The sequence below is a fragment of the Phoenix dactylifera genome, unplaced genomic scaffold (assembly GCF_009389715.1).
Source record: "Phoenix dactylifera cultivar Barhee BC4 unplaced genomic scaffold, palm_55x_up_171113_PBpolish2nd_filt_p 000644F, whole genome shotgun sequence".
NCBI lineage: Eukaryota > Viridiplantae > Streptophyta > Magnoliopsida > Arecales > Arecaceae > Phoenix > Phoenix dactylifera.
This window is the reverse complement of record NW_024068035.1, coordinates 45,602-189,780: the sequence shown is the minus strand read 5'-3', so window position 1 is coordinate 189,780 and position 144,179 is coordinate 45,602. Positions and strand designations below refer to the sequence as shown.

At 42.6% G+C, this 144,179-nt stretch overlaps 2 protein-coding genes across 2 annotated transcripts; one reads left to right on the top strand and one right to left on the bottom strand.

Annotated features, from left to right (window-relative positions):
* Positions 1-4,008: 4,008 nt before the first annotated feature.
* Positions 4,009-5,620, bottom strand: LOC120106808 (IRK-interacting protein-like). Its single transcript, XM_039119861.1, has 2 exons — positions 5,552-5,620; positions 4,009-5,448 (listed from the first exon to the last, which is right to left on the bottom strand). The coding sequence occupies exons 1-2, from the start codon at positions 5,612-5,614 to the stop codon at positions 4,072-4,074; spliced, it is 1,440 nt and encodes a 479-aa protein (XP_038975789.1). The 5' UTR covers positions 5,615-5,620; the 3' UTR covers positions 4,009-4,071.
* Positions 5,621-60,240: 54,620 nt separating this feature from the next.
* On the top strand, positions 60,241-115,961 carry LOC120103991 (protein CTR9 homolog). Its single transcript, XM_039119862.1, has 24 exons — positions 60,241-60,618; positions 63,471-63,537; positions 64,030-64,224; positions 68,326-68,426; positions 70,517-70,603; positions 70,696-70,812; positions 70,907-70,970; positions 71,096-71,310; positions 71,477-71,561; positions 84,960-85,060; positions 85,169-85,261; positions 88,690-88,758; positions 95,421-95,513; positions 95,718-95,984; positions 98,685-98,765; positions 98,843-99,001; positions 99,237-99,332; positions 101,128-101,229; positions 101,309-101,416; positions 101,494-101,718; positions 103,133-103,399; positions 103,500-103,571; positions 111,478-111,771; positions 115,190-115,961. Exons 1-24 carry the CDS (start codon positions 60,475-60,477, stop codon positions 115,379-115,381), a joined length of 3,294 nt encoding a protein of 1,097 aa, XP_038975790.1. The 5' UTR covers positions 60,241-60,474; the 3' UTR covers positions 115,382-115,961.
* The last annotated feature ends 28,218 nt before the right edge of the window (positions 115,962-144,179 follow it).

Here is a 144,179-nt window from a genome sequence, read left to right as displayed (position 1 = left end):
TGGTGGCAATAATTCCAGTTCTCAAAACATTTCTCATGTGTGCTTCCAAGTAATCCTGCAGGAATATAATATCATGTTGTCAAATATTTTCATTTTGTTTCTACATAATTGAAATAGCAAGTGCGTGTGGTCTTGCTATTTACTCGTAGGTCTCTGAATTGCCTGCCTAATCTCAAATATTCCAACCTCCATCAGTCTTCTTTCTCTTGCTGAGCATTGGTTTTTTCAGTGATTCTACATTGAGGCATGCATCAAGTGATTTCAAAAGGATGGGCCAGCGTATTTTTATCTTCATCATTGGTGGAATGACTCGATCTGAGGTACATGCTTTGAACTTTCATTATTGAATTGTATTTAGATTCATCCTTGAATGCCTATATCAGCTACGTGTGGTTCACAAGCTTACATCAAAGCTGAAGAGAGAAGTCATCCTCAGCTCATCTAGTCCTGATGATCCTCCCCAGTTCATTACGGTGAGTCAATGAAATTGACATGATAAATTACCCATGCAAGTTTCATTTCTCTTCCCTAGATATTTCCTATTTCAGATGTAGGTTTGTTGTGGAATTCCTTGATATGATCTGGAAACAACTTCACTGATCCATGTTGAATTGCATGTGTCAAAACGTAACCACCCGATCTACTTCAAACTGCTATGTGGCATAGGCTTCACAAATGCCTTACAAAATGATTGTTTTAGGCATGCCCTAGTATAGATTTAACTTGTACTCCATTATCGCGGATAAAAGTTACATGCTGATTCTATGATTGAAGTGATTGCATTTATTTTTCAAGACAAGCAGTCTCTATGTCAAAAAGCTTATAAGTCAAACTAAAGAGCCTGCCTGTTGATTTCTAACTGCAGAAGCTGAAGATGATGTCAGCTCAAGAACTTTCACTGGATGACCTTCAGATTTAGTCTATGTTTCACAGTTGATGTTCTAAGGCTTGTATGCACTCGCTGCAGGTTGGACCCCTCATTGTAATCATAGTCCGTCTCATGTTCTTTTTCTTTATATCAGTTTCTTATCATAATTCTTTTCATCAAACCACTCCAAACTACACGATGGATGCCTTGAGCTGATTTAGGCTTCCAGCAGCAATTGTACCCTGTTGGCCTTTTCCTGTGCGAAGATGCAGCTAGTCGTTTCAGAATTCAGTCTTAGATTGTATAAAGGATTCATTGCATTCACTCGACCATGCAAATGTGTGAAATATAAGCATCTATTTTTTAGATTAAAGATATATTACCACTTTACATTTAGTGAACAACAATTTTTTTCTAGTGTCATACATTTAAGGCCCTTTTTATGCTTTCTGATGTTTTAATTGTGCACATTCAAGGTAATTTCTGTTGTATATTGAACTGTTAAGAACAATTACTATGCCCATGCATCATGGATGTAAACAATGAATGCTTCATTATAGATATGATTTAGTTAAAATGTGTGGTGCTGCTTGATCAGATTGGTGGTTATCGGTACTGTTGTCAACAGAGCTGAGCTTAGCTCATGCTCGCCTGGAAATAAATTCAAATAAACTTGATTTGGATAAAACTGAAGCAAGCTTGAACCTGGTTAATAGGATTGCTATTGACCTGGTTAATAGGATTGCTATTGATTTCAAGTTCACGCCAAGCCTAAAAGCAACCTGGCTTGATAAAGTTCGAAATTGTGAAATTGTATATGCTAGCATATAAGCAATCATTGAATCTAATCCAACAGAATGACCTTTGGTTCAATTAGCATATATATAATCGACCATTTGATCAAGCTTGAACCAAGCTCAATTCTAGCTTCATTCAAGCTTGATACAATCTTGAAAATTGCAACTTGGTCAATGTTGCTCAGCTGCTCGAAGTAGACGAGCTGAGTTTGGTTTGAAATTTGGCACAACCAAGTAGCAAAACATACCAAGTTTGATATCAACTTTCAAGGTCGAATTTAGTCTCGAGCCAAGCTTGACCGGCATCACACCCAAGCTTGATCGAGCTTTTCCTAATATCAGATTATATTCTCAAAATGGATTAACAGGGGCTTTTATTTAGGCTCAATATATGTAAACTGAAATGATGATAAATAGTTCTGGTGGCTGATTAGTATGGGAAAAAACAGCTGAGCAAATATTGGTGACAAAATTCCCCTCTTTGGCATCTGTTCCATTAGCTTTTGGTTCAGACCTGGAATATAAAACAATCTTGGAACAACACTAATGCCATGCAGTGCTTGGCATATTATTCTTCCAATGAGGCCAGAATTTAGCACTAACGATGGCAGCTTCTTGATGTATTTGGCTTCCGGATGCATGAACTATGCTCCCTTTCCGGAGTTGTTTATTGTTGTGTTTTCTAAGAGGTTCACAGGCTGTTGATTGTTTGTTAATGCCAAATGACTCCACGCCTAACTTTTAGCCCACCATTGATGGCAGACTGGACCTTGCATCCAAACAACACATCAATTAATCCTGGATGACCAACATAGTAATCAAAATTAAACATAAAATGGCCCTCGCCTACGGTAGCCAAAGGGCTGTACAATTTCTAGGCATTATGATGAATCTGAAAAGTTTCACAAGCTCCTGCACCATGTCCACCATATGGTGAGTACTACTTTGCAGTGCTTAACAAGAATAATGCCTAGAATTCCAGTTTACCAAAACAAAATAATGTAGAGTTCCTAAATTGTTTCGCAACCTCTATTGCCATTACCATTAGATAGAGTATAGTACTGCAATGCTTCATAATAACAACATGGAAACCTTGAATTGCTTTGATAAGATCTAACATCATGGTGAATGTTTTAAGACTCAAGCAGGTTAACAGGTCAACCTGCTTGACCTGCCACTTGAGATCAATTAGGGTTGATTGAATAAAAATTTGTTTCATACAAGAAATCATTCAACTCTCTCATCTAAGCGATTCAAGTATTTAAGCGGCATGGTTCAAATCGGTCAAGCCATCCAGATCATCTCTATGATAGGTCAAAATTGGTCGGAAAGCAAATGTTAACAACAACTACAACAATACAAAGAGTAAAAAAGAGAAGACATCTTGGTAAATCTCTTTGCTGCTGGAAAGTTATCTTCCATTATCTCTTATCCACCACCACAAACGAAGAAGCTCCCAAACCTTAAGGCATCCTACTCTTTTAGCTTAGTGCCCCCTCTATTCTATCATCATCATAAAATAAACTTCAAATCAAGATTCACCATTTCCGTACCAGAACCCATACTAATACTATCATATTACTATATCTGTATGCTCGATACGGGAGCTATTTTCGCGTACCTATACTTGATACACTTCCCATAGATATTTGATATTAATATGGTACATTACAAGCAGTATATATCGGTACCAATTAGCATCCACTTCCCTTCCATTCACTCTTCTCGGAACTCCTCTATCATTGCAGCCCATCAGGAATGGCCATCACAAAAAAGTGCTAACTCCAATTGTCATAGTTGATAAGTTAGCATCTGCTTTGCTTTGCTTTTCCTTTTTCAGCCAAGGCTCTAAATCCCCTTCTACAACTGACACAGTTGACTAACAATCAAACAGCAATGACCCATGGCCTGGCCACAAAGAGGTCCAGCCTGGTTCAGCAAGTTACATTGTCATGACATGTTGAAACAAATTAATTCATAAATTCACAAGAATTATTTTGAAACAATACGGACATATACTTCCTCCATCCATAAAAAGATATCACTCTATATATTTTCAAAAATAGAAATATTGCTCGTATTAGGACGATAAGAACAAAATGATACCAATGAAAATTGAAGTTCATTATTTCTGGTTTTTCATGTCAAGCTAGGTCCTTATACTTTGTCTTAGGTTTTAGTATGGAGGTAGGTGAGATAGATCAGTCCACCTCATGAAACTGTTTCACCTCAGATTTGGAACCTTATAAGTAAATATTCTGTTTATGGGATACTTTTTTGTGCCAACCTAACATGTCGCATGGATATGTGAAGATATGCACACATCGAAAAATCCAAAAGAGATTAACATAAATACAAACTTTATTTTATTTCCCTTCACATCTAAAAACCTTAGAAGCAAAATAATCAAACCTTCCCATACTTCACCTCTTGGTTATGCTGTAGAAAACTGTTATTACAAGCGCTCTTACTGCCATTATTGCTGTAGCTATTACAACTGTTACTGTACACACACAGCACCTTACACTTGACCAGCCCGCAGCAGCTGGTGTACACGTGGAACCCGGGGGCCACCATCATCTTCACGCTCACCGGTTCGAGCCGGGTGACCCGGTCGGCCGCGATGTCCTCCATGAACCGTGGGTCGAACCGGACCCCCCGGTCCACCCTGAGTACGGGCACCGCCGGGTGCACGGACCGCGCCAGGAGCCGCACAACCCACGTCCCCTTGGCCGCCCCGAAGAACGCCTCGAGCAGAGCCTCCGGCCACGCCCGGGCCCACCCGAGCAACCCCACCACCTCGCTCATCTTCCGGTCACAAAAACGGCTCAAGCCTTCGCTATAGAACCGGGTTCCTTTGCTCAGAACCTCGCCCCAACCGATCCTCCGGACCGCCTCGTAGGCGGCCTGGTTCGCCTCGCACCGGGCCGCGGGGTCGACAGCCTCGTCCGGCTCGCCCTCGCCGAACCCCGCGTAGAAAATCCGGTTCAGCAGGGCCTCCATGTAGAAGAGCAGGCCGCCCGGCTTCCGCCGCCACTGGCCGGTGGAGTGGGGATGTAGCAGGACGGCGACCTGGTCCGGCCGGAGCTGGGCGGTGAGGGAGCGGCTCAGGTGGCGGACCGCGGCGCGTGCGTCGGAGACGGCCCGGATGAAGGGCTCGACCGGGAAAGCGGACCCGGTCGGGGATGGAACCGGGTTGGGGGAGGAGCAGCGGTCGAGGGCGGCCTGGAGGTCGTGGCAGTAGGACTCTAGCCGGCCAAGCTTGCGCTCCAGCTCGGAGAGGGAGTACTTAATTCGGGAGGACTCGAGGAGAGCCTCGTCGCGCTTCCAGGTGGCGTGGACGAGCTTCCGGGAGAGCTCCTCCGCGGTGAGGCGCCACTCGTCGGCGGAGGAGGCGGCGGAGGAGACGGCGGAGGAGGAGGAGGGGGCGGCCGCGGAGGAGGGGGAGCGGGGGCTGCGGCGGGTGATGGAGAGGAAGAGGGAGCGGAGGAGCCCGGCGGGGGAGGGACTGAGGGAGGAGGGATGCTTGAGGCGGTTGGTGTCGAGGGGGACGACGGAGATTTTCTCCCGGGCGGAGGGCCGGCAGTTGGTGCAGGAAACCGAGGGGTCGTCGCCGTCGCCTTCAGCCGCGCCGTTGAATGTGGAGGACAGCTTCTTGGAAGCCGTCGATTTGGAGGACGGGAGAGGTGTAGGTTGGTTCTTGTAGGGCCTGGAAGCTGTCGTCTCTTCTTCATCTTTTATCGCCAGCTCCCCGTCTCCTCGCCCTTTCTCGTTTTCCAAAATCTATGAACAGTTTGAAGAAAGGCATAAAACTTAAGGGGAAAAAAAAACTTTAGGAAGTTAAGAGAATTAATCCGTGGGGATTAGAGAAAAGAAGAATACTTACAGGGGTGAAGAGGGGAGTTCGAGGAGGAGGAGAAGGGCGAGCAGGGGAAGAGGGAGAAGCCATGGGGGAGGTGCAGGCCTTCCCTTGCTTCTGTCTTTTGAGTTCCCTAATTTTGAGTGCAGTATGGAATTAAATGCTGATGGACGGCGCTGGAGTCACAATAACGAGGGGTGGGACCCGGACTCGCTCACGTATTAATGGCAAGGAACTCATTTTGTTTTAGAGCCGTGTTTGCCCTTTTTTTGTGTTTTCTTGATAATTAGGAGTGTTTGTTTTGATAATGCGACGATTGGCAGGGCCGAGCTCGTCGCTGGTGGAGCGGGTTAAGACCTTTGTTTCACAGGATGTAGATTTTGGGGGTAGAGAACACTAGAACAGAGGAGGGGGTTCCATGAGGGTGGTAGTTGGGTTGGGTGGGATTTAATAAATACACCAGCTTAAGGTTCAGCCATGCATAGGTTTGATGGAAGTGGATATTTGCCGGGTCACTCCGTAATAAGTGTTCAGAGTTGTATCTTTTCACCTCCACCCTTGGATCGAATCTTGCAGAGAACTCCACACCTTCGTTCAATGATCCGCACAGATCTTTAAGCTACTATTGTGTTTGGGTTGTATCTTTGGCGTGAAACAATGATTCACTTCATGACATCAACTATTGGATTGCATATACCCTAAAAAATCATTAGAAGGTGCAATGACTGCTCCAAGACCAACAATGAAAGAAAAAAATTGAAGTGTTTTGAAATTTGTGCAAAATACGATTTGATGGTTGATGTTGCGAAGGTAACTCACTTTTTTTTTGTGCAAAAAAAACAATCTAAGCCTGCATAATTTGATGGTAGATTCATGCAAGGGAGATGAATCCTCCCCTTGTGCAAAAGATACACCCCAACCCCTATAATAAATGCAGATGTGTAGATATTGGAACCTTCCAAAATGAGGTGTCCATGAGGTCCAACAGTATGAAGTGCATCTTTGGACCATACAACAGCACTACCATAGTACCATGGTAATATGTCACTAAATCCATCAATTGCACCCACAACCAATCTAGATAGTTTGGTTTTATCCCAAATCGCAGATGGATTGATATCTTTTAGTTTGTTTACTAAATGAGCCAGGTTTATATTTAGAATCCTAATATGTCTGACCTGCTTTAACTTGTTGAATAATTAGATCAGGTCATTTAAAGTGTCTAACTCAATCAATATGTTTATTAGGTTACACAAGCCAATCATATTACATGTTTGATAAACAAATTAGGTTCAATTTTGGATTTCTGATCCAATTAATAAACATGTCAAATTTGAGTTGGCAAGATGTTTGTGCTATTGATATTTTAGCCCTAATCCAACCCAAACCTAACTTATTACCATCCGGATACAATATTGGCATAACAACATTGTCTAAGGAACAAGTCCAAGGAGAGCGTAAGCACATCTTGTCCGTATCCACTAGGAAACCTTCCAGTACCTAAGCCAAACACAACTCTCAAAGAATAAAAAAAAATATGAGAGGGGCAAAGAGACAGTGTAAGAGAGTTGAAAGAGAATTTACCTTGAGAGTTTTCGGAAATACAATATATAGACAAGGGCTGGAGCCCGTCACTGAGTAGTTTAGGGCTATGTGCTATTTAATAAGGCAACAAACTGTGTATCTTGCCTGTAAATTTTGTCCGCACTTCTCGGTTGAGAGATTTGCTTGAGCATTGTGTTTGTTAGAAAACAGTTAGCGATTATAGCCGAGTTGATATTAGCCATGAGCAGAGTTTGAAATATAGAGAACTCTCAGCATACATTTGGATTAACCATATGACAAGCTTTAAATGGTTAGCCGACGGCTAGGTGATGAGCTTTCATTGGCCAGCTCGCCGTATTAGTAGAGGTCGATTCCAAGATATATAAGAGAGAATATTTTTATGGCGTTCTTGTTGATAACAAATGTCCTTGTAAAATATGATTATGATATAAATTTAGAAAATCTTGTAAAGGTACATTACAAATCATGAGAAATCTCTAATTGGGGTGTTAATGGGCTAGGTCATGCCTAGGTCTAAAGCAAAAGAATGTTTAAACCTTAGGCTCGAGTCCAATCTAGCCCAAATTTGGCCCGGCAGTATCAAGCCTGAGTCTGACCCGACCTTGTTTATACTTTCAAGCTTGTTGCCCAATAGATACAGCCCAAGAGGGGGAGTGAATTGGATCTTTTAAAACTTTTCAACTGCTTCTAAACTTTTCAATTAATTAAGCTAAGTTGTATGGATGCATAGTGGAATTTAAAATTAGCAACAGTTTGATTCTAATATGATCAAGATTAAAACTATTATGCAGCGGATTTAATAAATAATTAGTCTAAGTTTTCCCAAGCATGCATTTCAATACAATGAATCATAATGCAGTTTTATTAAATAAAACTTAATTAAACAATTTGAATATACTTGCAACTAAAGGATGCGTGCATAAGAGTTAAGCAAGCAATTCAATTAGACATTTATCTAAGTTAGTGAGGAAATTAAACAATAAAGAAGCATCACCAAATACAACAAGAGTATAGTGGTTCGGTGCCAACTGCACCTACATCCACTTTTCAAGCTTTCTTGAAAATTTCACTATAATCCTAAGACTACAGTCTGGTTGTTTTACAATCTCACAACCTAACTTATTATTTTTTCGGGATCACAACGAACCCAAGTTGGTTTTTTCAGGCTCACCAATCCAAAATCTATCCCGATTGTTTTTCGGGTTCACAATCAACCCAGTTGGTTTTTCCAAAGTGTTGCCCAGATAGACAACCCAAGAGGGGAGGGGTGAATTGGGTTTTAAATTAATTTGGATAATTAAAACGTTATGGATGATTAATTAAAAACTATTGCAAGTTATTTAATTAATGCTAAGTGCTGTGAGTGATGTGAGAGGAAGAAGAGAAGAGACAATCCAATGCAAACACAGAGTTTTATAGTGGTTCGGAGCTACCCCTTGCTCCTACGTCCACTCCCCAAGTCTCTCTTGGGAATTCACTATAACCCCCTTGGATTACAGCCGGTTGTTTTGCAAGCTCACAACCAAACTTGTTGTTTTACGAGCTCACAACGAACTCGGTCGGTTTTCCAGGCTCACCGACTAGAACCAACCCCGATTGTTTTTCCGGGCTCACAATCAAACCCTTACACACGTTGGTTTTAACTTGGCTCACCAACCAACCTTAATCCCCTTGATTCAATCCCCCGATTGAACCAAGTAAATACAGTGGGTAAAAGAAAACAGAAAACAGCTTCTCAAAAAGCAGATAAAAACAATATGAACAATAAATGAAGTTAAGAAGCCTCAAACGCTTTTAGATCGGAGATGAGGAATGGCTTCTTGAACTTCTGGTCTCCTCTTGAAAGAGTGGTCGACTTGAATGCAGGAGGAGGAAGCTTTTAATGTTGAGAAGATGTAGTTGGATGCAGTTATTGCAGATCTTCCCTCTTTTTCGTTGAAGAACAAGTTGCAGAGTTGAAAGCTTGAATGCTTGGAGTGGAATGGTTGTTCTCTCCCTTGCTACAGTCTTCTGTGGCTATTTAAGCCAACCCCCACGGAAACTAGCCGTTACACTGCTTTTTCTGTCCGTTCTGCACACTCTGCGCAGCCTGACAATATGACCGTTGGTGGGTTGGAGTCGACTCGCGCGATCAGGAGTCGACTCGGCTGTAGCGGGAGTCGACTCAAGCTTTTCCGGAGTCGACTCGGCAACTGTTCCAAATTTGAATTAAAGTTGCCGTCACGACTGGGAGTCGACTCGTCTTGACCCGGAGTCGACTCGCCAACTTCTGGAGCTGACCTGGCAATTTTGGAGTCGGCTCATCCACAGAAGTCCGTGGATCCAATTTTGAATTTTGTCCACTCGAGTCGACTCGACTGTCCTTGGAGTCGACTCGAATCTCAGAGCCCGAACTCCCGATTCTCTGTCTTTTGGCTCATCCAGTCTTGGAGTCGACTCGAACTTCCTTGGAGTCGACTCGGCTCTCAGTTTCCGAAAGTTGGTCTTCTGCCTTTTGACGTGAAGCTTGTCTTGGAGTCGACTCGAATCTCAGAGGCAGTAACATGGTTTTCTGTCTGTCGATGGTCGCACAGTCTCAGAGTCGACTCGCGTATTGCGGGAGTCGACTCGAATCTCAGAGTCCATAAAATGCTCTCTGACCTTTTCTTTGTGTACCTCTTGGAGTCGACTCTTACTACCCTGGAGTCGACTCGTTGAACATTGGAGTCGACTCGCGCACTTCAGGAGTCGACTCGTTGACAGGTTCTGAGATGAGGCTTTCTGTTCTTCTTTCTGTTCTCAGTCGGAGTCGACTCGTACTAGTCTGGAGTCGACTCGAGCTCGTGCCAGTGAACTTGATACGCTTGGAGTCGACTCGTGATACTCGGGAGTCGACTCGAGTCTCAGACTTTGGTTCAGCAGACTTCTTAACTTATCCAAAATACTATGAACCAAATCTAGAGACACTTGGACAGGATTTTCACTGAAACACTCAATTGAATTCATTAGTAATCACAAGATATACTCAAATGCTTTGAGCTCATCAAAATCAAATGGGGTTTTAATCAATCACTCCACAATCTCCCCCTTTTTGATGATGACAAAACTTTGAGTATATGTAAAATGACTTGCTCAATAAATAATGAAATAAAATCCATAAATGAATTCAAATGTCTGATAATTTAATTTATCCAAGTTTGAAAGGAGTGAAACAACAAATTTCGGAGTTAAAACTCCCCCTTTCATTTGGAATTATATAAGCCTTCATATTATGCAATCAATTGTTTGGCTTATATGTCATTAATGATTTAGCTTGATTAAAATTCAGATTCTCTCCCTCAACATATGCATTCAACTATGTTTTGATTCTCTGAATTTCCTTTTAATGCTTTGAAATTTTTGAACTGAATTTTTTGTTTTTAGAGGGAAAATCTGTCAATTTGTTCTTGAGTAGGATTCAGCTAATCTCCGAATATCCCTTGAATAGATTCTGGAGATTACTCCATTAGGAGCCCCAAAAGAGAGATAATGAGCCTCGAGGTACCGAATCCACTTAGAACAAATTTGTGTGTGTTTTTAAGAGTTTATCTTTTTATTTATTTCCATTGATTTCTTTTACATATTTTTTCATATTTCTCCCCTTTTACACATTTTATACATATTTCTCCCCCTTTTTGTCATCATACCAAAAAGGAGGAAATCAACCACAATCAATGGCACAACCAATCATCAAATGGCACATAATTGAAGATAAGATGTCTACTCATTGTATTGATATGAATTGAAGTAGATTTGAGCATACAATAAGTAAAGTAAAACAATACAAAACAGAACTCAAACACATCTATGTCCTCCTCGAGGATGAAGCTCCCCCTCTCGAGGATGCATCTCCTCCTCTGGAGGATGTGGCTCCTCCTCTCGAGGATGTGGCTCCTCCTCTCGAGGATGGTGCTCCTCCTCTCAATCGGCTCTGCTCCATGAGGAGGGTGACTGCATCTGTGACATGGCCAAGCTGTGTGATGATAGACGTGGTGGCTCTGCTATGTGTAGTGGAGAGCTCTGTCACCGACGCCTGAAGCCCAGTCACCGATGTCTGAAGTGCGTCCAGCTTGTCGATGAGTACATTCGACAAGCGCTCGGCCCCCTCGGTGGTGGTGTGCATGTCACGACCTATCTCCTCTCGCATCTGTCGAGTGGAGCTCGTGACCTCACTCATGCGGTGGAACTGGGCCTGGACCAAACTCCGGACATTGTAGATCTCTTTCCGTACATGAGCCGTCATGTCAGTCACGGCTGTCAAGGAAGGGACCAACTGAGAAGATACGGGTGCAGGAGTGGGAGCAGGCACCGCACCTCGGAGCTCCCGAAGCAGCTCATCCCTCACCTCTCTGACTATCTCCTGTCGCAGCTCCCGGAGCTGCTCAGGATCAATCCGGACCGCCATAGAGGGTGGTGCCGAGGAGGAAGGTCCGGCGGAGGTGGTAGGAGCAGGAGGAGTGGATGGAAGGTCTGGATGGTCTGGAAGGTCTGGGTAGTCTGAATCGGGCTCAGGACTGGGTGAAGGTCTGGTGGTCTGAGCGGTGAGGGTAGACTTCCTAACCCATACCCCCTCTCTCTTCCGAAACCCCATCCTGTGCATGGTCCCCGTACACAAGCGATCTGTCCATCGCAATGCACGAGAGGGTTCCCTCTCAGGAATGGAAATCTCGTACTCCCTAAAGAGAAGAGTAAAAATCATGCCGTATGGGAGGGTGAGCCTAGGTCTATCTAGGGGCTCACACATATACCTATAGATGAGTTTGGAAAAGTTGACCGGGGTGTCCTGAAGAATGTAAGACATAATAGCTAGGTCCCTCTCATTTACAAAATCAAATCTTCCTGTCTTAGGGAAGATGGACCTGGACAGAATACTCAAAAGGATTCTCACTTCAATAGGAAGTGAGCTAGCAGATACCTCGTCTAGGGGGGACTGAGGTGGATGCCCTAAGACGACCGTAAGGGCCTCAACTCTATCCTCAGGGTGTGCGGGAGCCACCCCTACTAATGGAAGGTGGAGGATGTGGGCAATGAGATCCTCCGTGACACGCACAGGGACACCTACTACTGTGCCCTCGATACCTCCATCTCCCCGATGGACGGTACTATAAAACTCTTGAACAAGGCCAGGGTAAGTGGGAAGGTCCAAAGTGAGGAAGTACTCTAGGCCCTGGGCTCTAAGCCTATCACCTATGGTGAACCCTTTCCGGGAGAGATAGTCAAAGTCGACATACCTCCCGGTGGTGACGGCCTTCCCGGCCAACGACCTTGCGGGAACCGCCCTAGGCGGGGAACGAGCCGGAGGTGGTTCCCTCGCGGGATCGTGCTGCGCCTTGGAGCGCCGCTCGGGACCGGCCTCGGGACGGGACCTCTTCCTAACCACGGTCTTACGAGGCATCTTGACCTAAACGGGAAGAAACACCTAAAGGACGGAGAAAGGTCGACGGAGGAGACTCGGGATGGACAGGAGACGACCTAGGAACGGACGAAAACCCTAAGAACCGGTGAAAAATCGACCGAACAGAGGTTGGAGACGATCGGGGACGACCTAGGAGTCGGCTCTAGGGCTTTTTGAACAGTGGCGGCTTGAAAGAAAAGTGTTTGCGAAACGACAAACCTAGGGTTAAAAAGTCGGATCCCGACTGCGAGTCGACTCCCCTGAGTCGCGAGTCGACTCGACCTCGAGTTGACTCCAGAATATGCGCGAGTCGACTCTCCTTATGCGCCTGTAGACTTCGAGTCGACTCCCGACAATGTGCGAGTCGACTCCCCCTCAGCTGCCATCTTTGCGAGTCGACTCCCGCAAATGCGCGAGTCGACTCCCCCTTAGGAGCCGGCTCTGAAACTTACTCGAGTCGTCTCTAACTTTGGCACGCACCTAAAACTCATGCTATAATCGTGCCAAATGAGGGAAAATCACCTAATTATGATCTGATTTGATGATCATTGAAAAGAAACTCTATTTTAACCACATTGTAATCATCAAAATCAATTATTCTAGTGAAAACCACCACTAGGATGGATCAATCACTCCTAATCCCCTCCTAAGCACACTAAACCTCTCTTCACTTAGGGGTTTTGTAAAAATATCTGCTAATTGATTATCAGTACAAACAAATTGGAGTGTCACATCACCATTCAATACATGATCTCTTATGAAGTGATGTCTTATCTCAATGTGTTTAGTTCTTGAATGTTGAATTGGATTTTTAGTTAGATTTATGGCACTTGTATTATCACAATTAATGGGAATTTTATCTTGTTTAATGCCATAATCTTCTAATTGTTGTTTAATCCACAAGATTTGAGCACAACAACTCCCGGCTGCCACATATTCAGCTTCAGCAGTGGATAATACAACCGAGTTTTGTTTCTTGCTAAACCATGAGATAAGGTTTTCTCCTAGAAATTGACAAGACCCGCTGGTACTTTTTCTATCAAGCTTACATCCAGCGAAGTCTGAATCTGTGTATTCTATTAAGTTTAGGCTAGATTCTTTAGAGTACCATAGCCCTATGTTCTTAGTTCCTATTAAGTATTTAAAAATTCTCTTAACTGCAGCTAGGTGTGATTCTTTAGGATTAGCCTGATATCTAGCACACATGCACACACTAAACATAATATCAGGTCTACTTGCAGTAAGATACAGTAAAGATCCTATCATACCTCTATAAAGTTTTTGATCTACAGATTTACCTGATTCATCTTGATCTAATTTGCATGATGAGCTCATGGGGGTGCTGATTGACTTGTTTCCCTCCATATCAAACTTCTTGAGCATCTCCTTGATATATTTTGCTTGATTGATGAAGATTCCTCCTTCAGATTGTTTGATTTGAAGCCCTAGGAAGTAGTTCAGCTCTCCCATCATGCTCATCTCAAACTCACTCTGCATCAAATCAGCAAACTCTTCGCAGAGGCGATTGTTAGTAGCACCGAAAATGATATCATCAACATAAATCTGTACTAATAACATATCTTTGTTTTGCTTTTTCAGAAATAATGTTGTGTCTACATTTCCCCTAGAGAATTCATGTTCTAATAGGAATTTACTAAGTCTCTCATACCATGCTCTAGGTGCTTGTTTTAATCCATAAAGTGCTTTGTTCAGTTTATACACATGATTAGGGTATTGATGATTTTCAAAACCAGGAGGTTGTTCTACATACACTTCCTCATTAATATACCTGTTGCTGGTGGTCCAAACCGAGAACGATTGGCACAGCGGTGTGAACGGGGTTCCGTTTGAGTTGCCTTGGTTGGTGTTGATTGCGCTCCACCTTCCACTGGGAAACCTGCAAGCAAGCCTCGCACCACCACTGGGGTAGTGGGGGCCCTCCGACGATCAAGTCAGAGGAGATTGGAGGAGAGGGAGAGATAATAGTAGCAAGTAAGAGAATGCTCTGGAAGTTCTTGCTTACCCTCCCCCTTCTCCCCCCAGCCGCATATATACCAGGCTGGGGGGCCCTTTTGGGGGGTTGGTCATCGTGTAGCACGATGGAGCTGCCACTGACATGGCCGTTACAGGGCGTCGTGGGGCAGCGCTGGGTACGGCCATGACAGGGCGTAGTGGAGCTCCGCTTTGTACGGCTGTTACAGGGGATCGTGGAGCAGCGCCGGATACGACCGTTGCAGGGAGTAGTGGAGCAGAGGGCCGCGGTGTGCCTCTGGGGAATAGCCTGTCGTTGTCGAGAGATGTCCGACTCGGGGTCGGGCTGCGGAGACGAAGATGTCCGACTCGGGGTCGGATTGCTGGATCAAGGGGCAGCCGACTCGGGGTCGGGCTGCGGAGCCGAAGATGTCCGACTCGGGGTCGGATTGCTGGATCAAGGGGCAGCCAACTCGGGGTCGGGCTGCGGAGCCGAAGATGTCCGACTCGGGGTCGGATTGCTGGATCAAGGGGCAGCCGACTCGGGGTCGGGCTGCGGAGCTGAAGATGTCCGACTCGGGGTCGGATTGCTGGATCAAGGGGCTGCCGTAGTCTCCCTGGGCGCGCGTGCCGGTCACGTGGGGCATGGTGGCTAAGTTCCCCCGTAACAGTAGCCCCCCACTTCCGAGCCTGAAACCAGAAGGGGAACGGGTGAAGGGAGTGATGCTTCGAGATTGCCGCCATCCCTCGGAGAGGCGCGCGCGCTTCGAGCTCCCCGCCTTCTTTATGGCGTACGGCGGTTGTTGCTGACCTGGCAGTCTGAGGATTTCGGCGGACATCCCTCCTTAATGGCGTCGATTCGCCTTTGGGGCGCGAGCGACCCTTCGGCAGCCAGGCGTCCTCTGGCGTCACCGAGGCGTCACCCACCTTTCCGCCTATTTAACCGGGGGCCCTCCTCCGTCCGCCTTTCTCTTTACAGACATCTTCGAGTTTCTCCTTTGCGCTGCCGCCATTGCCGTCGGACTGTTCGCTTGCTCCTCCTTTGACGCTCTCGGAGCCGTTCTTCCTTTTCTTCCGGTGAGTTGCCCCATTCTTCAATTTAAGGCTCTCCATACTTTCTCCTTTTGTATTAGAGTACTCCAGTCGTTCCGGTCCTTTCCCCCTTCTTGACCCCGTCCTGACCGTAGATTCACTGGCCATTAGGGATGGGCGAAGTGAGAGCAGACCGCATTAAGACGGAGCTGGTCGCTGAAGACCTAGATAGGTTCGTGGCTCGATACCACCTTTCCGAGGCCTGCAATGTTACGCTCCCGGGGCCTGAGGAGAGGATGTCCCATCCTCCTCCAGGGAAGGTCGCCATCAATGAGGGCATTCTTCAGGCTGGGTTTCGCTTTCCCCCCTCGGACTTAGTTGTGCAGGTGCTTCGGGGTTTAAGAGTGGCGCCGACGCAACTGGTGCCGAACTCATGGCGCGCCCTGACTGCCTTCCAGGTTCTCTGCCGCATGCACGAGGTTCCCGCCACCTTGAATGTCTTTTGGGAATGCTACGGCCTGAGCGGCCACCCCCAGGACAAAGGGTGGTGGTGCTTTGCGGCGCGGCGAGGGTGCGGCCTCGTCAAGGAGGCTCCTTCCTCCATTCACGGCTGGAAGGAGCGTTTCTTTTTCATTGACGTAGATCCCTCTTGGGGAATCAGGGCAACCTGGGAGACGCCGATGAAGTCCCCGATTGGCCTATCGAGGTTGTCGAGGGAGGAATCCGATGGCGTCGCCGTCTTGAAGGGGTTGGTTGCCGAGGGCCGGCTCCCCTCGGTGGCTTGCCTTATTTCTGAGGATACCTTGGTGAACGTTGGTCTGAGCTCGGTCCCCACTGACCGTGAGCCCGCCACCATTTCTTTTTTAGCTCTTTTCTCCTCTTTCGTCTCGTTCTTTCCTTCAGTTTCTCAACCTCCGACCACCTCATCCTTTTTGCAGAGATCGACGACGTCATGCGGTCGAACAAGGCAACGGCTGTTGGTAGGACGTCCCTACTGGAAGCAGTCCGGAGGAAGAAACGAGCTCCTCCGAGCGGGGCCCCACCGGCGAAGAAGTCCCGCCGGCAGGCGACTCCGATGCCGACAGACGGGTCCGGACCCACCGATCAGGGGGACGCCGCGGGCGCGGACCGGGAGTTGACGCTGTATCAGCCCTTCGATGCCGAGACTACCGTTTCTCCGGAGGCATCACCCGGGCGCGGCCGAGATGGACGGATCGGACGTGATCGGTCCCCAGCCCAGCCTTTGACTCGGTCGGCTCCGGATGATACGAGGAGGGACGCGCCGAGGCCCCGGCCGAGCGGGACCCTGTCAATTCCAGGGGCGGTCCCCGCCCCGAGCATGGTCAGCATGACTCTTCCCCAAGCGATGGGTAAGGGTAAGGCTGCGGAACCACCGTCCGACTCCGGGGAGAAGTCGGGGTCGGCCTTCACTTTCGCCGGCGCCCGAAGCCTCATCGAGACGGTACTGCTGGAGAAGGACCGCAGGCAGGTCCGGGAGATGAGGGTCCCTGACGTTGGGGCTGCCAGCTGCGTCTGTCTCATGTCGGTGAGTGTTCTTTTGGTCGCTTTCATCATTTATAGGCTCTGTTGATCCCCGCCTGACGCCCTCGTTTTTCCTATCTCTTAGCTCGCCCAGTACATGATCCGCCTGGAGGAGTGCTACGAGGAACAGGCGAGGCTTCTGGCGAGGGCCGAGAGCCAACTGAAGGCAGTAGAGGAGGGAGGTCAGGCTGCGGCGGGGAGGACGACCAAGGACCTCGAGATGAGGCTCCAGGTGGCCGAAGAGCGAGCACTCGGCTTCGTCACCCTCGAGAAGCAACTGTTGGAGGCTCAGGAGCAACTCAAGGTTGCCTCGGGTCTCGAGGGCGAGATCAAGAAGGCGGAGGAGCGGGCCGAGAAGCAGTCCCGGAAGGCTGCCGACTACCGGGAGAGGTGGGAGAAGGCCCAGCGGTCAGCCGACAACGCCCGCAAACGAACCCGGTCTCTTGAAGCTAAGCTGGGCGAATTGGAGTCGGCCTTGGAGAAGTCCCGCGCGAGCGACCAGGAGCTTCAGTCGCGCCTGGAGGAGGCTGAGGCTGCTCGCATTGCTGCCGAGGCGAAGCATAAGGAGGCTCAGGCTGCTCTGCTGAGGATCTCCTCCGAGGCGGACGACCGGATTGTGGCGAAGGTCTTGGAGGCGAAGGCTCAGATTATGGAGCGGGCAGAGGCGGCGCTGGCCGAGAAGAGTGCGGAGATCGGGCGTCAGGCGGTACAGGCTTATCGTCAGTCCGCCGAGTTCACCCGTGATATGTCGGAGGCGGTACAGGCCTATCGTCAGTCTGACGAGTTCGTCCGCGACATGTCGGACGCGGGGTCCGACTCCTTTGTCTTAGGCTTCGAGGAAGGCCTGGCAAGGGTGTCGGCTAAGTACCCCGAAATTGACCTGAGTGGGATCTCCCTTCTCGACTCCCCTCCGGCGCCATTGCCTGCTGCTTCTCCAACCGTCTCCCTACCCCCTGCGGACGTGGCCGGCGTTCCCGACCCGGGGGTTCCTCCAAGCTGACCTTCTGTATTTTCGTTCTTTTCTTTGTGTGTTGGCGTTTTGCCAAGTTGTATGGGTCTCGGCCCTGAAACAATGAAAGTTAATGCAAATAGAGTTTCTTCATTTCACTTTCGTCCTTCTTCTTTTTAACTCTTGGTAGCGTCTCGCTGACTCCCGACTCTTGAAATTCTTCTCAGGAACTTCCGCTCGTTGGTCGGACAAGGCTGGCGCAAGCCGAGGCGACCGGTCGGGGCTTCAGGCTAGTCTGCTCCCGGGACGATCATCGGGTTAGCCTGGCATCCGAGGGCCGTGCCTCGGGAGATTCCGCTCGTTGGTCGGCCAAGGCTGGCGCAAGCCGAGGCGACCGGTCGGGGCTTCAGGCTAGTCTGCTCCCGGGATGACCATCGGGTTAGCCTGGCATCCGAGGGCCGAGCCTCGGGAAATTCCGCTCGTTGGTCGGCCAAGGCTGGCGCAAGCCGAGGCGACCGGTCGGGGCTTCAGGCTAGTCTGCTCCCGGGACGATCATCGGGTTAGCCTGGCATCCGAGGGCCGTGCCTCGGGAGATTCCGCTCGTTGGTCGGCCAAGGCTGGCGCAAGCCGAGGCGACCGGTCGGGGCTTCAGGCTAGTCTGCTCCCGGGATGACCATCGGGTTAGCCTGGCATCCGAGGGCCGAGCCTCGGGAAATTCCGCTCGTTGGTCGGCCAAGGCTGGCGCAAGCCGAGGCGACCGGTCGGGGCTTCAGGCTAGTCTGCTCCCGGGATGACCATCGGGTTAGCCTGGCATCCGAGGGCCGAGCCTCGGGAAATTCCGCTCGTTGGTCGGCCAAGGCTGGCGCAAGCCGAGGCGACCGGTCGGGGCTTCAGGCTAGTCTGCTCCCGGGATGATCATCGGGTTAGCCTAGCATCCGAGGGCCGAGCCTCGGGAAATTCCGCTCGTTGGTCGGCCAAGGCTGGCGCAAGCCGAGGCGACCGGTCGGGGCTTCAGGCTAGTCTGCTCCCGGGATGATCATCGGGTTAGCCTGGCATCCGAGGGCCGAGCCTCGGGAAATTCCGCTCGTTGGTCGGCCAAGGCTGGCGCAAGCCGAGGCGACCGGTCGGGGCTTCAGGCTAGTCTGCTCCCGGGATGATCATCGGGTTAGCCTGGCATCCGAGGGCCGAGCCTCGGGAAATTCCGCTCGTTGGTCGGCCAAGGCTGGCGCAAGCCGAGGCGACCGGTCGGGGCTTCAGGCTAGTCTGCTCCCGGGATGATCATCGGGTTAGCCTGGCATCCGAGGGCCGAGCCTCGGGAAATTCCGTTCGCTGGTCGTGCGCCTGGCGCTTGCCGCCCGACGGAATTTCTCCGTGGCCAGCTGCGATCGTGTTTCTCCTCCTCTCCAAGCGTCGCCTGGGGAACACCAGATGAGCATTAAATGCTAATTGAGGGGTTACCTGGGAAATCGGATCGCCAGTTGCTGCTTGCGAGGAGTGTCAGTTAAGCGGCCGCGATACGCGCGTTCTTCGAGGCGGATGCGGCCTGGGCGCGAGCGGAGATATGTGGACCTAGGGGTACAGGCCACCCGGAGTGTCCTGCACAAAGAATGCGATTAAGGAGAATAACGCTTAGGAAATCGCGGGAAGATACGCCTCGAGAGCCGGATCGGCTCCGGATTCAATGCGCCCGCATTTATTGGAGCCACCCGCAGCGGAACGACCGGGGGGCCGCAGTTTGGCTATAAATATAGGTGCAGGTGCGATGGAGCCTGCCAAGCCGGAGCTGTTCAGGTTGCCATGGATCGTGGGACTCCTCTCCGGCGCATGGTTGAGAGACCCCTATCGAAGGAACGGGAGGCGCGCCCTTCGCGACTTCCGCCAACTAGCCGTTTCATCTGGGATCAACAAGGAGGTTCTCCCCGGCGGAACTCCGCTCTAGGCGTTTCATCCGGGATCACGTCTCCCCTCCTTGAAGTTCGGCCTCCCGATTGAGCTCCGCACCAGGTGCTTGATCCGGGACCGCGCCTCCATATGCTCTTCTCCCTTGTATTCCTTCTCTCCCCTAACACTGGGGAGGACCGGAATATCCCTTGGAGGTGGCGTTCCCCTGGAGGCAGCGGGAGCTTCGTCTGCGGCGGCTCCTCGTCTTTTTCGTGAGGCGTGGATGGCGCCTCTGGGTAGGAGCAGTGTGGACTTCTCCTTCGTCCAGTTCTTCTTCATCCGCGCCGGCTCTTCGTCTTCTTCGTGAGACGCCGATGGCGCCTCCGGTTGGAAGCACCCACTTCCGGCGGGATCGCAGCCGCTTCGGATGGAGGTTTCGGGATCTCAGATCTTCAGCTCCTCGGAGTCTCCACCTCTTATTTACTTTCTTTACACCCTAATTCCCCTCTGGGAATTTCTTGTAATCACACGAGCACGCCATTGTAACCAGAAATTATTGAAATGAAAAGTGTTATACATTTTCGAACTGTCTTTCTGGCATTGTCGTTCTACTGGTAATACATCCGCAGGTTAGCGGAATTCCAGCTCCTTGGAATTTCTCGACCATCTAGGGCCTCCAACTGGTAGGAGCCAGGTCGGTTTACCCAGCGAACCCTATACGGGCCTTCCCAATTTGGCGCTAGCTTCCCACCTTCCGCAGGTTGAGATGCTTTAGCTCGCCTTAGCACCAGATCTCCGATTCTGAAAAGCTTCGGTCGGACCTTGGAGTTGTAATATCGGGCTACCCTCCGCTGATACATCGCCATCCGAACCTGCGCCATTTCCCTCGCTTCTTCCAAGAGATCCAGGTTCCCTCGGAGTTGCTCCGAATTGGCCTCGGGTCGGTGCGCGGCCACCCGAAGTGAGGGGAGTCCGAGCTCCACGGGGACAACGGCTTCCGTGCCATAGGTTAGGCTGAAAGGCGTCTCCCCGGTAGGGGTCCGATGCGTGGTCCGATACGCCCAAAGGACATTCTCGAGTTCTTCGACCCAAGCTTGCCCCGTCCGACCGATTCGCACTTTGATTCCTTGGAGGATTGTCCGATTTGTGACCTCGGCCTCGCCGTTGGTTTGGGGATGCGACACAGATGTGAACCGATGCTCGATCCCGAACTCCTCGCAGAAGTCACGGAAATGCTTGTTGTCGAACTGTCGGCCATTATCCGAGATGAGGACCCGAGGTACCCCAAATCGGACAATGATGTTCTTCTTCACGAACTTCCGGACTTGCGCCTCCGTGATAGTGGCCAGCGGCTCTGCCTCCACCCACTTGGTGAAGTAGTCGATTGCAACAATCAAAAATTTCCGCTGAGCTGAAGCGACGGGGAATGGTCCGAGGATATCCATTCCCCACTGGGCGAAGGGCCAGGGCGCAGTGATCGGTGCCAAGGGGACAGAAGGGACTCTCTGGACGTTGGCGTGGCGCTGGCAGGCGTCGCATTTCCGTACATGATCCTTTGAGTCCTCCAACAAGGTAGGCCAATAATAGCCTTGCCTCATGATCTTGTGCGCCAAGGACCTAGCCCCCAAGTGTGATCCGCAAACGCCTTCGTGGACTTCGCCGAGGACGTAGGCCGCTTCCGAGGGGCGGAGGCACTTTAAGAGGGGGGCGGTGAACGAGGTCCGATACAGCCTCCCTTCATAGAGTACGTAGTGGGCGGACTTCATAACAAGTCGCCGAGCTTGATCTTCGTCTTCAGGGAGGATCCCTTCGGCGAGGTAGGCGACAAGCGGGTCCATCCAAGACGGCTCCGGACCAATCGCCATCACCGCTCCAGCCTCGCCGATGCTCGGGGTATCCAGGGTCTCCAGGTAGATCGCCCTCGACAAGTTGTGCGCGTCTGCGCTCACTAAGCGGGACAACCTGTCGGCCCTGGCATTTTCACTCCTTGGGACCTGCTGGATGTCGATACTGCCGAGGTCGGGAATGAGTGCTTGCACCTTCCGGACGTAATTCTGCATGGTCGGGTTCCGGGCCTCGAACTCCCCACGGACCTGCCCGACCACCAGCTGGGAGTCGGTGAAGACCTTCAGGCGCCGGATGCCGAGCTCCTTGGTGAGTTTGAGTCCCGTGACTAGGGCCTCGTACTCCGCCTCGTTGTTGGTCACTGAAAATTCGAACCTCAAGGCATACTCGGCTATCACTCCATCTGGACTGGTAAGGACCAGCCCGGCCCCTCCACCTTCGGGGTTCGACGACCCATCGATGTGAAGCGTCCAAATCGGGAGGTCGAGGCTGGGTGTTTCCGGCGACCTAGGTTCCGCCTCCTGCACCGTGCACTCAGCGAGGAAATCCGCGAGCGCCTGGGCCTTGATGGCAGGTCGGGGCTGGTAGCGGATGTCGAACTCACCAAGTTCTATTGCCCACTTCACCAGCCATCCCGCATTCTCTGGATTGCTGAGGATCTGCCGCAGCGGTTGATCGGTCAAGAGGGTGACAGAATGGGCCTGGAAATAGGGGCGAAGCCTCCTGGTCGCGGTCAGCAGCGCGAAGGCGATCTTTTCAGCCTTCGTATACCGCGTCTCGGCATCCCGTGGGACCCGGCTGATGTAGTACACAGGCTTCTGGAGCTTTGCCTCTTTCCGAACCAGTACCGCACTGACTGCAGTTGGGGAGACCGCCAGATAGAGGTAGAGCATCTCCCCTTCTTGCGGCTTGGACAGCAGGGGAGGAGACGCCAAGTATTCCTTGAGCTGGTCGAATGCTGCTTGACATTCGGCCGTCCAGCGGAAGTCTTTCGGGCGTTTCAACACCTTGAAGAAAGGTTGGCAGCGTTCGGCCGATTTTGCCACAAATCGTCCGAGCGCGGCGACCCTCCCAGCGAGCTCCTGAACCTCCTTCACTTTGGTCGGAGGGGACATATCTTGGATGGCCTTGATTTTGTCCGGGTTGGCTTCGATCCCCCGCTGGTTGACAATGAAACCGAGGAACCTCCCGGCCGAAGCGCCAAAGGCGCACTTCGCTGGGTTCAACTTCATGTGAAACTTCTGCAAGGTGGCGAAAGTCTCCTCCAGATCCGCGATGTGCTGGTCTGCATGGCGGCTCTTCACCAGCATATCGTCCACGTACACCTCCATGTTCCGGCCGATTTGCTCTTTGAAGATTTTGTTAACGAGGCGCTGGTAAGTGGCGCCAGCATTCTTCAGACCGAAGGGCATTACCTTGTAACAGTACAGCCCCCGATCTGTTATAAAGGCAGTTTTCTCCTCGTCCTGTGGAGCCATCATTATCTGGTTGTAGCCGGAGAAGGCGTCCATGAAAGACAGCAGCTGATATCCGGAAGTCGCGTCGACCAGTTGGTCTATCCGCGGAAGCGGAAAGCTATCCTTGGGGCATGCCTTGTTCAGGTCGGTGTAGTCGACGCACATCCTCCACTTTCCGCTCGCCTTCCGGACAAGTACGACATTTGCCAGCCATTCGGGGTAGCTGACCTCCTTTATGAATCCTACCTCCAAGAGTTTGTCTACCTCCTGGTCGACCACTCGGATCCGATCCGGGGCACAGTGTCTCTTCTTCTGTTTTACCGGTCGGTGGGTCGGGTCGACGTTGAGGGCGTGAGAAATGACCTCCGGGTCGATCCCAGGTACATCAGCCGCCGACCAGGCAAACACATCGACATTGGCTCGGAGGAATTCCACCAACCGGGCCCGAGCTCCCAGGTCGAGATTGGCGCCGACCCGGATCGTCCTGTCCGGGCGACCTTCCTCGAGGGGAACTTCGATCACACCCTCGGCCGGCTCCCCGTGCCGCAAGGCCACCTCGTCTCTGGCGTCGAGGGACTCGACGCTTAAGGCTTCTACGGGCTTCTTCCCTTTGAGAGTTGCTAGGAACATTGCCTTGCGGTCGGTTGGTCACCTCGGACCTCTCCAATCCCGGCCGCCGTGGGGAACCGCATGAGCAAGTGGTACGTAGAGACCACCGCGCGAAGGGCGTTCAGTCCGGGTCGTCCGAGGATAGCGTTGTAGGCCGAGGGAACACGGACGACCAAGAACCCGAGCCGCACCGTGGCTTCTGCGGGTGCAACGCCCGCAGTCACAGGCAGCTCAACGACACCTTCGGCCGAGATAGCGTCACCAGTGAATCCTATGAGGGGGGTGGATGTTTTGTGCAACAATTGTCTGGACAAGCTCATCTTTTGGAAGGCCTCGTAAAACAAAATATCAGCTGAGCTTCCACTATCCACAAGAACACGCCTTACATCATAGTTTGCCATAGTGAGGGAGATCACCATGGCGTCATCGTGGGGGGTCTGAACCCCCTTTACATCTTCATCACAAAAAGTGATTACATTACCGACTCTCTGCCTCTTTGCGACGGCTGCCCCTGACGCTTCAGTCGAGCCCCCTGCGTTCCTCTCGGGCCGGGGGCAGCCCCCAGTGATAGTGTGGATCACGCCCGCGACGGGTCGATTCTGCTCCCGAGGCTCCTGAGGGGCCGGATCGGCCGGACGCGGGTCTGCGGGGGGACGTCGGTCGTTCACATATCGACCGAGACGCCCTCGGCGGATGAGAGCCTCGATCTCGTCCCGAAGCTGGAAGCAGTCTTCGGTGTCGTGGCCGTGGTCCCGGTGGTACTCACAGTACGCCCGAGAGGACCTCCTCCCAGGAATCTTCTTCATCTGTCTCGGGACCGGGAGGTCCTCCCGCCCCTTGATTTCCATGAGGATCTGGGCCCGGGGAGTCAGGAGAGGAGTGTACCGGTTGAAACGTCGGGGCGGAGAACGAGGGCGTAGGGCGCCGTGGTTCCTCGCCGGCGACAGGCTCCTGCGCCGACGTTGAGGTGTCGGGCTCCTCCTCTGGCGTGCCTCTTTTCGCCTTTTCTTCCCGAGCTTTGGAGGGATCTCGGCGGCCTCCTTGCTCCGGTGGGCGGCCGCCTCCTCGGCGTCCGCATACTGGTTCGCCCGGGACAACAGCTCCGGGAAGCTCCGCGGCAGGCGTTTGTCCAGGGAGAAGGTGAGTCTGCCCTTTCGGAAGCCACGCTTCAGGGCTGAAAGAGCCACTTCCTGGCTCAGGTTCCGGACTTCCAGCGTAGCCTTGTTGAAGCGGGTAAGATAATCCCGCAAGCTTTCTCCCTCGTTTTGCCGGACATCAAAGAGGGAGTCGGAGACCAGTCGCCGCCGGCTACTGACGGCGAAATGGGTGATGAAGAGGCGAGTAAACTGGTCGAAGGACTGGATTGAGTTAGCCTCCAAGCCGGCGAACCACGCCCTTGCCGGGCCACGGAGGGTCGCCGGGAAGGCCTTGCAGAGGAGAGGATCTGATGCTCCGTGGAGGAGCATAAGGGTCCTGAAACTCTCGACGTGATCCCGCGGGTCCGCCGCCCCGTCATAGGGCTCGATCGCCGGCATTTTAAACCCCGGCGGATTCGGGGTCCGCAGGATCCTCGAGGCAAGCGCCGGCTGGGAGGAGATCTCCAAGTCGGCGAAGGAATCTTTGGAGTGGCCCTTCAGGACCTGGATTGTCGGTGGAGATCGTCCACCCGCCGGTCCAGGGAGCGCGACCGGTGGGTGGGAGACAAGGAGCACCGAGAGGGGGACCGACTGGAGCGCGGGTCCCTTGAGGACTGGGGGGTCTGGGAACGCGCCCGGGCCCGCCTCTCGTACCCCGCGCAGCTCCGATGGGAAGGTCCCGGCAGAATGGACCGTGCTCGAGAATCTTCCTCGCGCCGGTGCTCCTCCCCATGGGAGAGGAAGGAGCGCGGGTTGAGGAGGACAGGTGAGCGCTCAGGGAGCGGCGGCTCCTGGGCCCGCTGCGGCGCCCGAGACATCACACCCTGCAGGTTCTGCACTGCCTCCGCGAGGGTGCGAACCTGCTGGGCTAACTGGTCGAACTGAGCGGCTTCGACCATCTGAATGGGGGGTGGAACGGTGGAGTGTTGCTGAGAATGTGTTGGAGACGCAGCGGCCTCCCGGCCGGAGGTGCGAGAGGCCCCGCGACCGGAGGCATTGGAAGCTCCACGACCACCTCGCCGTGCCATTACGATCGCTCTGAGATTCGGGCCCTTCCTCTAGCGCCAACTGTTGCTGGTGGTCCAAACCGAGAACGATTGGCACAGCGGTGTGAACGGGGTTCCGTTTGAGTTGCCTTGGTTGGTGTTGATTGCGCTCCACCTTCCACTGGGAAACCTGCAAGCAAGCCTCGCACCACCACTGGGGTAGTGGGGGCCCTCCGACGATCAAGTCAGAGGAGATTGGAGGAGAGGGAGAGATAATAGTAGCAAGTAAGAGAATGCTCTGGAAGTTCTTGCTTACCCTCCCCCTTCTCCCCCCAGCCGCATATATACCAGGCTGGGGGGGCCTTTTGGGGGGTTGGTCATTGTGTAGCACGATGGAGCTGCCACTGACATGGCCGTTACAGGGCGTCGTGGGGCAGCGCTGGGTACGGCCATGACAGGGCGTAGTGGAGCTCCGCTTTGTACGGCTGTTACAGGGGATCGTGGAGCAGCGCCGGATACGACCGTTGCAGGGAGTAGTGGAGCAGAGGGCCGCGGCGTGCCTCTGGGGAATAGCCTGTCGTTGTCGAGAGATGTCCGACTCGGGGTCGGGCTGCGGAGACGAAGATGTCCGACTCGGGGTCGGATTGCTGGATCAAGGGGCAGCCGACTCGGGGTCGGGCTGCGGAGCCGAAGATGTCCGACTCGGGGTCGGATTGCTGGATCAAGGGGCAGCCGACTCGGGGTCGGGCTGCGGAGCCGAAGATGTCCGACTCGGGGTCGGATTGCTGGATCAAGGGGCAGCCGACTCGGGGTCGGGCTGCGGAGCTGAAGATGTCCGACTCGGGGTCGGATTGCTGGATCAAGGGGCTGTCGTAGTCTCCCTGGGCGCGCGTGCCGGTCACGTGGGGCATGGTGGCTAAGTTCCCCCGTAACAATACCCATTTAAAAATGCACTTTTTACATCCATTTGAAATAGTTTGAAATCCTTAGAGCATGCATATGTTAATAATAGTCTAATAGCCTCAAGTCTAGCTACGGAAGCAAAGGTTTCATCAAAATCTATGCCTTCTTCTTGATTATAACCCTTTGCCACTAGTCTAGCCTTATTCCTTATAACAATTCCATTTTCATCTAGCTTATTTTTATATATCCATTTTGTACCTATAATTGGATATTCAGAAGGCCTCTCTACTAGATCCCACACTTTGTTTCTAGTAAATTGGTTTAGTTCTTCTTGCATTGCATTTATCCAATTTACATCATTTTCGGCTTCTTCTATATGTTTGGGCTCAAAGTGTGAAACAAAAGCTAGATGGTTATTCAAATTTCTAAGTGAAGCTCTAGTCCTAACCGGTTGAGATGGATCATCTAGAATGAGTTCCTTAGGATGCCCGTGAGCATACCTCCAAGCTTTTGTTAGCCCATGATCCACAATAGGCTCTTGGCTTGATGATGCTTCTTCAATCAATTTTTGATTATCATCTTGTAATCCCATCTCATCTATCTTTTCTTCAAGTATTTCAACATCATCATCAAAATTAACCTTCTTACTAGATGAGATGTCACTAGAGTCATCAAAAACAACATGTATAGATTCTTCTATAACTAGGGTTCTTTTATTAAAGACTCTATAGGCTTTACTAGTTGTAGAATAACCTAAGAATATTCCTTCATCAGATTTAGGATCAAATTTTCCTAGATTATCTTTCCCATTATTATGTACAAAACACCTACATCCAAAGGCATGAAAGTAATTAACTATTGGTTTTCTGTTTTTCCAAAGTTCATAAGGTGTTTTCTTTATAATGGGTCTTAATAAAACTCTATTTAATATGTGACAAGAGGTATTAATGGCTTCTCCCCAAAAGTACTTAGGGAGGTTACTTTCACATAACATAGTCCTAGCCATTTCCTCTAGTGTTCTATTCTTCCTTTCCATAACTCCATTTTGTTGTGGTGTCCTAGGTGCAGAAAAATTATGGATTATCCCCTTTTTACTACAAAATTCGTCAAATAATTGATTTTCGAATTCGGTACCATGGTCACTTCTAATGGCTATGACTGAAGACTCTCTAGCATTTGTTACTTCCTTATGGAACTTCTTAAACATAGAAAATGCTTGATCCTTATGCGCTAGAAACATGACCCATGTGTACCTAGAGTAATCATCTACTATAACTAGACCATATTTATTTCCACCTAGGCTTGTTGTTCTAGTTGGACCAAATAGGTCCATGTGTAGTAATTCTAGAGGCCTAGAAGTAGAGACACATTTTATGGATTTAAAAGAGTTCCTAGATTGTTTGCCAAATAGACATGCTTCACATATTTTGTTCTTTTCAAATTTTAATTTTGGCAAACCTATCACGGAGTCTCTTTTAACTAGTTTAGTTATTGTGTCCATGCTTGCATGACCTAACTTACGGTGCCATAACCAACTAGCATCATTATCTTTAGTTTCATTTACAACTAGACATTGGTTATGTTTTGCAAGATCTTCTAGGTCTACAACATATACATTTCCACGTCTAATTCCTTTAAAAACTAAACTATTATCATTAGGATTTGTTATAATGCATAGTGATGGTTTAAACATAACATCATATCCTTTATCACATAATTGACTAATGCTTAACAAGTTATGCTTAAGACCATCAACATATCTAACATTATCTATAAAAGTAGAAGGGGTGATTTGAATTTTACCAATACCAATGATGTGACCTTGGTTGTTGTCTCCAAACGTCACAGCACCTCCCTTCTTAGCTTCAAGGGTGAAAAATTGATCTTTATCACCCGTCATGTGCCTTGAGCAGCCACTATCCAAATACCAGCAGTTTTTGTTGACTTTGGCTGCAAGACACTCCTACACAAGCAAATCATGTCATCTTAGGTACCCAAGTTTTCTTGGGTCCTTCATGGTTAGTCAAGTTGGTTCCTTTTGGAACCCATACCTTTTTAATTTTTCTTTTAGTTTTACTTTTCCTAAAATTACACACATTTGCTTTATGACCTACTGTACCACAACAAAAGCAAGTTATTTTCTTAATTTTAGTTTCCCCAGCTTTAACAAAGAAGTTACTGAGAAGTTTTTGTTTATTTCTTGGTTTATATCCTAAACCCGCTTTATTAAATACGGCTCGTTGATTATTAAGTATCATATTTAACTTTTCAAAACTATACGTAAACCTTTCAACTAAAGGTTTGTATTTTCCAAGTTCTTTAGTTAATGTTTGATTTTCTGCTTTTAAATCATTTAGTTCTTTTGTGAGATCCTTGTTTAAGATTTGTTTATGTTTTTTAAGTTCTGAAAGTTCCTTAGTTAGTTTTTCATTATCTTTCGTTAAGTTGTTAGTCTTCTTAATTAAGAGTTGGTTGCTTGTCTTAAGTTCTAGATTTTCTTTGGTAAGATTATCTTTATCCTTAATTAATGAATCATGCTTATGAATGTAAGTTTGGTTAGTTACTTTTAGTTCTCTGTTTTTAACATTTATATTCTTATATTCAATCATTAATTCATTAAACGCATCATAAAGTTCATCAAATGTAAAATCAAAATGCGTATCGGAAGTTACCTCGTTTTCGTTGGCCATGAAGCAGAAATTGGCCTTCTCTTCTTATTCTTCATCCGATGATGAAGATGATGCGTCGGAGTCCGATAGGATGGTGACAAGGGCTTTCTTCTTCTTCTTGTACTTGCTGCCCTTCTTTAGTAAGGGACACTCAGCTCTGATGTGTCCCGGCTTTTTGCACTCATAGCACCCAATCCCCTCATTTTCTCTTTCCTTACCTTTGTCCTTGCGGTAGGAATTTGAGGGGCCTCTCCTTTGATGATAGGACTTCTTGTGGTTGATGAATTTCTTGAACTTGCGCACAAGAAGTGCCTCACCACCATCTTCCTCATCTTCTTCTTCTTCACTACTGCTACTGCAAGATAAGTCTTTGTTAGATGAAGTAGATTTTAAAGCTATTACCTTTTTCTTATGGGAGGACTCTTCCTCGTTGTGTTGTTTCATAGTGAGCTCGTGCGTCATAAGGGATCCAAGAAGCTCCTCAAGTGGTAGCTTGTTCAAGTCCTTGGCTTCTTGGATTGCCGTCACTTTAGCTTCCCACGACCTTGGTAGACACCGAAGAATTTTCCTGACAAGCTCACTGTTAGTATAGTTCTTGCCAAGGCTTTTTAGGCCATTGACAATATCAGTAAACCTAGTGAATATGCATGTGATTGTTTCATTTGAATCCATTTTAAATAGTTCATATTTATGAACCAAGATGTTTATTTTGGATTCCTTGACTTGATTCGTGCCCTCATGGGTCACTTCAAGTCTGTCCCAAATTTCTTTTGCAGAATTACAAGTTGAAACCCTATTGAATTCATTACGGTCTAAGGCACAATAAAACACATTCATAGCTTTAGAGTTTAATTGTGCCTTCCTCATGTCATGTTCATTCCAATCCTTTTCTAATTTGGGTACCTTAACACCCTCTACATATGTGGATGGGATGTATGGGCCATTCACTACAATGGTCCACATCTCATAGTCTTGGGCTTGGATGAATATTCTCATCCTAGCCTTCCAGTATGAGTAGTCGGATCCATTGAAGAAAGGGGGTCTTTGGGTGGACTGACCCTCAATGTGAGAAGATCCAAATGGGGTTGTCATTTTGATCTTTTAACTCTTGAGTGGAAGAGTTTTTGGCTCTGATACCACTTGTTGCCCAGATAGACAACCCAAGAGGGGGGGGTGAATTGGGTTTTAAATTAATTTGGATAATTAAAACGTTATGGATGATTAATTAAAAACTATTGCAAGTTATTTAATTAATGCTAAGTGCTGTGAGTGATGTGAGAGGAAGAAGAGAAGAGACAATCCAATGCAAACACAGAGTTTTATAGTGGTTCGGAGCTACCCCTTGCTCCTACGTCCACTCCCCAAGTCTCTCTTGGGAATTCACTATAACCCCCTTGGATTACAGCCGGTTGTTTTGCAAGCTCACAACCAAACTTGTTGTTTTACGAGCTCACAACGAACTCGGTCGGTTTTTCAGGCTCACCGACTAGAACCAACCCCGATTGTTTTTCCGGGCTCACAATTAAACCCTTACACACGTTGGTTTTAACTTGGCTCACCAACCAACCTTAATCCCCTTGATTCAATCCCCCGATTGAACCAAGTAAATACAGTGTGTAAAAGAAAACAGAAAACAGCTTCTCAAAAAGCAGATAAAAACAATATGAACAATAAATGAAGTTAAGAAGCCTCAAACGCTTTTAGATCGGAGATGAGGAATGGCTTCTTGAACTTCTGGTCTCCTCTTGAAAGAGTGGTCGACTTGAATGCAGGAGGAGGAAGCTTTTAATGTTGAGAAGATGTAGTTGGATGCAGTTATTGCAGATCTTCCCTCTTTTTCATTGAAGAACAAGTTGCAGAGTTGAAAGCTTGAATGCTTGGAGTGGAATGGTTGTTCTCTCCCTTGCTACAGTCTTCTGTGGCTATTTAAGCCAACCCCCACGGAAACTAGCCGTTACACTGCTTTTTCTGTCCGTTCTGCACACTCTGCGCAGCCTGACAATATGACCGTTGGTGGGTTGGAGTCGACTCGCGCGATCAGGAGTCGACTCGGCTGTAGCGGGAGTCGACTCAAGCTTTTCCGGAGTCGACTCGGCAACTGTTCCAAATTTGAATTAAAGTTGCCGTCACGACTGGGAGTCGACTCGTCTTGACCCGGAGTCGACTCGCCAACTTCTGGAGCTGACCTGGCAATTTTGGAGTCGGCTCATCCACAGAAGTCCGTGGATCCAATTTTGAATTTTGTCCACTCGAGTCGACTCGACTGTCCTTGGAGTCGACTCGAATCTCAGAGCCCGAACTCCCGATTCTCTGTCTTTTGGCTCATCCAGTCTTGGAGTCGACTCGAACTTCCTTGGAGTCGACTCGGCTCTCAGTTTCCGAAAGTTGGTCTTCTGCCTTTTGACGTGAAGCTTGTCTTGGAGTCGACTCGAGCTGTCTGGGAGTCGACTCGAATCTCAGAGGCAGTAACATGGTTTTCTGTCTGTCGATGGTCGCACAGTCTCGGAGTCGACTCGCGTATTGCGGGAGTCGACTCGAATCTCAGAGTCCATAAAATGCTCTCTGACCTTTTCTTTGTGTACCTCTTGGAGTCGACTCCTACTACCCTGGAGTCGACTCGTTGAACATTGGAGTCGACTCGCGCACTTCAGGAGTCGACTCGTTGACAGGTTCTGAGATGAGGCTTTCTGTTCTTCTTTCTGTTCTCAGTCGGAGTCGACTCGTACTAGTCTGGAGTCGACTTGAGCTCGTGCCAGTGAACTTGATACGCTTGGAGTCGACTCGTGATACTCGGGAGTCGACTCGAGTCTCAGACTTTGGTTCAGCAGACTTCTTAACTTATCCAAAATACTATGAACCAAATCTAGAGACACTTGGACAGGATTTTCACTGAAACACTCAATTGAATTCATTAGTAATCACAAGATATACTCAAATGCTTTGAGCTCATCAAAATCAAATGGGGTTTTAATCAATCACTCCACACAAAGGTTCACTAACCAAAACCTTTACAATGTTTGTTTTCTGAACTCACAAACAACTCAGTTGGTTTTTCCAAAGGCTCACCAACCAAAACCTTTTCATTTATTTTTCGGGCTCACAAACAACCCAGTTGGTTTTCCCAAAGGCTCACCAACCAAAACCTTTCCGTTTATTTTCCGGACTCACAAACAATCCGGTTGGTTTTTCTTAAAGCACACCAACCAAAACCTTTCCCTTATTAAACTCTCCTAATTCAGTAACTTCCAATTTAGGTTTGGAACAACCTTTACAAGTGCAAGAATTGAAAAAATTAAAGCACACTAGAGTTGTGCTCAAGATATAAAACACAAGAGAAAGAAAAGAGCAAAACTCGGATTGGTGTGGTGGTTGATCTTTGAAGTTCTTCACCAATTGATTGAGGTTTAGGATGTGATCTTGAGGCTTTTGGTGAATGCTCTGATTGATCCTAACTTGAATAGCTCTTCTCTTGCTCAAATGTTTGGCCCTTTTTGTAGATTTGGCATTATGCTCTCTCTTTTGGAGTTCTTGAAAAAAATTAATCTTGTGGAGCTCTTCCTCACTTTATTTTGTAGTGTTTCCATGAATTTATAGCCTTAAGAATATGTGGAAAGCTTCTCCTAGCTGTTAGAGATGAAATAGAACTGTTAGAGATGAAAAGCTAGCCGTTGGAGTCGTGAAAAACTAGCTGTTATGCCTCCCAGCGTGCTCGAGTCGACTCGCGCAGACCTTGAGTCGACTCGGTTGAAGCAGGAGTCAGTTCGTGAATAGAAGTCGACTCGGCACTGTAGCTGGAGTCGACTCGACATTGTAGCTGGAATCGACTCGGCACTGTAGCGTTGAAAACTACTTTTTGTCCTGACTGAGAGTGAGTCGGCTCGGCACTGTAGCTGGAGTCGGCTCGAGCACTGTAGCGCTGTACCATGTCACTCCAAAGTTTCAGAGTCGACTTTAAACTTTCAGGAGTCGACTCAAGAACTATTTTTTAAAAATTTTCTTTACAATTCTCCCTCTAACTTGAATTCTTTATACTTGAAACTTGGGCCAATGAAGCGTGGCTTTCTTCCAACTTTTCTGAGAACTTTTGAGGACTTATTGCATTCTTCCAACTTGCTATATTCTTTGCAAAACAAATTATTTTTGCAACACAACCCTTAGTAATTATACTTCAAAGTTTTGTGATCATCAAAATCAATCTTTGGGTCAACAAAGCTGTGTTAGGTTTAGAACTAGGATCTATTCATTTTTCACTAAATTTCAACTCATGTGTAGCTTGAAAATTAACTGGGCCTCAATTGCCAAATCTGACCTCAGCCCTCGGCCATGATCCAATTTAGACTAGATCAGATTTGAGTGGAGATTCAAAAAAATCAAATTTAAGTATAGCAAGTCCGATCTAGGCTGGATTGGATGTGAATGAAGATCCACTGCAGCGTAGTTATATAAAGGCTAAATTTTTTGTAGGCCCAAACCTAGTTGTAAAAAGATTATAGAAATCTATCTGTTGGGGGAATATGGTTTTTCCCCAGCAATATAGTAACCCCGCCTCTAGAAGGCCGCATAGCTGCCGACCTTGGACGACCGAGGTCGGCGCCCGACCTCGGAACATCCGACCTCGAAACCTCCGACCTGGAGAATTTCCGACCTCGGAGGTCTGTCCTTGTCGACCACCTACCACGGCCGTACCCTTCCGAGGTCTGGCCGAGGGCCATATCCTGCCACTGCTCCAGCATTTATTACGCATGATCTCTGCAAACCCTCGGTTCACTCAACAATTAAGGCGAATCTCCGGCCTACTCAACAATTAATGCGAATCTCCGGCTTACTCAACAATTAATGCGCACCTCCGGCTTACTTAACAATTAATGCGCATGGCTCCTATTATCTACGGATCCTCAGCTCTCCACGGCAAATCAGCTCAGCAGAGTCCTGTCAGCTGTGATAAGTCTCTGACCCCGGCCTCACCTCCGACATCAATGCAATGATTCACCCGATCGCGTGCCGACTCGGGTCGTACGACGGCCTCACCTCCGACATCAATGCAATGATTCACCCGATCGTGTGCCAGTCCAAGCAACATGCCGAGCCATACGACGGTCTCGCTCAATCACATCACAGGTAAACCGACCCTCCTATAAAAGGGAACCCTTGCTTCTCAAAGGGGGGTTGGACACAGAAAACTCTAAAGATACTGCTCTCCTTTCTCCTTTAAACACAGTTTGCCCCCTCTGACTTAAGCATCGGAGGGCCGGCACCGGAAAACCCGGACACCGGCTTTTCTGCAGGCACCCCGACGGAGGACGCCGCCCGCCGACGGACCGCCACTCTCCTGTGTCCACCGACCGCTCCCCCTCCTCAACCGACGACCGCCTCCGGGTCCAATTTCCAGCAACAGTTGGCGCTAGAGGAAGGGACCGAGTCGCGATCATGAAGTTGAGAAGTAAGGGAGCCTCCAACATCTCCCGGCATCCCCCACAGAGTCCTGGACACTCCGTCCAGAATTCGCCTACTCCGGCTGACCCGGTTCCTCAGGTTCAGCTGGAGCAATTCAATGCCCTAGTGCAGCAAGTCCAGGCCCTGGCCGCTGCCGTTCAAAGCCTGCGACGCGAGGAGGTCTTACCAACGCTCCCCCCGCAGGCCTAGATCTTGCCGGAGTTTCCTCCCAACGGCCCGATTCTCCAGGGCCAGAATCTTCATGGCTCCTCCAGGGCCAACAACGAAGGGCGGGCCTCCCCCCAGAGAGTGCTGCCGGGGAAGGTCTCAACAGAAGACCCCAGCCCTCTGAAGTCGAATCAGCCCCAGACCACCATGAGCCGGAGCAAACTACGGTGACGATTCCTCGGGTTGGGGAGCTCGACAGGAAAGTCGAGCACTTGGAGCGCCAAATCGAAGCGCTCCACAGCAAGAAGGCAAGACAAGAGGGGGATTTTGAATTTACCACCAAGTCCCCCTTCTCCAGCCAGATCGAGGATGAGCCCGGTCTCCGTGAGGTTCAAGATGCCTCAAGTGGAGCCCTACAGTGGAGTCACCGACCCCCTCGACCACTTAGAGAGCTACCGAGCTCTCATGGCCCTACAAGGATCCTCGGAGGCCGTACTTTGTAAGGCCTTCCCGGCGACTCTTCGAGGGACAGCTCGGCTTTGGTTTTCTGGGCTAAAGCCGAACACGGTATCTTCCTTCGAGCAACTCGGCAGGCAGTTTGCTACCAATTTTGCTGCCAGCCGACGCCAACGGCGGACGTCAGACTCCCTTCTGGATATCAAGCAGAAGGAGGGGGAATCCCTCAAGGAGTATCTAGACCGCTTTACCGCCGCCACGTGGGAAGTCCGCGAGCTGGACCAGTCAATAGCCATGTCGGCTCTAAAGACTGGGGCCCGCTCTTATCGATTCCTCTTCTCCATCGAGAAGAGCTTTTCGACCGACTTCACCGAGATGCTGGCCCGAGCTCGGAAGTATGCTAAGGCCGAGGAGGCTATCGCCTCCAGGCGGGGTGCGATTGAACCTGCTTCAAGAAAGCAGAAGAAACGCCGCGAGGAGCGCGGCCGCCAAAGAAGCCGATCCCCCCGCCGAGAGAAGAACCTCCCCCGACTGAGAAGCCCGCCTCGACAGTGGGGACAACCTCAACGGAGGACCCCGCCTCAACCAAGGTCCCCACCGCGGCCTTGGACATACCCGGGGAGGTACGAGAATTACACCCCTGTCAATGCTCCCCGGGCCGAAATTCTGATGGAAATCGAAGGTCGGGACTTCTTCCGACCTCCGCCTCCTATACGGAATATAGGAGTCCTCCGCAATCCCAGGAAGTACTGCCGCTTCCACCGAGACCGCGGGCACGACACGGAGGATTGCTTTCAGCTCCGGAACAAGATAGAGGCGCTTATTCGCCGCGGAGTGCTCAATCGGTTCATAAGGAACCGACGTGAGGAAAGGAGGCCAGCGGAAAACGCCACACCGTCCGAAAATCCGGATGACAACAGGCCTATCGTCGGCACCATCAATGTAATCGGAGGAGCCTCGGCAGGAGGATCAGCCCAAGAAATCTCTCCAAAGCGCCCGCGTACTGCTAAAGTCATTTCGTTCTCGGACGAGGATTTGGAAGAGGTTGAGACCCCCCACGATGACGCTATGGTCATCTCCATGATTGTAAATAAATTTGATGTAAAACGTATCCTAGTTGACAATGGAAGTTCAGCCAACGTTTTGTACTACCATGCCTACCAAAAAATGGGGTTACCAGAAGGACAGCTCCGAAAAATTAATGCCCCACTGGTCGGGTTTACCGGAGACTCGATCCCAGTCGAGGGTGAGGTCAGCTTTCTTGTTACGGTCGGCCTCGCTCCTCAGGAAAGCACTGTGAGGACGGACTTTCTTGTGGTCTGTTTACCCTCAGCCTACAACGCCATCCTTGGGCGACCAGGGCTAAATGCCCTCCAAGCCATGGTCTCAACCCGACATCTACTCATGCGATTCCCCACCGGCCAAGGAGCAGGCGAGGTCCGCGGGGATCAGCTGGTTGCCAAGCAGTGCTACATGGCGGCTCACAGAGTGAAGCAACCAACCGAGGCGCCGACTCAGGCAACGGGCCCCTCGCTACCCATAGAAACCCTGGACGCAAGGGACAACCTTTGGAAGAAGCAAGTAGAGCCCGGTGAGCTTCTCGTTCAAGTTCCTCTACGAGAAAATTTTTCCGAGCTAACTGTGCAAGTCGGCTCCGGCCTTGGCGTCCGCGAGAGGGATCACCTCATCAGCTTCCTGCGGGACAATGCTGATGTCTTCGCCTGGTCGCCCGCCGACGTACCAGAAATTGATCCTGAGGTCATGGTCCATCGACTCCAGGTGAAGCCGACCAACAGACCTGTAAAGCAGAAAAAAAGGGGCTCTGCCCCGGAACGACAACGAGCTGCAGCCGAGGAAGCGGATAAACTCCTTGAAGCTGGCTTCATTCTGGAGGTCTCCTACCCAGACTGGCTCGCCAACATAGTCCTCGTGAAGAAGGCCAATGAAAAATGGCGCATGTGCGTGGACTACACTGACCTGAACAAGGCCTACCCGAAGGATAGTTTCCTCCTTCCAAGCATCGACCAGCTCGTCGATTCCACCTCAGGACATCAATTGTTGACCTTCATGGACGCCTTCTCAGGATACAATCAAATCCGAATGGCGCTAGAAGACGAGGAGAAGACGGCCTTCATCACCGACAAGGGCACCTATTGCTACAAGGTGATGCCTTTCGGTCTGAAGAATGCTGGAGCCACATATCAGAGGCTGGTCAGCCAAATTTTGAGGACCAGATCGGCCGAAATATGGAAGTCTATGTGGATGACATGCTGGTGAAGAGCCGAGTGGCGGAGCACCATGTAGCTGATCTCAACGAAACATTCTCCAAGCTCAGGAGGTACCGAATGAAGCTCAACCCAGCAAAGTGCGCGTTCGGAGTTACCTCAGGCAAATTCCTGGGTTTTATAGTGATCCGGCGCAGAGTTGAAGCCAACCCCGAGAAAATTCGAGCGCTGCAAGAGATGACGCCTCCAAAGACAGTCAAAGAAGTGCAGCGGCTTACCGGACGAGTTGCCGCCTTGGGGAGATTTGTCTCCCGATCAGCTGAGCGCTGCCTCCCCTTCTTCAAGATCCTTAAGCGGCCAAAGGACTTCCTGTGGTCAGAAGAATGCCAGCAGGCCTTTGAAGAGCTCAGGCGCCTTCTGGCCTCTCCCCCGCTACTCACCAAGCCTCAGTGGGACGAAGTTCTTTACTTATACCTGGCCGTCTCCCCGGTCGCAGTAAGCTCAGTCCTGGTCCGGAAAGAGGACAAGCTCCAAAAGCCGGTCTACTACATTAGCCGGGTCCTCAGGGATGCTGAGATCCGATATTCTAAACTTGAGAAGACAATTTTTGCCCTTATCATCTCGGCTCGGAGACTCCGGCCTTATTTTCAAGCACATACAATAGTCATACTGACCGACCAGCCTATGAAGCAAATATTGCAAAGGTCAGATCGTGCGGGGAGGATCGCCAAGTGGGCGGTCGAGCTCGGGGAGTTCGACCTCGAATATCGACCCAGGCCGGCCATTAAAGCTCAAATACTTGCCGACTTCCTCGTGGAATGCACCTTGCCAGACGACCCCGAGCTACCGTCTGCATCTATGGAGGGAACCCCGAGGCTACCATGGGTCCTATATTCGGACGGGTCCTCAACTTCGGGGGGTAGCGGAGCTGGACTCATCCTCACCAGCCCGGATGGAGTGGTGGCCGAGCGAGCCTTACGCCTCGAGTTTCCGGCCTCAAACAACGAGGCAGAGTACGAGGCGCTCATTGCTGAGCTCAAATTGGCGAAGAAACTGAAAGTGGAAGATCTGAAGGCCTTCAGCGATTTCCAGCTGATAGTGATCCAAGTCCAGGGAGACTTTGAAGCAAAAGAGCCATCGATGCAGAAATATCTCCAAAAAGTGCGGGAACTCACGTCCGCCTTAGGCTCTTTCAGCATCCAGCACATTTCCAGAGCGGAGAATCTCAGGACGGACCAGTTGTTTAAACTGGCGACCTCCCGCATGAGCGAGCTTTTCAAGGAGACAACGCTCGAGTATCTTCGGGCACCCAGCACGGAGGAACCCAAACCAACTATGTGTATCAACTTCGAGCCGAGCTGGATCGACGGGTTCGTCCGCTATCTCTAGAACGGAACCCTCCCTCATGATGAGATAGAGGCTCGCCGGATCAGGCGCCAAGCTTTCCGGTATGTCCTATATGAGAACAGGCTCTATCGTCGATCATTCACTTCTCCTCTCCTCAGATGTCTCCGCTCCTCGGAGGCGGACTATGCCCTCCGAGAGGTTCATGAAGGAATTTGCAGGAATCACCTGGGAGATCGGGCGCTAGCCCATAAGATCCTGCGGCAAGGATATTTCTGGCCCACGCTCCAGAAGGATGCGACGGACTTTGTTCGGAAGTGTGACCGGTGCCAACGGAACGCCAACATTCAACGCCGACCTTCGGCCCTGCTAACTTCAATCATCGCCCCCTGGCCGTTTGCCCAGTGGGGGATCGACATTCTGGGGCCCTTTTCTTTGGCCACCGGGCAAAGAAAATTTTTGGTCGTCTCCATCGACTACTTCACCAAATGGGTTGAAGCTGAACCTGTGGCCCGGATTACTGAGCAAAAGATGCGGGACTTTGTGTGGAAGTCCATAATCTGCAGATTCGGACTCTCCTGTATCCTTATATCTGACAATGGCCGACAGTTCGACAACGTCCACTTTAGAGAATTTTGCTCCGAGCTCGGCATCGACCACCGCTTCACCTCGGTCGCCCATCCCCAGACAAACGGAAAAACTGAGGTAACAAATCGTACCATTTTGCAGGGACTCAAGGCTAGGCTTGATCGATCCAAAGGACAATGGATCGAAGACTTGTACAACGTCCTCTGGGCATACCGAACTACGTTCCGATTGCCCACAGGAGAGACCCCCTTCAACCTAGCATATGGCACAGAGGCTGTCATCCCGCTGGAAATCGGCCTTCCTTCTTCAAGGGTGGAGCACTACGACCCCGACTCCAACTCTTTCCGACTCAGAAATAATCTGGATCTCGTTGAAGAGACACGAGAGGTCGCTCGGATCCGCATGGCAAGGTACCAACAGAAAACGGCCCAATATTACAACTCCAGAGTCAAGCCCAAGCTCTTCAAAGTGGGGGACCTCGTCCTCAGGAGAGCCGAGGCTTCTCAGCCAACTGAGCAGGGAAAGCTCGCCCCAAACTGGAAAGGGTCATATCAAATCAAATCGCTCGAGTACAACGACCCGGAGCATACAAGTTGAAATCTCTCGAGGGGACTCCAATTCCGCGAAGCTGGAACTCCGAGAATCTACGGATGTATCACCAATGAAACCCCTAGGGGTTTTAGGCCATCAGGAATATGGACTCAGTCTCCTCTTTATAATGATTCGTTTCTTTTCAATAATTATGATTCTCTTCTAATGACGGGTTGTTTGTGATCCTCAGATTCTTCGACTAAGGTCGGGATGCCTCGAGGTTCGACCGTAGAGTCCCAAACTCCCTCGACCTCGGAAAGTGTCGCAGGACGATAGAGCATCGACTTGACACAAGATTCTCCAACAAGGTCGGAATGCCCTGAGGTTCAACCGTAGAGTCCCAAACTCCCTCGACCTCGGAAAGCGTCGCAGGTCGATAGAGCGTTCCCAGACCCATCGACCTGGCGCACGGTTCCTCGACTAAGATCGGGATGCCCCGAGGTTCGACCGTAGAGTTTCAAACTCTCTCGACCTCGAGAAGCGTCGCAGGTCGATAGAGCGTTCCCAGACCCATCGACCTGGCGCACGATTCCTCGACTAAGGTCGGGATGCCCCGAGGTTCGACCGTAGAGTCCCAAACTCCCTCGATCTCGGAAAGCGTTGCAGGTTGATAGAGCGTTCCCGGACCCATCGACTTGGCGCACGGTTCCTCGACTAAGGTCGGGATGCCCCGAGGTTCGACCGTAGAGTCCCAAACTCCCTCGACCTCGAAAAGCGTCGCAGGTCGATAGAGCGTTTCCAGACCCATCGACCTGGCGCACGGTTCCTCGACTAAGGTCGGGATGCCCCGAGGTTCGACCGTAGAGTCCCAAACTCCCTCGACCTCGGAAAGCGTCGCAGGTCGATAGAGCGTTCCCAGACCCATCGACCTGGCGCACGGTTCTTCGACTAAGGTCAGGATGCCCCGAGGGTCGACCGTAGAGTCCCAAACTCCCTCGACCTCGGGAAGAGTCGCAGATTGATGGAGCATTCCCAAACCCCCTCAACCTCGGCGGGCGCCATCGGGTTCATGAGAAGCCCGAGCTCTCCGAAAGTCAAAGAATGACTCCGAAAGTTGGTGAGGAAATAAGGCCACCCACTCCGCCACGAGGAGCGCAATTTTGGAAATGCAAAAGGTACATCCTACTAGATGCTCGCCTTGTTATATTTATCTACGTATTGCCATTGAAACTCCGATTAAAATCGGGACCTTATTCTAGCCAAAGTCGGATTGCTCCTACAAGTCGGTTTAAGACTAATCTCCCGCTGACCTTATGCATGCTCCGTCTACCGACAATCTCCACGACAACTTATGTAAACCCTCATGAACAAGGGCCTAATTCAGCCCCCATACACAGAGACTCCAACGTCGACTTATGAAGATAACCTCGACCGCGGGCGTACTGATCGAGCTCAAGAAGGCCGAGGTATTCTCCACAGGTTCCGACCCCGCTCGCCGAAACCTCGGCAGGGTCCGAGGGCGATAACTATGAAAGCCCTGGCGACGATTTGATTATTGGCTCATGCTCCCCTTCGGGGACAGCACTAACCTTTTTATAGACCTACGGTCCAAAAGCCGAGCTCGAAAGCTCGGCTAGACCCCCAGATAGCGGCCTATGCAAGTCTAGCACGGCCCTGCTCGGAGGTCTGAGGCCCGAGCTCGGTGCTTCAAAAATCTAAAAGCCAAACACGGTGACCTCTGCGATCTTCAAGTCCGAGCTACAGGACTTAGAAAAGTTTCCTGGAATCTAAGCTCGGAGCTCCCTCTAGTTAGCATAATCAGAACTCAGGAAAGCGAAACATAGTCAAAAAAGAAAAAAAAACATGCCTTTATCAAGCAGCTCGAAAGCTAAGATACAAAGTTGAGGGTCGGTAAAACAATAAGTTAAAGTCCCGGCCTCGTTTACAACAAAGAAAGACAAAGAGAAAGATAAACGCGGAATGACAAGAAGAATTTTTCATTGATGAAATGCCAAGAGGCTAAGTACAGAGTTGGAGGTCGACCATTCAAAAATTTGAAGGCCGACCTCGATTACAATAAAGAGAAGAAATAAATCTAAGTCCTAAGGGGCGGCGGTCGCGTCGGCGTCACCCTTGGGGTCATCTATGGCAATGACCGGAGGGTCTTCAGCGGACGCGGGCTCGGGGTCTGCGACAGCGGCCTCGGCGGGCGCCTCGAAAATGCCCTCGTTGGTTTCACGAGGGATGGGCTCCGCCACCGCCGGCTCGACTGCGTCCAACTCGGCCGAATCCCCCTCGGATGCCAGGGCGGCGGGAACGTCGTCAGAGTCGGAGTTGTAACCCAGCCTCATCCTCGGACGAACCGTTGAAAGATCGAGATGGGGGCAGAACCGGGCCATCTGCCTCCGGAAGTTCTCGAAGCCCCGGAGGAACCCGTCGACGGTTTCCTCCTCCAGCATGTCGCGAAACTCCTCCGATTCCTTGAAGGAGTCTACAGCATGCTCGGCCCGCTCGAGCGCCCTCCTTTCCCGGGCCTCCAATTGCTCGACCTTGAGGCGCAAGACCCCGCCCTCGTACTTGAGGCCCGCGACCTCGGACTGGACCTCCCCCAGGCGCGCCTCCGAAGCGCGCAGGGCTGACTTGGCCAAGGAATGGGCAGCCCTTTCTTCCTCAAGCACCTCGACCATTGCCAGGCGCCCGGCCTCAGTGTCCTCCCTCCGCGCCTCGGCCTCGGCCAGCGCCGCCTCCAACTCGGCAATTCTCTTCTTAGCCGGCTCTAATTGCCGGCTAAGCTGCCGAGTCTCTTCTTGACACCCTTGGGCAATGAATACCAGGGTGTCGACTTCGTGGATGTGCTGCAAGAGAAAAAGGATAAAACGATTACGAGTTGAAAAACATATAACATGTTCGCCAGTAGCCTAAGGAAAATTGGAAAAGTAGCTTACCCGAGCGGTATTGCGGTAGGTACCGTCGATAATCTCTTCTGGCGGCAAGTTCCGGAACTCGGCCCGGTCCGCTGGAAGCATCGCACGCCGAAACACGGCGCGTGCAACATCGGCATCATGGATGGCCGAGCTCCCCTCGAGGAGTGGGGACCCTGGCTCGGCCGACTCCTCCCTCTGGGCCCTTGAAGAGCTCGGCTCGTCCGAGCTAGGGACCTCGGGGCCTCTACTCGGCTCAGGCCCCGGGCACCGCAAGCGGATCACGGTCGGCCCCCCCTGCTGGGCGACGGGGGCAGGACAGAGAGGGGCCACCGGGCCCGCGTCACCGGCGGCCCGTGTTCGCCCCTGGTCAGCTGCGGAGGCCCCCGCCTCCGGGCCTCCCATCCCGGCCGACGTGGAAGTGCCGGCCGACCTCGACTTCTTCCGGGGCTGGGGAATAGCCCCCCCGGCCTCGGCCTCCCGCCTCTTCAACCGGGAGAAGAGGGACGTGTTGCTGGTCGGCATGTGAGGGATATCTGAAACCAAAAATTTTCTTAAGTGTCAGACCAATGTTAGTGAGAAGAGGAAACAGATAAAGTCAAAACGATGCGACTACTCTTACCCTCGGGGCGCGCCGAACTCAAGCCCACGCTCGCCAAGGCGTCCTCCCGTAGGAGCTCGGTCAGGTTGAACCCCTTCCCGAGGCCCCGCAGGGCGTCCAAGGCCCTCAGCTCCCTCCCCGAGGGCTCGGAGAGTCTGTTGAGAGCTTTCAACCAAGGGTGCCCCCACCTCGGGTTAAACCCCCACGGCACCTCGGACGCAAGAAAGAAAAATTTCCCCTTCCACTCATGAATAGAGGAAAGGGCACCCTGAAAGAGTGACATACCGCCCCGAAAGGCGAAGTATAGCCACCCCGCATCCGCCGGATTTTTCTTTAATAAAAAACACCGACGGAAAATACTCACCGAGGTCGGGATCCCATGCGCGAGACACAAGGATAAGAACCCGACTATGGTCCTCCACGAGTTCGGAGCAAGCTGTGCTGGGATGAGTTGATACTCCACCAGCAAGTTGTTCACGAACTCGTGAACATGGAACCGCAGACCGACCCAGAGCGTCTCGCGGTGAATCGCAATCCAACCTGGGGGCGGCCGCGTCGCCCTATCCTCCGGCCCCGCAGTTTCGAGACGAAACTCGGGCTGGAAGAAGAACCAGGAGCGGATTAACTCCAACTCCTCCCCCGACAAACTCGACCCCACTTCATCTGGACCAAGACCCATTTTGCAGAAAAATGAAACAAACCAAAGATAAAAGGAGTAGGAAGGACGAGGAAGAGGAACCCTAGCTAACACAGGGTGGAAACCTATGGAAGAATCGCCGGAAATCGCTCCGGGTACCGTCGGCAAGGTTTTGTCAAGAGGTAGAATGAAGGTGGAAGCGGCGAAAATGACAGGCAACCAAATAGAACTCTTAGGGCAGATTCATGGGGTTTATATAGACCCCCCTGACGGCCCAGATTGGCGGGTTCGGTTTCCACCCCCCGTCTAGATTGCGCCACGTGTCGGCCTCGGAAGCTGAAGCACCGCATTCATTCCAGATCAATATGTCGGGTACAAAATCGAAGCGCCGTCCCATCGGATCTCACGGCCTCATCATGGGTCCGCAAAACCGGACCGCCTTAAAAGACGAGCGGACGTCACCCCCGCTCCCTTCATTTAATAAGCCTCACGAACGCGTGGAGCGCCGATATAACCTCAGCCTCCCCAGATCACTATTCCGCCAATACGAGATCAGAAACGTCCGACCTCGGATCATGCCACGTGTTCATTTTGAAGCGCGAAATGGCGTACCTATTTAAGAAGGAGGCCTCGACCACGAGATCGAGGCGCCGCCCCATCGGGCCCAGGGACCCTCATCATGAGTTCGCCGTACGAAGTGATCCCGGAGATCCAAAGGGCGCAATCTTCATCATAGCTGCTTCGGGATGCGTAAGGACGCAGACCCCATTATAAGTTCGCCATGTAAAGCGACCTCGAAGGGCCAAAGGGCGCAGACTCTGTTATAAAAGCTTCAAGGTGCGTAAGGGTGCGGACGTGATCCCCTTCGGCCTCAATAACCACAATAACAACTTCTACTTCCCGCGTCCGAGCTTGCAAGCTGCTCGAACTCGGAAGTCGGGGGTAGTGTTGGGGGAATATGGTTTTCCCCAAGCAATATAGTAACCCCGCCTCTAGAAGGCCGCATAGCTGCCGATCTTGGACGACCGAGGTCGGCGCCCGACCTCGGAACATCCGACCTCGAAACCTCCGACCTGGAGAATTCCCAACCTCGGAGGTCTGTCCTTGTCGACCACCTACCATGGCCGTACCCTTCCGAGGTCCGGCCGAGGGCCATATCCTGCCACTGCCCCAGCATTTATTACGCATGATCTCTGCAAACCCTCGGTTCACTCAACAATTAAGGCGAATCTCCGGCTACTCAACAATTAATGCGAATCTCCGGCTTACTCAACAATTAATGCGCACCTCCGGCTTACTCAACAATTAATGCGCATGGCTCCTATTATCTATGGATCCTCAGCTCTCCACGGCAAATCAGCTCAGCAGAGTCCCGTCAGCCGTGATAAGTCTCTGACCCCGGCCTCACCTCCAACATCAATGCAATGATTCACCCGATCGCGTGCCGACTCGGATCGTACGACGGCCTCACCTCCGACATCAATGCAATGATTCACCCGATCGTGTGCCAGTCCAAGCAACATGCCGAGCCGTACGACGGTCTCGCTCAATCACATCACAGGTAAACCGACCCCCTATAAAAGGGAACCCTTGCTTCTCAAAGGGGGGCTGGACACAGAAAACTCTAAAGATACTGCTCTCCTTTCTCCTTTAAACACAGTTTGCCCCCTCTGACTTAAGCATCGGAGGGCCGGCGCCGGAAAATCCGGCCACCGGCTTTTCTGTAGGCACCCCGACGGAGGACGCCGCCCGCCGACGGACCGCCACTCCCCTGTGTCCACCGACCGCTCCCCCTCCTCAACCGACGACCGCCCTCGGGTCCAATTTCCAGCAACACTATCTTTAAACTTGTGCCCAAGCTTAGATATACAGTCTAGATCGGCTACAGATTTGCAGATCTTCGCAACAGCCCCATTGCATTACTCTTTCTAATGTAGAAGGATGTAATGATGCCTTCTCCAAGTCCAAGTTCAGTTCAATATGGATTTATATATAATAAAATAATATCTCCACTAATACCCCTTCACATCGGAAAACAATAAAAGGTAATTATCTTACTTAATTAAGGTACTGTTTGTTGTTTGTTAATCCATATTGAAAATTCAAAAAAAAATTATTTCGGATAAATTGCGAAAACATCAAATCATACTATTTTTTTTATTATATAATAGCTGTCATAACAATAAATTAACAGAATAATAATGATACCAAGGTCCACTATGGTGGGCGAAATGTACGGGATAGGGTTTATTGAACTTAGAGCCCATTTGCTTCGTGCAATGATTTTTTTTTTTTCTGATTGATTTTTTTAAATTAAATTAAATATATAATACCCGAAAAATATTTTTATATATTAAATTAATTTTAAAAATAGTTTATTACAAAGTAACTTATCTTTGATTAAAGATCTATTTTTCAAAAATTTATTTAAAAAATCTGTTATATTCTTAATAAAAACTTTATGTTCTATTTAAAAGCTTAATATTATTTTGAGAAAAAAATAGTAATTTTTAACTTTAAAAAAGGGATTTTTTGTCCCTCCCATAAAAATATAAAAATATTATTCTTTTAAAAAAATTATTTTTATTTTTAAAAAAAGTTTAACTAATTAATATAAGATTTTTTTTCGTTCACCCCTTTTTTTTTCCCACTCCTTTTTTTCCCACAAACCAGTCCATAATGAATCAATGATGGCAGTGTCCACGTTTATTCAGTTCAAAAGAAAATGTAGAAAAAAAAATTGATGGAGGTGATTTCTGCAAAGGGTGGACCGAGCGGAGAACGGTGCAACCGCATTTATGATGCCTTTATCTTTTCCTCATTAGGGGGATTTAATTCGTGGGTCCAGAAAAGAAGACCCTGCAGGCGCGACATGTGAGCAGCATTAATGTAAACGATCCTTGCGCCAGGGCAGGTCGGGGTCCCCACGCGGTGACACGTGCGCGCGGTATTCACATGTCCCAGCCTTCCTCCGCTCCCCTCGATGTCCGCCGCCTCTTTAGTTACATTTCTAGTTGGACATAAATGTTACAATAATTTAGCTGATACCAACTACCATCGTACCAGATAAATAAATAAATATTATATTAATTTTTATTTTTATTTTTATTTTTTTGCCATACCGGTAACTCACATATAATGGAACTTGCCCTAAAAATCAGAAAGTAAAATAGACAGCAAGAATTGCGGAACAGAAGCCTGGTCCACTCCGATAAAATCGCTTGAATGATAAGCTGCATAAGAGGCTACCCAATTCGTTGCACTGTTAGCCTCTCTGTAAGCATGAGGGACTCGATGGAAGATGCATTTGTCTAGCATACGATGAATATCGTATAGCAATCGCATTTTTCCATCAGCACTCTCGATCCTCTAGATCCCCTCGATCACTATGCCAGAGTCCTCCTTAAGGATAATGCGATCTGCCACAGCACTCGTCTCGCATAGAAAACTCTCTCCCATGCTGTTCTCAGCTTGGTGCTGTCGACAGATTGATTGAAAATACGCCGCCTCTCAGTCGCCACTAATCTGACCTAATGATCTTTGATGATAAAGCTGGCACCGTAACAACCATCTTTTTAGGCTGCCGTCGAAGTTTATCTTGTAACACCCGTTCGAATCTTGGACCAACGCTTGGAAACCGTCAATTAAACCACATGATCAATCACGATCATGTACATCCCCGAAACCTTAAAATTTTCCTGGTTTAGTTGCATACATTTAATGTGGCGCAAACAACTCCCACCAAATAATTTGATGTGATATGATATTATATCCCATCATAGATCATGATCGTAGACATCATATTGATTTGCGTCTAAATTAAGTTGAGCTCATCTTTCCCCACGACATTTGTCGCACATCCACGACAGCTGGAGACTTCATATCATCACACTGCTTCTGCATCAATGAGCCTTTTGATGTCGGAGTCACTGTGTACTCATTTTGCAGGGGTAGCAAAACCTCTAAACATCAATCATGATATATTAATTGAAAAGGAAAATATCTTTCTTGAGTCTATAGATGCCTCCTGATGTTCATCAGTCAACTATTTTGCATTATTTATATCCACTTTGTTCTTGTCTTCTACACATGGATTCATTCGTAACGTAAAAATTTAAAATTGCCGAAGTGATCATATTGGAGTATTCCTCCTTATTGTGAGGATTAATGTAATTATTTCCATGTTTACAATCATGAACGGGACTACTCCCATACGACCATGCTCATAACTTCTTCTTTTTTTTGTGTGTGTAGCAAGATTATGATGATTGCTTTGTTTATAAATCGATCTAGCCCTTTTTTTAATCTTCTTGAACTTTCCCATACATCTCCTATGGAAAAACTCCATGCTTCATTTTTTTTCGAGCTTCAAGTTTTTCTTAAAAATCCACTATCTACTGGTTGCTAAGTGTAGATTAATATCTCTATCTTTCTTCAGATCTACTTTGCGCATCTTCTTCCATGCTTGAGGGAGTCTCTTGAACACCTGTTTATTGATTGTCTCCATGTAGCTGTGCTCGATTACTTCCATCAGCACTACAATGCAAAGAAATATTGTCCACTAAATTTTGGCAATTTAGTGACTATGATTTATGCCATCTTTAATCCTTAATTGCTTGAAGGTGTGCTTGTTAACGCCTTGATTCTTGCTCCGTTCGTTGATTCAGAAGGATCACAAGGCCATCTTGGATAGGTCCATATAGAATTCTAAAGCAAGATCTACTATATACAGGACTCGATCATAAACCAAATTTTCGAAGACCATAATTTTCTTATCTGGCACCGATTATCAGCGTGCTGCTACCAAAGTGGAGCTTTGGATGAATACTAACAGGAGGTGTCCACCTCTAAATAGTTTCATGCATAGGCCTCAAAAAGGCCTGGTCAATTAATTGCATATAACTTTTAATCTACGAGGAATTAGATAAAGCGATTATAGACAATGTTGATGTATAAATCGAGAATTAGCTCTAGGAGGATTTTAGCTTCTTCATAATTATTTCTACTTATCACGACAATCTTGAAAAAATTATAAGCTTCTTTTAACTAGAACAGGAATCCAACCTAGACTTTGGGACTTGGACTTCATTATTATAAATAAAGAGATTATAATCGATTTTATCATTAAATTACTAAAAAAGGACCTAGAAACCTACTTTTATAATTATTTTATTTTTTATTATTTTTATTGATAGATTTGAGTAGATCGGACTAAAGCAATTGTGCTTTTTTTTTACTTATTGCAATTTGTGGTAGCTACTATGCCTTCCTACTCTGACATCAATTGTGGAATTTTGTAGGTTAAAGGATATATAGATAGCATGCTTGGGAAAACAAAAAAAAAGGAGAGAGAAGAGAGACATGCAAAAGTACCAAAATTATTATTTTTTCTCTCTGTTAAATTATATATGTGGTGGCTCACATCAATATTACTTCTAAAGCAAATAAATTTGGATTCTAGTCATCCATGCTGAAATTTCTAAAATTCCCACTTCTTGATAAAAATAGATACTATTAATTTGCATAGGTAATTAGTGAATTCATTCATTCAGCTGTTTATTCATTTGTCTATGCCATCTCTTCCACTGTAATCAAATTTTTAACTTTCTCCACAATTAAGTAGAATTATATAGCATTTTGTTGACCCCCTAATGGATTTTGATGAATACAAAACACTAGAGTATAATTCCATTTATCTTAACAATTTAATTGAGGATTTCATGTATTTTATTAGGAATATTGTTAAGAAATGTCTAGGCAAGTTCCCATGATTTTTAAGGACTTATTAAAGAATTTTTTAGATGAAAGAAAAAGCTCAGGGACAGCCGAGACGTCTCCGGGTTATCTCAGAGACGTCTCTGGCACAAACAGGAAGAACTGGCACGTCTGGAGACGTCCCTGGCACCTGCCGAGTCGTCCCCGCGATAGCGGAGTCGACTCTCTCAGTAGCGGAGTCGACTCTCTCAGTGGCGGCAGAAAGGCAGTTTTCAAGAGATATGCGCGAGACGTCCCCACCGTACGCGGAGTCGTCCCCGCAAGTAAAAAGCAGACATCCCGAGTCGTCCCCAAGATAGCGGAGACGGCTCTCTCAGGGTTTTCTAGAGAATGACTTTTTCGGTGATAAGGCAGCGGAGACGTCCCCTGAAAGAGCGGAGTCGACTCTCTCAGGGAATTTCAGAAGACATGTTTTTCTGAGATAAAGAAGCGGAGTCGTCCCCGAGGCAGCGGAGTCGTCCCCATTCAAAAAGTGCAAACAAGCCGAGACGTCCCCGTAAAGTGCAGAGACGACCCTCTCAGCAAATCAGAAAGGCAAGGATTCAAACGGTACAATTCCAGAGTCGTCCCCGTAAAGAGCCGAGTCGTCCCCAGACAACGTAAAAAGTAAAATCTTGTAGCCGAGACGTCTCTCGTTGAAGCAGAGACGTCTCCGGAGCGCCTGGGACGCGACTGACAACTTTTGCAGGTTTGGTTTGATTTCAAATCTCTTTTATTTTATCTCTAACGGCTATATTTGCTTTTTGGGCTATAAAAGGGAGCTCCTAAGTGCTTCTCAACAACTTCTCACCAACCCAAAGCAAGATCATTCAAGAGAGAAGAAAGAAAAAGAGGTTCAAGGGAGTTGGTGCTTTCAAGAGGAGAAATCAAGTGCATTCAAGCTTTCCCATCTGAGTTCGTGCTCATCTACTCACTCCCACTTGGCAATCAAAGCTCGCATTCAAGCCAACGTGATCCACATCGAAAGAACCACCATCATCCACGCTTCCAACGGCAAAAAGGGTTCTTCCGATTTTATTGTTTCTCATTGTTATATTAGCTTCTTAAGAGCTTTCAAATCTTTTGTAAAACGTTTGAATATTGAGCTTGTTTCAGTCAAGGGACTTGGAACAAGGGATAGGCGTCCCAAGCCTAAGTTAAAATTGGGGGATTGTAAGGTTCGTTGTTAGCCCGGGGTAAAACAACGAGTTGGGTAGTTCACTCGAAAAACTACCGGATTGTAGGGTTCGTTGTTAGCCCGGGGTAAAAAAACGAGTTGGGTAGTTCACTCGAAAAACTACCGGATTGTAGGGTTCGTTGTTAGCTCGGTGTAAAACAACGAGTTGGGTAGTGCACTCGCAAAACTACCGGACTGTAATCTGGAGGATTATAGTGAAATTCCCAAGAGGTCTTGGGGAGTGGATGTAGGTGCTGGGGTGCACTGAACCACTATATGTTTGTTGTGTTTGTGATGCTTTTTGTCATTGTCTAACTTGCTCACTTACTTACTTAGATAAATTGCTTGCTTAACTCTTATCCGCACATCCTTTAGTTGCAAGCATATTCAATTTACTTAATCAAGTCTCCTTCAATGAATCAAACTGTTGCTAAGTTTAAATTCCACTGTGCATCTATACAACTTAGCATAATTAATTGAAAAGTGTTAGAAGTAGCCTAAAAGTTTTAAAAGACCCAATTCACCCCCCCTCTTGGGTTGTATCTACTGGGCAATAAGTGGTATCAGAGCCGGTGCTCTATAATTTCTTGCCTTGTGTTTTTGACCTAACCGTCAAAGAGCCAAAGATCATGACAACTCAAATAGATAGTTTTCTAGGAGAGGGACAATTAATTGATAGACCTCCACTATTTAATGGCATAAACTATACACATTGGAAAGCACGCATGCGCATTTTCATACAATCGCTTGATTATAATTTATGGAGTATTATAGTCAATGGAACACACACAAACACTAATCATAATGAGAAAATGGCTCAACAAAATTCAAAAGCCATGAACCTATTATATTGTGCATTAGATAGGAATGAGTTTAATTGCATATCTTCTTGCATAACTGCTAAAGACATATGGAATATGCTAGAGGCTAAATATGAAAGCACTAACATTTTTAGTGAATCTGAAATTAGCTCTAAAGAAAAAGAGAGACAAGGTGATATTGAAAACCTATGCCTTGTGGCACACAAGGATGAGGTATGTATTGAAATGCAAAGTGTCTTCTCTTCTGAATATGAAGTATATGATAAACTTGAAAATGATTTTACACTTGATGAGTTACATGATGCATTTCTTGATCTAATGAAAGAACATAAAAAACTCATTTGTAAAAACAAGAACCTGAAGAATGAAAAGAAAATCCTAGTAAATGAAACTGAAATCTTAATTAAGGAAAATAAAGAACTAAATCAGAAAAACTAACTTCTCACTGAAAGCCATGATAAACTTAAGAAAAATAATGAATTGCTTTCAGAAGATAACAAAAGATTAACTAAGGAAGTTGACAAATTAAAACCTGTTGTTGAAAGATTTACTTTGAGCTCTGAAAAGTTGAATCTAATGATAAATAATCAAAGAGCTGAATTTGATAATATTGGATTGGGATGTCAACCTTGGTACACCCAAAAATCTTTCAGGAATATGGTTGTTAAAACAGTTTCGAATCATTTTAAAATAGATTCTTATAATGCTGATAAACAGGAACAAAGGTTATGCAAAATCTCTTCTGTTCCTAAATCTGTACATTACAAATTTGATAAACCTAAAAGGCAAAAACAGAAAACTGAAGGGTTATCTACCACTCATGTTAAATTCATGTTTGTTAAATTTAATAAGAAGATGCAGAAATACACTTCTTGTAGTCCTAAAATCTGTAAGCCTATGGACAAAATAGCTATTAAGAAAATATGGGTTCCAAAAGAAACAATAATAGCTAACCTGCAAGGACCCAAAAGAGCTTGGGTTCCTAAGTTGAAAATCTAAATATTTTCTGCAGGTGTGTCTAGCACTCAAGGCTCCAACAAAAGATGTTAAATTGGACATTGGGTGCTCTAGACATATATTAAAGAGTGAAACTTAAAATATACTTAAGAAAAGTGACTAAAATGGAAGAAATAATAAAATTAGTAATTCTTGCATCCTCTCATACTGAAATTGTTTTATTAGTTGATTAAAACATAACTTGCAAGTATTAATCATTCTTTTCTTGTGATATAAGTGATATTTCTGATATGAAAAGAAAATATATCCAAATCACTCCATCTTTCTAGATTATGCTTTACTTATAGATGGATAATTTGGTAAATCAATTCTCCTAAGAATAACTCTATGAATTCTCTATATGCTTGACTGAGAGTTTTTATCCATGGCATTATTGTTTATCGATCATAAATATGAAAATGTGCACTTGGTATGCTTTTGAATTTATGCACTATGAATACCAAGATTAAACAAACCATCCTTGGGATATAAAATCAACTCATGCTAGTATGTACTTAATCTCAAAAGATCTTGTCATTGGTTTACTTAGATTATCTTTTGCAAGGTCAAAGTTTGCTATGCATATTAACTAAGGAAACAAACAAAAATCAATCTCTAAATCTAAAGATGTTGTTTCCAACACTAAGTTTTCAAAAGCTTACATTGGCTTTGTTCTTGGCACTCAAATTGAAATATTTTCTACATTGGCACAAACTCACAAAAAGGGTTCAAATGAAAAAGGTTTGCAAACTATGAAAATAACGAAGTATCATGGCATAGTTTTGAAAACCAATTTTGTATTAAGTTGTGCATAGAAAATAATATTGAATACAATTGCTTCTGCACTAAGAACACCATAAGTAAAACAGGATTAATAGAATCCTTGAAGAAATGAAAAAGGCAATGTTGTATGATAGTCATCTACTTAAATTTTTTTTTGTTAAAAGCTATCATCATTGTTTGTCATATATATGATTTCTATTAGGTCTATTTTTGATGAAAACTCCATTTGATCTTGTGAAAAATAGAAAATGAACTATTGCATATCTTTCATATTTTTCAGTCGTACATGTTATGCTTGATATGTTCTTATGAAAATAATGCCAAATCTGATAAAGATACTTCTATCTTTGGGTATCATTCATCAAGCAATGCATATAGAATATTCAATGAAAAGATCCTAGTTGTAGAAATATCAATTCATTTTATGAGACTAATGATCTTTCATCAAGTCACTAAAATCAGATTATATATGTATATGTTGATCTTTTTTCTTACATATAACAATCTAAAACTAAAATACCTTAAGAAGAATGAACAAGATTAGAATTGGTCAAGTTAAACTAAATCATTTTTAAAAGAAAGAGAATTTGAAATCTTGTCAACAAAATCTGAAAACTTGTTAATAATTAGAACCAAATCGAGTTTTCAGAAATGCACTTAATGAAGAAAAATTGGTGACTACTAAAAGATTCAATCAAGAAAAGATGAATTAGATCTTGATGAAATTCTTGCATGATTAGAAGTAAAGATCACCATTATCATTTGCTTGCTTCATGAGCTTTATAGTCTGTCAAATGAATGTGTAGAAAACACTCATTACAAATATGATAAAGCAATATGTGATTTGGAACATGCACCAATATACATGACATAAAAGTTTGAGTAACTTTTTGATAGAAAGTAATAGTGATAAATCTATGCATTAAAAAGAAGAATTTGTGATATCTTATTTGCTCAAAGTATACATTGATGATATCACTTTTTGGTTCTACAAACGAGGATTTATATGAAGATTTTACTAAGCTCATGCAAGGTGAGTTTGAAAAATATATGATGAATGAATTAACATCTTCTCTCAAACTCCAAATTAAGAGAAACAAGAAAGAGGATCTTCATTGACCAAAGTTAGTCCACAAGAAAACTCTCATAGAAGATTGGCATGAAGAAGGTATTCTATGACCTCATCTTCTAGAATTTCAAAAGAATGAGCAAGGTAGATCTATTATTCTTAAAGCTGTATTGAAGCATGATAGAATACTTATTTTATCATACAGCTAGTAGACCAGATTGTATGCTCATTATGTGCAAGATTTCAATCTAACTCTAATGAATCATAATTTATTGATAACAAATAAACCATAATCTGAATTTTGATAGAAACAACTGTTTAAGATAAGTTGATTAAAACTTAGCTAGCGTGTCTTATTGATAATTATCTTAAGCAAATAAAATCTAAACTAAATTGATCTTGAAAATAAGAAATTGATTTGACCTTGATAAATCTTCCTATTGCCTCACATGCTTGTTCTTGAACCATCTTGGTTAATGAAACTATCTCTATAGTTCAAGTGATATGTGCTTGCTTGTACTTAGGCAATCTCTTGAGTAAAGTGACTCAACATTCAACTAGTGTCATATCTTGTATTGAATCATCTAGTTAAAAATATGGTAGATGAATGTTTTGTATCTTGAAGAAACTAATGACTTTCTTTCAAGAAAGAAAAGGAGTTTGCAGGATCCTTGAGCAAGAAAATGAGAGATTTCAACTTGAAGGACACCTCCATAAAAGGTACAATCAACATTCACATGCAAACAAGAGAGAGGACTTTCTTCAGCCAAAAGGCTACACATAAGAAATCTAGTAGGTATTTGACTTGAAGAATGCAGAATGATTCGGTAATTTTAGATACCTCTCTCATAAATTAGCTGAGCAAAGTCATTAACTTAAATCTTACTATGGCATGATTAAAGTCTTTAATTATTAATTTCTTGATATCATGTCTATATATGTATTGATTGACTTGTGCTTTTAGAAATTGTTTCATGGTTTGCCCAAACTAAAATATATCTTTACCTATGTCATAACCATGAACTACACAAGTTTATGCTTAAAATTTTGATTTAAAATGACTTGTGAGAAGCTATGAATTCTTGAGCATAATGAAAATGTGTTTGCATGATATACCTCTATATGATACATTTGATTATTTCTTTATTCTGCTCTTTCAAGTAAATTACTTGAGAATAACAAAAAGAAAGAGAGATAAAGAAAAGATAATGGATATTATTCAAGAGAAGTAAAATCTAAGTAAAGGCAAATACTCCAATCTTTAGAAAAAGCAAAACAAGCGTAATATATTCAGCACATTTGTAAGACTTGTATGAGCATTCTTTTGGAAGGATAAAATCCGTAATGAATTATACTTAAATAGAGGGAGAGTTTAAAGTAAATATTTTAACCTTTCTATATTGCTCATCATAGGGATGGTGCCAATGGGGAGGCTAGTGGTAGTACCCGACACTATTTGACCCAACTATTCGGTGTAGGGCATATTAGGGACGGCACAAGAGGGAGGCTAGTGGTAGTACCTCGTGCCCCTTCCAACTCCACCGGATAGGGAGCAAATAGAGTATAGAGCATAAGAAAGTAAAAATGAATGACAAAGTAAATGAAAGTATATAAGAAGAATCAAGTCAAGCTTTAATCACTTGAAAACACATTTCAAGGATGAAATCAGTGCAAAATTATATTTAAATAGGGGGAGTTTATTTGAAAAGAATTGATTTTGATCCTTGACATTCTTTTTCTTATTATTTTAATGCATGACTTAACACATAATATATTTTGCATGTGGCATGATGTCTTGAATTATGAGTTCTCAATATTTTGTAATGCTCCATGCTTGGACAATTTGATTGAATGTTTGGAATACTACATAAAATTTTTGTTTGGTAATATTGAAAAGAAATTTCAGATTTGTCGTACACAATCATCGTCAAAATCTGAAAGTTGAATAAATTTGTAAAAAGGAGAAGAGAAGGATATCTCTATTTAGGCAATGACTTTAGTATATAATGTTCTAACTCATACCAAAACTCAACATAAATACAAATATTCTGAATATGCTCTTATATGTTTGAAATATATGTTTTCAATCGTAATGATTTAAGATGAGCTACAATGTGGAAGATACATATCTCAAATTATGACTTCGAAAGCCTTTATTGAAAATCTTTATGAAATTCAAAATCTGATTTTGTATAAAAGCTTAAACTAATCTGATTTCTTTTGTCTTTCGATACGCATTTGTTCTCTCAACCCCAATTAAACTAAACAGAATGAACATTTATGTAAGAATTAGTAGCTATAAAATCTGCCTTTAGTCTCATAAACATCCTTTGTTTCCAATATTCATACAATTATATTGTTCACATAAATTAAGAAGGCTGAAAAATGATTATTAGCTATACATGGAACTACCTTTATGTCTCATAAACCTCATTAATTTCCATTCATTTTATTTAGCAAATATATAGTACAATGTCTTGAATTTGCCATTCCTAAAATCTCACCCGATAGCTCAACCTGCCAACTAGATAACGCTATGCATCCAGCGAAATCAACACCAATCAAATCTTCAAACAATAAGCACAATTAGTTATAGCTCGACATTATCTCAGCATGTCCAAAAAGAAATACTATAACCAATCAGATCAGGAGATAAGGAAAGCGCCTAATCTAGGCACGTTTAAAAAGAAATATTATAATCACCCCAAACACTACAAAAGGAAAAAAGTTTAACTGCTCATTTGTGAATTGCACGATCCTAACTGTGCTAATTTGCACCCTCTCCTCCATAATTACCAAGCATAAGGACCCCCAGGTATGATAAGAATATCTAAATGCCATACTATCATACTTCAATCTCTCTTATTTTCTCTCAAAACTTTGCCTCACTTTAGCATCGGAGGGTCCCCAGGTAGACATGTTCCGACGACCCTCAGATCATTATCTCTGATTGCAGATAAACTCCAATATCGTATGATGCTCCAACCGAGCAAATAGCCTCATTGATCAACTGGTCCACTCGTTAGGTCAAATTTTAAGCGATAATAGATTGGCATTAGAGGAAGGGCCCTCTTCTTTTGAGGTTTTCTTGGAGATTTAGGAGATATAAAGTCTAAACGAAACAATCAAAATTCTACCAACCAACTCCAGTAGGAGTCTAACGACTTCAGACCTAGCCATCAACAATCTCTGACTCTACGATCGGCTCCCGAGGCGGTAACGGTTGAGTAGTTTAATCTGCTCGTACAACAAGTGTAGACTCTGATGGAGGTAGTTTGGGGTATGCATTGTCGAAACTAACAATATCGCTGCACCGCCAGGATGGCACAGTATAACACACTGGACATTGCCCCAAAATTATGACCGACACTGAGGAGACGATTCTGTTGGTGCTTATTCCAAAACAAGCTCCATCCCAAAAGATTTGGAATCCCTCCAGCCATATAAGCTCTTCAAGAGAGAGAAGCCAACCTTAATCAAAGGATCGACAAGATGAATAACAAAATTGAAGCCCTGAGAGAAAGACAAGTTGACCAGGAAAAGATCTGGAGATTACCATCAACCCACCATTCTCCAAATTGATTATGGAGAAAATGGTTATTGAGAAGATTCAAGACGCCCCAGTTTGCGGTGTACAATGGCACCTCAAACTCGATGGAAGGTTTTCTTATCTTGTACTGATATTGATTTTTCTTGTTGGGCCAAGTGTTACAAGTAGTTGGGAGTTTGAAGATGATTTCTTAAGGATTGAAGCGATCACCTAATATAGAAAATGGTTATTGTAAACACCTCCAAGCATCCTCTCCCAAGCTCCTTAGATCTAATTAATGAATAATCATATGCTTAAAAAGTGCTTCATAACTTCAATTGATCTTCTCCTAGCTGACCAACCCTCCTTGCTAATGGAATCCTAGGATTATCAAAGTACTTTACCTAAAATTTTAGGATCTTTGTTCATAAAATTTTCACATAAATAAGCATGCATATAAGTTTAAGATAATTATACCTTCCCATATTGGTGATTTTGGAATTATTTTTGTCTTCTTGGAAGAGAATGAGAACGCAGACTTATACGATTAAAGAATTACTATCCTTATCTACTTCAGTCTATGTGCTCCATCTTGCAATGCTTTGTTTAGCCCTAAATTTCCACTAATCACAGGCCAGGAGGACACACTACTAGAAAATCTTGTTGTATTAATGCAGAACAAGCGTTCTTATCCCTTTCTTAATCTTTTCTTGGAGAAGAAATCCTCAAAGCCTCGCTAGACCACACTCTCTCTCTTTCTTGCTTAGGGTGCCTCGTCATATATTTCTTGAGATGGGAGGTGCTAAGTTTCCTCCTTGGGCGCCTCCACTAGGGCTCTCAAAGTTGTAGTTGCATTCATCTAAAGAGGAGGGGGGATGACTCTTACATGGGTGCGGGCCTCTTTTAGATGCCATACTCTTATGTGGAGTGCACTATTTGATGGTGCTAAATAAGGAAGTTAGGTGGTGGTCCCATTCTTGCTAAATAAGTAGTCCTAAGCTTGGGCTTGACTCCAGTTTGCTCTTGCTTGAACCGACTTAGGTTTGACCCATCTTTAGATTATCTGTTTAGACCAAATAATTCTTTAATTAAATCTAGATCTTTTTTAATCTAATATTTGAGAGAATAATCAATATGAATCTCCAATTGATCTGAAAATAAATGACATATGCTACATACATTACTAGAACAAGTCAACTCATATTCTCGCTAAACCAATGTCTTAGCCCTTTATATCTATTTTAGTCATACATAAGCAATGTGGTTCAGCCAACATGGAGATATTGTGCTTATATGGTGAGTAGAATGAAACTAATTAGTTTTCTTATTTTTATAGATTTCTAGAACTAGCTTGATCCGAGAATTCGTTACGAGAAGCCGACTAGAGACAGAATTTTAACATTTTGATTTAGATTAAGCCTTTATTAAAATTACTATAAAATTTTAAAATATTATTAATTTTATGAGATATTTAATTTTAATTTAGTTATTTAAATTAAAATTCAAATACTATGTATTTTAATTTATTTTACCGCTTATTTATAATATTAGGTTGAGATATCTAATATTCTAATATCTTATGGAGAAAGTTTTTGATATTTTTTTAATTGAACGATCAGTATCATTCCCAAAATGTGTATTTACTTATTTATTTGTAACCTTATTCTACTCTCTCTCGGAAGGGATTCCTATATAGACACGGAAGATATGGTTTTTCTTAAAAAACTAAATTTAAAATATATTTTTAAATTATAATATCTGCATCTCGGGTGGAGCCGCCGGCAAAGCGTAGCTCCGGTGCAACGCAGCCGCTGCCCGGTTCAGAATTTGCCCCGCTCTGGTGAAACGCTCCCTTTTCTTGCTCCTCTCTCCTCCTTTGCAGTACTCGGCTCCGGTGGGGCCAGAGTCATCGATCGATCTCGACGGGCCGGAAACCCTAGGGTGTGGTGCGGCGATCCATGGCGGGTTGCATCTATATTCCGGTGCAGAACTCGGAGGAGGAGGTGAAAGTGCCTCTGGATTCGCTCCCGCAGGACGCCAACGACATCCTCGACATCCTCAAGGCCGAGCAGGCCCCCCTCGATCTCTGGCTAATCATCGCGGTCAGCCCCCTTTCTCCCTTCCTTTCTCTCCATCTCTAAATAACTCCATCTGATGATTTTTGTAGACTTCATTTCTTGGTCGGATTAGAGCAGTTTCGCTCGTCTTTCTTGCATTAGAATTCAGTCTTTTGAAATAGGGTTCCAAGTTGATTACCCCTTTGCCGTAACGTTTGTTGATTGAAGCAGTCGAATTCGATGGTCAAACCTATATTGCGATTATCGAACAAGGGTTTAAGTGCAAAGGCGGTAGACGTTTTATTTTTAGGGGCATAATATAGACAGAGATTGTTCTCGTCTTGATTGTTCTTTGGTAAAAATTCTCTCCTCTTATTGGAAGATCACTCACTTATTACAAACTTCTAGTATGCTTTCACAGTATCCATCTAAGTTTAGAATGATTAGAAATTCCCAAGCGATTGTTCACGGCAAGACATGTAATGACTCTGGGAATGCAAAAATAATTATTTGAATGCTTGATTAAATTTTCCGTTTTCAAGTTTGCAGACAAACACTGCATGAAACTCATAAGCAATTAAAATATTTTCTTGCCATTTTTCTGATTTGGTACATTGTTGCTTGGACTGACAGTAATACCATCATGAGATGCTTGTGGGTAAGGCAATAACTTCCTGTTATAGCCCCCCAAAAAAGTCCTCTTGAACTTGTTTCTCTTTGTATGTTGCTTTTTCGTATCTGTCTACATCTTAGTCAATCCTTTTGATATCCACCTATTCCTGTGCCATTGACTGACTTCCTTTACTCTTCTTCTTCTTTGTTTTTTGATATAAAGATGACAAGTTCATTGTCCAATATATTAAGAGAATGAAAAGGAGTACATCAAAACGGCATAGGGGTCAATTTCGATCTTCATTTCTCTTCATGCTTCTTTTCTTTGATCGGTCTCTTGTCTACATAGTTTTACTTCTCATATACTTTATAATTGACGATTCATAGTTAAAGACATGAAACTTGAAACAATTAATTTCAGTTTAGTAGTTCCAAAACAAATGCATTAAAAGACTGTAGGCAGTGGATGGGCGACCAAGGGATGCCGGAGCACCTAGGTGCAAGGCCACATCTAGAGGTCAAAGCGGTCCATAAATAAAAAATAAAATATAAATAATAAATAAAGGAAAAACGTAAAAAGGGATATTATATTCCAAGAAATGAAACATGAGCTAATCAAATAAGATATAAGAAGTCAATGAGAACTATCAACTTGGCAACGTCTGTTACTAATTTATAAATTGATCTCTTCCTCTATACTCAAGCATCTTGCAAGACACTTAAGTGGGTGCCTGCAACCCTGCCTGTGCAGACTGTCTATGTGGTTAAGATGGTTGTCTTAAAACATTATCCAGTACATTGTTCTTGACTTTCAGTTGATTTATCTTAGTTTTTTGGATTACACTTTCTTTTGTACATGTGCTAATGATTCTGTAAGTATCAGTATTCATGTGCTTTCATGTCTGCATTATGAAATATTACTGTTGTTCATGTCCGGGATGCAATTATTATCTTTATATGTATCTTTGGTTTCATGCATGGATAGAGAGCATTCGCAGACTTTAATCAAGAGAACAAAAACTTTAACCTGAAGGTATCTGTGTTCAAGTGTTTTAAGCTTGTGTCCTAGAAGCTAGAACTGGGAAGTGAGCAGATGTCTTTGTTAACACTTAATCTTTTTAGCCACTGGCAGTGCAATAGTCATGGACATTTTTCCAGTATATCTCCACTTGCTAGGAAATGAGAATTTGAAAATGCAAGGAGTTTTCATGTTCATTGGTGAGAATTTTTCATGTGGAGGTACTTACCTTGTTGGAAAATGTCATTGGAAGGTTTATTGCAAAACATAATCCACGATATGTTGAATCATGGGGTATTCATGTTCTATTTAATAGCTGAGTAAGTGACTAGACTATCGAACAAGAATGGTGACCAGGTAATGTGAGGTTGAGATAAGATTATGATCTGTTTAAATCCATGGAGAGTTAGTTGACTATTGATATGTCAGTTATACTGTCACTTGTCAGTGTTAATTATTATTCACATAGGGTGTTTCTGCGTGTGTGACTTGTACATATATTGAATCACTATTTGTTTCATACTAGATGTGACAGAATCCATTCCCTACATCATCCTGTAGTTGCTTATAACAATTTCTCTTTGCTGAACCTTTATGCCATTCCCAATTTGAATGCCACTGTTGGTGAAGTGTGAGACGAATCTCTTTTTTTGTATCTGTTTGGTAACACATAAGGTCGCATTGTCAACCTAATTTTGTCAACATACTTTCATCAACCTGCAATGCATAATACTAGAAGATTCATGACAGAAATTCGTGTGCTAGATAACACATTATCAGCATTAACTGAATTTGTGCCCATCGTTATGTCAAGTACTTCATCTTGAGTTTGAGGCTGGAGATTAACAGTTATATGCCATTAGATCTTGAGTTTGTTGCTTTCATTCAAGTTTTCTGTCTCATATGATGTCTTTGCACTGTAGATGTAATCAACTTGGTTCTTCTATTCTACTTTGCAGAATTAGACTTTGAAGCTTGCTTGCTTTTTAGCCTTTCTTGTGCTTCCTGAGCATAATATTATTCATTCAAAAAGCACAGAATTTGAATTCTGTTCTCTGGTATAGTGACCATGTAATATCTTGCAGAAGCTATATGTTGTATGCAGTCATGCTCTGAAAATGATCAAATGAATGTTGTCATATTCCACATCTTTTCTAACCTTCCATTTACCATGCATGTTGGAATGAAGTTACTTCTTGGTTTGAATTAATTTGTAAAACCCTGTGGAATAAGAACTTCTACTAATTCTGTATTGTTATGTAAGCAGAGAGAATACTTTAAGCAAAATAAGGTTGAACAATTTCGGCAGGTTTTGGAGGAAGGGTCAAGTCCAGGTATTTTTGTTTTGCTAATGTTTTTCTTTATCTCAATTGGAGGAGGCTTTTTGTTTTTAATTGCACTAAGAAGAACACAAAACTATCTCGAAACATCCAGCATGTTTTCCTTCATTCAACATTGTGATAGTTTAAGCCAAGGGTTTAGATCCCATCGTAATGGGATGGTATGTTTGGTATCCTACTGTTTTGATAGGAAAACGGAACGAGTGCAAGACACTAGCTTTCTCTTGAGCTGGGATGTCCTAATTGTCCTAATCCATCCCGACTGTCCCAGTTGCATCTCGATACTTGGGATGCACCTGGATGGTTTGGGATTTTTTTTTTTTTTTAAAATCTATCCTTTTTGTTCTTGTTGTTACCAATACTCTACCATCCTAGAAACAAACTGAGGTGGGGCCTGGTATAGAGATTTAAACCCTTGGTTCAAGCTTTTTCTTTTTCTTTTTTTGCATTCTTGTAGAGTAATTAGATTTCTTGTTTATGTTGCAGAAATTGATGAGTACTATGCTGATGTCAAGTATGAACGAATTGCTATTCTAAATGCATTGGGAGCCTATTATACTTATTTGGGGAAGATGGAGACGAATAAAAGTAAAAAGGATGAGCATTTTATTTTAGCAACTCAATGCTACAATAGAGCATCAAGGATTGATGTCCATGAACCATCTACATGGATTGGGAAAGGTGAAGATAATTTGCTTAAATCTTTTCTATTCATTTTTACATAGATTTTCTTACACTATATTGTGAAGAACTTGAGTTTAGATCTTTTTCCCTTTTCCAGATGCTCTGTTAGGTATCACTTGAAGTCGTCATATAGGAAATATACAATAACTCTAGTTGTTAGCATACATTTTGCGTTGAAAGCAGATATACGGGATGCAAACTTTAGTTAATATGTTTTAGTGAGTACTTCTTGCACTTGAGAAAAACTGTCTTCTGAGGTATTTCTCAGCTAGCAGAAAGTCCTGACTAGTCATTTGGGTGTTTGCATGCAAACTTCATCTGAAGTGTAGAAACAAACTCGGTGGCTACCTAACATACAGAAAATATAGATGAGAGAAATCTTGCAATTAGATAAAAAAGGATAACTAAAATTTGTATGATATTTATAATTTTTCTTCTTTCATTACAAAGCATCAAAACCCCAAATTCTCATTGAATGACATATTTAAGCACTCGGAAATACTAATCTGAGTCTTAACTCTTAAAACCAAAGCATTGACTAAATCGTTCATTTGGGACACTAGATATTTCTTACCATTCGTTAAGCAACCTTTTGGGGGATATAATGCAGATTGCAATTTAAAACCAGAGTGATATAAATCAACATAGCAGTAGCAGCTTTTTTGATTGACCAAAACAAATTTTAGTTACTTATGTAAGAATAGATGTCTAGACTAAAGGAAAAACACCAGATTTTCTTCTTCTTTTTTTGTGTGTGTATAGTCAGATATGGATTGATAACTAGAGAGAAAACTCAAAAAGTTTCAAATCCCTAGGCAAGCACTTTGCCCCTGGTCAGTATTTATATCAATTAGCTATTTTCTGCTTAGGAACGACGTCACCACAAAAAGCAGGTGTGTAGAAACAAGTTAAGACTTTGAAAATAATCTGAATTTTCTGTTTTTTTTTAAAAATTAAACAATTAATTAGATCGAAAAAAATAAACATGTTGAAGTCATCTCTTAAGTTTTTAAGTCATAAGCTAGTGATGTCCACCTGATATTCTGTTTTACTGAATTTGTATTACTACGAACGGTAATTTTAATTCTGGTCCAAGTCATTGGCTGAATCAGTAGTTAGATGGTCTAATATGTATTCAAAGTCACAATGTCAATTCCTAGATAAGATGAATTAAATACATGTCTATAGAGTTACCCAGGATCTATTGTTCTTTACTATGCAGTTTGGGCAGTATGGGTCATAGAACAATTAAGTGGAATGCTTAATAAAGTATTATGGTTATGGACATGTGCACCAAATCTAAGGAGGCCTAATTAAGTTGAGGGCTTTATTATTGGGTCATTAAGTTAGAATGGTGGAGACAAGGCTTACGAAGGAAGATACAAAGAAGGATCTGAATATGCTATTGTGCTTATCTATTTGTAGCTGATGTTGTTGTATTATATGGAAATAGATGGCAAATGAACTCCTTATGGACTTAGAAATTACGGTTGTAGCATCGCATATTGGAGTCTTGCCGGTTCACAACATGCACCAGCACATAGTAGCCACAATCCATTTGCACCCACTTTTGGCATGCAACTTAATGCTTTATTTTATTTTATTATTTTTAAACTAAGGGTACTTTAAACTTCTCTCTAACAATGTTTTGAATTTTTTCATGCATTAGAGGTTTTATTTAGAAAATGTAAAGATATTTATGATGTTATATAATCAATAGGAAAACATGCAGTTCAATGGATGCTGTGTTATGTGTGATTTAAGCTAATATGACACCCTAGCAATGCACTATCACCACCAAATTAAAATCTTTGATAAAAATACATTGTAGTTTTTGTTAAAACTTAAACACATGGTATTGTGAAAAGTAGATAATTCATTCTAGAGTATCAATGCTTTTGTCTCTTGAAATACTAAGATTTGCTTCTATTTTACGATGCTAATGATGTATTAGATGTTTATGGTGTCACTGCTAATTCCAGAAATGCACGTGCTGTACTCCTCACCTCATCAAACATAAAATGCCCAGTGAGCTTGTAAAGACAGATATTAAGTTCATTTTGTGGGTTTTGTAGGGTGCTTTAATTATCTTAGGAAGCTAATTTACTGACAATACCACTAATCTTATCGTCTCATGTAATCCATGCAGTACACCAAATTACATGAACCTCAACAGTGTCTAGAGAAGGCATTGTTGGAACACTAGTTGCAATGTTGTCGTGTTTAGGGGTGTGGCCTTTGCTCATTCGCCTACCATAAAATGCTATCTATAACCATGATGGCTTGATTCGAATGTTCTCTGAGTTGATTGTCCCATAACCATATGAATTGTATGTATATGTGGGGCCCTTTACATGTTGTTAAAGACAGTAGAGTATCATTTATAGCATGGTACGCCGTACCGAGCGGTACAAGGCGTACCGTACTAGTTCGGTACCAGTATCCGATATGGGTGGCGTACCGATACTCGGTACGTCAAAAAAATCTCGTACTGTATCGTACCGATACTGTGCTAATGTGGCACCGGTATAGGGTCCGATATCGAGATGGGGAACTTTGATCCATAGGCTGACCGTGAGTCAATATGCTGATGCTATCATAAACCGCTATGTTGCTTTCGAGGCAGAATCGATGAACCATGATTGAAGTATGAAGGCTGATCATTATTTTCTCTCATCCTAATCTAAATCAGCTCAACTCTGTTACATCCATCAGGAGCTTAAGGATGTCTCATAGAAGATCTAGAGATATGCAATGCCCCTTGTGGTCATTAGCAGCCTTCCTTTTCCTTTTGTCCTTTTCTTGTATCCCTGAATGGGAGTTAGGCAACGACTTTAGGCACCATGATCGCATACATTTGTAATAATTGGAGTCAGTCTTGCAAGTGAATGGACACAATAGTCACTTTGACTTTATTTGCATTGGCCCTGTGCCTACGTCACTACCATTTCCAGTAGTTCCTACTTCCTATACAAGCATTGCTAGTAACCCTGTCGATAATGTCACTGTTATCATCGTGGTGCTGCTATCTCAGGTGGATTTCTGCAAGATACAGTCTAAGGGGATTGGGTTGGTGCTATTTTCATCTCACACTGACATTTTTTGATGCCTCTAGAGGATTGATAGGTGCGTCAAACTTTGCCTTACCTTCCGTGCTACCTTTGTTACCTCTAGCCCTGTTGATCTGCGCAGCCTCACTGCCATATCAGGCTCTGGTGCCATGATTTGTCTTGCCCTGATTGTCATGCTAGCAACCAAGAGACGGTCAAACTGAGTGCTCATGTTTTATCCAAAAGGTGCCATGGTCCCTATGTGAACAGTCTCCTGTTCATCAACTTGTTCAAAGCCTCTCTAAACCTATTATGATTCATATCTTGCCTCTCAAGGAGAGCCCTAAATTTATTAATGAGGGCTAGGAGGAATTTAATGCTATCAATATCTTCCTGGCCAATATATATGCCCAACAAGTAGGCATTTGGTATATTCAGCAAAATTTTCTTATTCAAAGTATGAGCAACTTCTTACGCTAGGCCACCATCAGTTTAGTACCATCTATTGGTAGCCAGCTTTTGCAAAAAAAGGAACCATTTGGGTTGTTTTTGTTCCACCCGGAATGTGTTTACTCATAACAATGAACAACCAGCATGCAGTACTGCTTACAGCACATCTATTCTGGGGATTATGAAATTGAATTCTATATCAATATCAGCATCTTTTTGGTGCAGAATTCATTATGGTTGGTTTTTCATATTGTTATCCAGACAATTTCTTTTGCCTAAGGGTATGTATTGTAATATTATCACACCCTAGGTCCATGCGTAAGGCTAGTTTCTGTTTATTTGTTTAATTCCTGCTTTCCAGCTTCCAAGTCCTAGTGCTCATTATTTTGATTTGTCGTGCGTGGTCTGTGCACAAGCTTATTTTGTCAAATCAAGATTTCCATTTTTATGTCTAATTTTTGGTTTTCTTGTTGTGCATCATGTCATTAATATCATTTGTTAAGCCTTTGCTAATTCGTATGCAGATATTAGTGGACAAAAGTCAAAGTATCCATGATTTGCTCTTTTTGGATTTACCAATCTTACTTTTCTCATACAGGTCAACTTTGTGTGGCAAAAGGTGAACTACCGAATGCAGCTAGTGCATTTCAAATTGTTTTGGGTGATGATCCTAATAATGTTGCTGCTCTTCTTGGGCAGGTAAAGATGCAGTCTTATGGATGAAGTCCATACTTGGAAAGAATTAACTGTATACAGATAAATATGTTTCTGGAATGCTCTTATGCCACATCCTTCCTGATAATAATGACCTTTTGTTTTTGCAATATTGTTATGTGTTTCTGTAAGGACTGCTGTAATCTTTTGAGTTTCAATGTTTCAAGGCACATAGTTGTATTGGTTCTTTTATGAACATTCAAGCTTGTGCTCTTTCCCATAACTAACTAATTGATTTTTCCTTTTCTTTTCTTTTTCTTTTTTGTAGCATGACCATAGCTATGACTGAGTAATCCTGCTTTATTTTGATTGCTCCTACAGAATCTTTGCTCTGCACCACAATTTTTTCTGTTACATTTGTCATAACTTGTTCTAATGGCAGTTTCTAGGTTGGTGAATGTTAGAAGATTCTGCTCATTAGTTTGTACATAAACAAGAATAAGATTTTTATTTAATCTATTTTAGGTTATGACTTTTAAAGGCAGAGGCATATCCTGTCTGAATCATTTTATAGTATTTCAGTCAAATAAAGTAACTGATATTACATGAAGAAAAATATTTCTATTTCATAATGTTCTTACACCAGGGTTCTGAGGATGTGACTCCTTTCACAATGCTTAGTGAATCTTTTGCAATCACATTACAGATGATGTTATCTCACATCATTGACTGTTCAAAGGCATTCTTTAAGAGCTCAGTGTTTTCTAATCCAAGCAATAGTCTACATGTCATTCTTTTCAATGTTTATTACATGGTCTTGGTTCTACGATATAACTTGTATATTCATTTTCACTTGTAAATAGCATCAGGAAAGCATACCTAGATATGCATGTCCTCAATCCTACGTTGATGCGCGGGATATTAGAGGACTGAAATCAGGGACTGCTGAACCGAGCCGAACTGGTCAGTTTAAACCGAACGACCGGTTTGGTTCGCCATTAGAAAACAATTCTAGTCACTAGGGGCCGAAACCTGATTTGATCTGGCCGGAATCGACTGGAATCAGACAATTCCGTCCGGTTCGACTTGGCGACCGGTACGGATTTCAGTACCGGTTCGGTGAACCTTGATTAAAATGTTAACAATTAGATCAGTTTTCTATTAGGATACTTTTTTTCCAGTAACACCACCAAATGCTAGGCTTGAGTGATTTTGTGACTTCTATCTTTGACCCAGGAAAATCTAAGATAAGAGGCATGAAATGGCAGTAACTTCAGTTTAGCATGTCATAAATCCCTTAATTTCAAATATTGTCGTTGCTTTCTTTTTTTGTTTCCATTTTTTTGTCATTTTTTCAAGTTAAATTCCGAATGTTAGATAACTATCTTAGCTTTGATTAGTGCCTAACTTCTGGGCATGCTAATAAAAACTGTCCAAAAAGCTTCAAAGAAGGTTATCTTGTTTGATCAATGCAATTTCTCAGTTATGGCCAATATAAGAAACCGATTGCTCAGGGTATGTAAGTCGTACCCTGTCTATCACAGTAAGAGCCATGGGTCATGGTTAGGTGTGCAAGCGAGTCTAGCCGAGGTTGGTTCGGTCTATAAGGTAGCTGCTCGAGCTTGAGCCGAGCTTGACACTTCTTGTTTAGGCTCGGCATGTTTATAAGCTGAGCTCCAAAACCTGTTTGAGCTCTGCTCATTTTGTGAATGAGCTGAGCTTGAACTGAGCCATAGTTGAGCCGATCCCGAGCTGCTCACGAGCACCTCAGATTCTCAGCGACCCTAGTCATGGTGGTTAGTAACTTTTATTCTATAGTCACATGAAAAAATGCAAATTGTTATCATTATTCGTAATTCATTCTGGTATTTTAGTACTTGTGAATCATTAACTTGTTTCAATAAATTCAGTTAGGATTGTAGTTAGTGATTATCGAAGAAGGCTGAAATAAAAGGATATGAATGGTGAAGAAAATGGACTCTAGGAAAAAAAATGATGTGTCAAGTTTGATTCTTATGTTAACATCAGTAGAATGATGCAAATAAAGTTATAGAGATACTTGTATCTTACATCAAACATATTATATCACTGCAGTTTTGGGAAGTTGGCTTAAATTAGTAATATTTATGGTGCAGGCTTGTGTTGATTTTAACACGGCAGAGAATGAAGAACAATATAAAAAAGCTATGGACTTATATAAGAGCTCTTTAGAGTTATATAAGGTTTGATTGTCTTCCTATTGTTTTCAAGGAAACAATTTCCATATGTATTTCCTCTCTTGGCTTTGCAATCAACTTGCTTTGATATTGTTCAGCGGGCATTGCTGGCAAACCCGAACTGCCCTGCTTCTGTGAGGCTTGGTATAGGCCTCTGCCGCTACAGACTTGGTCAGTTTGAAAAAGCTCGACAGGCCTTTGAGCGAGTTTTACAGGCAAGTCTATTGTTCACCAGTCATGTACATTTAACTATGTGATTATACCTCCTCTTTTGCCCTAATTCCTTCTTTTTTTAATTAAATTATGCAGTTAGATCCAGAAAATGTCGAGGCTCTAGTGGCTCTTGGAATCATGGATTTGCAAACAAATGAAGGTAGAAGCACCCATTCTGTAGTGTAAATCAATATTTCAATATATTCTCCATGAGAACTAAATGTATTCTTTTGAAACTCTGGCATCTGAATCATCTTATTACCATTATTTCTTTAATGTCTACAGATCATGGAGTTCAAGGTGGAATGGAGGACATGCGAAGAGCTTTTGAAGTACACCCTTATTGTTCAATGGCATTGAATCATTTAGCAAATCACTACTTCTTCACTGGTCAGCATTTTTTGGTTGAGCAATTAACCGAGGCTGCTCTCGCTGCGACCAATCACGGGTTGATGAAATGCCATTCTTACTATAACCTGGCAAGATCATACCATAGCAAGGTGAATATCATTATGAGACAATATTTTAATTTAGATGTTGACTTTTGTACCTTTGTCATGCTTTTAAGCCTTCAATTGTAATTTTATATTTTGGTTTGTCTAAGGTAATTACAATTTTTTTTTTTGCTACACAATGTTATTACAATTTTAAAATGCACAACTGTAGGGAGATTTTGAGAAGGCTGCACGGTACTATATGGCATCTGTCAAAGAAATCAAGAAGCCACAAGACTTCATTTTGCCCTACTATGGTGTGTGTTTTGGCCCTTTCTCTGTGGCAATGATTTTTGTGAAATAAATAGCTTGTTATGCTGCCTGTTGGCTGCCATATTTGTAATGTTAATTGCCATGTTTTACTAGGCATTACCATAACTTTCTTTTCACCTTCAGAAATCACTTTGTTCTTTCTTGGTGATAGTATTTATAATTTTAGCCATTAATTTCATACTTCATTCAGGCACTTTTGACAACTTATTTTGTTCATCTATCAAACTAACTGTTGGTGGAGATACTTGCTAACAGAAGGGTCAAAGGCTACATGGGGGAGTTTATCATGATTGTTCTGTTCTTTTCTATCTCTTATGATTTTGTTAATTAAGTTGCACGCCATCGGTCAAAGGTAGCGAGAATGCATACCTTGACAATTTTTTTAAATTGCGTCCTTCAAGCCTTTTGCCACACAATATGTAAAACAACATCATGCTGTAGATATTGAAGTTGGGACTTATATTCTTCCAGATAGTTTTGTTGTTCCTAGCTAACAATGAGTAATTGAAAGTATATGATCAATGTCAAGGGGGCTAATTATGCACAGTTGAGGATATGATTCAACTGGGTTGCAAGCATTATGCTTTGACCATGTTACTTGGAATGATTTTTAGAATGAGCATGTTTGATCCTTGCTATGTCTTAATGGTGCTATTATATCCATAAACTGCTTGATCATATATTGCTTGGCCATCTGTGTAATGGGTATCGTATAGTTAAACTAGCTCTGCAATAAAGTTTTATAGATATATTAGTATGCTATACTAAACGAACAAAACTGAACCTTTCATACTTGAGACAATGGATACTTCCTTATAGAATTACATTTATCCTCAAGCATACTGTTGCCCAGATAGACAACCCAAGAGGGGGGGGGGTGAATTGGGTTTTAAAATTAACTTAGATATTTAAAACGTTATGGATGATTAATTAAAAACTATTGCAAGTTATTTAATTAATCCTAAGTGCTGTGAGTGATGTGAGAGTAAGAAGAAAAGAGCCAATCAATCACAAACACAAGGTTTTATAGTGGTTCGGAGCTAACCCTTGCTCCTACGTCCACTCCCCAAGTCTCACTTGGGAATTTCACTATAACCCCCTTGGATTACAGCCGGTTGTTTTGCAAGCTCACAACCAAACTTGTTGTTTTACGAGCTCACAACGAACTCGGTCGGTTTTTCCAGGCTCACCGACTAGAACCAACCCCGATTGTTTTCCCGGGCTCACAATCAAACCCTTACACACGTTGGTTTTAACTTGGCTCACCAACCAACCTTAAACCCCTTGATTCAATCCCCCGATTGAATCAAGTAAATACAAGAGATAGAAGAAAACAGAAAATAGCTTCTCAAAAAGCAGATTTAAGACAATATAATCGTAAAGGAGTTAGAAGCCCTCAAACGCTTTTAAGCTGGTGAAGAGGTATGGCTTCTGGAACTCCGGTCTCCTCTTGAAAGAGTGGTCGACTTGAATGCAGGAGGAGGAAGCTTTGATTGTTGGGAAGAAGTTGTTGGAGCAGTAAATGCAGATCTCCCCTTTTTCGTTTAAGAGCACTTGGAGAGCTTGAAAACTTGAATGCTTGGAGTGGAATATCTGTTATCTTCCTTGCTACAGTCCTCTGTGGCTATTTAAGCCAACCCCCACGGAAACTAGCCGTTACTCTGCTTTTTCTGGCCGTTCTGCACACTCTGCGCAGCCTGACAATATGACCGTTGGTGGGTTGGAGTCGACTCGCGCGATCAGGAGTCGACTCGGCTGTAGCAGGAGTCGACTCACGCTTTTCCGGAGTCGACTCGGCAACTGTTCCAAATTTGAATTAAAGTTGCCGTCTTGACTGGGAGTCGACTCGTCTTGACCTGGAGTCGACTCGCCAACTTCTGGGGTTGACCTGGCAATTTTTGGAGTCGGCTCATCCACTGAAGTCCGTGGATCCAAATTTGAATTTTGTCCACTCGAGTCGACTCGACTGTCCTGGGAGTCGACTCGAATCTCAGAGCCCGAACTCTCGATTCTCTGTCGTTTGGCTCATCCAGTCTTGGAGTCGACTCGAACCTCCTTGGAGTCGACTCGGCTCTCAGTTTCCGAAAGTTGGTCTTCTGCTTTTTGTCGTGTAGCTGTCTTGGAGTCGACTCGAGCTGTCTGTGAGTCGACTCGAATCTCAGAGGCAGTAACATGGTCTTCTGTCTGTTGATGGTCGCTCAGTCTCGGAGTCGACTCGTGTACTGCGGGAGTCGACTCGAATCTCAGAGTCCGAAAATCGTTCTCTGACTTTTTCCTTGTGTTCCTCTGAGAGTCGACTCTTACCTTCTTTGGAGTCGACCTGCCAACCATCGGAGTCGACTCGCGTTCCACTGGAGTCGACTCGAATCTCAGACCCGAAAACTGCTCTCTGACTTTTCTGCCTGTGACTGCTTGGAGTCGACTCTTACTTCCCTGGAGTCGACTCGGTGAACATTGGAGTCGACTCGCGCACTTCAGGAGTCGACTCGTTGACAGGTTCTGAGATGAAGCTTTCTGTTCTTCTTTCTGTTCTCAGTCGGAGTCGACTCGTACTAATCTGGAGTCGACTCGAGCTCGTGCCAGTGAACTTGATACGCTTGGAGTCGACTCGTGATACTCGGGAGTCGACTCGAGTCTCAGACATTGGTTCATGCAGACTTCTTAACTTATCCAAAATACTATGAACCAAGTCTAGAAACACTTGGACAGGATTTTCACTGAAACACTCAATTGAATTCATTAGTAATCACAAGATATACTCAATTGCTTTGAGCTCATCAAAATCAAATGGGGTTTTAATCAATCACTCCACAATCTCCCCCTTTTTGATGATGACAAAACTTTGAGTATATGTAAAATGAATTGCTCATAAAACAATGAAGTAAAATCCATAAATGAATTCAAATGTCTGATAATTTAATTTATCTAAGTTTGAAAGGAGTGAAACATTAAATTTCGGAGTTAAAGCTCCCCTTTCATTTGGAATTATATAAGCCTTCATATTATGCAATCAATTGTTTGGCTTATATGTCATTAATGATTTAGCTTGATTAAAATTCAGATTCTCCCCCTCAACATATGCATTCAACTATGTTTTGATTTTCTGAATTCCCTTTTCATGTTTTGAAGTTTTTGAACTGAATTTTTTGTTTTTAGAGGGAAAATCTGTCAATTTGTTCTTGAGTAGGATTCAGCTAATCTCCGAATATCCCTTGAATAGATTCTGGAGATTACTCCATTAGGAGCCCCAAAAGAGAGATAATGAGCCTCGAGGTACCGAATCCACTTAGAACAAATTTGTGTGTTTTTAAGAGTTTATCTTTTTATTGATTTCTTTTACATATTTTATCCATATTTCTCCCCTTTATACATATTTTATACATATTTCTCCCCCTTTTTGTCATCATATCAAAAAGGAGGTAATCACACACAATCAATGGCACAACCAATCATCAAATGGTACATAATTGAAGATAAAATGTCTACTCATTGTATTGATATGAATGTGAATACATTTGAGAATACAATAAGTAAAGCAAAACAAGACAAAACACAAAAACATCTATGGCCTCCTCGAGGATGAGGCTCCCCCTCTCGAGGATGCATCTCCTCCTCTCGAGGATGTGGCACCTCTCGAGGATGGTGCTCCTCCTCTCAATCGGCTCTGCTCCATGAGGAGGGTGACTGCATCTGTGACATGGCCAAGCTGTGTGATGATAGACGTGGTGGCTCTGCTATGTGTAGTGGAGAGCTCTGTCACCGACGCCTGAAGCCCAGTCACCGATGTCTGAAGTGCGTCCAGCTTGTCGATGAGTACATTCGACAAGCGCTCGGCCCCCTCGGTGGTGGTGTGCATGTCACGACCTATCTCCTCTCGCATCTGTCGAGTGGAGCTCGTGACCTCACTCATGCTGTGGAACTGGGCCTGGACCAAACTCCGGACATTGTAGATCTCTTCCCGTACATGAGCCGTCATGTCAGTCACGGCTGTCAAGGAAGGGACCAACTGAGAAGATACGGGTGCAGGAGTGGGAGCAGGCACCGCACCTCGGAGCTCCCGAAGCAGCTCATCCCTCACATCTCTGACGATCTCCTGTCGCAGCTCCCGGAGCTGCTCAGGATCAATCCGGACCGCCATAGAGGGTGGTGCCGAGGAGGAAGGTCCGGCAAAGGTGGTAGGAGCAGGAGGAGTGGATGGGAGGTCTGGATGGTCTGGAAGGTCTGGGTAGTCTGAATTTGGCTCAGGACTGGGTGATGGTCTGGTGGTCTGAGCAGTGAGAGTAGACTTCCTAACCCAGATCCCTTCTCTCTTCCGAAATCCCATCCTGTGCATAGTCCCCGTACACAAGCGATCAGTCCATCGCAAGGCACGAGAGGGTTCCCTCTCAGGAATGGGAATCTCGTACTGCCTAAAAAGAAGAGTGAATAACATCCCGTATGGGAGTGAGAGCCTAGGTCTATCTAGGGGCTCACACATATACCTATAAATGAGCTTTGGGAAGTTGATCGGGGTGTCCTGAAGGATATAAGACATAATAGCTAAGTCCCTCTCATTCACAAAATCAAATCTCCCTGTCTTAGGGAAGATGGACCTGGACAGAATGCTCAAAAGGATTCTCACTTCAATAGGAAGTGAGCTAGCAGATACCTCATCTAGGGGGGACTGAGGTGGATGCCCTAAGACGACCGTAAGGGCCGCAACTCTATCCTCAGGGTGTGCGGGAGCCACCCCTACTAATGGAAGGTGAAGGATATGGGCAATGAGGTCCTCTGTGACACGCAACGGGACACCTACTACAGTACCCTCGATACCTCCATCTCCCCGATGGACGGTACTGTAAAACTCTTGAACTAGGCCAGGATAGGTGGGAAGGTCCAAGGTGAGGAAGTACTCTAGGCCCTGGGCTCTAAGCCTATCGCCTATGGTGAACCCCTCCCGGGAGAGATAGTCGAAATCGACAAACCTCCCGGAGGTGACGGCCTTCCCGGCCAACGGCCTAACGAGAACCACCCTAGGCGGGGAACGATCCGGAGGTGGTTGCCTCGCGGGATCGTGCCGCGCCTTGGAGCGTCGCTCGGGACCGGCCTCGGGACGGGACCTCTTCCTAACGACGGTCTTACGAGGCATCTTGACCTAAACGGGAAGAAAAATACCTAGAGGACGGTGAAGAACCGACAGAGGAAGCTCGGGACGGACCGGAAATGACCTAGGAACGGACAGAAACTCAATGTCCGGCGAAGAATCGACGGGAAAAGGGCTTGGAGACGATCGGGGATGACCTAGGAGTCGGCTCTAGGGCTTTGTGAACTGTGGCGGCTTGAGGAAAAGTGTTTGCGAAACGACAAACCTAGGGTTAAAAAGTCGGATCCCGACTGCGAGTCGACTCCCCTGAGTCGCGAGTCGACTCGACCTCGAGTCGACTCCAGAATATGCGCGAGTCGACTCTCTGTTAGCGCATGTAGACTTCGAGTCGACTCCCGACAGTGTGCGAGTCGACTCCCCCTCAGCTGCCAACTTTGCGAGTCGACTCCCGCTAATGCGCGAGTCGACTCCCCCTTAGGAGCCGGCTCTGAAACTTACTCGAGTCGTCTCTAACCTTGGCACGCATCTAAAAACCATGCTATAATCGTGCCAAATGAGGGAAAATCACCTAATTAAGGACTGATTTGATGATCACTGCATAGAAACTCTATTTTAACCTCATTCTAATCATCAAAATCAATTAATCTAGTGAAAAACTCCCACTAGGATGGATCAATCACTCCTAATCCCCTTCTAAGCACACTAAACCTCTCTTCACTTAGGGGTTTTGTAAAAATGTCTGCTAATTGATTATCAGTACACACAAATTGGAGTGACACATCACCATTCAATACATGATCTCTTATGAAGTGATGTCTTATCTCAATGTGTTTAGTTCTTGAGTGTTGAATTGGATTTTTAGTTAGATTTATGGCACTTGTGTTATCACAATTAATGGGAATTTTATCTTGTTTAATGCCATAATCTTCTAATTGTTGTTTAATCCATAAGATTTGAGCACAACAACTCCCGGCTGCAACATATTCAGCTTCTGCAGTGGATAATGCAACCGAGTTTTGTTTCTTGCTAAACCATGAGATTAGGTTTTCTCCTAGAAATTGACAAGACCCGCTGGTACTTTTTCTATCAAGCTTACATCCAGCGAAGTCTGAATCTGTGTACCCTATTAAGTTTAGGCTAGATTCTTTAGAGTACCACAGCCCTATGTTCTTAGTTCCAATTAAGTATTTAAAGATTCTCTTAACTGCAGCTAGGTGTGATTCTTTAGGATTAGCCTGATATCTAGCACACATGCACACACTAAACATAATATCAGGCCTACTTGCAGTAAGATACAGTAAAGAACCTATCATACCTCTATAAAGTTTTTGATCTACAGATTTACCTGATTCATCTTGGTCTAACTTGCATGATGAGCTCATGGGGGTGCTGATTGACTTGTTTCCCTCCATATCAAACTTCTTGAGCATCTCCTTGATATATTTTGCTTGATTGATGAAGATGCCTCCTTCAGATTGTTTGATTTGAAGCCCGAGGAAATAGTTCAGCTCTCCCATCATGCTCATCTCAAACTCACTCTGCATCAAATCAGCAAATTCCTCGCAGAGGCGATTGTTAGTAGCACCGAAAATGATATCATCAACATAAATCTGTACTAATAACATATCCTTATTTTTCTTTTTCAGAAATAATGTTGTATCTACATTTCCCCTAGAGAATTCATGTTCTAATAGGAATTTACTAAGTCTCTCATACCATGCTCTAGGTGCTTGTTTTAGTCCATAAAGCGCTTTGTTCAGTTTATACACATGATTAGGGTATTGATGATTTTCAAAACTAGGAGGTTGTTCTACATACACTTCCTCATTAATATACCCATTTAAAAATGCACTTTTTACATCCATTTGAAATAGTTTGAAATCCTTAGAGCATGCATATGCTAATAATAGTCTAATAGCCTCAAGTCTAGCTACGGGAGCAAAGGTTTCATCAAAATCTATGCCTTCTTCTTGATTATAACCCTTTGCCACTAGTCTAGCCTTATTCCTTATAACAATTCCATTTTCATCTAGCTTATTTTTATATATCCATTTTGTACCTATAATTGGATATTCAGAAGGCCTCTCTACTAGATCCCACACTTTGTTTCTAGTAAATTGGTTTAGTTCTTCTTGCATTGCATTTATCCAATTTACATCATTTTCGGCTTCTTCTATATGTTTGGGCTCAAAGTGTGAAACAAAAGCTAGATGGTTATTCAAATTTCTAAGGGATGCTCTAGTCCTAACCGGTTGAGATGGATCATCTAGAATGAGTTCCTTAGGATGCCCGTGAGCATACCTCCAAGCTTTTGTTAACCCATGATCCACAATAGGCTCTTGGCTTGATGATGCTTCTTCAATCAATTTTTGATTATCATCTTGTAATCCCATCTCATCTATCTTTTCTTCAAGTATTTCAATATCATCATCACAATTAACCTTCTTACTAGATGAGATGTCATTAGAGTCATCAAAAACAACATGTATAGATTCTTCTATAACTAGGGTTCTTTTATTAAAGACTCTATAGGCTTTACTAGTTGTAGAATAACCTAAGAATATTCCTTCATCAGATTTAGGATCAAATTTTCCTAGATTATCTTTCCCATTATTATGGACAAAACACCTACATCCAAAAACATGAAAGTAATTAACTTTTGGTTTTCTGTTTTTCCACAGTTCATATGGTGTTTTCTTTATAATGGGTCTTAATAAAACTCTATTTAATATATGGCAGGAAGTATTAATGGCTTCTCCCCAAAAGTACTTAGGGAGGTTACTTTCACATAACATCGTTCTAGCCATTTCCTCTAGAGTTCTATTTTTCCTTTCCACAACTCCATTTTGTTGTGGTGTCCTAGGTGCAGAAAAATTATGGGTTATCCCCTTTTTACTACAAAATTCATCAAATAATTGATTTTCGAATTCGGTACCATGGTCACTTCTAATGGCTATGACTGAAGACTCTCTAGCATTTGTTACTTTCTTATGGAACTTCTTAAACATAGAAAATGCTTGGTCCTTATGCGCTAGGAACATGACCCATGTGTACCTAGAGTAATCATCTACAATAACTAGGCCATATTTATTTCCACCTAGGCTTGTTGTTCTAGTTGGACCAAATAGGTCCATGTGTAATAATTCTAGAGGCCTAGAGGTAGAGACACATTTTATGGGTTTAAAAGAATTCCTAGATTGTTTGCCAAATTGACATGCTTCACAGATTTTGTTCTTTTCAAATTTTAACTTTGGCAAACCTATCACGGAATCTCTTTTAACTAATTTAGTTATTGTGTCCATGCTTGCATGACCTAACTTACGGTGCCATAACCAACTAGCATCATTATCTTTAGTTTCATTAACAACTAAACATTGGTTATGTTTTGCAAGGTCTTCTAGGTCTACCACATATACATTTCCACGTCTAATCCCTTTAAAAACTAAACTATTATCATTAGGATTTGTTATAATACATAGTGATGGTTTAAACATAACATCATATCCTTTATCACATAATTGACTAATGCTTAACAAGTTATGTTTAAGACCATCAACATATCTAACATTATCTATAAAAGTAGAAGGGGTGATTTGAACTTTACCAATACCAATGATGTGACCTTGGTTGTTGTCTCCAAACGTCACAGCATCTCCCTTCTTAGCTTCAAGGGTGAAAAATTGGTCTTTATCACCCGTCATGTGCCTTGAGCAGCCACTATCCAAATACCAGCAGTTCTTGTTGACCTTGGCTGCAAGACACTCCTACACAAGCAAATCATGTCATCTTAGGTACCCAAGTTTTCTTGGGTCCTTCATGGTTAGTCAAGTTGGTTCCTTTTGGAACCCATACCCGTTTAATTTTTCTTTTAGTTTTCCTTTTCCTATAGTCACATGCATTTGCCTTATGTCCTATATTTCCACAACAAAAACAGGTCATTTTCTTAGTTTTATTTTCCCCAGCTTTGACAAAGAAGTTACTAAGAAGTTTTTGTTTATTTTTCGGTTTATACCCTAAACCCGCTTTATTGAATACGGCTCGTTGACTGTTAAGTATCATGTTTAACTTTTCAGAACTATATGTGAATTTTTCAACTAAGGGTTTGTATTTGTTAAGTTCTTTAGTTAATGTTTGATTTTCGGCTTTTAGATCATTTAGTTCTTTTGTTAGATCCTTGTTTAAGACTTGTTTATGGTTTTTGAGTTCTGAAAGTTCCTTAGTTAGTTTTTCATTATCTTTAGTTAAGGTATTAGTTTTCTTAATTAAGAGTTGGTTGCTTGTCTTAAGTTCTAGATTTTCTTTGGTAATAGCATCTTTATCCTTAATTAAAGAATCATACTTACGGATATAAGTTTGGTTAGTTACTTTTAGTTCCCTGTTTTTAACATTAACATCCTTATATTCAATCATTAGTTCGTTAAACGCATCATAAAGTTCATCAAATGAAAAATCATAGTGCGTATCGGAAGTTACCTCATTTTCGTTGGCCATGAAACAAAAATTGGCCTTCTCTTCTTGTTCTTCATCTGATGATGAAGATGATGCGTCGGAGTCCGATAGGGTGGTGACAAGGGATTTCTTCTTCTTCTTGTACTTGCTGCTCTTCTTTAGTAAGGGACACTCAGCTCGGATGTGTCCCGGCTTTTTGCACTCATAGCACCCGATCCCCTCACTTTCTCTTTCCTTACCTTTGTCCTTGCGGTAGGAATTTGAGGGGCCTCTCCTTTGATGATAGGACTTCTTGTGGTTGATGAATTTCTTGAACTTGCGCACAAGAAGAGCCTCACCACCATCTTCCTCATCTTCTTCTTCTTCACTGCTGCTGCTGCAAGACAAGTCCTTGTTAGAAGAAGTAGATTTTAAAGCTATTACCTTTTTCTTATGGGAGGACTCTTCCTCGTTGTGTTGTTTCATGGTAAGCTCATGCGTCATAAGGGATCCAAGGAGCTCTTCAAGTGGAAGCTTGTTCAAGTCTTTAGCTTCTTGGATTGCCGTCACTTTAGCTTCCCACGACCTTGGTAGACACCGAAGGATTTTCCTGACAAGTTCACTGTTAGTATAGTTCTTGCCAAGGCTTTTTAGGCCATTGACAATATCAGTAAACCTAGTGAACATGCATGTAATTGTTTCGTTAGAGTCCATTTTAAATAGTTCATATTTATGAACCAAAATATTTATTTTGGACTCTTTCACTTGATTCGTGCCCTCATGGGTCACTTCAAGTCTGTCCCAAATCTCTTTTGCAGAATTGCAAGTAGAGACCCTATTGAATTCATTACGGTCTAAGGCACAATAAAACACATTCATAGCTTTAGAGTTTAATTGTGCCTTCCTCATGTCATGTTCATCCCAGTCCATTTCTAGTTTAGGTACCTTAACACCATCTACGTATATGGATGGGATGTATGGCCCATTTACTACAATGGACCACATCTCATAGTCTTGGGCTTGGATGAATATTCTCATCCTAGCCTTCCAGTATGAGTAGTCAGATCCATTGAAGAAAGGGGGTCTTTGGGTGGACTGACCCTCAATGTGAGAAGATCCAAATGGGGTTGTCATTTTGATCTTTTAACTCTTGAGTGGAAGAGTTTTTGGCTCTGATACCACTTGTTGCCCAGATAGACAACCCAAGAGGGGGGGTGAATTGGGTTTTAAAATTAACTTAGATATTTAAAACGTTATGGATGATTAATTAAAAACTATTGCAAGTTATTTAATTAATCCTAAGTGCTGTGAGTGATGTGAGAGTAAGAAGAAAAGAGCCAATCAATCACAAACACAAGGTTTTATAGTGGTTCGGAGCTAACCCTTGCTCCTACGTCCACTCCCCAAGTCTCACTTGGGAATTTCACTATAACCCCCTTGGATTACAGCCGGTTGTTTTGCAAGCTCACAACCAAACTTGTTGTTTTACGAGCTCACAACGAACTCGGTCGGTTTTCCCAGGCTCACCGACTAGAACCAACTCCGATTGTTTTCCCGGGCTCACAATCAAACCCTTACACACGTTGGTTTTAACTTGGCTCACCAACCAACCTTAAACCCCTTGATTCAATCCCCCGATTGAATCAAGTAAATACAAGAGATAGAAGAAAACAGAAAATAGCTTCTCAAAAAGCAGATTTAAGACAATATAATCGTAAAGGAGTTAGAAGCCCTCAAACGCTTTTAAGCTGGTGAAGAGGTATGGCTTCTGGAACTCCGGTCTCCTCTTGAAAGAATGGTCGACTTGAATGCAGGAGGAGGAAGCTTTGATTGTTGGGAAGAAGTTGTTGGAGCAGTAAATGCAGATCTCCCCTTTTTCGTTTAAGAGCACTTGGAGAGCTTGAAAACTTGAATGCTTGGAGTGGAATATCTGTTATCTTCCTTGCTACAGTCCTCTGTGGCTATTTAAGCCAACCCCCACGGAAACTAGCCGTTACTCTGCTTTTTCTGGCCGTTCTGCACACTCTGCGCAGCCTGACAATATGACCGTTGGTGGGTTGGAGTCGACTCGCGCGATCAGGAGTCGACTCGGCTGTAGCAGGAGTCGACTCACGCTTTTCCGGAGTCGACTCGGCAACTGTTCCAAATTTGAATTAAAGTTGCCGTCTTGACTGGGAGTCGACTCGTCTTGACCTGGAGTCGACTCGCCAACTTCTGGGGTTGACCTGGCAATTTTTGGAGTCGGCTCATCCACTGAAGTCCGTGGATCCAAATTTGAATTTTGTCCACTCGAGTCGACTCGACTGTCCTGGGAGTCGACTCGAATCTCAGAGCCCGAACTCTCGATTCTCTGTCGTTTGGCTCATCAAGTCTTGGAGTCGACTCGAACCTCCTTGGAGTCGACTCGGCTCTCAGTTTCCGAAAGTTGGTCTTCTGCCTTTTGACGTGTAGCTTGTTTTGGAGTCGACTCGAGCTGTCTGTGAGTCGACTCGAATCTCAGAGGCAGTAACATGGTCTTCTGTCTGTTGATGGTCGCTCAGTCTCGGAGTCGACTCGTGTACTGCGGGAGTCGACTCGAATCTCAGAGTCCGAAAATCGTTCTCTGACTTTTTCCTTGTGTTCCTCTGAGAGTCGACTCTTACCTTCTTTGGAGTCGACCTGCCAACCATCGGAGTCGACTCGCGTTCCACTGGAGTCGACTCGAATCTCAGACCCGAAAACTGCTCTCTGACTTTTCTGCCTGTGACTGCTTGGAGTCGACTCTTACTTCCCTGGAGTCGACTCGGTGAACATTGGAGTCGACTCGCGCACTTCAGGAGTCGACTCGTTGACAGGTTCTGAGATGAAGCTTTCTGTTCTTCTTTCTGTTCTCAGTCGGAGTCGACTCGTACTAATCTGGAGTCGACTCGAGCTCGTGCCAGTGAACTTGATACGCTTGGAGTCGACTCGTGATACTCGGGAGTCGACTCGAGTCTCAGACATTGGTTCATGCAGACTTCTTAACTTATCCAAAATACTATGAACCAAGTCTAGAAACACTTGGACAGGATTTTCACTGAAACACTCAATTGAATTCATTAGTAATCACAAGATATACTCAATTGCTTTGAGCTCATCAAAATCAAATGGGGTTTTAATCAATCACTCCACACGTATGGTGCTTGTTCCTCATTTTAGTATGATCATCTTATAACTTTTGCCTTATTAGCAAGTCACTTCTATTTTGATCCCCTTACATTGGATTATTCCCTACCATACCATTGTTGTAAACTGTTTTGAAGTCTCTACTTACTGGTTAGGTTCAAATTTCTCTTAGTTTGTTGATTTCAAAGGGTTTTGCTCTATTTTAATAGTTTCTTAGGGAAGTTTTTATTGTATTTGGATCTAATTTAATCATTCTCTGTAATTCTTATATTATCATATGTTTTGATTCTCCCTTCTCTCACCTTTTTGGGAGCTAGAAATATTTAATGCATCTTCGTAGGTGGAAAATGCATCAAGTCATGCTTTTCTTTGTATATGTTGCAAAAGTTTGGGGATATAGAAGTGGGCTTGATACTGTTGGTTGCTTCCATATTTCATAAATATGGAGATCATCAGGAGCAGCTTAAGAATACAATATTTCTACATCAAAGTTATATGTTGAGTACTCTTTGAGGACCTTACTTTCATGATTAATGCCTCAAAAGACTTCTGCATTATGGGCACAAAATTTTATCCTTAAGCAAGTTAAGTGCAGTTATGTTTTCTGTCGGTGTCATGTGCACACCTTTCACAGCATCTGTTCATCTTGCATCTTCACCTTGATATCTATGTTATCTTATCAATGGATCATGATGTTTGCTGCTGCTGCTGCTATACTGTGGAGTAGGACTCGGACAAGTGCAACTGAAGTTAGGGGATTTCAGAAGTTCTCTTTCAACCTTTGAAAAGGTCTTGGAGGTTCAGCCTGAAAATTGTGAAAGTCTAAAGGTGGGTGAAGTTACAGACAAACTATACATAGCTTCTTATTTTTATGATCTTTGTTCAAATTGACATTTTGACCACTTATATGATTGATTTATTATTTATTCCTTAAAGGCTGTTGGACATATTTATGCTCAGCTTGGTCAGAATGATAAGGCCATAGAAACCTTTCGAAAAGCTACACGAATCGACCCAAAAGATGCTCAGGTAATCCATGCTCTCTTTTGTGTGTTCTGTTTTGGTTCATTGCAATTTTTATCTTAAGGGGCCTTACCGTGTTTTATGCCAATTTTATAATCACCACTGCTTGGTAGACCACTTTTAGCTATTTGAATAGGAGTCAGTTCTTTGTCGCTAAAGTGAAAACAGTATACTGAGCAGTCCAGCGGAATAGATGATGGTGCAATTTGATGTGTCAAATTTACATGCTTGCTGAAGACCTCAACTTTAGAGTAGGTTTCCCGATTGAGCTTTGGGAATAAAAATGTTGAGGAATATTATTAGTAAATTCTGCTTAAAGATCAGATTGACTTGGATTACCAAAGTTCATATATTTTAACGTGGACTCTTACAGCACTTGTTTACAACTATCTAAAAATGATCGAGATGTTTCTTGCAAACTTTAGAAGCCTACTTGTAAAAAGTAAATTAAGAACAAAATAAAAATGTTACATCAATTACATAAGGTATGATGGAAGGGAGGTTGTGCTGACAGTGTCAATGAGGCTCAATGCCTACAAGAAATAGTTGACCTTTCCCAGTTCTTTGATTGCCATGTATGCACACACAATGCATCTATTTTGTGCTTTCTATAGTATGTCAGCAAGCCATTATTTAGTCTTTCTTTATATTCAAAACTTCTGTTTATTAATTAGTGTCAGTGGTTATCTTAGGGTTGGTGATTTAATCATGTCTATGCTTAATATTTTTCTTGTTTTATTCTTTATTTATTATGGGGTGTTGGTGGGCTAAAAGGAGAAGGAATGATGAAGGTTATACTAACCAAATACCAAATAAGTTGTGTGGAAACATCAATTCTTTGATGCATAGCATTTGGATTTGAGAGTTTTTGTGTGGGAGTGTAGGTTTGAGTTTGGATCCTCTCCAGTTCAGGATGGATGTGGCATGGTCCAGTTCCCAATCACCAATCCTCTAGTGTATTTTGGAGTGGCTGCTATTTAGCAGAATTGGGACAACATGGGACATGAATGCATAGGCCCTGCTCAATCACAGCAGCTTTGCAATACATGAAGTGCTGGTGATTGGTAACTGGACCTCTCCAGTTCAGTCCTGCACTGGAGAGGATCCCAACTCGTAGTTTATCAGGCCATATACTCATTTTCCCCCTTATGATTAGTTCAGAATTTAAGGCATGGTTTTAAATCTGTCAGCATCTGTGACATATTTCGGACCCTTAAAGTGCTTTTTATTCTTAGGGCCTTTTTTTATCCTTTCTGTTATGAAGTGATAGATTTCTTCTCCATCAAGTTTTGAGGGCACCAACTCTTTTAGATGCACTGTGCCAGTTGGTATTTATGAGAAAAATTCTAAGTTTCTTTTAATCTGCCAAATCTAGCTTGTTTTATTTCTGGTTTTGCTTGGATTCCATTCACATTAATGACCATTTGTAGTTTACATCAACATTTGTTGTGACTTCTGACTAAGAAAGTTTTCCATCACCAATTAAGTTGGCTTCAAAGTCTGTCATGCAATTAATTTTATTCTAAAAGAAACTCTTTTCAGCTGGATTGGAGAGATATGGAATGATGGAGGAATATCTTTGCGAAAACTCATTTCAATTTTAGAATGCTTGTGGAAAAGCATTGCCTCTTGAACATGTTTGGCACTGCAATCTTCAAACTATATATCAAGGATCACTATACTGGTACTGGGTCCGTACTGGTTGCCCAGCGGCACAGTTCGTAACTTCGTATGGTAACATTCTGTGCTAGGCTTGTATTGACACAGTAGAGTTCGAGGAGGGTAAGGGAGAGGAAGAATGGGAGAGAAGAAAAGTGAGAAAGAGAGAGAGGGGGGGGGGAGAGGGAGGTATAGGGAGGGAGGGAGAAGGCCGCGGATGGCGGGGGAGGGGATGCGAAGGGGCAGAGGAAGGGCTCCACCCTCCAGTTCCTCTGTTTCGAACGAAATAGAGGTCCGAAACAAGGATCCTAAAGGGGCCTTTTTTTTATTTTGAGAAAATTAAGTGCAATCGGCAAGGGTTCACTTATTTTTTTTTAAAATAAAAGGGAGTTCCCTTTGGTACCCTTGTTTCGAATGAAATAGAGGATTTAGAGGATGGAGCCTTTCCTCTGCCCCTTTGCTGGTCTTCTCCCTCTCTCTCCCCCCTTCCCCCTCTCTCTCTTTTCTTCTCTCTCGTTCTCCCTCTCCCCCGCCCTCATCGGTATCTCGAACAGAGTGGCGGAACCACCCCAGTATAGTTCAGTATGCCCTGAACTGGATTTTCTTGCTCATATAAACTGTTCTTCATTGTTAAATATCATGCTATAGGCTTAACATTAAATTTTGAAAATAGGTATTGCAGTGGATGCTGCTTCACATATTAACTGGTAAGTATAATTGAATTATTTAGTATATGAACTAAGTAATTTTTGAAATTAGGAGTTAGTCTATTAGTCTGTTTCTTTTAATTCCTTATGACATATTTGCTTAAGCTTTGAATATTAGGATCAAGGTTTGCTGAATAGGTCGGAACCGACCGGTTTAGCCTGTATCGTACGGTACCAGCCGACATTGGTACGGTACAGCTATAGAATTTGGTTTCGTTCCCAAGAGGGTCGGAACCGAATGGTTACTTGCCCATGCCGGTGCGAACTGGTGCGGTTCGCACCGGTACTCGCGAGGAAGAAGAAGAGGAAAGAAAAGGAAGAAAGAAGAGGAAGAAGAAGAGGAAGAAGAGAAAGAGAAGACTACCTGTCGAAGGGGGAAGAAGACCTCTCTTGCGGGGATTTTTGTCTACCGGGCGTCTTTCTTCCTCCCGAGCACCTCGCGGGGAAGAAGACCTCCCTTGCTTGCGGGAGAAGGGGGGAAAGAGAGAAGAGAGGAGAGGGGAAGAAAAGAGCGGCTCGGGAAGAAAAAAAGAAAGGAAAAAAAAGAGAGGCCGAGGCAGTGCACGGGGGTGCGAGCGCGAGTGGAAAAACGCGTCCCCGACTTGCACCCACGCATGTTCCACGCGGTGCGAACCACGTGTCCACGCGCAGCACGCGGTTCCTCGCGCGGGCCAGCCCTCGTGGGCTTTTAATGCCACAGAGTGGTATTTAATGTGGATGTGCGCGCGTCCGCGCGTTTTCTTTTTTTCTGAAACGGTATGGTACCAGTCTCCACCGGTTCGTCGGTTCAGTCGATACCGCGTACCTTGATTAGGCTACATACATATTAGGTGCATATTGTTAAATTATTTATTTATTTATAACTTATAATTTTATATATATTTATTTTGTGTCTGTATGCGTTGAGAGCTTTCCTTTAATGTGAAAGATGAGGTCTACCATTTCCTTAAGCTGTTTATTTGTTCTTGCCTCTTTTCAACACCTATATCATTCATTGTGTTAATAATAGATGCTTTATTTTTTTTCTAAACCTTTGAGAGTCATTTTGTTAGTTAAAACTTGATGCAGGCATTTGTGGAGCTTGGGGAACTACAAATATCATCTGATGCAGGGGCTGCTTTGGATGCCTTCAAAACTGTATGAATGTTTCTCTTTTGATTTTTTAATCTCCTATAATACTTGCATTGCTTTAACAACGTGAGTGATAGAATAGAGTCTTGCACATACATTATATTATTGGAATGGTTAGACATATTTAGTACTTTTCATTCTATGTCCAGCATTTATAGTTGAATCAATGGTTATGGTGCCATGTTATGTTTTAATGGTGGTTTTGATTATTCTCATTTTTTTAATTGAACTTTATAAATTAAGTTCTAATCTTTTGATGCTTGTAGGTAAAAGAGTATGTTTTGAGTTGTTTGTGGGCATTGTTGCAGGTGCTTAGCTATCCAAAGGTCACTATTTATATGCAACGAACTTACAACTATAGGTTCTTCTGCAAAAAAATGACTTGTAGCTAACTTTGGTTGAGAGCCACTCCATCAGCTGCAAGCAACGTGCGCCATCTTGATACTGGCCATGTACCGGTGCCACGCTATCACTGTGTCAGTATAGTACGAGGCGGGTTGGTTCGGCATACCGAGTGTTGGTATACCCCTCTACTATGTATCGGTGCCTAACGGGTACGGTACGGTATGGCGTACCATGGCTGTAAGTCGTCTTGGGACTTAGTTATTGTTATGTCACCCATTCCTCTCCTCGTTGAATGTCCCACCACAACTAAGTAGGAGGAGCTTGGTTGCCCTTTCCTGATGCTTGATCACGTTTAATGACTCTTTATGAAGTTCACTCTCAACCTTTTATTAGTGGATGTCCCTTCCTCCACTCTCCTCTCCCTTTTTCTCTCATCCCCTGTCTTTAGAGATAACTATATCTTGCTAGATTTTGATAGATTTAACTGAATCTAACCATCTTTAATTTTCCTCCTTGTTAAGGCCAGTTTCCACCTCCTTGATGGCCAAGTCGATTGATTGCCTACCCTCCTTCCTCTCGTTTACCCTCTTTCTCGCCCTCACCTGCTCCTCTCTCTTATAGTCTTGTCATCTTCTCCTTCCTCCTCTATGGAAAGCCATCTTTTGCTGGTGTCCCTTATCTCGGCCACCATCACTTGCATTCTCTTTCTCCATCTTCTTCTCTATGGATAGGCACCTCCCCCTCTCTTGTCTCCACTACCCGTCTATTGGTCTCTTGTTTCCAGCACCCACCCTTGTGTCCCTTCTTTTAGTCTTATCCTTCCTGCCTCTCTTTCTTTATTCCTCTGTGTAGGGTCACTCACCATCAGCCCCTGCCTTGTATCCACCACCAACCCTTGCTAGACCCTCCTTGTTTCAATGCACATTCCCCTCTCTCTACATAGAGTTCTACCTAAAAACCTCATCTGCCCCCCGTTTGGAGCAGATTATTTTTAAGGCTAAGATAATTAATACACTCAACTTATAAATTACTAAAGTATGCTAATTACTATGTTATTAATTATCTTCACTGTATATAATGAAAACTAATAGATGTAGGACGTGTCTCCACTTATGTGTTTTTTCTCAATTCTCAACCCCATCGCAGCGCTTTTCTATCACTATTTTAGTATTTTCTCTTTTTGGTTTTTCTCCCATCTGAGTCCCCCACTCGAGTCTAGTCTTCAAGCTTCTTTGGGACTCATTATAGTGTTCTGGGATCCCCTTTTTTTTCAACATTTGACCAGTACCTCAAGTGCATCGCACGTGCTAAAGTCTAATGCTAATGAGAAATACCATTGTATTGCACATGCTATGTATTTGATAACATTTTACTAAATCTAAATTGGAGTTGCATTATTAAGAAAAGAATTGTGTTCTTTGTTGAAAATTGCTGCATCTGGTGTGTATTGACCATAATTATGGCATATTTGAAAATTTGCTCAAGAAAATGTACAACAAGCTTCTTGGGCAACAAGATTGGCTTTTCTTCTTTTCTGATGCATAGATTGTTGATATTATCCTTTCTATAAAGGACTATCCTTGTTAGTAAGTATCAGCAAAAATCTAGGAAAATGAAATTTATGTACATGCGAAATTGCTAAATTTAACATTAACTAGTATTATTTTATAATGTGGAGTATTATCAAGTCATCGAGTCGAGTCCTTATCTCTATCAATGCAGAACCCAGTCCCTTTGGAATATTGCGTCTATTTTTATTTGTGCACTACCCATCTATCATTCAGGGTTAGATGTGGGTCCATAATAGTGAAAATTTGTAAGACCCATTGGATCTATGGGTCGGGATTGGGCATGTTAAGACTCATATGTACCTAACACTTAGCCATGTTTGGACGAGGTACATATTGGGTTTAGGTCCAAACCAAGGTTTGTGTCACTATGTTAGAACAAGGGGCATTTCAAAAGGATAAAAGAATAGAAACTTTGCTTTAGGATGGCCATGTATTGGAATTGGAAGCTTAAAGCTGATCATAATTACCAAATAGGAGTGAGAACGTCATTGTGTATGCTTAAGGTATGCCAAGGCTTGTGGATTGAGGTCTTGATGCTGATCTTGCACAAATCTTAGTCCTAGTGGGTTTGAGGCGTCGGAGCTTAGAGGTAAGCAGTTGTGTAGTCTTTAGTCGAAGCTTGAAAGGTGGCTTATGGGGGTGAAATTGGTGGTTGGAGCTCAGAAGTAGCGTGCGTGCAGGGTCCAATTGCAGGAGAGGCTATAAAAGAGGTTTTTCGTTTAGAAATTAGGGAGTTGATTTGGCGGAGCTTTAGGAATGGTGGATGCAAGGTGTGAAAGTTAAAGAGACGAGAAAACTCTCATCTTAAAGATTTAGATTTGGTTAAGAAACTTGGAAAAATGTTATGGGGCATAAATAATGATGATCTTTTTATTTTTTCATGTTAATTTAATTTTCTTAATCATCATTTGCAAAAAAAAAGCATTATCTTTTCAGAACTTAGCAAATTACGAAAGAGGATGTAATAATATAAATAATATGAGGTAAAAGTATTGCATTTGGATCGGGTTTGGTTTGCAAACCCTACATGTGTATCTAATCATAACTTGTAGTTTAAGTTGGATTGGCTATTGGTAACATATATTATTAGCAAACCTGGACCAAGACTTGAGATATCTTATGGAATTTTCTTTAGACCTATGTCCAAAGCATAAATTCTCTAGTCATGATTGAGTTCATCTAGGATCTAGGTTTCTAGGTCCAAGAAACATTTGTATCTTATAGATGGGATAAAATAAATTGGCTATTGGAGAGGGGAATTAATTGGGGACAAGTTAGGAAATGTTTGAAAAATAAGAGAACAGAGCTATGTGGCTTCTTTATTCCATCTTTTTTTTGGTTTCAACTTAATTTCATTATCTAACTTTAAACCCTCAAAAAAGAACATTTTGATGGCTTAGCAAGACAACTAGGCCCTTACTCAAGGATTATTGCACAATCAAATAAGATAGAAATTTTTGTGACATGTAGGGTTGCAATCAAGCTGAGCCGAGTCCAGTAGCTAGAGGCTCAAGCTCGACTTGGTTCAAAATACTTAGATCGAAACTCGAGTCGAGATCGATTGAGCCTTGATATCTGAGGTTGAACTCGACTTGATAGAAAAAAAGGCAATACTCTAGATTGACTCGACTCGACTCGAATATCAACTGAGGCATACTTGAGCTCGAATTCAAGCCTTGGTCATAATTACAAATTATGGTTAAAACAAAATATAACATAATATTATATTTAAAAATATCAAATTAATAATATATTATAACTAAATATAATATTATTAAAAATGTATACTCAATTAGGCTCACGTGCCTTCGAGTCGAGTATTTTGCTACTCGAGCTCAACTTAAAAAATTGCTCAAGCTACTACTTGAGTCGAGTCGAGCTTGGACCTGAGTTGAGCTTGAGCTGCTCGTGAGCTATTTGGCTCATTTGCACCCCTCATCTAGAGATGGGGAGTTTGCCCAAAATAACATTTCCCCTATGGTTTCATGATAAAATTTTGGTATTCGTTGAGATAAAGGACAATTCTTCTTATTCATCGACAATTGTTCATCTGCACTTGACCAAAGGAGCTTTCTTGATATTAATTAAAGTGAATGAATTAGGCCTAATTAATTTGTGTCTCTTGAGATTTCTTGTGGACATTCTGGATATTTGCTATTGTTTTTTTCTAACTGTGTTGAATCCTATATCTTGAATATTTTCCTTATGATTGGAAATTTCTCATATACTCCTAGAGCAAAGGTGAAAAGAAGCTATCTTCTCATAATAATTTGGAAGTAAGAGACAAGTTGAATTTTATGGTAATGTTACAAATATCATACTGGTAAGGTGACATCATACCATTTGATACATCTCCCATGTGCTGGCATAGCAAAAGTGAGGGTGCTACACGTAAAGATGGAATTTAGCCATTCATACTTGAGAGGCAACTTTCAAATTATGGTCATGGACCTGTGGTGTTGGTGAGAGTGTCTGAAACATTTGGAGAACTACTTTTAGCTCTCTTTAATCGCAAATTTTTAGGTATGTTATAGAGTATTAATAGGGTTATATGTATACTAATCTGTTGTATATTGGTCAGCATAGAGCAAGAAAAATTAATTTTCTTGATTGTGAACCCAATTTTGCTAATTGGTACTGGGAGTCATATCAGTCGATAACTGGTTTGGTATGGTATTGGTACGTACTGTATTGAACTATGGTTTATTGGAACCAAAGGGAGGGGGAGGGGGAGGTAGAGGTAGAAAGGGGGAGAGGGAGGGAAAGAGAGGCAGGGGCCTCCGGTTCCAACGGCAGGGATCGAGAGAGAGAGGACTCATCTAGTTGGGATGTTGTCATCATCATCTGACATGGACGGTATGCTATCGGGTGGTATTGTCAAAGACTAGAGGAGGAGACAGGAGAGAGAGAGAGGGGGGAGGCAAAGGCTTCATGAGGGCTTCGAGTCATCCGATAGCTTTGGATCCGGCAATGGGGATTGGGAGGGAGAACTCATGTGGTTGGGATGTTATTGTCATGTGGGACATGGACTGGATGCTGTTAGATAGCTTCATTGGAGGAAAGAGGCTTGAGGAGGCAGGAGGGGGTAAGATTTGAAATCCCGTGGGACGGAGGTGTGCCGATTTCTCTATGAAACGAGATGTGGTCATCTATCTCGGTAGATATCCTTCGTCTCTCTCCCCTGCTTTCCTTTCTTTTTTTCTTTCCTTTTCATCTTTCTTTCTTTCTTTTTTTCTTTCTTTTCTTACTTCTTTCCTTTCTTTTTATTCTACCTTCCTTTCTTTCCTTTTTTTTCTTTCTTTTCTTACTTCTTTACTTTTCTTTTTTCTTCTTCTTCTTTCCTTTTCTTCATCCTTTTCTTCATCCTTCTTTTCTTTTTTCTTTCCTCTTTCTTCTTCTCTCCCCGTATGGATGGGTTTCATAGTCCCAATCCCCTTCGGTCCCATTTTCTCACAAGAACGGGTCGGGACGCCCTCGATCTTGTTGGAACTTAAAACCTTAGGAAGGGGAGAAAGGGTAGGTGAGGGCTTCGACCTTTGAGAGCATTGGGAGAGTTAGAGGGCTTTGGGGAGGGATTTAATAAATGTCTCGAATTCGTTGGACCAAACTGTGCTGGTACTTTGGTACGGTATGGCCTGAATGGGCCGGTTCGATATTGTCGGACGATCTTTGTTGTGAACCCTAGATGTTTGGTATAGCACCTTATTATATTGTATTGTGCTGATGCAAGACTACAACAAGTGTGGTACGTGGTGCTTTAATCCTTGTTTGGTACAATCCATGGGATTGTTGAAGTCAACTTGATAGCAGGTCATTACCTTTTCTTGTTCTGCAAGCCTTCGCATTTAGGGCTGGAAGTGGGCCGGGCCGGGCCATGCCCCTATCTAAACTCGGCCAGATTTTTTTTTTTTTTGGGGCTTTGGGTCAGGCTTAGGCCCGAAAATTTTTGGATAATGTAGGCTCGAGCCCAGGCCTAGGCTTGGCCTGAATGCGATTGAGCTGGCCCGAATGACCTGTTTGGGCCAAAAATAGGTCCCGACCTAATCCTGATTGAAGTTTAATATTTCGTAATATTACTTCACAAGTAAATGAGCTAGTTAAAAATTGAGCTCTCCTATAACACAAGTAAATGATACATGATACATTATTCTCATCTAAACCTAGTTTAATTGGTCATTTATTTCTTCATTATTCTCTCTAAATAACAACATATAAAAACAGATTGATTCAGGCCTGAATTCGGGCTCTGTTTGGGCCCAGACCGGGCTAATGATATACCCGAGCCCGACTCGGAAAACAAATGGGCTCTATATTTAAGCCCAAACCCAGTCTGAACTCTTTTGGGCCTAGCTCGATGGGCCTCAGGCCGGCCCAAGTCCATTTCTAGCCCTATTCACATTAGAGTTGTGCTGCATAGCTAACCTGATGTTGGTATGATGCTGGTTGGTTCCTGTAGTACCCCCTAGCTAATAATGAACAATGTGGAACGTATGTATGCATGAACTTTATGTACTTCTTAAAATCATATGTATAATTTTTGGATTACTCTATCATGCCTTTTTTATGTTGTATGTTGGTTGTCATGATTAGTTTTACTAAAATTTCTATACATTATGCTCTCTCAAACAATCAACCCACTAATTCCAATTTTGGTGGAGCTATATTGATTTTTCACACTGAATTGCACATTTTGTGCCATACTTTCATGCTTTATTTTCTTCAGACTGGTTTTAAAACATTGTTATATGACAGGCTCGCAATCTTCTTAGTAAAAGAGGTGAAGAAGTACCAATTCAATTGCTCAACAATATTGGTGTTCTCTACTTTGAAAAGGGAGACTTTCAGGTTTGTAAAAGCAAGCTATAGTATAACTTGTGCAATTTGCAGTAAAAAAGCCCTTTATTTGTATTTGTGCTTAAAACTTAGCTGGTTTATGAATTTTTTTATGTAAAGGGATAAACTCATGCAAACAACAGCAAAAAAAAAACAACAGCTTATAATGTAGGCTTATAGCTAATGCACACCCGTATCTTTTATTTGATTTTTCAGTTGGCTGAACAAACTTTTAAGGAGGCATTAGGTGAAGGCATCTGGCTTTCAGTTTTGGATGGGAGAATAGGCAGTTCTAAGGTAGATTGTAGTGCCTACTCTGTGCAGTACAGGGATTTCAGCTTGTTCCAGCAGCTTGAAGCAGAGGGTACATCTTTGGATTTGCCTTGGGATAACGTCACTACACTATTTAATCTGGCCAGATTACTTGAGCAGCTACAGGAAACCGGAAAAGCAAGCATTTTGTACCATCTGATCTTGTTCAAGGTATCATCTACTCTCCCTCTCCCTCTCTCTGTGGGTGAGTGCATGCGCGCGTGTGTGCTTGTGCATGTGCCCGTCTCTTGCCTTTTGCATATAATTATGTTCATATTTGTGCATACTCGAAGTTGCATGGTAGCAACTATGCACAAGTTGTCAAGTTCAATGCTAATAAAAATAAGTTGTTAATCTTATGGTATTTTATATGTTCCATTCTTATTTTAGGGACATGCAACATGATTTGCTCATAGTGATGGGTGACTAAACTGAGTTTGTTGTAGTTTACACAATAATCAGTTGGGTGCTGCATGCCTATAGAAAGGGCACAGTAGAGATACAGAGTGCAATTTTTTGTTGAAATTTTCGGTATGCTCTCATTTTATATCCAATCATTTGCTTTCCACACAGTCAGTCATGCCTAATTATTTACCTTTAAGAGCCCATGAATATTGATATGACCATCTCTTTTCTTCATTTGTTGCCTTTGCATGTTACATGAACTTTATAATGTTGTTCACTTGCTTTCTTTCTTATCCACTGTGGCTTGTTTTTCCAATATGTGTAACTGTTCTTACTTCCTAGTGATAGATTTTGAGATTTAGTTCTTTTGTGCATGAACTAAATGATTACTATATCTGGGCTTAAATATGAAATAGAATTGGACTCTAGAGGGTATTTGACATGTATGATTGAGTGAAGGTGTTAAAGGATGTAAGGATGCATGCTTCATGTAATTTATAATGTGTGCATTCATGTGCTTGTTTGCATGGGTGTTTGCATGTCTGCGTTGGTGCTTGAAGATGAAGCCTGTAACAGATTAGGGCTTTTCTTTTCTTTTTTATTTTTTAACTTTTATTTATTAGTTGCTACAGAGTATGCATTTAAAATACATGCTCATAATGTGCATTGCATTATGAATGTGAAGAAGTGCGTGATCTTTTGACAGTTCGTTCAAACCTAGATTGCATGTGGGGAATATCTTTTTTGCGTGGGCGAGGTATGCGGTACCGACTGTATTAACGTACCGGTGGGCATCGGTACCGGTACGGTACTGAACAAACCGAGCCGAACCGGTACTGTACTGATGGGGCTAAAAGCCAAAAAAAATTTGGAGCCGGTTCGGACTGGTCGGTTCGGGCCGGTACCGGTCGGTACGCGTTGGTACCGGATCGGTACGGGCCGGTACGCGTTGGTACGGGCCGGTACGCGTCGGTACGGACCGGTACGTATTGGTACGGGCTGGTACGTATCGGTACGGTTCGGTACCGAAATATGTAACTGCACCGTACCAGTAGGATCCGGTACCGGTATGTACCGGCCGGTATCGACCGGTACGGCAGACCCTGGGTGGGCCTATATTGCAACAAATTAGATAATCCACATATTTATTTCTTTAATCCGAGCATCTTCTTCAGTACTCACAATCCCTCTGACATGCTCCTACTCTGTCTACTTCTTGTGTCCATATATGATGGTGTTGTGTGCATGCATTATCTCGGCCTCTTTTCAGTTATGTTATTTCAGTCATGACACTAATGTCCTATGCATCCATTATGGCTTAAAAAAAAGAAAATATTTTGTGTTTAATAAAGTTACCATATCTCATGACTACATCACTATTTGTTGATTATCCTCTGAACCTTTGCATCTATTTCATGATTTCAAGTTTTTTGGACCTGCGAGTTTCTTTGTTTCGGAGTTTTCTAGCTCAAGGTCCGCAATCTCGGTACTGGGTACCATACCGGTACCTTATCGATTCGGTACGGTATGGTACGATACACCTCTATGCCGAAATAGCTCTATAATTATTTTTCTCAATTTTGATCTCGATACACCTCAGAATGGGCGGTACTGGATTTGTACTGACTTGAAGGTGTGAATCGTACCAGTTTTCTTCTGGTATGTATGGTATGCCTCGTATCAGATGGTATGGGGCGGTACGACAGATCTTGCTCCGATTGTGTTCTGAGCTGCGTCTCTTAGAAAACATGCCTTTGGTCATACATTATATTTGATTTTTTTTGAAGGCATTACTTTTATTACTCTTTAAGCAATAAATATCAAAACTTCAGAAGGATGCCACAATTTCACTTGTTTGGGTATAACTTTTCCTTCTAGCATCTTATTTCCAAATGAAGTCACACAGCCTCCGTAAGTGTCATTTTTTTTTCAGATTTACATTTGGACTTCATCTTTTCTCATACTTTGTTTTAACTGCTTATGATGCTTACAGTTGTTAATAATGTCCTGGGATATATCCCATTGGAAATCTGGACAATCTGCATGTGTTTGTTCTCACTATTATGTGAAAAATCTATTCGTTTGTAAATTTGTCAAAGCATTCTTGAACTTCTAGTGTTTCTATTATATACATTACTTGAACTACCACATTTGATGCCTTAGGAAGCCTTTCAGTAGTCATTCTCCTGACACAGACAATGGGGCAAATGTTAACCTCTTTTTTGAAGCTGGTATGGCTTCCGTGAAAGTCTTCATAGCTATTTCTTCTTATTATCTTTGGCTTGCATGGTTAACATTTATGTATTTGGAGTAGAACTTTGAGTATAGGAACCAGTGGTGAAGTAGCTTAGATATATTATAATCCAGATTAATTAGGTACAATTAATGTTTATGTTGACTTATGATTTTTTGTATGACATCTGAATGATTTTATTTGACATCATGATATGTTCTGTTTTCCTACAGTATCCACACTATGTTGATGCTTCTCTGAGGCTTGCTGCCATGGCCAAATCACGGAATGATATTCAATTAGGCATCAAATTGGTATTGGATCAATTTCTATTTGATGATTGATTACTTGGCTTTTTAGGTAATGCCAGAAAACTGATCCTTTTTTATAGATAGGCGATGCTCTCAAAGTGGATGACAAATACCCCAATGCTTTGTCTATGCTTGGTATTCTGGAACTTTTGAATGATGACTGGGTTAAAGCTAAAGATACCTTCCGTGCTGCTAAAGATGCAACTGATGGGAAAGATTCTTATTCCCTTCTTTCTCTGGTGCGTGTCATTCTCATGACACTTAATGATTCCCTTGCATTGCTTTCTAAGGTTTTCTATGTGGTGGTCTGTGGATACATATACATAATTACCTAACATCGCTACTTTTTGAGCATTTGTTTCTGTCTTAATTCATGTCCTTGTGATAGCATGGTTTTTGTTGAAGTTTTCTTGTATTAATCTCTCTTTTGTATATTCCTCATAAATTTAGTGATTCTTCTTTTGTGACCTGTAGGCGAACTGGAACTATTTTGCAGCTTTACGTTCTGAGAAAAGAGGTCCAAAATTAGAAGCTACACATCTCGAAAAGGCGAAGGAACTTTACACCAAAGTACGTGTTGTTTTCTCATACTTCTAATACCATTTTTTTCCTTATGTAGCAATGAATTTTGAATTTAACGACCTTATTATGGTCATTTTAGTATTTCCTATAGTGTTATCACTTTTAGCTTACTGCATGGTTTTCGACTTTGCTAGTTTGGTATCTGATTAATTGCATGTGGTAGCATCCTGATATGCCAAGCATAATCCTCTGCACATCATGAACTGTCACTTAAATGATCTGCCTTATGAAAACTAGACTTTTTGTATCCCTAGATCTGCAATGAGCCTTCATATAGGCACCCAGTGTTGACAGCACTGGCTTGCTTTTTGGATGTCTTTCCACGTTAGGTGGTTTTGATAGATGCTAAATGTGCTTTTATTTATATGTATGTGTGTTTTTCTATGACTAGTTTCTTCCTATTATTGGACAAATTTTTTTATCTTCATAGCAAAGGAAACAACAGCATTCCTTGTGATCCTTAAGTAGGAGAGCTTTCTCGGGCTTCAGGTTTAGGACCATGTCTCACACACATGGTTATTTTATATTGTCTAAGATCAGTAACTTTTCTGTTTTTGATTTTATGAAGGCTAAAGTTGATGCTCTTTGTAGAATTGGAATTTTGTCTTCTGTCCTACTTAAGTGGCTCTTGAAATTGTCACCAGCTATACTGCTGGATTACATTTCATGACCTGGTCCAATCATTTGACTCTCTTCTTGTGCTAGAAGCTTTACTTGGTTTAGAGAACTCTAAGAGATAGTGTTTCTACATGCACTATCTTTATCATACAATACCAAACATGTCATCAACATTTTCAACATTTCCTTGATTTTAGTATTATTTTCAATTTGTGCTTATTTCCTATGCCACAAAATGTTATGCTACTTTTCTGTAGTGAATTATTGAGGGCTCTGTTTGCTTTATTTTTTTTGAAATGAAGACTGCTTTAAAAAAACATTTACTACTTGTCTCCTAGGTGCTCATTACCTTATGTTGGAGAGATCTTTGACATGTTTTCTTTGATTTTTGCTCCTTTTTTTTCCACTTGCTATGCTTATGCCCCTAAAGAACAAAAGGGTTCTTATTTGCTGGATAACTTGTTATCATAGGGCAGTCAACAAACTATACTTAGGTCAGTTAATGGGCTTCTCAAACTGCGCATCTCCTTACAGTTCGATATTTTCGACCAGCCTAAAGGCATTAAGTTTGAGATTGCTGAAGCCTGGTATTATCAAGTTCAAGTCGGGGGGGGGGGGGGGGGGGGGGGGTTTAAATACCCGAATCCCAAAGAACATAGGGCACTAGCATGTCTCGATCTGCCCCACACTATCATAGTTCCCAAATAACATAGTAAGGGGAATACACTGGATAGACCTAGAGAATTACTATTTGATCGTTTATATTGGTGTCTCGTCTACAATGTTTCTCCTTTATCATGTTTTCGTATTTTTATTTGCTTTTTTATGACTTATTTGAAATTTCATCTTTCCTGCACTTTCCTCACTCCTTTTCTGTTGTCTACTGCATGTTTCTCGATGCCAAAAGAATATCCATCTCCTTTTTTTCTTCTTTAATATTTTGCAAAGGAAGATCTTTAAGTTGTTTGCGAATTGGGAAACTTAGATTGATTATGTCATGAAAATTATAGATATGTTCATGAGAATCTGCCTTTCATATTTGTTCTATTGTCAGAAGTTCCTTTTTCATCCTTCACAATCTTGGGTTCCTGTACCACATATTGCTTATGTGCGTGATGTAAATCATACTTAAGCTGTGTGGAATCATTTAATCTTCCATGTTCAGGTTTTGATGCTGCATCCTGGAAACTTATATGCTGCCAATGGTGCTGGTATTGTGTTGGCTGAAAAAGGTCATTTTGATGTTGCAAAGGATATATTTACACAGGTCAGTTAAGGGCTACTCATCAGTTTATATCCTCATCTGGTGGTAAATTGTTTACATAAGTATGGCGTTCGAAGTATAGGTGCAAGAAGCGGCATCTGGAAGCGTCTTTGTTCAGATGCCAGATGTCTGGGTGAATCTGGCACATGTTTATTTTGCTCAAGGTCATTTTGCCTTGGCTGTGAAAATGGTAAGCATATTACTCCAATTTTCTTTTTTTTAAGGTGTCTGTTTTTATGCCATTTAAGTTGACATGCTTTTTTGCAGTATCAAAACTGCTTGCGGAAGTTCTATCATGACACAGACTCACAAATTCTGCTATATTTAGCCCGTACTTATTATGAGGCTGAACAATGGCAAGACTGCAAGAAAACTTTACTAAGAGCCATCCATTTAGCACCCTGGAATTATACACTTCGGTTTGATGCAGGAGTTGCAATGCAAAAGTTTTCAGCATCAACTCTACAGAAGACAAAAAGGACTGCTGATGAGGTCAGTTATGATTGTTTTCATTATCCAGCACTCTCATCTATCTGGTTGCTATTTTTAATTATCTAACCCTCAAGTTGCACATGAATAATTATTGAGTTAATATTAGGAAGCACCTACCCAATAGCTGCTGTGTTGAGCAAAATGTGGGGACTCTCCCCCACCTTCAAAGAAATCTGAAGTCTTGAGTCACTTCTTTTGTGACATATCTTACTTTTTCCTTTTCCTTTTCTCTTAGAGAACCTGCACTCTCCGTATCCCATAAATAAGCGTTCCAATGGCGTCCCACTTCCATACCCTTCCAAATCCATTCTCCCAAACAACTGCTAAAATATCTCAGGTGACCTGGATTAATGGACAAAATATTAATGGAATGTGGTGTAGCTTACTTTTTTGTATGAACCAACGATAACCTCACTGGGACTGTCTGATGAGGCTGTGAAACAGATCCACGGATCACATGATTGCCAGTTTGCAAGACCTTGACTTAAACCCTTCAAAGAATTACATTTATATGATTGGTTTAGTTCATCGATGTCAGTTCATGATTGCTGTTGGAGCTGGTCTGCAGCCCACATTGTGTGCATTATATGGTTGATGGTGTACAACAACTTGCCAGCTAACCCACCTCCATTTCTTTGGACCTAGGATGGCTGTCTGATTGGAATTTGCTATTTCGTATGGTATGTTAAATATGTCCATCTCAGAGCAAAATTTGTCTTTTCTGAAAACACCAATATCCTTTTCCAAGAAGAATTGGAAAACCTCATGTTGGTGTGAGAGAAGAAGATATGAGGAAGATGGACTATCCAAACTTTGATACCCTTCTTGCTGTTGTCCCAATATAATTTTTTACTTTTAGTTTTTTGATTGGTAAACAGTTTCATAGATCATTAGTTGTTACGCCACCAAGATTAATATTCTTGCTTCTCTACTGTATTTATTACTGTCCACTACAAAAACATCATTGGAAACAGCTTTGCTAGATTAAATAACACTCATGCTTAGAAAAAACTATATGCAGTACATGAGATGGCAAACTGATTTCTGGAAATAAGAAGCTTCAGTAACAACTAACAATTGAATATTCTTAATAAAACTGCAGGGTTAAAATTTAACAATGTATTACGTTACTCATTGAAGGCATAATTTTTACTATATTTTTAGCAGTCATTATGTGGTTCAGTGACAGGATATTCATATGTATATGGCTTATTGTTTGTAATGCCATTCTCATCCCTTAGGTTTATAATATGACAAGTTTCTGTGTCTGAAAACTTGAACATTTGCACTTCACACATTTGCTATCTCAACATGTTGGATGTCATTATATTTCTAAAGAATGTTTTCACCAAATCAATTTATTGTTTGTCAGTTCTATACTGTTCATTTCATGTTATTTAAATTTGTACTGCAGGTACGCTCAACAGTCACAGAGTTGAAAAATGCAGTTCGTGTGTTTAGTCAGTTGTCTGCAGCTTCTAGCTACCACTCCCATGGGTTCGATGAGAAGAAAATAGAAACTCATGTTGAGTATTGCAAACATTTGCTTGATGCTGCTAAAGTTCATTGTGAGGCAGCCGAGCGTGAAGAGCAGCAGAACCGCCAGAGATTAGAAGTTGCTCGTCAGGTTTCTTTGGCTGAGGAAGCTCGACGCAAGGCTGAAGAGCAGAGGAAAATTCAGGCAAGCTACTAAAATGTCATACTTGCTGTTATTGTAAGATCTGAATGTTCTTGTCTTCTGCAAAATTGGGGACTGACATTTTCTCATTGTGGGTAACCAGCTGGAAAGGAGAAAGCAAGAGGATGAGTTAAAACAACTCATGCAACAGGAACGGAATTTTGAGCGCATAAAGGTCAAGGATCTAAATTTCCTTAATATTTACAATTCTTTTTTTTTCCTTTTTTAGGATAATGAGTCGAAAGATAGAGAACTATCCGTGCAGTATGAAATTGTATGCTGAAAGCCGTTACATATCATTTGTGATATTGAAATTTACTATTTGAAGAAAACTTTGATGTGCTTGCAAAATATTTCTATTTACTTTTGTCCTTTTTTTAATGTTTTCTTCTAGATTGAATTATGGTGCTGTCTTGATAAGCGGTTTTAGATTGATATCATTTACAGTTCATCAGTAATCAGAGAAAAGGTAATATGAATTTGCTGATGTAGAATGTATGCTTGCACGAATGCCGATTTTGCTTATATGCTTTTAAAACCTCATCAGAGCTTCTTAGATGGTTGGCAAGAAAACAAACATTTTGGGATGTGCTCTAGCTGCTCTTTTTTGGTGTGTTACTGATCAGATTTGCTATGTTGCTCTTTGATAGTCATGGCTTAAAAATATTTGGATAGACTAGAACTCATTATTTGGTGCATACTGCTACCAAGTTCAAGATGTCATCCTTTTGTGCTCTCTCTTTTTGAACTGCACTATACCCTTTTTGACTGCAAAGCTGTGCTGAGATGCAACCAAGACTTATAATGAGATTTTTTTCCTTTTCTTAAATCTTCTTGCTTTAGTTTTTCTGGGATTTGTGATCTTTATTTTGGCACCTTCCAAAGTAGCCCCTAAGAAATGGAGAATGTCTTTAACTTGAGTGGTAGATTGACATAACAGCGAGCTTTTTTCTCTTATTATGATCTTAATGCATACGACAAGTTAGAAATAACAACTCGAACTAATGTTAAATAAATGCAAGGTGGAGTATTTAGTACCTTATACTTGAGCTTGAGGCTTGGTTAGGAAAATGAAAAAAGGCACCAAAAGCTTTGGTAGATGGCTTAAGAAGGTTAACCTGTAATCTATGTTAGTTAAATTTTGATGTTTGATCTTTCAATGTTTTACAGATGAACACTAACCTTTACTAGCTAAAGTTATGTATCGGAATTGGTCTTAAGCGATGCAGTGTTTTGCATGCTTAATCTTGATACTAAGGTTTGGAAACTGCGAAAGGTACTAAAACATTTGGGAGATGATTCTAGGAGGTAAAACCATAGCTTATGCTAGTTGAACTATGATGTTGATCTTCAACACATTGTCCTAATAATTAGTGTGATTTCAGGCTTGAATTGCCTTGCCATGACATGTCAGTCAGGAACAGTGCAGGCAAGAAATTAGGTTCTAGCATGCTGTGGTGGCCTCTGTTATATTTCATATAATGGACACATCCTGTTAAAGCGATCTGGATAAGTTTCTAAGTACTTGTTCAATTAAGCCTGGTTTGGTCATTTAGAAGGGAGGAATCTGGTTTAGAATGAGACTATTTGAGCTCCAGCCAACAGAAAGGAGGAGTTGGTGGTTTTTTTTGGGGGAGATTGAAGAAGTGAAGAAACGTGGAGCCCTTACCACCAGAATTTCATGGTTGCATCAATGTGGATGCTGTTCAGAGTTTGCATAGATAAGTTTTTTTTTTGCCCTCTATTTCTTTTTTCTTTTCTTTTCCTCGTGCCTTTTCTTCTCTTCTTCTTCCCTTTCCTCACGTCAGTGCCGTCAGCATTACTTTTAGGCATTGCCAGTAGTTGATTGTAATCAACTATTGTTTATGTGAAAATATCAATTTTAGCTCTATCAAAAATCCTTCATCTAAGTTACTTTTCTACCCAACCTTCTGCACACTTGCTTTCTTTATGTTTATAGGGTCTCGTTTACCTTTCCAATTTTATCTGCAACCATCTGATATTAGAAATAAGAAACTACAAAATAATACAGAATTAGGAACTAGATAACTAAGCTTAAAAGAGTAAACCAGAGTAAATAATACAGAAAATACATAATAAGAATATAACAACATGACATCAACAGAAAATTATAGTGAGTTATTTGCAAATTGAAATTGTAACTCTCATTTGGGGAAGAGTGAAATATTTATATTGGCATGTTTTGTTTTTATTTGGGAAATTCCTGTTAAAATGAAGCTTTGCATTGATAATAGCTAGCCTGCCATAATTAAAGGTCATTAATACGAGGCAATTAGGAAAAAGTGTTTAAGAGATTAGGTGAAGCGGAAGTGGAAGAAAATGCAAGTATTAGGTGGACCAAGGGTGAGGGAGTGATTGTGGGTGAGTAGGATTTTAGTGAGATAGAGTTACATATGTGTTAGATATCGAAAGAGAGGGAGAGAGATATGAGCTCCCGTCCCTAATAAAAGATATTTACATGACAATTGGGGGTTACAAGAAGGTAATGGATTGAGATAGGAGATGTGGATAATGATTTTAGACTCAAGGTAAATTGGAAATAAAAAACAAAAAAAAAATCTTAGGACATTCTTGAAGTTTAAAAAATCTCGTTTTGTCATAATAGAGATTTGAGTTTTGAAAATTGGGAAAAAATGTTTAGAGGAATGTTGATTTAGATATCGAAATCTTGATCAAGGTTTTAGGTTTTGGCAGGACGGGGGCACCCTAGCCGTCCCATCCCATTTTTGTGAGAAAACGGGACTAGGATGGGGTCGAGACTCTAAAACTCATCCATGCTGGGAATGAAGAAGAAAAAAGTAACAAAGAAAGGAAGGACAGATGAAGAAAAGGAGAAGTTTAAGGAAAGAAGAAGAAAAAGGAAAGAAAGAAAGGAAGGGAGAAGAAAAGGAATGAAAGGAAGGAAAGAAGGAAGAAAGGAAAGAGAGAAGAAAAAGGAAAGAAAGAAGCAAAGAAAGGGACAAGAAAAAGAAGGAGGAAGAAAAAGAAAAGAAAGGAAGGTAAGGAAAAAGAGGAGAACGAAGGAAACAAGGAAAGCAAGAAGAAAAAGAAAGAGAGGAAGAAAGAAAAAGAAATAAAAGGAAAGAAGGGGAGGGCGACAGAGGGTGCCTATAGGACTCAACCAAAACTGCCGCCGCGATGAGGTGGGATAGTGGGGCATCCCATTCTATGGAAAAACACGAGACACCTCCTTCCTACGAGATTTAAAACCTTGGTCTTGATTAGGAAATCCTTTTAATTCTAGTAGTCACTATTTTAGTTGATCTCGAAATTGGCATGTGCAACGTAGTTGGAAACAAATATAATAATGAAGCATCTAGTGGATGGCCATTATACTGTGTAATGCTGAAAGATAGGAGAGAAGGATATCTAAATTTCGGAAGAGATAAGATGACTCGTTAGATCATGGCATTCAAGTTTTTTAGAAAATAAGGCCATGAATCATGGGGATAACCAATCAAAAAAGGCTCAGCTGAGTCACATGTTTTGCTGGCTAGGATTTGAGTACATTTAGTACAACCTATATTAGCTGATACATACTAACCTGTATATGTTATGGGGTATTGGGCCTGCTAATGACCCAATCTTGAAAATCTACAAAAATATGATAGTACTACTCATGGTCTGCCGTACCGGCCGGTATATACCGGTACCGGATCCTACCGGTACGGTACAGTTACATATTTCGGTACCGAACCGTACCGACTGGTACCGGGCCGTACCGATTGGTACCAGTGCGTACTGACCCGGTACCAGCCCGTACCGAACAGGTATCGGCCCGAACCGACCAGTCCGTACCGGCTCGGCTCGGTTTGGTTCAGTACCGTACCGGTACCGATGCCCACCGGTACGTCGGTACAATCGGTACCGCGTACCTTACTACTACTGGAGTCAAAAAAATCTTGTATCCTATACGATTGAAAGATCTGACTATTGAAGATTAAGTAGCTGATAATGTTTTGGTTGAATCATTGGTTTTGGTGGATGAATCTCATTGAAAATTAGGTCATTCATTTGTGAGAGTACTCATTGCAATATCCAAGCAATATCCCACTATCAAGGAATAGATTGAGATCAGGTATATTTATGATGATCCATTGCAAGATCTAATTGTTAAGCCAATGCTTAGGATTAAAGCTATATAAGACGATAATCCATCGATCTTTAATATAATGTTTTACTTCAACTGATCTTTGATCAAATGCATTCAAAATATAGATCTAGACTATTTGAGGCCAAGATCTAACAATTTGTTAGCAAAATGGATTCAAAGTGGTCGCTACCATCAAGTTTTAGAAATTCAAGGGTAGAGTCTGGTATTGTAATTCATTACAATGATGTGCAGCACAAGTTAATGTTGTAAATTACTCTTTAGATTATTCTATTGTACTTAATGCATTTTTATATTTATTTAAGGGATGAAGATTCGGATTGTGCTACTAGAATTTTGGTTGGTTCAAGCTCCTTAAAATTTGGAATTCGAGCTTTAATTGGTTAGGAAATTATTTTGATTGGAAAGTCAATATTTTTGTTCTTTTGGACCAAGGTACGCCGTCTTGGTACGGGGCCCTATACCGGTGGCACCCTATAACTATGTCGGTGCGATACGGTATGGAGTTGGTTTGGCATACCAAGTGTCCGTACACCCCTCGTATCGTGTACAAGTATTGAACCGATATGGTATGGCGAACCTTGCTTTAGACTCTTGTTTTTGGTAAACTAGCAAAGGAGCATATGCAATGTACCTTAGAGGAAAACATCATCAATATAATTTATATCAAATGGCATATATAGTAAGTTTTGTAATTATTTATTTGCTATGTAATCTATTGAATAGCATATTTTTGTTAATTATAACCATCAACAAAATGAAGGCAGCAAAGATCAGCATTAAGTGCTATGTGATTCTTTCTTCACAAATTCTTTTTGCTTTAGAATAACACAAGGTAACTAAAACAAAGTTTATTATTGCTGGAAGAAGAATTTTTTTATTACCATAATCAATTATAACGTATCAAATGAATTGACCTAATAAATTATTTCTATAAGGTACCATTGAATTAGTCATCGAACAAGTTGGTCCCAAACCTTTCAATTATGCATCTAATATATTGGTATAACTAGATATTATTTAGCATGATATATACTATTGACCCTTTTCCTATTAGCTTAAGTTTTTGAGGTTAGTGGGTTATAACATGGAATCAAGGAGCAGGTTTGTTGGAGATTGAGTTCAAATCCCCTCCATGCCAATTGTTTATTTAGCTAACCTAGTTATCAAGATCCGCAGTATTGTAACCGGTCCCTATGTTGGTAGGCTAGCGGCATGGTATGATATGATACCATGCCATGCTGTTCCATTGCATACCGACAAAGGGGAACCGTCAAGGGAGGGGGAGAGGGGAAAATAGAGAGGGAGGGAGAGAGTGGGATAGGGTGGTGGAGGGAGAGTGGGAGAGGGCGGTGGAGGGAGGAGTGGAGGGAAGGGGGCGAGAGAGGTGGAGGGAGGGGGAGAGAGGAGAGGAAAAGAGAGGGAGGGAGGGAGGCAGGGAGAGAGAGGGAGTGGGCGGTAGAGTCCGAGAGAGGTGGAGGGAGGGGGGAGAGAGGGCTCCCTCCCTCTTCCTCTCCTTCATTCTTCCCTCTCCCTTCCTTGCTGGTTTTTTGAACCGAAGGGTGGAACCATGCCGGTCTGCCCCCGGCATGGTACGATACGCTCCGTACTGCTTGGTTCAGGATAGTATGGCGTACCTTGCTGGTTATCATCTTGAGTCATTCAAGTCTTTATGTTAGTTATGTTGATTCATATCAGTTGTAGTGGTCCATTCACGTGGATGGTTTGGGTTACATGCGAGGGGTATTGAGCTTGATATACATTGTTGACACTCTCTTTCAGCTTAAGCTTTTGGCTTCAATTCTTGGTAATATATAATGTTTAGCTTTTTCACTTGCCAAGTTTCACAGCTAACATCTAATAAACTTGGTCTTTGAGGGTGGATTTTGAAAGAGATGGCTACATCTTCAGGCACACTATAGCTCGAGTGTGGCATTCTTGAACTTTGATAAAAGGAGGCTGACGTTTCTTTTTGGCTTTCCCCATAGCTTATAGTTGTGAAGAGGGATTTTGCGAAGCCTTCAAGCTTGTTTTCATATACACATATATATGTATATGTATATCTATATGTATATATGTTTACATATATTTATATATATGTATAAACAAGTTTATATGTCTAATTGTTTAGAGGCAACATTCATATGGCTTAGTGGTAATTACTTGGATATGCTTAACACCTAAAGATTCTAGATATCTATGTAGTTCTCAATAGCTATAGTGGTCTACATTAAAAAAGTGAAAAATAGAAGCAAAAAATGACATAGGTTTTCAAGCAACTACAAATCTTTAGAGAAGGCAAACAATTTGCAGCATGGTTTTAGGTATCACACTGTATTGTTTAGTATGGGGTACCATACCAGCTAGTACACTGCATACAATATTGTACTAGTAGGAAACTGGTACCCAATACATCCCAATGCTGAGTGTCATTACCAGAGAGAATGTACCATACCGACACTAGGTACAGGGTGTACTAGTATGAAACTGGTATAGGTACTAAAACCAATATCTAAAACTCGATTTGTAGAATGATTTGCTATGAAATTGAGTTACATACTTTCCTTCTACACTATTAGTTATGTTTAAAGCAATAACAATTGATGCATCTTTGTGAGATGTATGTATTTGGAAGGTTAGTCTTTCCATGGAAATCTTTATTTGCTTGAACTAAAATTCAGGCTAAAATTCAGTTCATTTTCAATAAGTTTAGCATAAGGTGGGTTTTTTTTTTGTGTTTAGCATGATTGTTTTAGGTGTTTTGTAGCTATTCTTTGTTAAGTAGCTCATGGTTTCCTTCAAGTTAGCTGACAACAAATGTTTTAAGTAGTTTTTCTTAAAAAACAATATATTTTTATATTTCTATTTTTAGTTTATTGCCCCTATGGCAAAATGATGTAGTCCAATTTGAAATATGCATGTATAGACCAAGGTCGCAAAATCAGTACGGGCATGTATGATACCGGCTCGAGGCATACCGATGGAGAGGGGCAGGGAGATGGAGGAGAGGGAGCGGAGAGAGAGCAGAGGGCTTCCTAGAATAGAGAGGGGGCGGAGAGAGAGAGAGGTGAGCATGATAGAGAGAGGAGAGAGGGAGGCGAGTAGGAGAGAGTAGAGGGCTTGTCATTGTTGGCAAGTGGTTGGCAAGTGATAGAGTGGAGAGTGCGAGAGAGAGACAGAGGGACATGTCATCGTTGGCATTGCGACGATGATGAAACACTACCCCAAGCATGAGAGGCGACTCGATACTAGGAGGTGAGCAAGGGTTGGGCAGAGTTGTAGAGAGATATATAAAGCCTAAACCATTCTTAACCGAGCAATTCTGCCTAGTTTGGCCCGGTTCAAGGCCCAAATTGAATTCGAACGGCAACTGACTAGTCTGGGTCGGTATGCCATGAGCCGGATGGTACGGGATGGTTCGGCCATCCTTGGTATAGACTAAAATGGTAGGGTAGTTTGCTCTATTGAGGGACCTACTTATTCCTGCATAGATTTCAGGATAGCTCCTTGTTGCTGACTGGAAATTTGTAGTTGGTTTTGAGTTTTTAGTAGGTGCAAGTGTTGGTCCACGATGGACATTTGGGGAGTTTATTTGGCATTGCAACACTTCCATATCCTTTGGAATATAATGCTGCAATACTTTCGAATCCTCTCAACTCCTATAATATCTAATTTTTAAATAAACTAAGAAATAGTGAAGTCTTAGCATTGACATAATGCATCTTAAATATGTTTTGCCCCGTTTTTGATCAAAACAATACAATTTAATTTCTTTGTTTTGAAAGACTTCGAAATATGATGGACAAGTCTTTTAGTTGTCATTCAATATGTTATAGGACTCTGAATGATTGAGTCATGCATGCTTCTTTTTTGAGTGCTTAGATTTGATATAGTTATATCATAAACTCTGTAAATAAATTGTTTATTGATTCGGTTTTTTCTACGTTAGGAGCAATGGAAAAACTCCAGCAACATTGCTAGCAGTAAGCGGAAAGAGAGATCCCATGGCGAACAAGATGAAGAGGGTGGACATGGTGAGAGGAGGAGGAGGAAAGGTGGTAAGAGGAGAAAGAAGGATAAGAAGACCAAGACACACTATGAAGAGGAAGAAGCTGACATGGAGGATGAGCCTGAAGAAGTGGATGAAGATGCAAACATGAATGATCAAGAAGATGCAACAGAAAAGGCGCAGGATCATCTTCTTGCTGCTGGTCTTGAAGATTCTGATGCTGAAGATGACATGGTTAGAACACTTGTGGGACCAAAATTTCCTCTTTCTAGTTTCTATTTGACTCTATTGATCCTGTGTTCATTTCAAATTCTTGTTTTAAATCTTGGAAAATAACTCACTAAACATGCCTATTTACTTCTAATACAATTTGTCTTGAAGTTCTATGTCTGAAAGTACCTTTACAATTGTCTCTTTAACTAACTTCCACACACAGTATACTGCACTGGGAAAATCCGTGATCATGCGATCCAGGACACTTGGATGTGGCATATGAATAGGTGAACCTAAAGAGTTAGGAAAACAAGGGTTCATTTCAAGAAATCACCTTGCTTTTTTACAGAAAACAGGCTAGAAAGAAATGTTTTTCCATGATAATGTAATTGTGAGGGTCAAAAGAATTATGTTTTAGTCTTCTAGAGGATGTAGGGATCATAACTGCGATTTTCTAAAGGTAAATCACTGGTGATCTGTTCGTAGTGGTCTTGGAAGGGACACCAAGTTGCAGAATTACACTGATGCAAAAAAACTTAGATAAAAAATAAAGGTTTAGGAGAGTGAAAACAGAGATAATAAAAGATAACGGGAGGAGAGGGGCAGGGGGAACTGGCCAACAGAAATCCTTTTATTCTCAAAATAAACTACATATAGTGCCCCCTGGGGCTGGCCTTTTATTCCTTTCTTATGACTTGTTTAAAGGTAATCTAGGACTCTTAATAATCGGGTAATCAATCTCCAAATGGATGGCCAAATTTTTTCATAAATGATAACAAATTATCATAGAAAATTTGTATCAAACGAGATCTAAAATTTCTCAATACCAAATCCTAATAGCTTAAAGACTTTCAGAAGCCAATGGTTGCCTAAAATAGAGCCTTTATCTATCAATCCTACTTAATATAAGACTTTGACTAACAATAAGAAAATATCTGAATAAAAGTTTCATGAAATTCAATAATATCTCAATTATATCTGAAGTAATAAAAGTTTCTTCTTCATCCGCTTTAGCAATGTGGATGTTGTTCGAGATCTTTTTGATTAGTTTTATTTTCATGCTTCTCAATTGGTTCTTCAAAGTTTGTAGATCGAGACCAGTATAGTCATGTTCCACTCCATCGATTGTTGGATGACTCTGATCATAGGATTTTTCAACTCTAGAGGAAATTGATCTTGAAACCTAAGCATTATTTCGATTATTGACTTTTAAAGTGACCTAATCTTTTGATGCATGCCCATGTGAATTTTTGTTGTTCTTGGAAGATTTTCAGTGGTAAAATCTTTGCATAATAAATCCTCAGTCTTGGGCCTTGTGCATGTTTAATCATCAATGATGGATTCATCATGTGATAATATCTGTTGGTAGATCTTCAGTGGACAAATCTTCAGTTGTAGTATTCTTGTTGGACGGATTGTCATGTCCATCAACGGATTGTCCAGTTCCTATTGTTTTAGTGATTGCTTGCAAATGCTTCTACGATTGATGCCAAATCATTCTTGAGAGATGTCATATCATCATGCAGCTGCCCTAAGGCTTTCAGTTTAACGTGTTGATGAAAATGTCAACTGGAATCTTAGCTTGATATTTGATATCATTATGAAAAGATAAGGAGACAAATGACTGAATAGAAAGATCAAGGAGAAGGATAGAAGAAGAAGGTTGGATCCTTTATGTCATACTAAATTTGATCTAGACCACTTGACAATAGCTTATTTTTTCATAGATGGATCTGAAGGTTAAGAAAAAAGGGGTTTGGGTGAAAAATCAACATTTTTTCATGTCATAGAAAAGAAGGTAGAAAAGTTACATTTTTTACAATCATGAAAGCTATTAGTGTGCATGGAATTCAGTTTATTGAAGCTTTAGAGGAGGTATGAGTCCTAGAAACAAGTTTCTTAGGTACTGGTGCTTCATAGTGGTTCTATAACAGAAGTTCAGATTGCAAAAATTACAGTTATTGGGAAACTAAGAGAAAGTTGGCGTTTAAAAAGCTGTAAATGGGGATGCTTGTACTGTAGTAAAAAATGACAATTTCGAAATTGGAGAATATTCCCTCTAGATCTTGTTTGTCTTTTTTTTAATGTACGGAAAATGCATGTTTATTTTCTCAGAATACCTAGATAATCCTGGTAGTAAACAAATAAGGAAAAAAAGAAATCCTGGCCATTAAATACATAGAAAATTAAATTATCCAGTTGGAAACAAATAAAGAAACAATTTCAATTCTAATGTGAACAAATAAGGTAAATATCCTGATTCCAAGATTTCCTTTTCCATATGGATACGATTATATCAAAAAGATATGAGATTAGACAAATAAGGGAAAAAGTTAAAAAGTAACAGCAGCAAACAAACAAGAAAAAGATGACCATATAAAAAATACGAGTAAATAAATACAAGAAAAAATTAAAAATACCAGCTCTTAGATCAGTCTTTTAGATCATTGATGTGCAGCCACTAAAATTTAGAAAACAAATTTAATAATATTGGTAGCCTATTTGTTCACAAAAAACAAATCGGGGAAATATCGTGATTCGAAGATTTCCTTATCTAGATGGTTATGATCATACCAAAAATATATGAGATTAGACAAATAAGAAAAAAGAAAGTGCTGGCAGAGCAAACAAATAAGAAAAAAGATGGTCATATCAAAAATATATGAGCGAATAAATATAAGAAAATAAAAAATCCCACCTCTTAGATCAGTCTCTCATATCATTGACGTGTAGACACTAAAATTTAGAAAACAAATTTAATAATATTGGTAGCCTGTTAGTTCATGAAACATGTGCCACTCATCGGGACAATATTATTTCAAATTTAGTGCCATATATTCGGGAGGTAGTGGTGTTACTAGGTAGTATCTAGATATTAGCCTCAAATACAATCCATTTTACACAATAAAATTTTTCATATGAATTCTATCATTTTTCTAATTTGTATAATATAATTTAAATTTTATTTTCTGGAGGGTGGGGGGGAGGGAAGAGAGAAGCTAAAGCTGGCTAATACAAATCTTTTCATCCTCAAAACACTGAAGTGACCTTGCATAAGGCCCTTTTATAGCTCTTAAACTATCTTTCTTATACGTAACTTAAAACTCTTAATAAGGCCCAAGGTCTTCGCTGCAAAATCCGATTTGCCACAGGATCTATATGAAAAGACATCTAAATCTACTCAAAATCAAATACCAATGACCTATAGATTTTCCTATACCTAAAATAGGACCTTTGCAAGCCAGTGCTACTAGATATAGGAGTCTATAATCAACTATAGAAATTTCCTAATAGAAGATCCAAAACTACTTCAAAATCAAAAGTTAATTTAATTCTTCACCATCATCAAGCTAAACATCAGCTAGTTTGACAAAATGGTAGTGTTTGATCTTGCTGTAACAGCTAACAAATTCTTGTTTTTTCTCACTGGTTTATTCAGGGTGAACCATCATCAACAATAAATCGGAAGAGACGGGCCTGGTCAGAATCGGATGATGATGACGAGCCACTAGAGAAACTTCCTGAGTCCAGCCCAAGTGGATATAAAGAGAATTCAGCTGAAAGTGATGAGGAAACGAGAGGAATCAAGGTGAGACACAATTCTATTGATGAGGAGGAAGATGATGAGTAAGCGTTGGTGACTGTAAAACTTGTGACAAGATTGCAAGCACTGATGCACACAAATGTTGCTTTTGAAATTAATTTTGCATAGAGATTGAAAAATTTTCAAACTAGGTACAAGTTTTCTGATAAATTATGTAAAAAAGTTGAATCCCATCCTAGTTTCTGTTGTCGATTTTCTGGAAGGGGAAAAGCTAAGTACTCCGCTTTGAGTAGGTCGCCAAGCTACTTATTGGGATTCCATCAGTCAGTTTTAGCATATTTTCTGTGTTGGCAATTTTCTGGCTGTGCTTGCACACTCCGGGGGGCTTTTCTTTGGTTATAGGTCTGGTTATGACCATGGTCACCACAAAATTCATTAAGAAAATGTAAAAGACTGGAGTAGATCAGTTCTTTCCTGTTGTAGCAGTGTATAACCAAAAACTATCTATTGTCATCCTTTGATGCGGCCAGATATCTTGTTTTTCTAATCATGCCATGCTGGTGTTCATCCACAATATGCTAGTGTCATCTTGGAGTTTCTCATCCTGTAACAAAACCCTCAACTAAGCAAATTATTCATAGGAATTCTGATTCCTTTTCTTTTTTAAGGTTTTGTCTGATAGTTGTATTTTCTGTGATTAAAACTTCAAAAAGTAGTTCGATCTTTGATGAGAGTAGTCTTGGTTATGATATCTTGGTGGATCAATATCTTATTCATACATATTACATATATTGGATGATATGTGGTGAAACAATGATAAAAGGCTTGGATATCACCAAGCAATGTGCAGGCGATTTTTTTTTTTCTGCACTTATCAAGTTAAACAGAAGTTCTGCGCGGTACTCTTGCAGAATGATGACTGAATCATCTCAGGGCACAGGAGAACTGCAGCTGATATGTTGAAATAGAAGGCTTCCTGCACTGCATAGGGGCTATCTCTGCTGATGATAAGCTCGACATATTGGTTCTAATTCTCAGCAATTTATGCAGGGTGATAGGTCATTGGTTGATGCTTCCGTAGGATGTTTCTTTCGGGCTACACTGATGTAACGGATGTAATTTAATATTATGCTTGTTTTATTTTCGTGTATAAAAAAGAAGCATTTGCACGATCTCTCTCCCTGGGAAGTGGACAAGGATCCAGGTGTGAACTAAAACGGGAAACCAAAACACTTCAGTAACTGTGTCTATGAATCGTAGTTTCATGGACTGATTATTCTGTACCAGAATATATACCGCAAGATGATGATTCTGAAGTAATAGTTAATGCGGGCTGGGTTTGAAAATGGCGTCTTAAGTATGCTGGTGGAAGTGGGTTGCGCCCGGCTACCATGCAAAGATCTACCGAATAGGGATCTTCTTCATCACCATAACCCAATGTGTGATCTGTGCAATGAAGGCATTGAGGATATTCAGCACTCTTTATATCATTGCTCTCTTGCGGCTCAAGTTTGGACAATATTGAAGGCAAGGATACCATTGATCCCTTCCTGTGATGGTTTGTAAAGCATTATTGAATTCTGTTCGCATCAGAAGGCTAATGAGTTCCATAAGGTGTTGATCTGCTATATCGCTTGGACCATCTGGAACCAAAGAAATGAACAGCTATTTCAGAGGAAACAATGCAATCCTTTTCAAACATACTTTCTTGCTTATGGCCTTGTTGAAGAGTTTTATTACTTGACATCGGAATCAGCTAGAGCTATTGATTCATAGCTCTGGGGTACCGCTGCTCTGTGAGCTTTCCTAACCTACCATCAAAGATAGTCTCTTGGGTACCCCAACCCTGTGGTCTAGTAAAATTTAATTTGGATACTTATGGTCTGCAAAGGAAGCAGGGCTGGGAGACATTATTAGAGATCACTATGGCGTCGTGCTATATGCTGGTTCTTTCAAAACTCAGACTACTGTGGTCCCTCGAGGGGAGCTTCAGGCTGCTTGGAAAGGTTTGCTTGTTTCCACTCAACAAGTTGGATATAGCAGAATTTGGTTGGAGAGTGATTCCTTTACGGTGATTAAATTGATTGCTCAATATCAGCAGAGATTGTTCATGCTGCTGATTACAGACTCTTACAACTACCCCCCCTCCTCCTGGGTATTGCTCGTTGTGCTGCATCTTTAGATTCTTTTATGGTTACAACCCATGCTTTGTAGAGAAGCGAATCAATGTGCTGATGCTTTAGCTAGGCTTCTGGAAACTATGATTTTTCAGTCCGCATCCTCCTTACCCTTGGAAATAAGATCTCTAGTTGTGGCTGGAGTCCCCTTTCCATGTTTGTTACATTCTGTTTTTCTGTTTGTTTGGGGTCTATGAATCCCCCACAAAAAAAAAAAGTCCTTCATGGAAATTGCTATTGATCATTAATGATTATAACAGCTATTATTTGGTCCACAATGTGCGATTTCAAATTTTAATAATAGGCAATGACACAATAGTAAAAGAATTATTTTCCAAATCACTTTCATTTAATAGAAGAATATTAGTCCTTTAGGCCATACAATCTCCTTGGAGGAAAAATTCATATAAAACACTGTATTTCTAAGAATATTATTTTATATAGCAAAATAGTACAAATAAAATTAATGACTATTATTTACATGATATAAAATATTATTTTATATAGTGAAATAGTAAGAAATAGAAAATAATCAAAAACAAATATTAGAATTTTAAAATAATGATCGCAAAGAAAGGATTAGACATTGAAGATTTAGACTAGATTGGAAATAAATAGGAATTTGGGTCTTACTCTTAATTTCTAAAATAGATTTCATACTTAAAAAAAAAATTATATACGACTTTGGATGCTTATATTCTGTCCTACGTAATATGATTGTAGTTTTTATAACAGTGTTAAATCAACCGTATTGATTTTATTGTGCCTCCTGATGAACCTTGCCCTATAACACATCTAGTTTAATCAGTGTAAATAATGCGCGCTTATTAAATCTATGTTGATTACTATAGACCTCACAATATAGCTTCTCGATCATATTTTGCAGAATATTATGTATATAATTTTCGGTATAATTCTGCAAGATTTGATTCTTATTAATTTTTGAGACATTAAAACATTTGATGATAAGTATGAGATCTAGCATGTGCATGGGATGCATGAACAAATTTATATTTTGGCTTCTAATCTGATTAAAAAGAAATAATTAATTGAGGTCTAATTAAGTTTAGCATTATTGATGCACGTAGTTTAATTGTTGTCATTTAATTGTTTCCATGAACACCGATCTAGTGTTTCCTAGGGGAGCAGACATCAATATTTGACTCTTATTGATCAATACCTAGTTAATTTGTAGAATGGTTGGTAGCAAGTACCATTAGTGGACTAGATTGATTTATTTAGGCCACAAGTTTTATTAATGAAGCACCCTGTTGATCATTATTCATGCACGTGGATCCTTGAGTAAGCAATATGATTAATTGTAGTTCACTGCTTGTGTAGTTAGTTGGAAGAGGTTAGCAAACTCTTGTTCAGCATAACTTCTTTCTCGATTCGAAGTTAAGGCAATTTTGTGCAAGTTTCACATACTCGGCCTCTTTGAGAAATGTGTGGCAATAGTTTCTAGCTCTCTTGAATCTAACTATAAACTGTTCCACATATTCACTAGGCTATTGAACCAGCCTAGCCAAATCAGCCACCAAAACCTTGAGCTCAATTCGGTTGGATTATGCATGGAATAAAGAGACTAATTCTTGCCAGGTATGAATGTAATTAAGGGGTTAATTCGCATACCATATGAAGACTGATCCTGTTAATGCATTGGTGAGTAGACAAAGCTTTAGGAAGTCATTAGCACGAACTTCACCGCATTGAATTGAAAATCGAGCAATGTGCTAAATGGTGGACAAGTTGTCATTCCTCGAAAATCTTGAGAACTTCAGAACTTTGTAACCTCATGAGAACTCATAAACCTGATCATACCAATTAGGACATGGCTTCCAATATACTGGCTTTAAAATAGGCCGATATGCACACCCCAGTTGGTCTCGCACCATTTCACCAATTAAGCTATGTTTAGGAAGTTCCCTCTCTAGGCTCCATGGATGGCATGTAGAGTAGAAAAAGCAAATGTCGACACTGATTGATAAAGTGGATTGCTGTACATCTGGAAGGTACACTAATTTTACTATTGTTGCTTTTTAATATAAAAGTTTGGTGCCACCGATTGTTGATGCAGAGGTGGCGGCATGTGTTGAGGAGGTTGCTCCCTAGCATATATAAGTTTGGCGCTACCAGCTACTCTAGTGGTTGTGGTGGAACCAACTAAGCTTGCTCCCTAGCTCTTGGTGTAGCATGGGCTGCACTTGAGGTTGAGCATCCGGCTCATTTGTCTCGACAGGATGACAAATTCCTGCTGTTGGAACTGGTATCAATAAGACATTACCGGCGTTACCTTGAATGGTATTGTGGGGAACGGGGTGCTAGGGCCCAACCTAGGCACGAGAGATGGCCATGTAGGAACTATAACATTACCAGCCATGAGTTTAACTTGACTATTGGGAGCACCCACCCTTGAAGTAATATCCTCATCATCTTGATCTTGAAAGCCCAAGATCTCACCATGGTATAATTTAGCCTTGCTTTTGTCATAGGCCAAAAGTTTTTGAAAATCAGGCCTCTTTGAAGGCCTGATATTTTTATATGATAAAGACTGATAGGCTGAAGTATGATTGGCCATGTTTGCTTCACCATACACTGGAGTGAACTGCAACACTTGATACTAACTACTAAGAACTGAAACAAATCGATCAACTTGCTTGCTACTAATGCAGCGGAGGCTTCATTTTGCGCTATGAATGGCCTCAACACTATGGTCATTTAACTAATAACAACCTCTAAGAGGTCAAACTGACCCTTGTCTATATGAATATTGATTGTGCAACTATATCACGAAGAGAACCAACCTGAGAATAAGTGCCTTCCATCTAAGGTGAGGATGATAGTGTTATTTCGATGATTAACACAAAAATTGAGAGAATATCAAATTAATAATAAAGTTTAATTTGATACATCACTAATGAATATCACGCCCTCGATATATTGAAAGAATGAGATCAAGACGACTCACAATGATTAACAACGAGATAAAATTTTTAGTAGAAAAATGATTGAGAGCTTATAAATCTAATTCAGCAAAGTTTCAAGTGAAATATACTCTTAAGGGCAAAATTGTAATTTTTATTATTAAGGGTATGAAGTTCTATCGTGGCATACACTCAAAATTACTTGAAATATGTTCTATTGATTTTATGAATTAGACTAACCTTAAGATGCAGGAAATTGTGAGTTGAGTCGACCCCAAAGATGTTTGGAGTCGACCCTGATACATATGGCACGCACTGGCATGGAGTAACTTACTTGGGACAATGCATGAGTCGACCCCAGAAGAAGTGGAGTCGACCCTGGCACATTTTGGATCCATCTGGCATACCCTTGGAAAAATAACTCAGATGAACAGTAAGTGGAGTCGACCCCAAGTATTCTTAAACCGACCCCAAAGAACTATGAGTCGATCTCAACTTGAAGCCTCCAAGAAAACAACTCTCTGGATTTTACTGAGAGGGTCGACCTCAAGTTTTTTTGAGCTGACCTCATATGGAGCTGACCCTAGGAAGACTTGAGCCGACCCTAGTGGAGCCGACCCCAAGCAAACAAGAGCCGACCCCAGGATAAGTATTCAAAAATCATGTCTCTAGAATCCCTGAGAAGGTCGACCCCAATGGAACTTGAGTCGACCCCACTGTAGCACGGGTCGACCCCAAGAAAGTATGAGTCGACCCAGTGAAAATGCCGAAAAATAAGGTTTCTGTGGTTCTTGAGAAGGCCGACCCACTGTAGCAGGGGTCAACCCCAGAGATGCTTGAGTCGACCCAAAAGAAGGTTGAGTCGACCCCAAGGCAGATGAACAGTAACTTGAGTCGACCCCAGAAAAGCTTAGGTCGACCCCAGCACGGCTGACAGCATAACGTATAGTTCTGCATAAGTACTTTTTGAGCTCTCAACGGCTAGAAACGGCTAGTTTTTGAAATCAAATTATTGGAGAGTGACCAATGGAGGTTGGAAAATATTTAAGAGATACTATTCATTAGAGGGACATATCTTTTGCAAGAAATTAATAGAGTATTCAAGTGAAAGCAAGCCCAAGTATTCTTCATCAAGTTGCTTCATTCAAGTTTCAAAAAGAAGGTGGTTGAGCAATCCGAAAGTGCATTCAATAGTTCCACCAACCTCTTGTGAAGTGAAGTAACCTGAGCAAAGAAGAGAAGAGCATCCTCAAAGCGATAACTAATTCTCATCTCCTCTTTTAGTTCATATTTATTATATTTGCTCATTTAGGAGCTACATACTTCTTCTTTTTAAATTCCTTGTAAGGTTGGTTGGTGAGCCCGTAAAACCAACGGTGTAGGTTGTTGGTGAGCCCGCAAAACGAACATAGGTTATTGGTGATCCTGAAAAATCAAAGTGTGGAGTGATTGATTACAACCCTATTTGATTTTGATGAGCTCAAAGCATTTGAGTATATCTTATGTTTACTAATGAATTCAATCTAGTGTTTCAGTGAAATTCTTGTAAATTTATGGTTAAGTGTCTCTAGATTTGGTTCGATACAATTTGGATAAGTAAAGAACACAATATGAACCAAAGTCTGAGACTCGAGTCGACTCCGGGATATTACGAGTCAACTCCAAGCGTATCAGAAGCACTAGCACAGGCTCGAGTCGACTCCTGTACCTTACGAGTCGACTCCGACTGAGAACAGACAGACAGACAGAAAGATCCAACTCAAAACCTGTCAACGATCGACTCCTGAAGAGCGCGAGTCGACTCCGATGCTTGCCGAGTCGACTCTAGAGTAGTATGAGTCGACTCCAGGGAACGCGAGTCGACTCCGATGGTTGGCAGGTCGACTCCAAAGGAAGTGAGAGTCGACTCCCAGTGTAATACAAGGCAAAAGTCAAAGAGCAACTTTCAGACACTGAGAGCCGAGTCGACTCCCGCAAAGCCCGAGTCGACTCCGAGACAGCACGACCCCAAAAAGACAGAAGACAGTATTTTCATCTCTGAGAGGCGAGTCGACTCCAAGACAGTTCGAGTCGACTCCAAGGCAGCGCTACCCCAAAAAGACAGAAGACTGTTTTTCGGACACTGAGACCCGAGTCGACTCCCGCAAAGCCCGAGTCGACTCCGAGACAGCGCTACCCCAAAAAGACAGAAGACTGTTTTTTGGATACTGAGAGCCGAGTCGACTCCGAAACAGTCCGAGTCGACTCCAAGACGGCACGAGCCAAAAGACAGAAGATCGAGAGTTCGGACTCTGAGCGCCGAGTCGACTCCTAGAATTTCCGAGTCGACTCGAGTGAGCAAAGTTGAAGAATACCTCTATGGATTCCTTGGAATGAGTCGACTCCAAAAGTACCAGGTCAGCTCCAGACTTTGGGGAGTCGACTCCGGGTTAAGTCGAGTCGACTCCCAGTCGAGAAGAGCACTTTAATTCAAATCTGGAACAGTTGCCGAGCCGACTCCAGAAAAGCATGAGTCGACTCCTGCTGCAGCCGAGTCGACTCCAGATCGCGCAAGTCGACTCCGATCCCAACGGAAATATTGTCAGGATGTGCAGAATGTGTAGAACGGCTAGAAGATTGTGTCTAACGGCTAGTTTCCGTGGGGAATAGCTTAAATAGCCACAGAGAACTGTAGCAAGGTAGAGAAGTCATATTTCTTTCAAAGAAAACACGAAATCTTCATCTGCCAAAGGATTTCAATAGAAAAGAAGGAAGAGGGCCATTAACTCCATTCAACCAACTCTTCCCAGCATTAAAGAAGTCTCCTTCAGCCTTCAAGTCTTCAAGACATTCAAGAGGAGACCCAGAGTTTGAGAAGCCCTCCTCTACATCTTCATAAACTTGTTTGAGGGCTCTTAACTTCTCTTTTACTTATATTGCTGAATATCTGCTTGTTTAGAAGCTGTATTTTTCTGTTTGTTTTTCTATCCATTTGGTCCTTACTTGATTCAATCAGGGGATTGAATCAAGGGTGTAAAGGTTTGTTGGTGAGCCTAGGTTGAAACCAACGTGTAAGGGTTTGATTGTGATCCCGGAAAAATAATCGGGTGGTTCTAGTCGGTGAGCCTGGAAAAACCGACCGAGTTCGTTGTGATCTCGTAAAACAACAAGTTGGGTTGTGAGCTTGTAAAACAACCGGCTGTAATCCGAGGGGTTATAGTGAATTCCCAAGTGAGGCTTGGGGAGTGGACGTAGGAGCAAGGGTTAGCTCCGAACCACTATAAAATCATTGTGTTTGTGATTGCCTTGTCATCTATTACTTTCATTTCATTCACTGCACATAGCATCTAATTAATCAACTTGCAAAAAGTATTAATTAGTATTTCACAATCCATTTAATTGCAATCATTATTTTAAAACCTAATTCACCCCCCCTCTTGGGTTGTCTATCTGGGCAACAAGTGGTATCAGAGCAGGAACTCTATTACCCAAAGAGTAAAAGATCAAAATGACAACCCCATTTGGATCTTCTCACATTGAGGGCCAGTTCACACATAGACCTCCATTCTTTAATGGATCCGACTACTCATATTGGAAGGCTAGGATGAGAATATTTATCCAAGCCCAAGACTATGAGATGTGGACCACCATTCTAAATGGACCATACATCCCATCCATTTATGTAGAGGGTGTCACCATACCCAAGCTTGAAAAGGATTGGGATGACAATGACATTAGGAAGGCACAACTAAATGCCAAAGCAATGAATGTGCTTTATTGTGCATTAGATAGAAATGAATTCAATAGAGTCTCTACTTGCAATTCTGCAAAAGAGATTTGGGATAGACTTGAAGTGACCCACGGGGGTACAAATCAAGTAAAAGAATCCAAAATAAATATATTAGTTCATAATATGAATTATTTAAGATGGATTCTAATGAAACAATCACTTGTATGTTCACTAGATTTACTGACATTGTCAATGGCCTAAAAAGCCTTGGCAAAAATTATACTAACAGTGAGCTTGTCAGGAAGATTCTTCGTTGTCTACCAAGGTCATGGGAAGCCAAGGTGACGGCAATCCAAGAGGCTAAGGATTTAAACAAGCTGCCACTCGAGGAGCTACTTGGATCCCTCATGACGCATGAGCTAACGATGAAACAACACAATAAAGAAGAGTCCTCTCACAAGAAAAAGGTAATAGCACTAAAATCTGTTTCCACTAACAAAGATGTGTCTTGCAGCAGTAGCAGTGAAGAGGAAGACAATGAGGGAGATGATGATGAGGCACTCATTGTAAGAAAATTCCAAAGATTCATCAACCGGAAGAAGTCCTCTCATCAAAGGAGAGGCCCCTCAAATTCCTATCACAAGGATAAAGGTAAGGAAAGAGAAAATGAGGGGATTGGATGTTATGAGTGTAAGAAGCCGGGGCACTTCACAGCTGAGTGTCCTTTGCTGAAGAAGGAGAGCAAGTACAAGAAAAAGAAAGTCCTTGTCTCCACCCTATCGGACTCCGACACATCATCATCATCATCGGATGAGGAACAAGAAGAAAAGACCAACCTTTGTTTTATGGCTAACGACAATGAGGTAACATCCGGAACACATTTAGACTTTACTTTCGATGAGTTATATGATGCCTTCAATGAATTAATGGACGAGTATAAGACAATAAACCTTAAAAACAAAGAATTAAAACTAACTAACCAAACTCACCTCCGTAAGTATGATACATTAGTTAAGGATAAAGATGTTATTATTAAAGAAAATTCAGAACTTAAGACAAGCAACCAAATCTTAATTCAAAAGACTAATACCTTAACTAAAGATAACGAAAGGCTGACCAAAGAAATATTAGAACTTAAAAACAATAAACAAATCTTAAAAGAGAGTCTCACAAAAGACCTAAATGGACTAAAAATAGAAAAACAAAAATTGACACTAGAACTTGAAAAGTACAAGCCTTTTGTAGAAAAATTTATATATAGCTTAGAAAAATTAGAAATGATACTTAATAGTCAACGAACTATGTTTAATAGAGCTGGTTTAGGGTATAAACCTAAAAATAAGCAAAAAATCCTTAGTAATTTCTTTGTTAAAGCAGGGAAAAGTAAAACTAAGAAAATAACATGTTTTTGCTGTGGAACATTAGGACATAAAGCAAATGTGTGTGATTATGGAAAAGGAAAAACTAAAAGAAAAATTAAAAGGGTTTGGGTTCCAAAAGGAACCAACATTACTAACCATGAAGGACCCAAGAAAACTTGGGTACCTAAAATTGTATGATTTGCTTGTGTAGGAGTGTCTTGCAGCCAAGGTCGACAAAATTGTTGGTACTTGGATAGTGGCTGCTCAAGACACATGACGGGTGACAAAGACCAATTCTTCACCCTTGAGGCTAAGAAGGGAGGTGCTGTAACTTTTGGAGACAATAACCAAGGTCACATCATTGGTATAGGTAAAATACAAATTACCCCTTCAACCTTTACTGATAATGTTCGATATGTTGATGGTCTTAAACATAATCTACTTAGCATTAGTCAATTGTGTGATAGAGGTTTTGATGTTTTGTTCAAACCATCCTTATGCATCATAACCAACTCAAAAAATAATAGTTTAGTTTTTAAAGGAATAAGACGTGGGAATGTGTATGTAGTAGACCTTGAGGATCTTGCCAAACATAACCCATGTTTAGTTGTAAATGAAACTAAGGATAATGATGCTAGTTGGTTATGGCACCGTAAGTTAGGTCATGCAAGTATGGACACAATTTCAAAACTAGTTAAAAGAGATTCCGTGATAGGTTTGCCAAAACTAAAGTTTGAAAAGAATAAAATATGTGAAGCTTGTCAATATGGCAAACAATCAAGGAACTCCTTTAAATCCATAAATTGTGTCTCTACCTCTAGACCTCTAGAACTACTACACATGGATCTATTCGGACCAACTAGAACCACAAGTCTAGGAGGAAATAAATATGGTCTAGTTATTGTAGATGACTTTTCTAGATATACTTGGGTCATGTTCTTAGCTCATAAAGATCAAGCATTTTCAGTTTTTAAGAAATTTCATAAGGAAGTAACAAATGCTAAAGATACTTCAGTCATAGCTATTAGAAGTGACCATGGAACCGAATTTGAAAATCATTTATTTGATGAGTTTTGTAGTAAAAAAAAAATAACTCATAATTTTTCTGCACCTAGGACACCACAACAAAATGGAGTTGTAGAAAGGAAGAATAGAACCCTAGAGAAAATGGCTAGAACCATGCTATGTGAAAGTAACCTCCCTAAGTACTTTTGGGGAGAAGCCATTAATACCTCATGTCATATATTAAATAGAATTTTATTGAGAGCCATTATAAAGAAAACACCTTATGAACTTTGAAAAAACAGAAAACCAAAAGTAAACTATTTTCATGTCTTTGGATGTAGGTGTTTTGTTCATAATAATGGGAAAGACAACCTAGGTAAATTTGACTCTAAATCTGATGAAGGTATATTTTTGGGGTATTCTACAACTAGTAAAGCCTATAGAGTTTTTAATAAAAGAACCCTAGTTATAGAAGAATCTATACATGTTGTTTTTGATGATTCTAGTGATATCTCTTCTAGCAAGAGAGTTGATCTTGATGATGATGCTGAAATTCTTGAAGAAAAGGTTAATGAGATGACATTACAAGATGATGAACAAAAATTAATTGGAAATGCATCATCAAGCCAAGAGGCTATTGTGGATCATGGGCTAACTAAGGCTTGGAGGTATGCTCATGGGCATCCTAAGGAATTAATTTTAGATGATCCATCTCAACCTGTTAGGACTAGAGCATCTCTTAGGAACTTAAATAACCATCTAGCTTTTGTCTCATATTTTGAACCCAAACACATAGAAGAAGCTGAAAACGATGTAAATTGGATAAATGCAATGCAAGAAGAACTAAACCAATTTACTAGAAACAAGGTATGGAACCTAGTTGAACGACCCTCTGAATATTCAATTATAGGTACCAAATGGATATATAAAAATAAACTTGATGAAAATGGAATTGTAATTAGGAATAAGGCTAGATTAGTAGCAAAGAGGTATAATCAAGAAGAAGGTATAGATTTTGATGAAACCTTTGCTGCTGTAGCTAGACTTGAGGCAATTAGACTGTTACTAGCATTTGCATGCTCTAAGGATTTCAAATTATTTCAAATGGATGTAAAAAGTGCATTTTTAAATGGATATATTAATGAGGAGGTGTATGTAGAACAACCTCCTGGTTTTGAAAATCATCAATACCCTAATCATGTGTATAAATGTTGGGAACCCGCCCATGCCGCTGATATTTCAAAACAAAAATCAGATGGCAGCGGAAAGGGGGCATGTGCGGGATCAACGTTCATCGCATGAACGTTGTTTCGAGACCTTTCGTAATTAGGTAAGAATTAAAACTTTTAAAAACCTTTAGGGAGATCAGATCTTCACCTTGTGCGGGTAGATGATCACCGCAAACTGAAGTTCGTGGTCTAGGATGAAGGTTCGCTTGAAGCCGTTCAAGTGCCCGGCCTCTACGGGTATCCACACGAAGCAGTGATCCGATCAAAGCTCTCTTGTCTTCCCGGGGTGCTAGCTCCCTTGCAAAGACTTCTTTTGATGGCTGATTTCCTCTCTTTCAATCAACCCTTGATTGTGCTTGAGAGGAGGAAGAAGAAGGATGAAGAAGAGGAAGAAGAACGAAGCCCCTTGCAGCCTTTCTTTTTCTCCCTGCGTTGGAGCCAAGGAAGAAGACCAAGAGGAGGGAGACGCCTCCTCTTCTTTTTCCCTTTGCTGATGGCGGCTGAACCAAGGAAGGGAGAGGGGTGGCCACGGCTTGGAAGAGGAGAGGGAGAGCTCATCTAGGGCGCCGGCCCCCTTTGCCCCTTTTTATAACCATCTAGGGCTCCTACAATCTAGGAGCCCTAGAGTAATTACCTTTCTCTTCTCCCTTCTCCACATGGAAAAGGGAGGGGCATATTCCCCTCCTCATGGTTAACCCTAATCCACATTAAGTAGGGTTTGAAATGCCCTAATGTGGTCAAGCCCTAATCCAATTAGGCTTAGCCCAAGGGTGAACCAATTAGGATCCAATCTAGGTAAGTCCTAATCCAATTAGAACTTAAATCAATTTTGACTCAATTGAACTCTTCAATCCTAATCCAATTAGGAGTCTTATTGATTCATTAGATTAATAATTAATTGTGACTTAAGAAACCCTAATCCAAATTAGGACATATTTAATTTTAGTCCTAATCCAATTAGGACTCTATTTGAATCCGAAGTCCTAATCCGATTAGGACTCTAGAAATCCTACTCCAAGTAGGAATCCAATTTTGATTCAAAACTCCTAATCTCATTAGGATTGCAGGAATCCTATTCCAAGTAGGAATCCCAGTTCTACTCCAACTAGGATTCCCAGTCCTAATCCAATTAGGACTCTAGGAATCCTACCCGAAGTAGGACTCTTGTTTTAAGTCCAATTAATTAATTCCCTTTGTTTCTTCTTCAACTTTATATCAATCAAATTGATTACTTGTGATTCATAATCACTTTTCAACCATCGGATCGGTCAATACTTCTAGTGTGTGTGACCCCATAGGTTCTACTCTGACTGGTAGTGAGATATATTATGATCTCTATCACAATATCATTGAAAACTCCTTTCAATGGGTTGGAACGATTCCAACTCAACTCATTAGGGTTTATCGATCATCAAGATAATCCCTATGAGTCCCACCATCCACCAGTGACACCTAGCAGCATGTAGTAGCTACCCAGTAGAATAGAAAGATGAACCTCTAGGTGCAGTTAACGTGTGATACAGTCCTACTATCGTGGATCCCTACAGGACGGAGGTCATGGACAACTCGTCAAACCCTATCGTCTGTCATATGTCAAGATTTATTTGACTTGAGTTCGATAGTGCAAAACTCTTTTTTCACTTTATATTACTGCCCTGGCCAAGGTCTTAGAACTCAGTCTAACAAATCACATAGGATCACTCCTCTTCTATCAAGGTCGATAGATTCCTTATAGGTGCATACCCTACTCCTACAGTGAACTTACTGCAGCCAATCTACACTGCATGGACCCATATGGCTAGAGACCATGTATGTGTGCAGTCAAACTACAATAACCTCACTGTGAGTAGCCGAAGCACCGCAGGTCAAAGGACCAGTCACACTACTGCAACATCAAGCAAGTCACTGACGAGTGGATAGACATCCAAGTGACTTCTTGTCTTGGTCACGCTCAGTACCCTTGTTCTCTAACAAGCACCTGCACTATCACTTCAGTGTCCCTACACTGTGGACTCAAGTCTCGTCTATCCATAAGGAAAGTGATCTGTGCACTGATCGGATCGATCACCGTCCTCGTGATGATCCATTGATCAGGAGCATTTAGAAATTAATCACCAATGATACATGGCTCAAATTCTCAACTCTTGAGAATATGTATCATCATCTTATTAATTTCTTGGACGATTCATAGACACATAAATAATATGAATGAAAAAGATGCCTTTTATTTATTCAATAATAAACAGTCAAGTACAAAATTATGTCCCTAGAAGCAACAATGTGTCAGCCAAATTGGCTTCTAGGGCATACATCTAACAATCTCCCACTTGCACTAAAGCCAATTGGTCATATATCTTAGGCCCATCTTCTCAAGGTGGGCTTCAGTCTTTTGCTGACTTAGCTGCTTAGTAAACGGGTCTGCCACGTTATCCGCGGAGTCTACTGTCTGCACCTCTACATATTTCTTCTCAACATAGTCGCGTATGAAATGGAAGCGCCGCTCTATGTGCTTGGACTTCTGATGAGACCATGGCTCCATAGCTAGTGCTATGGTGCCAATGTTATCGCAGTAAAGTGTTATGGCATCTAATGACATTCCACCTAACTCTGCAATTAACTTTTAACCAGAAGGTTTCCAATGCACCCTTAGATACGGCTTAACATTCAGCTTCTAAGGTAGAATTTATAATGATCGGTTGTTTGGAACTCTTCCAATTTACTGAACCATCATTGCACATATTCTGATGTAGACTTTCTATCATCAATATGTGTGCATCCTTCTACCTTCAACACTGATCTTCTCCCAAAGACCAAGAATAAATCTTTAGTTCTTCTCAAGCACTTAAGAATATTCTTCACAGCTGTCCAGTGTTCTTCACCTGGATTCGACTGATATCTGCTTGTGACACTCACAGCAAGAGCTATATCAGGTCGTGTACATAGCATGGCATACATGAGGCTTCCTATTGCCTATGCATAGGGAATCTTGCTCATGCGTTGAATCTCTTCAGATGTGTTGGCGCACATCTTCTTGGAGAGATGAATTCCATGCCTAAGGGGTAAGAGACCCCTTTTGGAGTTTTCCATGCTGAACCTCTTCAGCACCTCCTTTATGTATATCTTCTGTGAAAGGCCAAGCATCCTTCTAGATCTATCTCTATAGACCTTTATTCCCAAAATATAGGATGCTTCCCCAAGGTCTTTCATGGAGAATTCTTTTGACAACCAGACCTTGACCGAGGTTAGCATGGGAATATCATTCCCAATCAGGAGAATGTCATCTACATACAGTACGAAAAAAACGACAGCACTCCCACTAACCTTTTTGTAAACACACGGTTCCTCTTCGTTTTTGATGAAATCAAACATTTTGATTGCGTCATCGAAACGAGTGTTCCAACTCCGAGATGCTTGCTTTAGTCCATAGATGGACCTCTGCAGCTTGCAGACCTTGTGATCTCCATCACTGGAAGTGAAACCCAAAGGCTGTTCCATATAGATATCTTCATTAAGATATCCATTCAGGAAAGCAGTTTTCACATCCATCTGTCAGATTTCATAATCATGAAATGCTGCAATGGCAAGCAGTGTTCGGATGGATTTCAGCATGGCTACAGGTGAAAAGGTCTCCTGATAGTCAATGCCTTCGCGTTGACTATACCCTTTCGCCACCAGCCTTGCCTTAAAGGTCTACCTTTCCATCCGAACCTATTTTCCTTTTGTAGATCCATTTGCATCCAATAGGTACAATACCTTCTGGTGGGTCTACTAAGGTCCAGACTTGGTTGGAATGCATGGAGTCTAACTCTGACTTCATAGCTTCCAGCCATTTCTCGGAATCGATATCAGATATCGCCTCGTTGTAGGTTTTGGGATCCTGTATGTGATCCCTATCTCCCACTAGGAATATTTCCTCGGTATCCTCTTCTAGTATACCTAAGTATCTATCGGGAGGATGGGAGACCCTACTAGATCTACGAGGTGGTCGAGGCACATCGTGTACTGGCTCTGTATGAATGGGTTCAATAGGATCCATGACTCGTTGCTTTTCAGAGACTTTCTCTTCAAGCTCAATTTTCCTCCCACTGCCTCTATCAAGGATAAACTGATTTTCCAAGAAGATGGCATGACGGCTCACAAACACATTGTGATCCTCTGAGACGTAAAAATTGTATCCTACTGACTCTTTAGGATATCCTATAAAACGAGCACTTATGGTCCTAGCCTCTAACTTGTCTGCCTGTAGTCGCTTGACGTGGGCCGGACATCCCCAAATCTTGAGATGACCCAGACTTGGTTTCTTACCATGCCATATCTCATACGGTGTGGTAGGAACGGATTTAGAGGGAACTCTATTCAATAAATAAATCGCTGTGAGTAAGGCATCTCCCCAAAGGAACATAGGTAAATCAGTGAAGCTCATCATGGACCTGACCATATCCAATAGGGTCCGATTCCTCCTCTCTGACACCCCGTTGAGTTGAGGTGTACCCGGAGGTGTCCATTGTGAGACTATGCCGTTTTCTTTGAGATAGTCCCGGAATTCCCCACTAAGGTATTCTCCTCCTCGATCTGATCGAAGAGCCTTAAGAGGTTTTCCAGTTTGTTTTTCTACTTCATTCTTGAACTCTTTGAACTTTTCAAAAGAGTCAGACTTGTGTCTCATAAGATACACATACCCATACCGTGAATAATCATCGGTAAAGGTAATGAAGTAAGAATAACGTCCCCTGGCTAGCACATCGAATGGGCCACATACATCTGTATGTACTAGGGTAAGTATTTCAGTGGTCCTCTCCCCATGTCCTACAAAGGGCAGTCTAGCCATTTTTCCTTGAAGACAGGACTCGCAAACTGGATATGACTCGGAAGTTAATGAGCCTAAAAGCCCATCTTTATCCATTTTGTTCATTCTGTCCTCTCCAATATGGCTAAGCCTGAGGTGCCACAAATATCTTTGGTTTATCTCATCTCTGGATCTTTTGGATCCTTTGGCACTCACATCTTGCTCGGTAACATTCACAGATACATCCATATGTAAATGATAGAGACTGTCAATCATAAAACCACGTGCGACTATTTTATTTCTTAAATAAATAGAACAGCAGTCTTTGTCAAATGTAAAAATATGACCTTTCTGTGCTAGATATGAAACAGAAATCAAATTTCTGCTAGCAGCAGGTACATAATAGCAGTCTCTAAGTAATAAACTAAATCCAGACGGTAGTCGCAGATGGTAGGTGCCCACAGCCACAGCAGCAACTTTTGCCCCGTTGCCAACCCGAAGGGTTACCGCACCTTCCGCCAGCCTTCTACTTTCCTTTAGACCCTGCATGGTAGTGCACAAATGAGCACTAGAACCAGAATCTATAACCCAACTAGAAGTAGAAGAAACCGTTAGATTAGTTTCAATAATGATCAAGTCTATACCTTCTGAAGGTGTGTCACCTTTCTTGTTCTTCAGGCTCTCGAGGTATGAAGGACAGTTTCTTTTCCAGTGGCCTTCGACATTGCAGTGGAAACATTTTCCTTTGTCGTTAGCCTTTTTCTTTTGAACTTCCTTCTTTGGCTTCTTGTCTTTCTTCTGCTTCTTAGCAGGCTTCTTTTTCTTCCAAGTAGACTTTCTTTTGGAACCAGAAGTCAACTCAGCAGCAAGGACGTTGCCCCTTGAACCTTTCAAGGCTCCCTCAGCAGTCACCAACATGTTGATTAGTTCAGTCTTAGTGCATTCAATCTTATTCATGTGGTAGTTTACTATAAACTGACCAAATGAATCAGAAAGTGACTGTAGGATCAAATCCACTTGTAATTCCTTGTGCATGTCCATACCGAGCTTCTCAAGCTCCTCTAGGTCCTTGATCATGGTCAGACCGTGATCATGGACAGACTGCCCCTCGCGCATCTTTGTTTTAAAAAGCCTCTTGGACACTTCAAAACGAGCTGTGCGACTCTGCTCACCATACAACTCTTGCAGGTGTGCCAGTATGTCCCTAGCAGTCTTCATATTTTCATGCTGGCATTGGAGTTCATTTGACATGGATGCCATCATATAGCATTTTACTCTAATGTCATCATCCAACCACTTTTTATGCATCTCACGCTGAACGTCAGTAGGACGTGCTGGTAGTGTGGGGATATCTGAATCGAGTATGTAGCCTATTTTCTCACAGTCCAAAACAATTTTGAGATTTCTAAGCCAGTCTTTGTAATTGGTTCCGGTCAGTCGGTTGGTCTCAAGAATACGGGTCAAAGGGTTTGAAGCTGACATTGTATCTGCAGAGAGTAAAAATTCTAGTTAGACTTTTGTACTTGATCCTAATCTGTTCTAAGGTCTTTTAGAACAAATGTAACTCCCACTATTTTCTCGAATCCCTCACACTCCCCTGGTAGGGAAATGGAAATCCCACACGACTAGGGTTTCTAGTGGGTACTGCGGTCCCACCGATTTACATGCCACCTCACCTAACAGTTATTGGTGACACATAGATGGATGAGTGTACAACTCTTGTACAATGCTTCTTAAGCATGTTGCAGTGTAACTTGGTCTCTAAGCCATGAAAACCTCACCTAACAGTTATTGGTCCCATTTCTTAGTTAAGTCAGACCCACCGTATAACCGTAGGAATAAAGTCGTCATTGGGTCCTCACCTAACAGTTATTGGTGCCCAACCCCACCTTTACCCTACAACATCTCATGTCTATAGAGAGGTCTAGCCCCCCGATGCAACTTGACCACTGTGTCCAGCCGAGACAAATCAACATCAGAAAGGCCTTAGCAGCTCTACTACAGTGGAAGACCTATTGACTTAATATTGGTTAATCAGGTCTTAGTATTTGCAACTTGAGCCCTTCATAAGAGGTAATCGAATAATTGGCCAGGTAAGCAGGTGGGAGGCTCCCCTTACTCAGAGAGTAAGGTCCTAATTAAGTAACCACCTTTCATGCTTTCCTAGACACCAATTAGATCAATTAATCTAATATGACTTGCTCATGTCGGTTCACTCTCGACTTCATTGAGGAGGTTTTGATTTAGGTCTCAATTGGGTTTGCTACATCACATATAAACCTATCTACCCGACTCGCATTCACATCACATGCAAACGGTACATCACAGGCAGTTATAATCGCAGCATCAAATAAAGTTAAACTTTAAATAGGTGATGATCATGGATTCTAATTAGGTCGTATTACAAGCACATGCACATCAATCGATCAAGTGGTCTTCAACTCTTGAATTGGTTCCAAGCCTCCTTGATTCGATCCTTGATCAACTCTTGATCCCATCGCCATCAACCGCTTAGATCACCTTTCATCTCATGCCTTTGCTTCAACTTGATCGTTGATGTACATCACATCACAAAAATACAACCAGATGTAAAATAAAAATAAAAATAAATTACATCCCCTTTCAGGAGGCACGCAGGCCTCTCAAAACATCAAATAAGATGCATGCAAGCATCTGAAAAATTACATGACATCACAGATCACATCGCAGGTCATTACATTTGATACCAAAGGGTTTGAATCCTATGATCATCACCGTATGCAACAATTATAATTTTCAGATATGAAAACTAACTGATTATATCATGACATAGGTCGCTGATCATGCTAATCATGATTCTAAACTTTGTAATCCCATTAACAATGCAATTAGAATCATCTTTTTATCACATAAAAATCAGCATGCAAAAATCAGCACCCCTGAAAAATCTGCATGCAGAATTTTTCAGCATGCATGATCATTCAATTTTCAGATCTAATAAGCCTTTAGATATTTAATTCTTATCTTAATCTATGAAGCCTAGGCTCTGATACCACTGTTGGGAACCCGCCCATGCTGCTGATATTTCAAAACAAAAATCAGATGGCAGCGGAAAGGGGGCATGTGCGGGATCAACGTTCATCACATGAACGTTGTTTCGAGACCTTTCGTAATTAGGTAAGAATTAAAACTTTTAAAAACCTTTAGGGAGATCAGATCTTCACCTTGTGCGGGTAGATGATCACTGCAAACTGAAGTTCGTGGTCTAGGATGAAGGTTCGCTTGAAGCCGTTCAAGTGCCCGGCCTCTACGGGTATCCACACGAAGCAGTGATCCGATTAAAGCTCTCTTGTCTTCCCGGGGTGCTAGCTCCCTTGCAAAGACTTCTTTTGATGGCTGATTTCCTCTCTTTCAATCAACCCTTGATTATGCTTGAGAGGAGGAAGAAGAAGGATGAAGAAGAGGAAGAAGAACGAAGCCCCTTGCAGCCTTTCTTTTTCTCCCTGCGTTGGAGCCAAGGAAGAAGACCAAGAGGAGGGAGACGCCTCCTCTTCTTTTTCCCTTTGCTGATGGCGGCTGAACCAAGGAAGGGAGAGGGGTGGCCACGGCTTGGAAGAGGAGAGGGAGAGCTCATCTAGGGCGCCGGCCCCCTTTGCCCCTTTTTATAACCATCTAGGGCTCCTACAATCTAGGAGCCCTAGAGTAATTACCTTTCTCTTCTCCCTTCTCCACATGGAAAAGGGAGGGGCATATTCCCCTCCTCATGGTTAACCCTAATCCACATTAAGTAGGGTTTGAAATGCCCTAATGTGGTCAAGCCCTAATCCAATTAGGCTTAGCCCAAGGGTGAACCAATTAGGATCCAATCTAGGTAAGTCCTAATCCAATTAGAACTTAAATCAATTTTGACTCAATTGAACTCTTCAATCCTAATCCAATTAGGAGTCTTATTGATTCATTAGATTAATAATTAATTGTGACTTAAGAAACCCTAATCCAAATTAGGACATATTTAATTTTAGTCCTAATCCAATTAGGACTCTATTTGAATCCGAAGTCCTAATCCGATTAGGACTCTAGGAATCCTACTCCAAGTAGGAATCCAATTTTGATTCAAAACTCCTAATCTCATTAGGATTGCAGGAATCCTATTCCAAGTAGGAATCCCAGTCCTACTCCAACTAGGATTCCCAGTCCTAATCCAATTAGGACTCTAGGAATCCTACCCGAAGTAGGACTCTTGTTTTAAGTCCAATTAATTAATTTTCCTTTGTTCCTTCTTCAACTTCTTATCAATCAAATTGATTACTTGTGATTCATAATCACTTTTCAACCATCGGATCGGTCAATACTTCTAGTGTGTGTGACCCCATAGGTTCTACTCTGACTGGTAGTGAGATATATTATGATCTCTATCACAATATCATTGAAAACTCCTTTCAATGGGTTGGAACGATTCCAACTCAACTCATTAGGGTTTATCGATCATCAAGATAATCCCTATGAGTCCCACCATCCACCAGTGACACCTAGCAGCATGTAGTGGCTACCCAGTAGAATAGAAAGATGAACCTCTAGGTGCAGTTAACGTGTGATACAGTCCTACTATCGTGGATCCCTACAGGACGGAGGTCATGGACAACTCGTCAAACCCCATCGTCTGTCATATGTCAAGATTTATTTGACTTGAGTTCGATAGTGAAAAACTCTTTTTCCACTTTATATTACTGCCCTGGCCAAGGTCTTAGAACTCAGTCTAACAAATCACATAGGATCACTCCTCTTCTATCAAGGTCGATAGATTCCTTATAGGTGCATACCCTACTCCTACAGTGAACTTACTGCAGCCAATCTACACTGCATGGACCCATATGGCTAGAGACCATGTATGTGTGCAGTCAAACTACAATAACCTCACTGTGAGTAGCCGAAGCACCGCAGGTCAAAGGACCAGTCACACTACTGCAACATCAAGCAAGTCACTGACGAGTGGATAGACATCCAAGTGACTTCTTGTCTTGGTCACGCTCAGTACCCTTGTTCTCTAACAAGCACCTGCACTATCACTTCAGTGTCCCTACACTGTGGACTCAAGTCTCGTCCATCCATAAGGAAAATGATCTGTGCACTGATCGGATCGATCACCGTCCTCGTGATGATCCATTGATCAGGAGCATTTAGAAATTAATCACCAATGATACATGGCTCAAATTCTCAACTCTTGAGAATATGTATCATCATCTTATTAATTTCTTGGACGATTCATAGACACATAAATAATATGAATGAAAAAGATGCCTTTTATTTATTCAATAATAAACAGTCAAGTACAAAATTATGTCCCTAGAATCAACAATGTGTCAGCCAAATTGGCTTCTAGGGCATACATCTAACAATAAATTGAACAAAGCACTTTATGGTTTGAAACAAGCACCTAGAGCATGGTATGAAAGACTTAGCAAATTTCTACTAGATCATGAGTTCTCTAGGGAAAATGTAGATACAACACTGTTTCTAAAGAAGAAAAACAAAAATATGTTAGTAGTGCCGATTTATGTTGATGATATTATTTTCGGTGCTACTAACAATCGCCTCTGCAAAGAATTTGCTGACTTGATGCAGAGTGAGTTTGAAATGAGCATGATGGGAGAGCTGAACTATTTCCTCGGGCTTCAAATCAAACAATCTGAAGAAGGGATCTTCATCAATCAAGCTAAATACATCAAGGAGATGCTTAAGAAGTTTGATATGGAGGGAAACAAGTCAATCAGCACACCCATGAGCTCATCATGCAAACTAGACCAAGATGAATCAGGTAAATCTGTAGATCAAAAGATGTATAGAGGTATGATAGGATCTTTATTATATCTCACTGCTAGTAGACCTGATATCATGTTTAGTGTATGCATGTGTGCTAGATATCAGTCTAATCCTAAGGAATCTCATCTAATTGCAGTCAAGAGAATCTTTAAATATCTAGTAGGAACAAAAAATATAAGTTTATGGTATTCTAAAGAATCTAGCCTGAACTTAATAGGATACACAGATTCAGACTTTGCTGGTTGTAAACTTGATAGAAAAAGCACCAGCGGGTCATGTCAATTCTTAGGAGAAAACTTAATCTTATGGTTTAGCAAGAAACAAAACTCGGTTGCATTATCTACTGCTGAAGCTGAATATGTTGCTGCCGGAAGTTGTTGTGCTCAAATCATGTGGATCAAACAACAACTGAAAGATTATGGAATTAAACAAGATAAAATTTCCATTAATTGTGACAATACAAGTGCTATTAACTTAACTAAGAATCCAATTCAGCACTCAAGAACCAAACACATTGAAATAAGACATCACTTCATAAGAGATCATGTACTGAATGGTGATGTTACACTTCAATTTATTTGCACTGATGATCAACTAGCTGATATCTTCACAAAACCCTTGAGTGAAGAAAGATTTTGTGTGCTTAGGAGAGGATTAGGAGTTATTGATCCATCCTAGTGATGTTCTCCTCTAGTTCATTGATTTTGATGATTAGCTTGTGTTAAAGATAGAGTTTATCATCTATGATCATCAAATCAGATCATAAACTTAGTGATTATTCCTTGTTTGGCACGAAAATAGCATGATTTTTAGGTGCGTGCCAGAGTTCGAGTCGACTCGGATATGTTTCAGAGTCGGCTCATGAGGGGGAGTCGACTCGCACACAGACGGGAGTCGACTCGAGGTCGATGGCAACATAGGGGGAGTCGACTCGCGCATATTTTGGAGTCGACTCGAGGTCGAGTCGACTCGCGACTTACTGGAGTCGACTCGAGGTCGAGTCGACTCGCGACTTACTGGAGTCGACTCGCGGTCGGAAATACGATGTTTTAACCCTAATTGAAGCGTTTAATCAACACTTCTATTCATCGCCTCCACTGCTCACAAACCCTAGAGCCGTCTCCGACCTCGTCTCCGACCTCCATTAGGGTTTTTCCGTCGAGCTTCTTCGGACCATTAAGTTTTTTTTCTCCCTCTCTAGGTCTAGAATGCCTCATAAGGTAGTTGTCCCAAGCCGGAAGAGGCCCCAACCCGCGAGCGGCGCCGAGCGACGGTCCAAGGCTCGGAATGATCCCGTGAGGCCACAACCTCCGGTTCGTTCCCCGCCGAGGCCGGTTCCCTCACGTCCGTGCGCCGGGAAGGCGGTCTCCACCGGGAGATATGTCAACTTCGACTATCTCTCCCGGGAAGGCTTCACTATAGGGGATAGGTTGAGGGCCCAAGGACTAGAGTTCTTTTGCTCACTAGATCTCCCCACTTACCCAGGGCTAGTTAGGGAGTTCTATGGGATAATGTCCAGGGGCAATGGTGGAATACAGGAAACCGTAGCGGGTGTCCCTTTATTCATTTCTGAGGATTTTATAGCACAAATCCTACATCTTCCCCAAGTAGGGGTATTTCCTACTCACCCGGCCGATAGGACTGAGGCCCTTACGGCCATATTAGGGAGTCCACCCCAGTCCCCACTAGATGAGGTGTCCGCTAGTTCACTATCAGTTGAAATGCGGCTCCTCTTGAGTATTATTTCTAGGGCCCTATTTCCTAAGACCGGCCGCTTCGACTTTATATTCGAGAAGGACCTAGCCCTCATGTATTACATTCTCCAAGATACCCCAATAAACTTCCCTAAGCTGATCTACAAATACCTATGTGAGCCACTGGACAAACCTAGTCTCACCCTTCCATATGGGATGATGTATACCCTGATTTTTAGGGAGTCCGAGATCCCTATTCCTGAGGGGGAACCCTCTCGCGCACTGCGATACACAGATCGCATGGGTGAGGGAACCCTTCACAGGATGGGATTTCATAAGGTAGAGGGAGCCTGGGTCAGGAAACCATCCTCCTCCACACCTACTACTAGACACTCCCCCAATCCTGATCCTGATTCTGACTTTTCCACCTATCCCTCCACCTCAGCACCATCCACCTCAGCCGGACCCTCCTCTTCAGCACCACCCACTCAGCCGATAGAGGTCCGGATCTCTCCTGAGCAGCTCCGGGAGTTGCAGCAGGAGATCGTACGGGATCTTCGGGACGACCTACTGAGGGAGCTCCGAGGTCCAGCCACTGCCCCCTCTTCTGCATTGGTTCCCTCATTATCAGCCGTGACCGAGATGACAGCTCATCTGAGGGAGGAGATCTACAATGTCAGAAGCCTGATACAAGCCTAATTCTCAAACCTGAGCGATGTCACAAGCAACACACGAAGGATGCGAGATGACATCCGACACGACATGAGCAGCCAGAGTCAGGGGGCCGAGCGTCTGGCGAATGTGTTGATCTCCAAGTTGGATACCCTTCAGGCGAGTCTGACTGAGCTCTCCTCGATCCACAGTAGGGCCACCTCGGCGATCATCACGCAGCTAGGGAACGTCACAGATGGGGTCAGTCTACTTATGGAACAATCAAGACTGGGCAAGGGAGCCACATCCTCCTCGAAGAAACCCTAGCCTGCTTTTTCATTTTGACATGTATTTAGTGCTTTACTCTTTGTACCTACATCTACAATCAATACAATGAGTAGACAGTTTTCTTCAATATTGTGCAAATTTAACCTCTAATTGCTTGTGTGATGTGCTTTCTTCCTTTTTGCTATGATGACAAAAAGGGGGAGAAAATATATTGAATAGACATGTAAAGGGAATCAATGAAAATCAATAAAAAGCAAACTTTTAAAATACACAATAATCTGTTCTTAGTGGATTCGATACCTCGAGGCTCATTATCTCTCTATTGGGGCTCCTAACGGAGTAATCTTCAGAATCTATTCAAGGGATATTCGGAGATTAGTTGAATCATACTCAAGAACAAATTGGCAGATTTTCCCTCTAAAAACCGAAAATTTAAGTTCAAAAGCTTCAATACACTAAAAGAAATTTCAGAGAATCAAAACAAAGTTGAATGCATGTGTTGAGGGGGAGAATCTGAATTTTTAAGAAAGCAAACTCATTAAATATATATAAGCCAAACAATTGATTGCATGACATGAAGGCTTATATAATTCCAAATGAAAGGGGGAGCTTTAACTTCAAAATTTATTGTTTCACACCTTTCAGGTTTGGATAAATTAAATAACCAGACACTTGAATTCATTTTAAAATTTTACTATAAATCTCCTTGTTTGTTGAGCAATTCACTTTACATATACTCAATGTTTTGTCATCATCAAAAAGGGGAAGATTGTGGAGTGATTGATTATAACCCTATTTGATTTTGATGAGCTCAAAGCATTTGAGTATATCTTATGTTTACTAATGAATTCAATCTAGTGTTTCAGTGAAATTTTTGTAAATTTATGGTTAAGTATCTCTAGATTTGGTTCGATACAATTTGGATAAGTAAAGAACACAATGTGAACCATGTTGTCGGCGCCCCACGCCGGAACTCACTCACACCAGCGCCGCCACCGACGTCGGACAAGCAAGAGAGATACAAACGGATAAGCACTCTCTCGCTCCCTCGACTCCGGACTCAAGGATCACCTCTTCGCTCCGCCTACGAAGGGCAAAAGATTACCCCGTGGTATCAGTAGGGTAAAACACTTGAGCACCGCAACGGATTATCAAAGATCAAAGGAAGAAGAAGGAAGAAAATAGCAAAGCAAACACAAAGATGTAACGAGGTTCGGCTACAAATAGCCTACGTCCTCCACCGCTCCAAATCTCAATAAGGATGAACTGATTACAGAGATAGCACACACCCGAACGATCACAAGCGATCGATCTACAAGAGATTCACACAGAATTCCCTTTGCACAAGAAGTAGGATCCCAATCCTCTTCTTCTCTAGAACCCTAGCCTCACAAACAAGAGTCTCTCTCAAATATACGGCCAATCCCTTAACCCTAGGACTCTCATGAGTCCTATATATAGTCTCAAGACCTTCAGATGATCATAGCCGTCGAAACGCCAACAAAACACCAAAAGAAACTCATCCGTATGATTTCCCGCGAGCCCGAGTCGACTCGGCTGAAGTCCGAGTCGACTCTGGCACGTCTGAACAACTTCCAGTTTAACTGGCACGATCTCGAGTCGACTCCACTGTATCTCGAGTCGACTCGACGATGCTCCGAGTCGACTCGACTGTAGTTCGAGTCGACTCGGACAGTCGAGACAGAAACATGGTTTTTGCGGCTTTCTCCTCTCGGGTCGACTCGACAGACCTCGAGTCGACTCGACTGTTCCCGAGTCGACTTGACTGTAGCTCGAGTCGACTCCGACAGTTCACCAGACGGAACTATTCAGAATTGATTCTCCTTCAATTCTCTTCATCACTAAAGGTCTCCACATACCCCAACAAATCAAAGTCTGAGACTCGAGTCGACTCCGGGATATTACGAGTCGACTCCAAGCGTATCAGAAGCACTGGCACAGGCTCGAGTCAACTCCTGTACCTTACGAGTCGACTCCGACTGAGAACAGATAGACAGACAGAAAGATCCAACTCAAAACCTGTCAACGAGTCGACTCCTGAAGAGCGCGAGTCGACTCCGATGCTTGTCGAGTTGACTCCAGAGTAGTATGAGTCGACTCCAGGGAGTTACAGACAGAAAGACAGAGAAGTTATTTTGGACCCTGAGAGCCGAGTCGACTCCTGAGGAACGCGAGTCGACTCCGATGGTTGGCAGGTCGACTCCAAAGGAAGCGAGAGTCGACTCCCAGTGTAATATAAGGCAAAAGTCAAAGAGCAACTTTCGGACACTGAGAGCCGAGTCGACTCCCGCAAAGCCCGAGTCGACTCCGAGACAGCACGACCCCAAAAAGACAGAAGACAGTATTTTCGTCTCTGAGAGGCGAGTCGACTCCAAGACAGTTCGAGTCGACTCCAAGGCAGCGCTACCCCAAAAAGACAGAAGACTGTTTTTCGGTCACTGAGAGCCGAGTCGACTCCCGCAAAGCCCGAGTCGACTCCGAGACAGCGCTACCCCCAAAAAGACAGAAGACTGTTTTTCGGATACTGAGAGCCGAGTCGACTCCGAAATAGTCCGAGTCGACTCCAAGACGGCACGAGCCAAAAGACAGAAGATCGGGAGTTCGGACTCTGAGCGCCGAGTCGACTCGATTGAGCAAAGTTGAAGAATACGTCTATGGATTCCTTGGAATGAGTCAACTCCAAAAGTGCCAGGTCAGCTCCAGACTTTGGGGAGTCGACTCCGGGTTAAGTCGAGTCGACTCCCAGTCGAGAAGAGCACTTTAATTCAAATTCGGAACAGTTGCCGAGCCGACTCCAGAAAAGCATGAGTCGACTCCTACTGCAGCCGAGCCGACTCCAGATCGCGTGAGTCGACTCCGATCCCAACGAAAACATTGTCATGATATGCAGAATGTGCAGAACGGCTAGAAGATTGTGTCTAACGGCTAGTTTCCGTGGGGAATGGCTTAAATAGCCACAGAGAACTGTAGCAAGGTAGAGAAGTCATATTCCTTTCAAAGAAAACACGAAATCTTCATCTGCCAAAGGATTTCAACGGAAAAGAAGGAAGAGGGCCATTAACTCCATTCAACCAACTCTTCCCAGCATTAAAGAAGTCTCCTTCAGCCTTCAAGTCTTCAAGACATTCAAGAGGAGACCCAGAGTTTGAGAAGCCCTCCTCTACATCTTCATAAACTTGTTTGAGGGCTCTTAACTTCTCTCTTACTTATATTGCTGAATATCTGCTTGTTTAGAAGCTGT

Bases quoted from the DNA above. Each gene is read 5' to 3' on its own strand.
- LOC120106808 (XM_039119861.1), bottom strand. From the start codon at position 5,614: ATGGCTTCTCCCTCTTCCCCTGCTCGCCCTTCTCCTCCTCCTCGAACT. The intron at 5,449-5,551 runs GTAAGTATTCTT...AACTGTTCATAG, and splicing joins GAACTCCCCTCTTCACCCCT to ATTTTGGAAAACGAGAAAGG.
- LOC120103991 (XM_039119862.1), top strand. From the start codon at position 60,475: ATGGCGGGTTGCATCTATATTCCGGTGCAGAACTCGGAGGAGGAGGTG. The intron at 101,417-101,493 runs GTAAGCATATTA...GCTTTTTTGCAG, and splicing joins TTGCCTTGGCTGTGAAAATG to TATCAAAACTGCTTGCGGAA. The intron at 101,719-103,132 runs GTCAGTTATGAT...TTTGTACTGCAG, and splicing joins CAAAAAGGACTGCTGATGAG to GTACGCTCAACAGTCACAGA.